Raw genomic sequence first — 121,896 nt, forward strand, 5'->3', positions numbered from 1 at the left:
CCTTCCACTCTCTCTAAAAATCAATGGAAAAAATATCCTTGGTGAGGATTAACAAAAAAAAGAATAAGTGTTATGGTATATGACTTATAACTTAATAAAGTTGTTTTCAGATGACCACGGCCTACAAGTCTCTGCTCAGGCCCCAGTTTCTCTCTCTGACCTTAACCTCAAATGTCTCTACCATCAGTCACTTCCCAAACCCCTTGGCTTTCTATCAGCTCCTAAAATACGGCTAGGGTTTTCTTACCTCCAGGCCTTTGTATATTCTCTACTCTCTGTCTTTTCAAGTCTCTTTACATGACCAATGACTTCTCATCCTTTAAAGTTTCAGCTCAAATGTCATCTCCACTGTAAGCCTTCCCTCTCTATCTAAAATAGGACAGCCGCTCCTATCATTCTCCCTTAGAATTTTGATTCCTTTGTAGCACATCCACATAGCTTTACGTGAATTGATCTGGGCTTTTTTATGTCAGGTCCACCAGACTGTAAGCTCCAACAAAAGTAGGAATGAATATGTATTATTATTTACCATTACAAATTCCCAATGTCTAACACTATCCCTAGCATTTAAATGCCTAATAAAATGGTAATTAGTATTTTTATTTCCCTAATGTGCCACTCCTGTATTGAGATGACTATGACTGCTGCCACCACAACCACCATCACCACCACTGCCACCCCACCACCACTCTTACCCCTTTCATATCCTTACTCATCTCTCCTGTCTCAACTAAAACAGTATCGTATTGATGAAGTCTTCCTTTCTTGAACCCACACAGTCTCTCCTCCATTTATTCACTTAGTCATCACTGGCTGCACCTCCACCATAAAAATGATCTTTTTGTATTATAAGTGGAGTATTTTTTTTGGTGGGGAGAGGACCTGCAGGAAGTTGGTTTTGTTTCACATTTCTATCTTACTACTACTTTGGGAAGCCTTAACCCGAAGAAAAATCTCTTCATTTCTATGTCCTAGTGTACTACTGGGCATGTAATATAATACTATCAGTTATGATAACTATAATGACTAACATTTATTGAGTGTTTAATATGTGCTTGACACCCTTAGTTCCATAGTGAGTGAGTGAATGAATAAATGGATAAATTTCTTGGTCACCAACCTCAAAGTGGTCAGAGTCTGACAGGGACAGAAGACAGGTATACAGGCTAATGCAGAATAAACACACCCCAAGGCCAAATCAGCTGCCTTATCCTGTCCCTCTATGCCTTCAAATGTTTGAGCATGCTTTTCTCTGAGTCCATAAATGTCAGGTTTCTTCAAACTCACTTAGAATACTTCCTTCGATTACTTACAATCCACTTCCTGCCCTTGGTGCCTGGAAACAATTTCTAGGATGTCACCACAAGCAGTATTAAGCTGCCACACCGTTTCCTGCTGTGTGTCTGCATTATCAGTTAAATTGCTTCATATTAACCACATTCCAGTCCACTGGGAACACTCAAACACCAACTAAGATTTAAACATAGCTGTCAAAGATACTAGTCACCACTGCTCCTTTTATCCTTTAAGTGTCTGCTCAGGTTTAAGGCTTAGGAGCTTTCCAGGGTACTACCTGCAAAACTGGTGACCTTTTCTTTCCTTTGTCAGGTAAATGTTTGGTGTGAGGCAAGACAATGTTTCTCTAAATAAAGTGAACATGAACTGAACACTCTTTAGAAAACATAAGGAACTGTGCCTAGACCAGGGCAAGTTGGCTTAAAAACTTATAAAACTCTTCCTCCTCAAGAGTTCAAGTAGCAAAGTGTTCTTTTAACTCTATGTACACTAAATTAGGATCTTAATTCAGGTCCTAACATATTTCTTAAATGCATTCCATAAACTCTTCCTAAACAATCTGTGTGTCAGGTACTGGATTTGACACAGGGAACTCAAAGACAAAAAAAGAGAGTCCCTACTCTCAAAAAGTTCATGTCAGGCTGAGTATGGAAGACAGACAAAGAACTGGAGTTAGTGCTATGACACAAGGGGCCACTGAAACAGATGAGGAGGAGGATGCACAGGTGAGGAGCCCCTGGCCTAGGCTGGGGAGGGGGATGCACAGGTGAGGAGCCCCTGGCCTAGGCTGGGGAGGAAGATGCACAGGTGAGGAGCCCCTGGCCTAGGCTGGGAAGGAGGATGCACAGATAAGGAGCCCCTGGCCCAGGCTGGGGAGGAGGATGCACAGGTGAGGAGCCCCTGGCCTAGGCTGGGGAGGGGGATGCACAGGTGAGGAGCCCCTGGCCTAGGCTGGGGAGGAGGATGCACAGGTGAGGAGCCCCTGGCCTAGGCTGGGGAGGAGGATGCACAGGTGAGGAGCCCCTGGTCTAGGCTGGGAAGGAGGATGCACAGATAAGGAGCCCCTGGCCCAGGCTGGGGAGGGGAATGCACAGGTGAGGAGCCCCTGGCCCAGGCTGGGGAGGAGGATGCACAGGTGAGGAGCCCCTGGTCTAGGCTGGGGAGGGGGATGCACAGGTGAGGAGCCCCTGGCCTAGGCTGGGGAGGAGGATGCACAGGTGAGGAGCCCCTGGCCCAGGCTGGGGAGGAGGATGCACAGGTGAGGAGCCCCTGGCCTAGGCTGGGGAGGGGGATGCACAGATCTGGGGCACCTGGCCTAGGCTGGGGAGGGGGATGCACAGGTGAGGAGCCCCTGGCCTAGGCTGGGGAGGAGGATGCACAGATAAGGGGCACCTGGCCTAGGCTGAGGTGGGGGGAGGGGGGCTGGCATCAGGGCAGGCTTCCAGGAGATGGTATCTGATCTTAGGCCTATAAACTCCCATTCTCTCACTTTAAAAATGTGGCTCATAGTACTTACATCATTGGACAGTTGTGAGGATTTGATGAAATGGTGTGACAGAGATTGTACTCAACCAGCCTTAGCTTGAAAGGAAAAGTCTGATCAGGCACCAAATCTCAATACCTATGCCTAGTAACTCAATTGATCATACAGCAGACACCAGCTTCACAATTACACAGGTTATTGTTTTTAATCATTTTTATTTTTTACTGAGACTGTTAAGTCCTGCCCTGCATGTTAACAGTCTAATTCAGGCGTCCTCAAACTGCGGCCCGCGGGCCACATGCGGCCCGCCGAGGACATTTATCCGGCCCATCGGGTGCCGCTGCCTGTCCTGCTTAGCAGCCGACTCGTCCCGGGCCCGCAGTGCGCATAGGAATTTTTAATAGTTTTTTTTTAAAACTATAGTCTGGCCCTCCAACGGTCTGAGGGACACTGAACTGGCCCCCTGTTTAAAAAGTTTGAGGACCCCTGGATTCCTTGATCATCAAAACTTTCTTCTCCATTATCTGAACAGTTCTCTGGCATTTCTGGTATAAAATATACTAGTTTTCTTGGTCTTTTGATAGAGAAAGTGTAAAAGAAAACTAACAATTACTGAACTTTTAATATGGGCCCTGCAGTCATGGTGATACTATAGTTACTGTTCATAATGACCCTACAACAATAGTTTTCCCCATTTTATCCTCAGGGTGAATAAGGAACTTCGTAGTTAGTAGACAAAAGAACTGGAATTTGAATCCAGATCCGATTCTACATATCAGCCTGACTGGGCCACAAAGCATCAAAGATAAGCAAGAGAAAACACAAACAGCCACAGTGCTCTCCTGCTTAAAGGGACCGCAGGGTACTCTCTGCCTCCTACTCACCCACCCCCAAGACTGTCCTACACAATGGAGCCTGCACACTTAGATTCTGAACCCCTTGAGCTCCGTGTCTTCTTTCCTATCAGGATGGAATGGTCAGCAGCAACCAAAGCTATGCCCTCCAACAAGTAGGGCTGCACCTAAGTAGAAGGTTTCCTGGCCACCTGCCCATCCCCATTCCTACCTGCAGGCAAAGTTGCACAGTCAACAGTCACCGTAAATCGTAAGTACTTTTCGTAATTTCTCTCTTCATATTCTCTTTCAGCCTCACCACAAGTAAAGTTAATATATTTCCCAAGCCCAAGTTTTTATCACAAAGCAGTCCAGTTTCAACATCAATTTACTGCATTAAGTTCTCTTGCCAAGTGCTCAGAGTGATGGGTTCCCAAAACACACTTGAGATATGTATTTGTTAACCTACAATGTTCACAAGCAAGACAGAGACCCGATGCCCAATCATCTGAACTCCTACTTGGGTTTTCTCTACCTGCCTCGTATCAGACCAGTTTCCGAACTTCTGTGTAACAGGAAGGGTAAGCATCCTAACGAGCACACTCTGCAACTCTAAGGTGCCTTTTGGAAAGTGTTTCTAAGTGCTATTGAAATCCAAGTTTAAAACTCCTCCTTGGAAGCAGGAGCTGAACGTGGAGTGCCTCTTTAATCCCAATACTTCAAGAACTGTGTCTTTTTACGTCCCAAGCCTCTTGAGCTCGTATGTGGGGCACACCTCTAAATTTTTTCCCTCATTTCCACAAAAATCAAGAACAGTGTTCTCATCCAACTCTTCCATTTTTGTGAACAGACTCTTCTAGCTCCATGTAGCAAAGGTCTCAGGGGACTACACGGCTGAACAAAAGTCACATTGCATGGACATCGACTGGACAGGGATGCAACTTTTGCATAATTATTAGATTTTGCCCCTAAAGCCCTTCCCCTTTCAAACTTCCCCTAGCGTAATTCTCAAAATGCTGAAATAAACACATTCCACAGGCTTTCTTGTAAGCAGGTTTCAAGTGTCCTGTGAAAGCTGTTCTAAGGAAAAGCCTATGCTGTCAACTTTGTTTTCAAGTGCCCTCCAACAAGTCTATTACTCAGAAAAAGTGAACATTTGTTAGTCATTAGAGATAAGGCATCTCGTGCTCTGGAGCTGAGGAAGGGAGAGGCCGAAAGAGGACCTGGCTTTGGAGGGAGATAGAGTCCAAAACAACACACCCAAACTGGCCTGTATAAAAGTCGTACTTTCCAAAGTCAACTTCTCGTCCAAACGGAGGGAAACAATGTTTCAATGGGTTCTGAAGTTAGACGCATCAACAACACTGCACCCGGGGAAAACTAACTCCAGGTGAATGAACGAGCCGAGGAATTTGCCAGATTGGATTACAGAGCCTGTCCAACAATTACCAGGTGCTCAGTTACAGCACAGAGCCATCTTCCTTCACAGCCTTTGGCCCGAGTGGTGTGGAGACTTGCATAGATAAGAGGGGAACCAGGAGGAGAGAGAAAAGGGCCTTCACCCCAGAGTATCCAGACCTTAGGTCCCTGAGGGGCCCCTCCCTCTGAGAACCTCACACGACTTTTGTGGCTCCCCACCGCCCTCCCCCCTCCCCCACCTCCCACCCCCGCAAGCCTTCGGCAGCCGGCTGCTACCTCTCTCTCAGGGGCGCCCCAAACACTCCCATTCGGGGAGTTGCTTCCGGACATTTCTCGCCCTCTCCCCCAACAGTTGTAAGACCATTTTCAGAGGCTCTCTGTGACCCCGGGGAGAAGGCCATCTGGTAATCTCAGCAGCTCCTGCCCTAAGAGTAGAGGACACCTGACCACTGGCGCCCTACCACCCCACGCGCACCCCACCCCCGCGCCTCCCTCAATCGCCATGGCAACCGTCCCCCTCCCCGCGTGACGCCGGCACGCGGGGCGTCCCTGGGGACCCGGCAACAAGTCCCCCGCGCGACCCACGGCCTTCATTCAGCCCTTGCCCGGCCTCGCCGCCCCGCGCCCGGCCCAGCCCCGCCCGGCCCGGCCCGGCCGCACTCACTTGATCCTGGAGCCCATGGTCCCCGGGCCTCCTCATGGGCCCGCGGGCCGCTCGGCGCTGCGCTGCCTGCCCGCCCGCCCGCGGCCGACCGGCCTCCCTCCGGCGCTCTCCCCGCCCCTTCCTCCCTTCCCTCAGGCAGGGCCCGCCCGCTCGAGGCTCGCTCCCTCGCCGCCGCGCCTCCCGGGGTTAATGTTCTAGCTCCAACCCGGCGAACGCCACGGTCCCCGGCGCGCGTGCCCGGCGCGCGCCGCCCCCGCCGCCCCTCACACCGCCGCCCGAAGGGGCTGCCGGGAAGTGAAGTCCGCTCCCAGGAGGTGGGGCCGCCTGAGGGGGGTGTGGAGACCGCACTTCCGCCCACTGACTTCCAGAGCTCTGTGTATGAGTCCTTCCTGGTACAGGCCCTTACGGAGCTCCAGCCCACTGATCCCCTATAGAAAACCCTACCTACCACCAGCCCCCTTGGGAGGACCTCCCCATCCCACAGAGACCCCAAGCTCCCCTGAAGAAACCTTCACCCATTCCTCTCTTACGGAGTTCTCCCACCAGCAGCTCTGGTATAGAGATAGCTGTCTCCCACTCAGGCCTCCATGAAAACACAAGTTTTCCCTTAGATAATCCCTTACCTTCCAATAAATTCCTTAAGGGAGCCCAGACTCTCTTCTCTATTACACCATCCACTTCCCTCCCCAACATGGTTCCTGAGGGTGGCCCCTTCCTCACCCCTTAGACCTTGAAGGAGACCTCACATACCCATAAGAGAGCCACCTGGGGGTTCATAGGACCTATTTAGTGGTTCTGCTCTGCCTTACCCTTGAAGGTTTTTGTCTCCCTTTATCAAACATTTGGGGGCTCCTATACAGAAAACACATGTTACCATAACAGTCCCTGGTAAAGATTAGCTCAATGCAAATGAAGGTATTTAAGAGTGAAGATCACCAACCTGCTACCTACTTCTGCTTCCCCTTGGGGCTCACTTTCATGAGCACCCCAATAGCATCTCCTCTAGGCCTGGAGGAATCACAAAGGAAGCAATAATGACAGCTACCATGAGCTACTATTCAATGAGTGGGTGACTCTGTGTTCTCCCTGAACCAGGCACATTTCCCCAACACGGTTTGCACCAATCCTCAAAATAATCTTGGGAGTTTAAACCCCATTTTACAAAGAGGAAACTGAGGCATTTGCTCATGGTTACATAACTAGCACAGGTTCAGAAGAGATTGGCATCCAGGCTGAATAAGTCCAAACACATGTGACATAACTATGCTTAGAATGATGACACCTTTGGCCATAAGTCAGAAGACACAGTATGTTCATAGTTTACTTTTGAAATCAGGCCTTTATTTCAACAATCTTTTGTTACGAAATGCCCTTTATTCCTTCTGCAATTTAGCTTTTATAAAGTCAGTGTCTCTCCCACCCTACAGTCACTACAGTAACTGGTCCTAGGCCCCAGCCAGGCAGGAAGCAAAGAAAGCAAAAACTCCTTCTTTTGGATTTACATTCTGGATAAAGATCATTTAATGGTAAGATATGTACACATATAATACCTTAATAAAAAAATTTTTAAAAAAAGATCCTTTCTCTCTGATGCCTATGCCCTGAGGTTGTTGATGGCAAAAAGGTGAACTTTTTTAAAATTAAAACACAAACATTGAAAATCTTCCAAACTGCCATTTTGAATTCAAAGTCTTTTGCACCCAGACACCAACACCGACTTATAAACACCCCCAGGAGCAAAGCTCTACCAGACTGGCAGGGCCTCTGTGGTGTTTATTTACCTTGTTTCCTATGAACCTTCTCCAAGGAACAGTTGTTATCAAGATCTTCCCTGGAATGAGCAGCCAGTTCAAAAGCTCTGAGCAGGAGTCTATAAATACAGTTACTTGGTGAAGAGTAAAGCTGGATGCTTTTCAAAGGAGGTTGTAGCCATCCTGGCCACAAAAATGTCTGAGTGCCTGCTTGAAGGTAGTGGTGTTGGTGTTGGTGGTGTTGGTGTTGGTGGTGGAGGTGGTGGTGATCGTGTGTGTGTGTGTGTGTGTGTGTGTGTGTGTGTGTGTGTGTAAGACTGGAGTGGAGGTGGGGGATTATGTATCTGTCCAGGTGGCCTCTGAGACTGCAGGGTGGTCTGGGGAGAGAGCATTGAACTGGAGTCTGGCTTCTGATGTTGTCTGCACCACTGACTAGCAGAGACATTTTAAGTACTAGGTATACTGGTTGCTAATGCGGATTTTGTAATCAAAGAAAACACGATAATTTCAAGAGAAACATCAAAAGTGCTTTATTCAAAGTAATGTCCATCTCTAGCTACACATTTCCCCCATCTTTCAGGTAATTTGTGGATATTGTCCCAATAGAACTTTTCTTATTTTGAGGCAAACCATTCAGAGCCCCAATTTTCCACTTCTTCCTACGTTTTGAAGTGCTGCTCAGAAAGTGCATGTGCCAGCGATCAGAACAAGTGGTAATCTGAAGGAGCAAGGTCTGGTGAATACAGCAGGTGGGTTAATACTTCCCAGGCAAGATCTTTTAATGTGTCTTTAACTGGTTTTGAAGTGTGTGATGGTGCGTCATCATGAAGCAAAATTACTTTGCCGTGTCTTCTGGCACATTATGGTCATTTCACGATCAAAGAGTGGTCCAAATTGATTATTTGTTGTTGGTAGCGATCAGTATTAACAGTTTCACCTATTTTTAGAAGCTAGTACACCACACCTTCCTGATCCCACCAAACGCAGAGCACTGTCTTCTTTCTGAAGCGATTTGGCCTTGCAGTTAATGTTGATGGTTGACCTGGATCAACCCATGATTTTGTGCATTTGGGATTCTCAAAATAAATCCACTTTTCATCGCCAGTCACAATTTGATGCAAAACAGACTTTCTTTGGTGCCGTTGAAGCAACATTTTACTGATGACTTTTCGGTTTTCCATTGTCTTTTGTTCAGTTGATGTGGCACCCATTTTCCTTCCTTTAAAATCTTTCCCATTGCTTGTACATGATCAGAAATTGTTTGCTGAGCAACGTTTCATCTTTCTGCAAGTTGTTTTTGCGTTTGACACGCATCTTCATCCAATAATGCTTGTAATTGTTGGTCTTCAAACTTTCTCGGTTGACCTGGACGTTCTTTGTCTTTCACATCAAAATCATCACTTTTAAAGCGTTTAAACCAGTGTTCACAAGTGTCTTGAGATGGAGCATGTTCACCATAAGCTTCCCAAAGTATTCAGCAGCACTTTTCTTCAAAATAAAGTAATGAATTAAAACTTCCCACAAATGCTCTTTTTTTGGCGTGAAATTTGACATTTTTAAGCATAAAAATATCTATGATGTTAAAACCTTCAAAAAAATTTGACATATGAAGTTTTGAAGCTTGTTGTCAATACAACAAAATAGCATACATATCAAATCGCATATATATCAACATATGTGTAACTCCATCTATTGAAAAAAATCCGCATTATTAACTGGTGCACCTAGTAAATAATTAGACAGTTGTCTGCTTCAGTTTCCTCCTTGATAAAATGGGTATAGAGGATGATGAGGAGCTCACATCATAAGAGAGAGTATAATGTAGGAGCTAAGAGTGCAGGCAGTGGAACCAGACTGCCCGGGCTCAAACCTGAGCCCTACCTCTTACTAAAATAAATGTGCCCTTGGGTAAGTTATTCACAACCTCTGTGGCTCTGTCTGTAAAATGGAAATTATGGTAATAGATCTATCTTGACATGAGAATGAAATGAGTTAATGACACTCATAAAGTACTTAAATAGTGGCTGGGAGCTAGTGAGCACTCAAAAATTGTCAGCAACTATTATACACAAGATACTTAGCAGTTTGGCTTTTATCATTAACTAGAGGCCCGATGCATGAGGTTCATGCAAGGGGCTCGGCGCTGGCAGCCCTGGCTGCCTCGGCCCTCGCAGCCCCAGCTTCATCCAGAAGGTCATCTGGGAAGGTCATTCAGCTGGTCATTCCGCTGTTCAGCCATCCAGTCTAATTAGCATATTACGCTTTTATTATTATAGATAGTAATAATCTTCATAATAAATAGTCCTATACTTGGATTCAGAGACCTGAGTTTTCACCCCAGAATGTAATTGTTTCCATTCTGAATCAGATAGAATTCAGTTCAATGTAAAGGACAGAAGACTGAAATAACAGTGACTGAAAAATTAGATGTTTATTTCTCTTTCACATAAGGTCTGGAGATGAACATTCCAAGGCTGGCATGACAATTCCATAATGCATACTCTCAGATATTAAGGCTTTGGAACAGAACAAGGCAGCTGATTTGGCCTTGTGGTTGCGTACATTGTGCATTAGCTTATGTACCTGTCTTCTATACCTGTCACACTGTGACCTCCTTGAGGCCGATGACCCAGAATTTTTTGTTATTATTCCCCTCTCCTCTAAATGCAGCTTCCACCTCCTGGTCCAGGATGGCTGCTTGAACTCTAGCTATCTAATTCACAGCCAAGAAGCCCACAAAAGGAAGGAGGTCATGCCCCACGCCGACCCTAATCTTTAAGGATACTTCCATTTACCTTCCATCGGCCAGAACATAGTTATACAATCACATCTCGCTAGAAAATATAGCCTTTATTTCAGATAATTATGTGCACAGTTCCAGGGGTGGTGAGTCTTTTCAGAGAATTAGGGAGTACAGATACTGCAAGACAGCTAGCAGTCACAGCCAAACCATCCTTGGCTATGTGACCTTGATCAAGACACTATATTTGGGCCTCCGTTATTCTATATCCAAAGTAAGAGAATCAGACCAGCTCTCTGTCCAAAGTCCTTTTCAGGTATAAAATGCTACAATTCAGTGCTTATTGTTTTATATTCCCACTAAACTTAGTTGAATCTGATGTTATTTAAATAAAAGGAGACCTCTCTGCCAAGTACATAGCATAACCAATAGTTGGAATTGAAACCTCCTGGAGATGAAATGGGCTTTAAGGAACTTGTCTTCTTGACTGTTGTCAAAATAGGCTAACTAAACAAATCTGGCAGATAAAAGGTCCAACAGCGTGCGTGGTACCACCTGCGCAGACACTTTGATGCTCCTCAGTTTCCAAGCTCGCCCTCACTCCCCTCTACCTGTTGGTTTTTTTCTGCTTAGGGGGCTGTGATTATTAAAAGGAGGACAGCACCCCCAAAGAGCTCTAATGCCCCACTAACGATACAGTGTAAAATGGCAGGACCAATTAGCCAGTGGTCCGTTGTTCCTATTACACTTAGTTGTGATTACATTCTTTTTTTTAAATTTAAGATATAATTTACATGCCATAAAATTTTAAAGTGTACATAGTCACAAAATTGTACAAACTATCACCACTATCTAATTCCAGAATACTTCATCATCCCCAAAAGAAACCCCACACCCATTAGCAGTCACTCGTCCTTTCTGCCCTCCCCTCAGCCCCTGGCAACCTGAATCAATTTTCTGTCTCTATGGATTTGCCTATTCGGGATATTTCATGCAAGTGGAGTCATATAATAGTGTGGCCTTTCTGTCTGGCTTCTTTTCCTTAGCATAATGTTTTAAAAGTTCGCCCATGTTGTACCACCTATCCAGACGTCATTCTTTTTTATTGCCTAATAATATTGTATTGTACAGATAGATCACATTTTGTTTATCCACATTTTGTTGTTAATGGCCATTTGGGTTGTTTCTACTTTTTGGCTATGAACAATTATGTGTAAGTTTTTGTGTGGACACATGTTTTTAATTCTCTTGGATGTTGCAGTTATATTCAGCAGAAAGAAGCCACAGCCTGCGAACAGGGGGGCTGCTAACCTAACACCAAAAGGAGTAGTTACATAAAGAAGTAACTTTGGGACATACAGAATCATACCAAGTTAAGTAGGTTTCTTTACTGAACCTCTCATGGACATTCATGCAGCAAGGTGCATTGTGGACCTCCTAAGAGGGGAATGCAGATATTACATACCAGAGGTTAAGAGAACAGATTCTGGAATCAGGCAGATCCAAGTTGCTAGTTGAGTGAACTTAGAGAAAGTTACTTAAATTGAGTTCCCTCATTTTTAATAAGGGGATGATAATACCCACCTCGTGAATGTGAAATGAAATAAAGAATGCTATATATGTGCTATTAAATAAATGGGAATGTTATTGTGCTAAATTGTCAGATTGATAAAGACAAAAACCACATCAGGTTTGTCCACACTTAGACCTCAACATCTAGACTAAAGACTGTCAGGCATACAGTGACCAATGACCAATAAATATTTATTGAATAAATATATAAATGACCTCAAATCCCTCGTTTTGGGGCACATATCCTAGGAAAAATAAGCCATAGAACAAGAATTGGGAAATGCTTTCTTTCTTAAGTTGGAACTTAGTACATTGAATTAGTATATTTCTTTACCTTCTGTTTTTTTATATTTTCTTTAATTTTGGTAAAATATAACAAAATTTATCACTTAACCATTTTTTAAAATTTTTTTAAAAAATATATTTTATTGATTTTTTACAGAGAGGAAGGGAGAGGGAGAGAGAGTCAGAAACATCGATGGGAAAGAAACATCAATCAGCTGCTTCCTGCACACCTCCTACTGGGGATGTGCCTGCAACCAAGGTACATGCCCTTGACCGGAATCTAACCTGGGACCTTGCAGTCTGCAGGCCGACACTCTATCCACTGAGCCAAACCAGTTAGGGCCACTTAACCATTTTTAAATTTACAATTCAGTGGCATTAAGCATATTCACACTGTTGTTTAAGTATCACCACCATCTCTACAGCTTTTTTTCAAAATCTTTCCAAAGTATAACTCTGTACTTAGTAAACAATAATGCCCCATTTTCTCCTCCCTCCTCCAGCTCCTGGCAACCATCATTTTACTTTCTATCTTCAGGAATTTGACTATTCCAGGAACCTCATATAAGTGGAATCATACAGTATTTGTCCTTTTGTGACTGGTTCATTTCACTTAGCATTGTGTCTCAAGGTTCGTTCATGTTGAAGCATGTGTCAGCATTTGCATCCTTTCCATTGTATGCATAGACCACATTTGTTAATCTATTCTTCTGTCTGTGGACACTTGGGTTGCTTCCACCTTTTGGTTATTGTTAATAATGCAGCTATGAACACGGATGTACAAATATCTCATATAGCCTATCTAATAAAAGAGTAATATGCAAATTAACCGTCACTCTGCTATACCCACAAGCCACACCCACAAGTCACGCCCACCTGCCAATCAGGAGCGAATATGCAAATAAACCCAACCAAGATGGCTACGGCCACAGAGAGCAGGAGGGAGGCTTGGGTTTCCCCGGCAATGGAGGAAGCCAAGCTTTCCGCCTGCCCTTGCCGGCCTAGGCCTCCACTCAAGGCTACAAAGTTTCAGTGATAGAAGATACATAAATCCAAACAGAAATGGTGGCAGCCACGGAGCTGGAAAGAGCAGGAGGCTAGGGTTGTCCCCAGTGATGGAGGAAGCCAAGCTTTCCGCACACCCTGGCCGGCCTAGGCCTCCGCTTAAGGCTACAAAGTTTTCAATTATAGAAGATACATAAATCCCCCAAAAAATGGCTGCTGCCATGGAGCAAGCAGAAGGCTTGGCTCCGCTCCAGGCTACAAAGTTTCAATTGTAGAAGATAAATTAGCCCCAGATCCCAGGGCCTCCGCTTGGGTCGCCAGGGGGCGTGGCCGGCCTGCAAACCACCACAGGCCCCTCGCCCAGGCCGCCCCACGCCCCAAGGGAACCCCCACCCTGATCCGGGACACCCTTCAGGGCAAACCAGCTGGCCCCCACCTGTGTACCAGGCCTCTATTCTATCTAATAAAAGAGTAATATGCAGATTGACCATCACTCCAACACACAAGATGGCTGCCCCCATGCAGTCAAAGACCCTGCCCCCATTTGGACACAAGATGGCCAGCACAAGATGGCCAGCAGGGGAGGGCAGTTGGGAGGGACCAGGCCTGCAAGGGAGGGCAGTTGGGGGAAACCAGACCTGCAGGGGAGGGCAGTTAGGGGTGACCTGGTCTGCAGGGGAGGGAAGTTAGGGGTGACCAGGCCTGCAGGGGAGGGTAGTTGAGGGGGACCCAGGCCTGCAGGGGAGAGCAGTTGGGGGGGACCAGGCCTGCAGGGGAGGGCAGTTAGGGGTGACCAGGCTTGTAGGGGAGGGCAGTTAGGGGCAAACAGGCTGACAGGGGAGCAGTTAGGCATCAATCAGGCTGTCAGGCAGAAGTGGTTAGGGGCAATCAGGAAGGCAGGCAGGAGAGCAGTTGGGAGCCAGCAGTCCTGGATTGTGAGAGTGATGTCCGACTGCCCGTTTAAGCCCAATCCCAGTGGGTGATTGGTGGGATCGGGCCTAAACGGGCAGTCGGACATCCCTCAAGGGGTCCCAGATTGGAGAGGGTGCAGGCTGGGCTGAGGGACACCCCTCCCCCCATGCACGAATTTCGTGCACTGGGCCTCTAGTACGTATATAAAAGGCTAAGCGACCTTTTGAACATCTGACCAGTAGCTATGATACACACTGACCACCAGGGGGCAGACGCTCAACGCACAAGCTGCCAAGCTGCAGTGACTTGGCAGTGGCGGTTCTCAGGTGACGCACCCTGGAACCAGAGAAGAGGGAGCCCGATTCCGGGGTGTATTACCTGAGTACCGCCCTCTCACAATCTGGGACCCCTCAGAGAGCCAGTTTTGGCCTGATCCCCACAGGCCAGGCTGAGGGACCCCACCTGCCAGAGGGACCCTGCTACTCCACAGACACCATTTGAGCCAGGGCACTGCCCCAGGTGTGGCCTGGGGAGGGACAGCGGGAGGTTGGCTCTGGGTGTAGCTGGCCTGTCTCACCCAGTCCCGCCCCACTGGTCATCTTCTAATTAATTTCTTTTCAATGTGCACAAATCCGTGCACCAGGGCACTAGTTATATCTATAAAATCTGAGGGTCTAGTGATAATAAATCTTTGATAAAAGAATAGTTTTCATAGGTACAATTGGTGACTCACATTATCTCCAGTCCTTACTACACCCCTGTAGATTTTATGCTACACATTTCAGAGAGGGAAGGAGACTTGCCCATGGTCACCCAGCCAGGGGTGGTAAGAGCTGAGAGTTGTGCTAAAGGGATGTCTGATTCCCAAGCTGACTGCTCTTTCAAAACAATTTCTACCAAGCTCCATTCTCTCTCTCTCTCTCTCTCTCTCTCTCTCTCTCTCTCTCTCTCTCTCTCTGTCAGCTTGGCTAAAAATATCCTGAATTGCATCCTCATTAGCTAATATGCATACATTATTTTTTGCTTTTTGAACATAATTGGCTCGTTCAAAGGAAATGCTTCTACCTACATGAAAGAGAAAGCTGAGCTGCCCCCTGAAAACTCATCTGAATTCAGAGAAGGCAGCTGCCTGTGGAAACCCCTCTGCTTCCGGGCTTGAGCTGGAGGGCAGCACAGTATAATGGAAAACAAACTCCCCTCATTCACACCCCCCCAGCACACTTGAGCTGGGTGACTTTGGCCAAGTCTCTGCCTGTTTCCCAAGAGTCCGTCTCCTTAGCTGTTCGGTTGAGCTCATAGAAGAGCTTACCTTACAGAGTTGCAGTGAAGATTAAATGAGATAACCATGAGGCCACTCAAAAGCTGGGAGCTACTATGACATAGGCCACTCATAGGGAATAAACCTCCAATGTCTGCAGGAGAGACACGATAGCCAAGTGGTTCAGTACACAGGGGCTGGAGCCAGGGGGATGATGGATCAAACCCCAGCATGTGCCATACTCTGCTTCTGTGATACAGCTTCTCTCTCCCCAAGCCTCAGTTTTCCTGTTGTCAGAAAGATATTATACATATAAAGAGCTCAATAATGAACGGTGGCTGCATTCACAGCAAGCCTCCCCAACCAGATCGTCTCCTAAGAGCAGTAGGAGTAATTGATTTCTGCTTCTAGGGCAACGCACGCACACGGACACCACAGAGTCTTCATCCTGGGCAGAGCGCGTGTGCCCCGGGCAGCTACAGCCAAACTGTCTGCCTCAACTTCTCCTGCTGGTAATGTGGCTGATGACAGCTTAATGGACTCTTTACCCTTGAATGCTAAGGGGAAAATAACTCATGGCATTACAACATATGAATGTAATGTGGGATGTGTTTTTTTTTTCTTGAGCAATGTAGAAAGAGAGCCAGAAACACATGTAAGACTTGAGGCTGCAACCTGAACCTCCCTCTTCCTGACCATGTCTGTATGGGGGACAGATTTAGTCATTGCAATTACTCAAATCATTCATGTTTGTAAAATATAGCCATATCCATGTGTGTGTGCGCGCGTGCGTGCGTGTGTGTGTGTGTGTGTGTGTGTGTGTGTTCCTGAATGATCTGAGGCTAACAAAAAAGAGTATGCAGTCAGTTTATGATGAGAGGACTGTGAATGCCCCTAAATTGCTGATTTTCCAGAGACAAGCCAGTTCCTCTTGGAATGGATTGGTGAATGAACACACGCACACACACACACACACACACACACACACATTCTTTGTTGTCATGAGGAAGCTGGTCAAAATCTCCCCGCACAGCTTTCAGAAGGCCACATCATCCTGATCAGACAGGCGGCAAATCCCCACTGTTGGAAGTTAAAACGTTCCTCAGCCTCACAGTCTGAGGGAGGAGGCAGTTACAGGTGCCCATTAGACTGACACTGCGTTGCAGGCAGGGATGAGGGCAATGAGACCTTTGTGGGTTAGTGGGGAGCCCATAAGCTTGAAGAGTCAGGTTGACCTGGGTTCGGTTCCGCCATCCTGACTGTGAGGAAGAGTCTTCCACATCTCGGATTCTCAGTTTCCCCAACTGTAAAGTGGGTTTCATAACACCCACCTGTCATGAGGACTAATGACAAAGCAGGTGAAGGCCAAGGAGGACATGAGGCACAGTGCAGGCTCAGGGTGATGCCGGGGACAAGGCGGCTCTGCTCTTCCGGGAGGACATCCAGGCCAGGCAGGAGGTGTGCAGGTCCCAGCTCTGGCGCGGCTCACGCAGCCTCCGCTCCAGCCGCCAGAGCCTCGGAAGGGAAGTGTGCGGAAGCGCACTCTCCATCTGGCTAATGCTCACTTGTGTTTCCTGCTGGAGAGCATCACTTTTTTCACCTCACCTGGTTTGTTTACCCAAACAAGCTGCTCATTAACAACACCAATTGCATTTTCTGCAATTCTGTTGACAGCACAAATGTCTGCAGTCGGCTTGGGAGTTTGGTGGGAACTGTCGCAGGATCCCACCCAGCCCAGCTTCTGAGGAAAGAAATCAAGGCCATGCTGTGGACTGGGGTGGGGCAGGGGCTGGCTGGGGTCTGCTGGCAAGTGCAGCCCAAGGTCCCCAGAACCGGAGTGGAGACAGGGCGCTGGGCCCTCCTGAGAGAGATGCAGCACCTTCCAGGAAACAAAGGCAGATGGAGGAGATTTTCAAGTAGAGGGGAGAGGGAGGAGTCAGACTTGAAAGAGTAGGTGAAACCCCGGATAGAGGTACAGATCTGGCTGGGAGACAGCCCGCCTCCAGAGAAAGACCCTGAGGGACTTCCCTTGTGGACCCCGCAAAGCCTACATTCAGCTGCCTTTGTTCCTCTGGCAACAAGAAGTAGATTAGAAAAATTCTTGGTTTGCCCCCAAAGGCTGAGCTTAGTTTGGTTTGTCAAAGCTCTGCTTTTTCATCTCTGCCGCTCAAGCAGGAGGACAAGACTTTACTGCGTGTGTTCATTCACTTTAAGTGATTGCCCTCAGAATGCTTTCTTTTCTTTTTCTTTTTTTTAAAAATATATTTTATTGATTTTTTTACAGAGAGGAAGGAAGAGGGATAGAGAGTTAGAAACATTGATGAGAGAGAAACATCAATCAGCTGCCTCCTGCACGCCCCCTACTGGGGATGTGCCCGCAACCAAGGTACATGCCCTTGACCGGAATCGAACCCGGGACCCTTGAGTCCGCAGGCTGACGCTCAATCCACTGAGCCAAACCGGCTTTGGCAGAATGCTTTCTTTTCTGTCCATTCCTCATTCAGTAAGTTTCAACTGAAGGCTTACCAATTACTGTGCAATCACTGCTGAGGAACCCGGAAGTGAAAAGAGACACAGCCTCGGCCCTCAAGGAGTTGGCAGTCCAGCGGAGCAGGTGATGTTAGATTATGTGACAAATAATTGCAAAGCATGTTAAGTTGGATAAGAGAGAAGTCCAGGATATTAAGGGGACTTGAACTCTGGCAGGGGCCATCAATGGCATCTCCCTAGATCAGTGGTCGGCAAACTGCGGCTCGCGAGCCACATGCGGCTCTTTGGCCCCTTGAGTGTGGCTCTTCCACAAAATACCACGGCCTGGGCGAGTCTATTTTGAAGAAGTGGCGTTAGAAGAAGTTTCAGTTTAAAAATTTTGGCTCTCAAAAGAAATTTCAATCGTTGTACTGTTGATATTTGGCTCTGTTGACTGAGTTTGCCGACCACTGCCCTAGATAGACAAGCCCATGGCTGCAGAGATATGGGAGGTCATTTTCCAAATGGGCATTTTCTTTGGAAGACCTAGTTTAGCCTCATTTTCAGCAGGCTACATTCCTGAGGCCTCTAAGTACAGAGATTCCAACTGGCTGGGGTAGATCCTGGGCTCAAGGTGGAGGCCAGCGTTCAAGGAAAAGAAGACTGCTAACTGCGAGAAGCAGGCATTGGCTGGAGTGCATCGTATAGGTGGGGAAACTGAGACCCAGAGGTAGGAAAAAAAAAAAAAGCAACAATAATAATCATCCTAGCTACTGTTTACCTAGCTGGAGGCGATGGTAGAGACAGTTTCAGAGCAAAGTCTCCTCCGATGGGAGGTAATCAACCACTAGCTAGAACAACCTAAATGAGCCTCGGCATTTTCAAAACAAGTAATGCAACATTTTCAGCCTTTTCATTTTTTAAAAAATATATTTTATTGATTTCAGAGAGGAAGGGAGAGGGAGAGAGAGATAGAAACATCAATGATGAGAAAGAATCATTGATCGGCTGCCTCTTGCACGCCCCCCACTGGGGATCAAGCCCGCAACCCAGGCATGTGCCCTTGGCCGGAATCGAACCTGGGACCTTTCAGTCCGCAGACTGATGCTCTATCCATTGAGCCAAACCAGCTACGGCATTTTTCAGCATTTTCAGAAAGCAATTTGGTGTATGTGTCAAAAGACTTGAAAAAGTTCATGCTCTTTGATATAGTCATTTCCCCTCTCAGAATCAGACAATAACAATCAACAATGTTGACAAAATAAATCATGAAAAGGGTCACCACAGCATTACTTACATAGCTCCACTTTTTTATTGAGCATCAGCTACATGCCAGTCAGTACACAGCACTATCCTGAGATAGATGAGACTTCAGGATACCCAGGGTCTTCCTCAGGCACCTTATATGGCAGAACAGAGGGAGCCTGGGAAATAAAAGGACCTGGACTTTTAATTTCTCTTCCTTATTTCCTTCCTTCCTTCTTTCCTTCCCTCCTGTCTTTTTTTTCCTTCCTCCTTCCCTCCCTCCCTTCCTCTCTTCCTCTCTTCCTCTCTTTCTCTCTTTCATTCACTTGCTTGTTTATTCAGCCTGCCCGGACTGCCTTCTGTGAACTGAACCCTCATTTCTAAAAATGGGGCCAGAACTCCCACCTTGAAGGTCAGCTACAAGGATGGGAAAAGTTCCCAACATTCACCAGCTTGTGAAAACAAGTGTATTTGGTACCCAAATCTTTCTTGATTCAAGAAGACCAGGCTCTCACAGTTCCAAGTAGTTCAGGATTCCAGAGGGGCCTCCACGTGTCCACGTCACAGAGCTGGACATCATCTGCTGACTTACCTGGAGAGACTAGGACCCAAAAGGCTTCACGCCCGCCCAGAGGGGCATTTCAGGCTGAACCACCACCTAGGGGCCAAGGAACTAGAAAGCTGGAAGCCCCCCCCCCCGCCTCACACCTCAGTGGAGCGAGGTGAGCTCTCTGTGTGTACTCAGTTGGTGACGTGGGTTCCCACGACAAGGCTGTTTGAGGCCTGAGTGTCACAGAATCCAGTGAGGCATTAGGCTCTTTGAATTTGAGAACATAGCGCTGCTCCCGGGGGGCGGGGGGCGCACACGATGGGATGAGTTTTATTAGTGCCTGTCCTTTCCTTCCTCGCAGTCTCACTCATTAGGTCCGACAACTTGATGTTAAATTCTCTGAGGGTCCCCAGCCTTATCCTGCAATGTAGCTCTTGCAGGGCCTCTACCACCCCGACTCTATCCGCTCTGGGTATGCCCAAACCTCTGTGGTGGCGGGGTTCTGTGTGTGTGTGGTGTAGCCTCCCTTTACCCCCAGATCCACCCTCCACTCTCTGCTCTGTGCCCCAGGAGGCTGGGCACTACAGACCGCATCTGCCAGGCTCCCTTACCGGCTGGCTTCCAGCGGGGTTCAGCCAGTGGAGAACACCTGAAGAATGGGGGGCAAGTGGGGAGAAGGATGGGGCATCACTCCCTGCCGAGCTGTTTTGGCAGAGCCTGCCTCTTCTCTCCATGGCCACAGCTCCTGTTGGTGGCGTGCCTACCAAATTTCAGTGACACGCCCCCCTCCTTGCCTCTTCCCACCAAGGACAGGCATGGCTCCCTGCCGTTGCTAACCCTGGGGTGCTTCACCATCCCTTAGCCCTGTCCACCTTGGAAAGAGTCCCTTCACTGAACTCTTTTTAAATATCCCCTTTTGGCCGAGCTGGTGTGGCTCAGTGGTTGAGCATAGACCTATGAACCAAGAGGTCACCGTTTGATTCCCGGTCAGGGCACATGCCCAGGTTGTGGGCTTGATCCCCAGTGTGGGGCATACAGGAGGCAGCCAATCAATGATTCTCTCTCATTGATGTTTCCATCTCTTTCTCCCTCTCTCTGAAATCAATAAAAAATATATTAAATAAATAAATAAATACCACCTTTTGAACCTGTCCTCTCTCTCCGTCCTAGACGCTCAGCTCTTTTGCCATCGGTGGACATAAGCAACCAGCGTGACCACCTCAAGCCCCATTCTCAGCCCAGACAAGCAGCCTTGTTACTCACAGAGATGAAGCGTGAGCTTTCAGATGCAGGTTAGAGATGAAGAAAGGCTGGAGATAAGCACTTGGAAAGACATCTGAGGATGCGCTCCTTTCAAAGCAAACAGCTTTGGAATCATGGCAAGTTTTGTTATGACTGGTGAAAGCAGGGATGGGTTACAGCTAACAGCATCTTTGCCTGGCTTCTCAGTCCTGCAGTTCCAACATAATACAGACGTTCTGGAATGACAGGGAGAAGGATTGCAGCTAAAATCCCGGATCTGATTGGGGGAGGAGAAACTGACAGGATGCGAGCATGTTGGAAAGACCCAAGTTAATAGTTTGACCTCTCTGAGCTTTTCACAGAGAAAAAGAAGCAAAGTTGAGATGTTTATTTTCAAAGCAAGCAACATATTTCTTATGTTCTTAGATGTCTTATGACAATGTCTCCACTAATGGCCCTATCATGTCTAATAACTTAGGAGATAAAATACGGCTCTTTGATCTGAGCTAGTCAAGAAGAGTGACAGCTGGCATTCCACACGAAAATATAGTGCCTTGTCTAATTGTGTTGACTTCTCATTATTGGAAAGTCTCACAACCAGTAGAGGATTTTTTTTTTTAATTTATCAAACTGTTAACCATTTCCTGGCTCCCACCCCCCACCCCACAGACCCACTTGAAACTGACAGCGATTTAAGAGTGGAGTCACAGTTGAGCATGACTCCACTCTGGGCTACAGCTTACAAAACTTTGCTGATCAAAGAGGAGATACACATAGGTCCTTCCATCCCCATGTGTATCTCCTCTTGCAATCTGGGGTGCTCATGCCCATTTGAACCTGAGCAGAGCATTCACCTGGGCTGAATCCTAATGGGATTTTTATCCACCCATCAGGGGTCACAGAGCACTTGTACAGAAGACTCACTTGTCTATAGAAGCTGAAAGGTAGAAATGCATCTGTTTCGGTCTCTACTGAGAGAACTATCTAGTGGGAGGGAAGGGCGATCTCCCTGGGTGATCTTGGGGACGTCACTTCCTCTTTCTGAGCCTCAGTTGCCCCAAATGCAAAAGTTTCCTCGTAGGGCAGTGGCTTGTAAACTTTAGATTACATCAGAATCACCTGGAGGTGTTTGTAAACCACAGGTTGCTGAGCCCCAGAGTTTCTGGGCCCGATAATTTGCATTTCTAACAAGTTCCCAGGGGATGCTGATGCTGATAGGGGGACCGCACCTTGAGAGCCACCTTCTGGCCTGCTGGGGCGGATTACGTGAGCTAAGGTGTGTGAACAGCCCAGTGCAGTGGCTATCTGGACTTTGCTTGGTAACTCTGTATACACCGCAGACCCACACAGCACTGTGCAAGCAACATGGGACCGGGCGAAGAGGAGGGAAGTCTTCCCAGAGGTCATTTGTCAGCAGAGACCAGAAGCAAGAAGTGGGCAGCAAAGCTCATTTGGGGGCATGCTGGCCCTCTCATCGGCTAGAAAGACCAGTTAGCATTTTCCTCTTGAGGAGATAGATGGCTTTCAAGCCTTTTACTGTGACCCACTGGAAGAAATTTATTTTACATCACAACCCTGAAAACACATGCACATGTGTTACAACAGAAACAGGAAACAGGACTTTTCTCCACTCTGTGAGGCACTGTAAGATTTTCCGTGTTAATGTGCCTTAGAGGTATTGATTGCACAGCTTATTGATATTAGCTTGAATAGATTCTGTACTAGGTTACACACAGGGTGCATTTAAGTCAGATTTAAAAGGCATTTAATCAGAATTGGATCTGGGAGAGAGAAGAGTCAGGGAAGTTTTCTAATAGCTAACCCTGTCAGGTGCTTCTGATGGGCCAGGCTCAGTAATAAAACTGAGCTAAGTTCCAGATAAACAGATTAAAACACACACACAATTCGTTCATATGTATGTGTGTGTGGCTCAATCCTCATATCAACTCTCTGAAGTAGATGACATTACCACCATCTTCAGCCCCCATTTTATTTTTTTAATATATTTTTATTGGTTTCAGAGAGGAAGGGAGAGGGAGAGAGAAAAACATCAATGATGAGAGAGAATCATTGATCAGTTGCCTCCTGCACACCCCCTACTGAGGATCGAGCCCACAACCCAGGCATGTGCCCTTGACTGGAATTGAACCTGGGACCCTTCAGTCCACAGGCTGACGCTCTATCCACTGAGCCAAACCAGTAGGGCATCAGCCCCCATTTTACAGATAAGGTTAAGTGAACTGCCAAAGGTCAGACAGTGGGTAGGTGACAGAGCTGGGACAGACTTAAGACCCAGAGCCCCAGGTTCTGTTTTCACAGCCACTCTGGCCCACGGTGTCTCTGTGCTAAGAGATGCAATCCACAGACTGGAAACCCCTCCCCGGACACCCTAGTCATGGTCCATCCATTGGGTCAACAAACATTTAAAGGGTTCCCAGGGCCATTCAGAGTCCTGCATGTTGCCACAGATTTAAATAAATTAATTTTTTTCTTTTTTCATGAGTCCCTACTAGGTGCCATGCTTTGTACCATGTACTGGAGTATATGCCGGGTAGTGAATTCACTTGCTCACACACTCCACTTGTAGTCACTGATACTTGCTCTTTGTCCAACCCTGTGCTGGAGCACCCACACCTGGGCCTGACACCCAAGGTCTGGGGAGTCCGGGAAGGATCCCTTGTTTTCGCATGCACCCACCGACCGATCCATCTGGATCCCTTCTTTGTCCTCAAGAAACAGAAGACCAGGACTTTCTTCTTGTTTCTCTCTCCCTGGAGGCTACACGTATAAAATGCCAGGCGAGCAGACTCTTTATGGTAGGCATTAATAAAGCCACATTTGCTGTGGCTGGTTTGGTGTAGCTGCTCCGCTGCATGCTGTGGGTGGCAAGAGCTGCCCGGGAACACTTGCTAAATGAATTTTGTGGCTCTGTGTTTGGCCCCGTTCTGCTAACTCCCTGCCTCTCTCAGGATGCTCTGCAATGGGCTTTGTTGCCAGGGAGTGGGCAATGGGCTTTGTTGCCAGGGAGCGGGTAGTCTGGCCTTTGGGGGAATCCCCTCTGCTAGTGACTAAGCCAGAGCTTAGCTTGATTCCTTTACATGACTCCCAAGGTGCACACTCACCAGCCCGAGTCTCTTCCTCGCTGGACAGATTTCCCGGACTTTGGCTGTGGTACCGGTAGATCAGGCTGAGTTGGTATTCTAAAGCTATGAAGTCAGTTCTCTGGGCTGTAGTCTTTTCCCCCAGCCCCCTTGAGCTCCTGCTTCTCTGTGTGCTGATCTGATTTAGAACGTTGGATTTCTTTCTGGTAATTCCTTTATGGATGGTAAAGACGTGGACTTTGAGTCAGACAGACCTGGGTTTGAATTCTAACACCACCAGCTACTGACTCTGTGACCTTGGCCGATGCCTTGATCATCCAAGCCTGGGTTTTCTCAGCAGGGTGAGAGAATGCATGTAAAGATCAGCAGAAATGAAGGAGACATGACAATGTCTATGTAATGTTGTATCCCGAATTTAATAGAGGGACAGAAGAAGGACATTAGAGGAAAAACTGACGAAATCTGAATAAAGTCTGTAGTTTAGTTAGTAGTGTCATACAAATATTAATCTCTTAGTTTTGACAAATGCCTTTGGGTTATATAAGATGTTAACATCAGGAGACAGCTGGGTAAAGGCAACACAGGAGCACTTTGTACTATCTTTGCAACTTTTCTGTAAATCTAAAATAATTCCCAAATAAAAAATTAAAAGGAAATGCATATAAAACTCTGAACGCATTATCTGGACCCCGTAAGTTCTTGAAAAACATTAATTATTATCATCATCATGATCATCTCATTTATTCCTCACATCAACTCTCTCAGGTGGGTATGATGATCAGCCTCACGGTGCAGATTTGGAAACAGACACCCAGAGAAATAAAATACTTTCCCAAGGTCACACAGCTAGGAAGTACCAGAGCCCATATTGAACCTAGCTCTAACATCCATGCTCTTTCCCCTACGCCTCCCCTCCCACAGTGCTCTTGTTACTATAATACATGATAAAGAATAAGGAGGAGGAGGGCAGAGGGGGTGTAAAACAAGCAAAGATTTCAGGCTGGAAAAACTTGGGTTCAAGAGCTGCCTCTGCTTCAGGCCCTGGGCAAGTTGTTTGACCTCTCTGAGCCTCAGATCCTTTATCATTGACATGGAGATGAATTCTTGGGTGTAACTGAGAAGGTAGTAAAGGGACTAAAACATAGGAGGAGATAAGTTAATTCTAGTTCTGCAGCCAGCTGGACCCGCTCTTTTGGGTAACTGCCTCCCTTGGGGAGCGCCCTCAGGGAAGCAGCAGGGGTTCTTACCTGGCTGGTAACTCTGACTCGGCTGCTTAATCACTGAGCAGCCTTGAACAAGGTGCTTCACATGGCTGAGCGTCAGGTTATTCAAGTATCAGCGGAAGATGAAAGTCCCTGCTTCCGTGGATTGTTGAGGAAATTAAAGGATCTATCAGAAAAACGCTTAGCACAAAGCCTGGCATGGGGGAAGTGCTCAGTGAATGGTAGATGCCATTCAACAAATACTTCTGACTCTCTCCCCTTCTAGTAGGGTTGCACCTCTTGGGTCCCTGGTGATTGGGTGGAGCCACAGGACTTGTTCTGGCCAAGAATTGTGAACAAAAAGGGACATTTGTCACTTCCAGGCCAGAACAGTTCATTAGCCCTGGGAGACCCTTCAAATCCCCTTTTCCCCTCGGACACATGATCATAAACAAGATGGTGGCTGCTGTCTCATCCGAGTCCCTTTGTGACCATATGAAGAGCATCCTGTGTTGATCCATGATGGACATGCCAGCTGAGTGAGAAATAAACATGTGTTGTGTGAAGCCACAGAAGTGGGTTGCTTATTATTGTAGCAAAACTGAGCTTATTGTGACCTGGATACCAGTTGCATTCAAAACTATTATGATTTTTATTTCCTACAATACTAAAAAGGAAGTAACAAAGTAACATGTTCATGGCAATTTACAAAGCATGTTTATCATCCCAACAAGCTGTGATATATCTCCATTTTACAGATGAGGACATGGAGGTCAAAGACACTTGTCCAAGGTCATGCAGCTGGGAAGTAACTGAATCTGGACTTGAATCTGACTTCAAATCTTCAAATCTGCCTATTTATAGTATGCTTCCCAGCCACAAGCTGTACCATTCAAGATAAATTTGGGTCGAAACTTGGATCTTTGAGAGGTTTCTGGGAGGTGGTGACAGGCTAAACTTTACTTTGTTCTCTTTCCATCTCTGCCTCTCACATCTTGCTTTGCTCTTTCATAATTTTAATATCTGAAACCTCACACCGACCATGTAAGTAATGTGAATGTTTTCAGAAAACATGTGCTGGGCATATGAGTTCGGCTTAAGCTCTAGGGCTTTGTAATACCCATATTTTCAACGAGACAGATACTTCTCTGCTCTGCAGCTCCATCGGATGTTGTGTCTTCATTGTGAGTTTATTTTCGGGTCTTACCCAAGCTTCAGCCTCTTACTCTTTCCATGGCCCCAAATAAGTTATTTACTCTGCAGTCTTCATCTATGAAGTGGGATCATGAACCCCACATTCCCTGTCTTTGCAAACTCTGTAGAGTACTCTATATGTGTTAGCGATTATTCAGCACTTATGTATTCAACAGCAAGCATTTATTGAGCACCTACTGCATACAGCACTGCAGGGGAGGGGACGTTGGTGACAAGAAATGAATGAGATTCTGTGTGTGCCCTCCAGGAGGCAGTATGTTGTCATGGTTAAGAGCACAGACTATGGAGTCATAGTCTGGGTCCCATTCCTTATTCTGACACTCATTTGTGCTCCGAGTCTTATTTCCTCAACTGCAAAATGGTGATGCTATTAATTATTTACCTCAAAGCACTGTCGTAAGGTTTAAATGAGGTGATGCCTCGAAAAGTGCAAGACCCAACCGGTGGGAAACATCGAACAGGGTCATTGTGCATAAGCAGTGTTTGGGGACACGGTAGGAGCCCTATAAATGTCTGTTAACAGAAAAAGTGAAGAACAGGGCATAGACACGAATGAATGTGAGCTTCCAGAAGGAATCGGCTAAACCGACCTCCACACGAGCTAAGAGGAGGCCCCGGGGCTTAGACCCAGGAAAGGCTCAGCAGCTTCAAGACCCTCCACGGTAGACGCGCCCCTAGGTTGGCAGGAGCCCTCAAAGCCAGCAGGACATTCCTGGTCCCACCATCGTGTACACAAAAACGTGCTTCTCACCAGCACTCCCCACTGGGGCGAACGAGTGTTAACACGCAGAGTGGGAAATGAGAAGTGAACATATGGAATGCCAATATAATGTAGAAACATGGGATTAAACAACTCAGTGGCACAGGAGCAGCCACCCTCCAGGTTCTTGCTCTCTCTGCTGGGGTTGGCTTTTACTACAGGTCCCGGTTCTAGAAAACACCATCCAGGGGTGAGGCCACATGTGAGTGACCTGGGCTTTGGGGTCAGGCAGACCCAGGTTTGAATCCTGGTGCTCCACTTCCCCTCCGTAAGATCTTGGCAAGACACAGCACCCCTCAGAGTTCCACCCCTTCTGTGTGCTACCACCACCTTTCTCACCAGGTTTGGTTGGGGTATGATTAGTGGCTGGCAATCATGGAGTGTACTTTATGTGCATTTCCTGTATCCACTCAGTACTGACAAGAACCCTAATGTGGGTTATTATTATCCCCATTGGACAGGTCAGAAAACTGAAATTCAAAGAGGTTACCTCACTCGCCCCTCGCAGGTGAGGGGCTGAGCTGGGACCTGCACCCAGGTCTGCCTGACATTAAAACCCGCCTTTCTCCGCTTCACCATTGGAAGACATTTGGCTCGAATTTCCTCCACTTCAAATATTTCTGAATCTGGGAAGACACAGGGGGAAGAAACCCAATTTTTAAAAACCAATTTAAATAATTAAATTTGGCAGCAAAAAGCTCAGTATCGGAAATACATTTCACCACCCCATCGCTGAATCTGTTTAATGTATTTTGAACCAGCTCAGCTCAGTTAGATAGGAAATGGAGCAGGAATTTAAAATTTAAAACTAAACTTGCAGCGAGGGGTCACATCTATAAGTTGTTCCGGGAAGCCTGCACTCAACCTCAGCTTCCCACAGGAGTCGTGGGGAGGTCACCTCAACCCCTGAACTCATCCAAGGCTCTTGAAAGGCAAGAACAGCAAGAGAGACAGACAGCACGAAGGCACGAAGGCACGAAGAAAGCTCCACGTCTCAAGCCATTTACTCCCATAACAAGCACGTTTCATCTTCAAAGCCCTTCACAAGCTATTATTAATCTTCACGACACCTAAGTGAGGTGGGTGTGTCGCATTACCAAGGCTTTATAGGCCAAGGTGGCCCAGGGGGAGGCCTTTGGACGGTGCATGACCCCAGGACATCAGCCTCAAGAAGGACCGTCAGGCCCACCCTGCCTCGGCCTGGCCGGGCACTCTCAGATTTCCCAATCCCAAGCCAGGCCCCCTCAAATAATCTTCAGAAAATATGCCCTGATGTGAGGGAAGGTGGGTAAGAGGAAGAGGCAGAAGAACTTGGGATGCATGCAGAATGTAAGCCCTGAAGTTATTGTCATTTAAGTAGGTTTCCTTTTTACTGGACTTGTACACGGATTATAAATTTTATTTAAATAACTATTAAAATAACTCGCATTTGTATATGTGTATTTAGCACCTCCAAAGCCCTTTGTCTGTAATATCTCAGGTGATCCTTACAACAGTCATTTTGTTCAATGCGTGTTTATTGAGCACCTACGTTGTGCCAGGCTCTGAGAGGCGTGGGGTTGAAGTAGTGAAGAAGGCAGATGAGAGCTGCACTCATGGAGCATGCAGTCTCGCGTGAGAAGCCCTATAAGGAAGGGTTACTATTATTCCCCTCCCCCACCTTATTTTAAGCAAATGGTGGAACTGAGGCTTAAGGCCACACAATGAATGAGTGGTGGAGGTTGAACTCATTCCCAGGTGTGGTTGATTGCGAAGCTTCTGTTTTAGCCAAGTACAAAGATGCGTATTGCAGCAATGTTTAAAATGACCAAGAATTGGAAGCAACCTGCATGTCCATTGCTAAGGAAATGGACAAATAAAATGTGGAAAACGCATGAGATGAAATGTTACTCCAGTCAAAGGGAATGACTTACATCTACTTTTAGATAATGTCAAAAGAAAAAAAAGTGAGAAGTAGAATTAGATGTATAACATGATATCACTTCCATAAAGTTTTAAAAGCACACTCAAAGCAATACTATATATTTACATATGTACACTAATAAAAGAGTAAGATGCAAATTGACATTATCTTCCTGACACCCACCAGCCAATCAGGAGTGAGTATGCAAATTAACCCAACAAAACTGGTAGGTTAATTTGCATACACAGGCAACGAGCATCTGGAGGTGGGGCAGCGTGGGAAGGCGGAAAGGCAGCTCCGGGCGAGAGCGAAGGCGGTGCTGGCAGCCAGGGGAAGGAAGACCCATTCTTGCACAAATCTTCGTGCATCAGGCCTCTAGTATGTGAATAAAGATATAGAAGATGGATTGAGAGGCCACACCTTAGATACTTAAGAGTGGATGCCTTGATGGTATGGGCAGGGTTATGTATTAAGGGTGGGGACCAAAAAAAGCGGGGGTGGGGGTCGTGCTACATGAAGACAGAAACTGAGGGACCTGGCTGATAGATTCGGTTCTTGTACAAGTCCTTTGAGGGTCCCTCAAAAACTAATACCACACATCATCTGCTCTTTTACAGGCTATATTCTCTCCCCTTAATCTGAGTGTCAAAATTGCCTGTCGAAAGTGAACCAGCCAAAAATCTAAATTAAAAACAGGAACAAAAAGAGCAAGATTTAAAAACCAACTTGAGAAGTGAACAGTGTCTGTTTGGGTGCAAATGGGTGCTGTCGAGCATGTGTGACAGCCGTCATGGAGCAGAGACCAGGAGCAGCTGAGCGGTGAGCCCTTCTGTGGCTGAGCCTGTCCTGTGGGCCAGGTCAGCCACGATGCCACAGAAGCCCTGGGGCACCCTGAAATTGGGGTTGGAGATTGTCCACAGAACCTTGCTTACCAGCTTCTCAAAGTCACACTTGCTGGCTTCCTTGTTGGTTTCCTGCCACGGCATGATCGATTCTTACAAATACATTTTCTAGAAGTTGAGTTGTGCCAGGCAAACCATGCCAAAGCATCCTCATTTCCATGTGTGGTCTGGGTGGATTGGGGGAGTCTGTAGGCAGAGTGATTCTGGGTTTCAGCAAGGCACTTGGAGGAGTATCTCACCCACCTGAATCTCCCTAAAACACAAATCTGCCCTGGCCCCTCCCCTGCAAAAACCTATTAGATAGATTGGGAACTTCTCAGCTGTGCATGTGAGGCCTTCAATGATCTAGTCTCTGCCAAACTTCCCAGCCTCCAATTCCTGTGCCCTCCTCCTCTGCCCGCAGTTCTAAGGTACAGCCCCCACTTTTGTTGCTTAAGATCTTGCATAGGCTGCCACTGCCAACCAGAATGCCCCTCCCTGCCTTATTCCCAGGGGTAATCTGCACTCAGCCTCAGACTCAGCTGAACTGTTACCTCCCCACAAAAGCTTCCCAGGCCTTTCTCCTTCTGCTCGATCTGATCAGGAATAATTGAAACAACAACTAAATCAATTACTTCGTGTAAAATGCTTAGGACAGTAAGCATGAGGGCTAGATGTGCCTCAAAATTCAGGACTTTTTCAGATTTTATAAAATACATAAAGTTCATGTACCGTATGTTATAAAAAAAAATTGGGCAGACCATGGAGCAGGTCCCCATAATAAAACTCATTAACATTTCTGCAGGGACCACGCGAATATTCACACGCTAACTGAAGGCTATAAATAGTTTCCTGTCAGGTTAGGTAGGGTTTTGCCACCAAACTTCCGAGAGAAAATGTTGGTTTTGTTTTTCAGGGCATGTAGGATTTTAGAACTGTGGACCTATATTATTGTTGTGATGTTATTATTATTTTGTTCCACCAACTAATAATAACAATCCTTACCACGAATGCAAGCACTTGCTATTCAGTAAGGATCACGCAAAGCAATTGACATAAATGACCCCATCTTTATGCCAGCATGAGGCACAAAGAAGTTCAGTAACTTGCCCAAGTAAGTGCCAGAGCTGGGACTTGAACTCACAGCTTTTCTGATGCCAAAGCCCACACTCTTGGCCACCACCTTACACGGCAGTTTTTGGCTGTACTTTACATCACACTGCTTACCTCCCTTGGCTGCAGTTCCTTCTTTATGAGTTGCTCTCTCCACCTTGGCTGTGAACTCCTCCACTGTGGGGCCTGGCGCGGCTCCATCTCTGCCCATGAATGAATGAATGAAATTCACACACAGAGGATGGTGAAGTGCTGGGAGCTTGAGGGGATTATCTTGGCTGGTTGTGTTCTATGTTAATGAGTGCACTGATGCCACCCATGTGTTCACGCACTAACAATGATTGCACACCTTTCTGCTCAGGGCCCTAGAGATGGGCAAAGAAATCAAGCCAAGTTCCCTGCCCTCAGGGGGTTCACAGCCTAGGGGGAGAGACGGGCTGCATCTCCATGCCATTCTAACGTGAGGTTAAGGCAAGAGAAATGTCCACACTGATTGGAAACTTGAAGGTGGAGAGCCCATCTTGCCTGGAATCATAGGGGGCCTGAAGGATATATCCATGAGCTATTTTTGTGTAACAAACCATCCCAAAACGTACTGGCTGGGAAATGAGGGGGACAGAACGTTCTAGGCAAATTATGCTCCCACCGGCAGAACACAAGAATCCCATTGCTTCATATCCTCACCAAGACTTGGTGTTGTCAGATTTTTAAATTTCAGCCATTCAGGTAGGTGTGGGGTGATGCCTCGCTGTGATCCTGACTCCACCCCCATGACTTCTAAAGACATTAAGTACCTTGTCATAAGTTGATTGGCCAGCTGGGTTTCTGCTTTTGTCAAGTGTTGGGTTAAAGCTTTGGCTGAGGCCAAAACTGGTTTGGCTCAGTGGATAGAGCGTCAGCCTGCGGACTGAAAGGTCCCAGGTTCGATTCCGGTCAAGGGCATGTAACTTGGTTGCGGGCACATCCCCAGTGGGAGGTGTGCAAGAGGCAACTGATTGATGTTTCTCTCTCATCGATGTTTCTGACTATCTATCCCTCTTCCTTCCTCTCTGTAAAAAATCAATAAAAATATATTTAAAAAAAATAAAAAAAATAAAGCTTTGGCTGAGTTTTCTATTGGATTGTATTTTTCATATTGATTTGTAGAGTTCTTTGTATATATACCGGATACCAGGCCTTTGTTAGATGAATGCATTGCAAACACACCCTCTTTGTGGCTTGCTTTTCACTCTCTTCATGACGTCTTTTGGTAAACAGAAGTTCTTCATTTTAGGGAAGTTCAATTTATCAATATTGGTCTTTATGGCTAACATTTTTGTGTCCTGTTTAAGAAACCATTACTTACCAGGGTCATGGAAATGATCTCCTTTGTTTTCTTCTAGAATCTTCAGTGGTTTATCATTCAGGTTTAGATCTGACTGAAAGCCACCTTCCTCTGAATTTTCAGACATCTCTGTGCCCAGCTCCCCTCTCTTTCCTCCCAGTATGCCCCATCACCTTCCCTCCTGACCCTGTCCTGACTGACGAGGGGGCCAGATTCAGCCTCCTCTCATGTTTGGCAAAGAAACTCCAGATTCAGGTTGGTGGGCCAAGTGGGGGTAGATTCTGGCTGGGCTGGCAATCATTACAGCTGCACCTGCTGCACCTGCAGCCCATTTCTGGCTAGGAACTCCTCAGTGGGGTGGGGGTGGGGGCCAAGGCTGTTATTCCTCAAAGAGACATTCCTTCCCTACTCCTAACTGGCTGATCTCAGGGTGCAATTGGGGCTCCTCCTAGGGTGTGCAGGGTGCTGGGTAAATAATTTGTGCAGAGTCTCTGTCTATATAAACAATTTGAGTTACTCAAAATCAGCAAGTCAGCACCATTCCAGTGGCCCAATCTCCCAAGATTCTGCAAAATTCTATTCTGGCCACCAGAATGGTGTCCTCACCAGACCGCTGGAACTGGGATCTGTCCGGCCCACAGAGGCACAGGTATGGAAGCTCTTCAGGCATCATTGGGTTAAAGGGAGAAATGGATTCTAGGGTCCACAAAGGTCCCAGCCTGAGCTCAGGGTACCCCACGCAGATGGTACAGGCAGCCTAGCTGATGCCGGCCACCAGAAGGAAGCTTGGAAAATTTCAAGGCACTCAAAGCATGAGGCTCTGCTGAGGACAGGTGTGGAGCAGGGTCTGGAGATGGTTCCAGGTGCGGTCACACCGGAGTGTGATTAGGGTGCCCTGGCCGCCTTTGCTGAGCAAACCTTCACAGTCCAGGGTCCTTCCCCCGCTCATCTGCCTCCGGGCTCTGTGTTGCTGAGAGTCCCATTGTCTAGTGAATCCTTGCTGTTCTGCTGGCTTTCTAGCTCATAAGAACTTACAGACTCATTTCCATTTCTCCTTTGGGTGAATGGAACATCCTCCCCTTTCATACCCTTCCCTCCCCTCCCCTCTCCTCTCTTCCTCTCTGGATCTTACTTTCTCTGCCTTCTCTTTGATTTCCCATCACTCTCCCTTTCTCCTCCCTTCTTTTCCTCCTCGTGTATCTCTCTTGCTTCTTTTCGCCTCCTCCCCTCACCCCACCAGATGCACGCACTCACACACACTTTGAGCCCTGCAGCCCTCGGCTCAACCCTTCTCTCGGGCAGGTGGGTGGCATACAGACCATATGTGGTGCCAGGAACAAGCAGGAGCCTGGTGGATGTGGCATGGCAGCCTGGTAAGCATTTGTTTTCACCTGGTCCTCATGCTGCTAACACATTGGAGCATCTCAGTGCTTTAACCCTCTTGCTGCCAGTTGCATTGTCTTGAAGGAAGAGAAAGAAGGGAAAAGAAAATGGGAGAGTCTTTGGGGCACCTTCGTTCATTTATCCATTCACTCAGCAACCATTGACAGACTCCTTACCTGCCCCCTGCAGGGCCTGGCTGGGCTCAGGGGAAGCAGAGGTGAGGCAGGCTCCGTCCAGCCCGAGAGGAGAGGCTCATAGTCTAACGAGGGAGACATACAGCAAAACAGTCCTAAGCAGCCTGATCCACACAGTGATGGAGGGGGAGGGGGCACCAGAGCTGCAAGGAGGGCGCCTGAGCCAGCGCGCAGGTGGCAAGGCTTGCTGAAGGGGGTCTTGCCAGAGCTGAGATGCGAGGGTCAACATGAAGGTCAAGTAGGTGCTAGCCTGGGAATGAAGGGGGTTAGAACATTCTAAGCAACAGAAACAGCAAATGGAAAGGCATAGAAGCTTAAAAGGACCTGGTATATCCAAGAAAATGTGTTCAGAATGGCTGTGTGTGTGTGTGTGTGTGTGTGTGTGTGTTTGGAGTGGGCTTGGAGAATATGATAGGAAATGAGGCTAGAAAGGTCAAGGCCAGGTCATACTCAGAGGACCTCGAATGCCAGGCTCAATAGTTGGGACCTTATGCTGAAGGCCATTACCTGAGAGTAGTGGTAGAGTCAGATTTGCATTTTGGAAAGATGCCCGTGACTTCAGGGTAGAAGAGAAATGGGAAGAGGAGAGCTGAGAGGTAGGGAAAGCAGAGGAGTCCCTGCCTCTCTCTGGTGCCTTTCTCTCCTTCAGTGGAGACCATGGGCCCCCCCACCATCAGCCTCTGCCTCCACCTTGGACCTGGTGTGCAGGGGCCCCCTCATTACTAGGGAGCTACATTCCCTTCTCCATGAAGGCTTTCAGGGCAGGCCAGGAGGGGCAACACCAGGCTGGGCTTTCCTGGCCCCAGCTACAGCCTCAGCTTGCTGGGCTCCTGACTAGGACGGGGTGACGGAGGAGCATAGCCTCACCCGTCAGGCAGGTGGGGCCCAGGAGCAGTCTGGCCATCACCCATCTGGTACCCATGTGTCAGGGGGAAGCTCTGAGGCCCCAGGTGCCCCCTAGGCTCAGCTTTTACCCACCATCTGCAGGCTGAGTCAGCTTGGTAGGAAAGCCTCAACATCTGGATTCAGACTGACAGAGGGACCTGGCCTCCAGTCCTGCACTGTCGTCACCTCTGGCTGTGTGTGCTGGAGCAAGCCACTGCACCTCTGAGCCACTTCCTTCACCTGTAAGAAGAGATTTTGCACCCATTATTGCACCCATTAAATAATAACTCCCTGGAGACTTAGGAGATTCACGTGTGATGACTTAAGCATTTTGCACAAAGTCAGACACTGGACACTAAATGAATGGGGTTGCGATTGCCATCCTAGTATCCTCTGATGGCCTGTTTGAGTCTTTACTAGTTGTGTGTCCTCGGACAAGCTACTCTCCGTGAGACTCAGTTTCCTCACCTGTAAAATGGGAATAATATCAATATGTATTGTAGGGGATTGTAAATTAATCCAGGTGAAGGGTTTACAACAATACCTGATATGTAATTTACACACAATAGTGTCTTCTTACTTGAGTTTCTCACCAGAACCTTATTTATTTTTTCTCTGATTCGAAGATTGCCACTGAAGCCAAAACCCTTTGAAAAGTGCCCAGAGACCCAGCCTAGGTCCAAGGAACCCCCGGCCTCCATATGATGCAAAAAAGTATTAGATGTGAAAATGTGCCTGCTGGGCTTAAGCTTAAGACATCGCATGGTCAAGACTATTTGGGGAGTGAGATGTGGGTTTTGTTCCGTGAATTGTTCAGCTGAGTTTCACACTGGGTGACAGCCATTAGTCACTTCTACGTTGGAGAAGGTCTTTCATTCATTCAGTCAACAAACTCTGATGCCTTCTCTGTGCCAGACGGGGATGCCGAGGAAGCAGGTTGAAAGTACTGCTTCTCATCAACAAGCAGGCATGTTACTGATTTTCCTAGGTGGATGATGTAAGCAAACTTCACTTCCCTGCAGGAAGAGCCAAGAGCAGAATTATTTCTCCTCTTCCAACAATTCCATATGATGCTTCCAGGTCTGGCAAAGGCATTCCCTCTGTTTAGAACCACCGAGTAGTAGCTTTCCAAGAAAATTCTAATGTAGCATTTTATTTCATCTGCAAACAACTCTGTGAGGAAGAGGTTACTACATACTAGTACTTCTACAGGAGAGGAAACTGAGACCCAGCGACCTCCCCTGTCACCAGCGGGAGAAGGGCAGTCAGGATTAGAACCCAGTTCTCCCCAACTTTGAAGTTCATGTTCAGTTCCCTGTCCCAAGTTGACCTTCAAGGACCCTTCCACTCCTTAATTACTGTGATTCTTTCTCTTTTGAGATTCTAGCCCAGGTGGAGGGAAATTTGTCTTACAGAAGGAAGATTCCACTCTCTCAATGGCCTTGATTCTGGACAGCTGGGGAGTCTCAAGAATGATCAGCATCAGTCTTCCCCCCTGCTCTTTATTTTTCCTCTTTTCCAAGGTAATGGATGTCTATTTTTAACAATTCAAATATTATTGGAATGTTTAAAAAGTGAAAGTCACAGGTATTGCCCTCCCCCCAAATAGCAGCTGTTAACAATATGGAATATAGTCTTCCAGTCTTTTCCCATGCAAATATTAATGAAACACACAAATACCATAATTGTTGGTGTTACAGAATTAGGCATACCATACTCCTTAAAAAATTTTAACACTATATTGAGGACATCTTTCATTGTCAGTTCATTTAACATGCCTCATTCTTCTTGATTAGTTGTTATACACTGAGTGTTTGTGTCCCTCCCAACATGTATATGTTGAAACCTAATCCCCATCATGAGGGTATTTGGAGATGAACCATTAGGAGGTGATTAGGTCATAAGGATGGAGCCTCCATGAATGAATTAGTGCCCTTGTAAGAGACTCCAGAGAGCTGCCTCACCCCTTCTCCATGTGAAGATACAGTGAGAAGATGGCCATTTGTGAGCCGGGAAGTGGGCCCTCACCAGATACCAAATCTGCCAGCACCTTAATCTGGGCTCCTCAGCCTCCAGAACTGTGAGGAATACATTTATATTGTTCCTAAGTCATCCAGACTGTGGTATTTTTGGTATAGCAGCCCAAGTGGACAAAGACATAGGTGCATGGGAATCCAAAGTTTGGATGTACCATAGCTTTCCCAGCCTCTGCCTTGTGGATGGATATTTGGGCTGCTGCCTCTTTTTGCTTACAAAAAACATTGCTTGCGCTTTGACCCTCCAGGCCCTGCGCTCCTCACTTGAAGTACTTAGTATAATCTCACCTGAGGAATTCTCCGAATGGCTGTTGGACATTTCTCTCCCACTCAGCTCTGAGGTTTTTAAGGGCACCAAAGGGATCATGTCATATGTTCATGAGACTATCTCGATGCTTAGCTCATAGTAGGACCTGACACATAGAAGGACCTCAGTATTATTTTGTAGGAGCAGCTAAAGAAACACGTTACTAAACAGATCCATGCATGCGTGTGTTGGCTTCTGCTGGGCATATTCCTAAAGAGAAACACTAGGTCCCAAGGCGTGCATTTGCAAAGCATGTTAACAGGCTGCAAGGCTGCCCTCTCAAAAAAGTGAACCAGTGTGAGGAAATGAGAGGATCGGTCTCCTCACACTGCAAGGAAGACACTTTGGGGGGACATGAGAGCACAGTCCTATTCCATTTAGTCCCATATAGGGTGCGGGGAACCCAGTGATGAATCTTCCCCATCTTCCCTTAAGGAGCTCTCACCTGCTACTGAGAGAAGAAAGGAACCGTGAACCAGCATGGTCCTAACCCCAGCATGTGCTCCAGGTCAGCTCCACCCTGCCTCCAGCCCCGTTGCCTCCCAGCTTGCTGGCAGCCAGCAGTTAAAGACACAGCCTTTGAAATCTCTGTCTGTCCTGCCAGCTTTGCTGTGGCTGCCCCATGCCCTCTCCTCAAGGGTAGAAGAGGAGCAACATCCAATCTTGCTTTAAAACAGGATTATGCCACAGCCACATGGGCCTGGGAGCTCAGGCAGCCAGCAGCAACGCAGCCCTGAGCCAGGAGTGAGGTGAGCAAGGAGACAGCCCACAGGACCTCCCTGCTCATGCCAAGGGATGGCTTGGCTAAGGGCTAGCTCTGTAGGGTTTCATATGTATGCATGGGTTGAGAATGCCAATGTCCTAGATGTATATGCACCTGGTGGCCTGCCCTGCAGTCACCCACCTCTAAGAGCACATGACATATTTGAGCTGAATCTTGAAAAACCAAGCACCCTGCTGCCATACCTGCAACCTTAAAGGAAGCAACGGGAAGGCCAAGAGCGTCAAGGGCTATGGCTTGGTTGGCGGCCAGGAAACAGATGAATTCCCCCCTCGTTTAGGCTGTATCCCTCTCAGGTAGTGCGTCACATTTTACCTTTCACCTGTTCATTCAACAATGAGATGAACACCTGCTATGTGCCAGGCACTGCTTAGGGCTCCAGTGGCAGCACTGTGAACAGGCCAGGTAAGGACTCTGCTCTCATGAACTTTATATTGTAGATGGAGGGAGCTCATGATAGGGGCATTAGCAAATCAATGAGCTAAGTAACTTCAGGTGGAAAGTGAACAGAATAAAACAGGCGTAATTCTAAAGAGAGAAGTGGGGAGTTCGTTTAGACTGGGTGGTCAGGGAAAGTCTCCCTGAGGAAGTAACATTTGAGCTGGGGCTGGAATGAGGAGAGGAAGCCAGCCCAAGAACGAAGGAAACCAAGTTCCAGGAGGAGGGCATGACAGGTGCAAAGGCCCTGAGGCCAAAACGGACTTGGTTTATCGATGCTCTGAAAGATGAACAGACCTGGAACATGGTGGGCCAGGGACAGATCAGGCAGGCCCTTGGCGTCTATGGGAAAAGGTTTGGATTTTAGTTTAAATACAGTGGGAAGTCATTTCCTACCTTGAATACAAATTATTGTTGAACAACCATTCATCCATTCACTCATTCATTCAATCAGTCCGTTGTCCAGTTAACTATTTTCTGCACACAAAATCAGAGCAGGGACTGAGGATATAGAAATCAACGACAGATGTTCCTCATCCTTGCAAAGCTCGTAAGCCTGGCGGGCAAAAACAGTGTGGACACAGAAAGTTGCCACCCAAAGGGACAAGCAGAGGGATGTTCGAAGTGCTGGGTACCCAGAGCAGGGAGCATTTGTTTCTTAAGCTGGAGTATTGGGAAGACCTCCAAGAACACATGACCTATTTGAGCTAAATCTTGAAATACCAAGCACCCTGCTCCACATCAAGGTGCTTAGTATGTATTTATGTAATGGAAGAAAGAAGGAATGGGGGAAAAGAAGGGAGAAGGATTGATGGGGACTTACCAAGTGCTGAAGAGAAAAAGAGCATTTGAAGCAGAAATTGAGAGAAAGGGCACTTGAAGCATTTGTGCAGTTTGGGACACAAAACCAAGTGGAGAAGGGGTAACTGAGCCTTGCTAGAAGTCATAGGAGATGTCCCAGAGGTAACCTGTGAGCAGAACACATCCCGCCTGCTGTTCTGGAATTCCTACTATGCATGCCACATAGTAGGAGCACAGTAAACGTTGATGGGTGTGGTGGTATTTAAGGCTAGTTGCTACGTATTTTGCTGTCTCTTCTTTTGAAGCTTGTGCTAGGATTGCATTTCTCTGCCATATGTAAAATTAGGTTTGATTATGTGACTTGTCTTGGCTAGAGAAATATAAGCAGAAGTGGCATGAGTCACCACTGAACAGAAGCTTTAGAGCTGGTGAGTGATCTGTAGTGTCCCTTTCCCCTGCCTCAGCAATCCTAGAAGCACAAGAAGGAGCTTCCCTCAGCTTGGGTCCCTGAGGAAGGACAATGTAAAGTAGAGGTCCCCAGCCAACCTGCAATGTGCTTACAGAGTGGGCCACCGAGAGTCCAGACTGGTTGCTCCCACAGCAGAACCTGCTCTATCCTGACTGATCGAATGAGTGAGTGAACTGAACTAAGGGAACATTTCTGAGTTAAAGCTGGGCAATGAGAGCCCCCTCAGAAGTGATGCATGTGGTGAAACTGTCAAGGAATGAATCATCCTGAAGCCAATTAAAAATATTTCTTAAAAAAGAATCTTTGGAACTCACTCTTAATTTAAGCCAGTCAAAGGGAACTGGAGTATCCCTCTAGCCAAGCTGGCCTCTCCCACAGGCCTTTGCGTCTCTTCTTTCCCAGGGGCAGCATTTGGAGCCCCCTATGATCATATCTGTAGCCTTTGTCCAGTCCATTGGGTTATTCGTTCATCCCACAACATTGCTTGTGACCTCGTCTGTGCTGGGCCTTGTGCTCAGGGCAGAGAGATGGAGATGGAGAGGGACAGGGATGGGGCGAGAGAGGGGGAGAAAGAGAGAGAAGAAGGAGAAGAAAAAGAAGAAGAAGAAGAAGAAGAAGAAGAAGGGGAGGAGGAGGAGGAGGAGGAGGAGGGGGAGGAAGAAGAAGAAGAAGAAGAAGAAGAAGAAGAAGAAGAAGAAGAAGAAGAAGAAGAAGAAGAAGAAAAAGAGAGAGAGAGAGAGAGAGAGAAGGATCCAGAGCTCACATATCTGGAGTCAAGTCCCAGTCCACCAGTTTTCAGCTGGATGACTTTGGCAGGTGATGTAATTTCTGTGAGCCTGAGTTTCTTTGTCTGTAAAATGGGACTGACAATTGTATACAACTGACAACGTTGTAAAGAGAAACAGTCCAAGGAAAGAACTTAGCAAGGTGCTTGGCACATGGGAAGGTTCAACAAGTGGTACATGTGATTATTATTAACACAGAGTGACATCATTGGGGACAAGAGTGATGTGTAATGTGTGTACAGCACTGGGAGGAGGGGAGAGAGGGAGGGAATGTTACTTTTCCCAGCTACATTGTAAACTCTTTGGACTCTTAGAGCCTATACCAGTATGCCTTGAATCTCCTCAAAGGCTCTCATCTCCTGTGTCCTGGGGGGTGGACTAGCCAGGTAGATGGAAGGTTTGCATCAAGGATGTCTCCCTGAACACAGGGTCTTGGGTCTGCGTCACTCAGGCTATAAACCCTGGAACCAGGGATGGGCAGCTTTGATGTGCAGCTACAAAGGTCCACCTGCCTCTGCCTGAGATGGCCAGGTCTGCACAGGTGACAACACCCCACCCGTTTCAGAGGATGTCTTAGTAAGGGTGTTGGAGATGCACAGTGTGCTCTGGAAAGTTCCAGCTGCTGCTTCTGGAATGAGTCTGGTTAATGTGGGCACAGAACAGAGGATGATTAGAGTAAATTTCTCTTTAGGCCCAAAGAGAAAGGAGCTAGCCTTGGCTGTATGCCTACTGTGTGCAGGGCACTGGCACGCCCAGAATCTCAAAAATCCTCTCAACACCCTTGTGAATCAGTCTTCTTTCTTTCTTTTTTTTTTTTTTTAAGAGAAAGTAAGATGTATGTTTTATTTATTTTAAAATATGTTTTTATTGTGTTTTATAGAGGGAAGAAGGAAGAGGGAGTGAGACACATCGATATGAGAAGGAAACATCATCAGCTGCCTCTTGCACATCCTCTACCAGGGATTGAGCCTGCAACCTGAGCATGTGCCCTGACCTGGAATTGAACCAGCAACCTTTTGGTGCATGACACTCAACCATCTGAGCCACACCGGCCAAGGCATGCGTCAGTCTTCTTGTCCCTGACTTACAGATGAGGCCTGGAGGCTCAGAAGGGGCTAGCCCGCCTTGGGCAAACTACGGCCCGCGGACCGGATTCGGCTGTTCTATCAGGTTCTCTTGCTCTCCCCTCCGCTCCTTTACTTTGAATTTATATTAGTTCACACAAACACTCCATCCATGCTTTTGTTCCGGCCCTCCGGTCCAGTTTAAGAACACATTGTGGCCCTCGAGTCAAAAAGTTTGCCCACCCCTGGTCCACTGTCACACAGCTCCCAGAAGAGGAGCCAGAGAAGAAGCAAGGTCCACCTGGCCCCCAAACCCAATGACTTTTATTTCTATGAACTTACGGGAAGCATGTTTTGATGGCCTCCTAGGGGATCTCTTCTGCCAGGCTAAGCCCTGTTCACACTCTCTTTCAGAGGATAAATCTGATGATGTCACCCTCCGATCCTTACTCCCAATCTGCTTGAAATCTTGCCAAGGCCTCCCTTGGCCTGCAGATCAAAGCTTTCTTAGGATGGAGGCTCCCTACACCCTTCACTGATGGCCCCACCCTCCCCCAGCCTCTCAGCCTCCATCAGGCACCTGGTCCTGATGGATTCACCGTTTTCCAGTAATACCTCCAGGCCTTTGCTCACGTTGTTTCCCCTCTGCCTGCAGGACTTCCCTCCACCTAAATCTCTGCATGGGAACCTCTTACTTTTTGCCTTTCCTTTGGCCTCACCTTGCCTGGGAAGCCACCCTTGGGGCTCCCACAAGAACCACCTCTATCACACAGCCCTCTCATGCTCTCTGTCATTGGCTATTTAGGGCCTTTCTCCTCCACTGGACCATAAAGCCCTTGAAGGTCAAGGTGCTTATCTGCCTCAAACTTCTAGTTCAGGAGCTCACGGATATCCTAAGCAGATATTAACCTCTGCAGATATTATGGTTCTCAATGGGGGAGGTTTGAGGGCTATGGGGAGGGCACAATCTTCCAGTCAGCGTGGTACCTACCATTCACTAAGGCCCTGCCATGACTTGGGTCATAGCCAAGCACTTTACTCTCTCATGACTCCATATACTTTGTGAGGAAAGTTCTTTTTTTCAATACAAATTTTAACGCCGAGAAAACTGAGTCCTGGAGAGCTGAAGAATCTTGCCCAAGGCCTCTCCAGCTGCCAAGTGGCAAATCCAGGATTGTTAACTGAATCTGAATGTATCCTTTTTATGTACTATTCAATCTATCTAAATTTACTGAGGGCCTACTCTGTGCCAGGTGGTGTTTTAGGCACTGGAGGTATAGCCAGGAACACCAGATGAGGGTGTGTGTGTGTGTGTGTGTGTGTGTGTGTGTGTGTGTGTGGAGAGCGTGAGTATGCATGAGTGTGAGAGTGACTATAAATGTGTGAGTGTGTAGGAGTGTGTGCGTGTGCATGTGTAGTGGAGGGTGCAGGTAGTGAGCTGTGAGCTCTAAGCTGGGTAGGATGGGAAAGACTCCCCAGAAGTGATGCTCAAGCTGAGACCTGTATTAGCTCAACATTAGGGGGTGGGTGAGTCTCTGGGATGGGGAGCAGGAGGCAGGGGTCTCCTCGTGGAGGGCTTTTCCAAGAAGTCACCTTCATGACTTCTTAATGACTTAGCAATCCAGTGCCCTTCGGGGCAGGGAAGAGGATTTCGGGGGATTCAATACCACAGGATTTCCTGCACCCACAACCCTGCCGAGTGTTCCTCTGTTAGAAAACCAGAGAAGTTGGACCCAAAGGCTGGGAGGGAGGCAGCCCCAGCTCTCAGACAGCTCCACAGTGAAGTGAGGCCTCTGCTGGGTCCTGGACCTTGGGGGCTGACCTGCTGTGTGGGCCTGGGCAAGTCACTTTACCTCTGAGCCCAAGGTTGTTCTGTGTGAAATAGAAACAAATCCCCATGCAGGTGCCTAAGAAATGCTTGCCTCTTTATTTCCTCCTGGAGAAAGGAGCTTGTGTGGCCCAAGAGGGCCAGCTCAGAATGGAATAAAGCGTTTATTAAACAGGCTCTGGTTCTTTGCGACTCCCATCAGGCGGTAGAGGTGGAGAAGCTGCCCTGGGGTCTTTCCAGGGTGAAAGGGGTCCTTCATAAGGATGGGCTCCCCACTGGCCTCCTGGGGACCCTCTCCGCCAGCCTCTGGAGTGCTCTCCCTCTGCCCAGTGGTCAAGCAGGCCCCAGCCTTCTGTTTTTCCCCACGTTTCACTCTGCCTCTGCACCAGGGAGAGCTTGCCAAGCAGGAACTGCCATTTCTGGCTGTGTGTTCCTGGACAAGTCTCTTTCCCTGTCTGAGAATAGCGGTTAAGCGCATAGGTTCAAGTTACTTCTTGGCTGTGAGGCCTGGGATGAGGCTCTCTGATGCTCTGTTTCCTCATGTGGAAAATGGGGGAATAATTACCCCTGTGATTGTTGCCAAGGACCAAATAGATGATAAATGGAATGCAGTCAGCAGGGTGCCTGGTACACGGTGAACCCTCAGTGAACATTATGTAGCATGTCTTTGACTTTTAGGATAGGAAGAGCTTTTATTAGAAGTAGGGGAATTGTCAGTTTTGGGGTTTTTTATTGTGGTAAAATATGTGTAACATAAAATTTACCTTTTTAACCATTTTTAAGTGTACAATTCAGTGGCGTTAAGTACACTCTCGTTGCTGTGCAAACATCACCCCCCTCCCTCACCACTTCTTCATCTTCTCAGACTGAAACTCTAATCGTTAAACAATAACTCCCCATTCTCCCTCCTCGCAGCCCCTGGCAACCACCATTCTCTTTTCTGTCTCTAGGAACTTTCCCATTCCAGGAACTTCATATAAGTGGAATCATATAGTATTTGTCCTTTTGTAACTGGCTTAATTCACTTAGCATCATGCCCTCAAGGTTCATCCGCGTTGTAACATATGTCAGAATTTTTTTTCTTTTTCAGGCTGAATAATATTCCGCTCTATGTATCTACCACATTTTGTTTATCTACTCACCCATCAATGGACACTTGGGTTGTTTCTACATTTTGGCTATTGCAAATAATGCTGCTATGAGCATGGATGTACAGACATCTGTTTGGGTCTCTGCCTTTGATTCTTTTAAAGATATATATGTGTTCATTGGCTTGAGAGAGAGAGAAAGGGAGAGGGAGAGAGAGAGAGAAACATCGATGTAAAAGAAAAACATTGATTGGTTGCCTCCCACACAGACCTGGACCAGAAATTGAACCCACAACATGGGCATGGGCCCTGACTGGGATCCAGTGACCGTTCAGTGCATGGGAAGATTCTCCACCAACTGAGCCACATCAGCCAGGACGCTGCTTTCAATTCTTTTGGCTACATACCTAAGAGTGAAATTGCTGGACCATATGGCAAGTCTATGTTTAATTTCTATATAGAGTGTTTTAAGGCCTTCATTTCCTCAGCTTAAACAGGAACACCAGGGCCAGATACGGGCTCCTTCTCCACTCCTCCTCCCTTGCCCAGAACAGGGTTGATACAGACTCTGCTCACCAGGCTTTGGTGCCCAGTCCAAGGCTCCTCTGGGCTACACTGACCTCTACTGAGGTGGGGGTAGTTGCTGTTTTCCTGGCCCTCCACTCCACATGGCATGGAGCCATCCCTTGTGGGGTAAGTCCCTCCTCTGGCTCCCAGTCCCAAGAAGAATTTAGGGACCACCTCCTGTTTCATGAAGCTCCCTAGCTGAAGCGGAACCACTGCTGCTTGGAGCACCACCATCTGGGAGGGCTACCTTTTCCTGCTGCCAGCCCAGGGGACCCCCGCCTAGGGCATCCTTGTCTTCCCAACCCCACTGGCCCCCCAGAGTCTGCACCCAAGCAGGTTAGTGTCCTGGTTACAAGCATTGGCTTTGGAATCAGACAGATCTTAAGACCTGGCTCAGGCAGCTGCTGGCTGTGTGACTTTGAGAAAGCCACTTCTTCCCTCCGAGACTCAGTTTTCTCATCTATAAAAGGGGATAGTAATGGACTCTGTTAACAGGGAAATTGAGCTAATGCATGACCATCCCTGAGCCTTCTGCCTGGCACAGAGCAAGTGGTCAGTCAACAGAGCTGTGATGGCCTGGTCAGCATGAGACTGAGGGAGCTTTGAGACAGAGGGGAGCTGGGACAGTGAGGTGCTTTCTGAGCAGAATCCTCAGGGTCCCAGCTGAGGACCCTTGGGAGGAGATTCCAGGCTGGCCAAGCCAAACCCCTCTCTTCCCCACGAGTCTAGCTCCATTTAAATTCCTTTTCCTTATTATGAGTCGAAGGTGGGGATAGAAGCCCATGTTTATGGAATATCATTGGTAGCCCTTATTGTATTGCAAGGAAAAAGTGTCAGTTTTTACCATTAATTTATCTTTCTCTAACTGAATAGGAGAACTTTTATGAGGAAATTGGTCCTGTTTTCTGCCACTAACATTTACTAAAAGGGCATGTACAGGAGACAGCAATATGGAGATTGGTTTCCTATCTTCCTTTAAACCCCTGCATCTGAACAGGGCTTCAGTGTCCACACAGTTCCGTCACGTTGTGTGTTGGTCACCTTGACCCACTTTACCGATGGCAAAACTGAGGCTCTGAGAAGTGAAATGGGTGCCATCATGAACTGAAGATGGAAAGGGCTCTTTCTGTTTGAGGCAATCCCCACTAAGCACATGCTGTGTGCCAGGCATTGAGCTAGGCACAGGACCTGGGGGATGGTGATGATGCGGTGCGAACCTCTTCCTCCCTCTGTCCTTGGCCTGGGCGTGGACAAGTTTCCCAAGCGTCAGGGACTTGGCTCTAAATCCAATGACAAGTGTCCTTATGTAGACAGAAGAGGAGAACACACACAGGAGGAGGAGGCCATGGGAAGATGGAAGCAGAGATGGAAATTAGGCAGCCACAAACCCAGGAATGCCTGGAGCCAGCTGAAGCCAGAAGAGGCAAGGAAGAATTCTCCCCTATGGCCTTCAGAGGGAACCTGGCCCTGCCGACACGTTGACTTCAGACTTCTAGCCTCCAGAATGTGAGAGAATACATTTCTGTTGCTTTAAGCCACCCAGTGCGTGTTGACTTGTTACGGCAGCTCTAAGAAACTCGTGTATTGGGGGGGACCAAAGCCCTTAGCTCTGCCTGCTCTTCATCATAAGCCTCCTTGCCTCCAAGCCCACTCACTGCCATCCCCCTGCTACACTGTGACTGCCAGAGAGATGTTACTAAGATACACCACAGTGTTGCATTTCTGTTTGAAGCCTATCCACCACAACTTTCTGTTCCAAGTGACAAAAAATGCAACCTATACCAGCTTATGTGAAAAGGAATTTATTGGCTCATGAAACCAAAAAGGCCAGGGGCTAGGGCTAGCTTTACCTCCGCTGGATTTGAGGCTCAAACGATGTCACTGGAACTCCTTTTGTTCTGTCATGCTGCCTTCTGCTCTGTTGGCTTTGGTTTCAAGCTCTGCAGAGCAGTGAGATGGTGACAGCAGCCCTGGCCCCTATATCCTGTCAGCTTAGACACCAGCAGAAAGGTTCAAAGACTTCTTCCAGGTCCTCAAGCCAAAGCCCTGGATTGGCTCCCATCAGGCCTGATTACCCATTTCTCAACCAATCATTATGGTCACAGGAATGGAATGTGCTGATTGGCTTAGGTCTAGGTCACATGCTCCTTCCCCTGGAGTCATGGTGGAGTTGTAGCTACCACGTGGACTGAGAGGGAAGAAGGGGGAAAAAGAGGGAAGACACAATCTCAAAAGAAAAGTCCCACCTCAATTATGGCAAATGCATGATGAGCAGCCCCCGCCCCCCGCCAAAATGATCAGGAAGTGTTCACATAGATGCTCTTTAATGGTTCCTACCAAGAAGCATCAAGATCTGAGTCCCTGGTCTCCAGCCTCACCTTAATCCCACTTTGCTTGACATCCCTACATATGTCCTGCCATTTCTTGCCCACATGCTTTTATTTACATGGTTCCCTTTACCCAGAATATCTTCCCCTTTCCCCCTACCTGCATCTGACTAATCCCCACTATTCCTCCAGACTGCTCACCTGGAGGCTCTGTCTCCCGTTTGGATGGACTCCCAAAGCATCCTCAAGTGCATGTATAATGGCCTTTACCCCTTTGGACTGAACTTGACTGCTAATACGTCTGTTTCCTCTGTTGATCTCTGCACTCCACAAGGGCAGGGATTCATTTTATTTTTATTTAACAAACACATAAAGCCATTTCCAAGGGCCAACCACCACTCTAAGCTCTTTACAAATATTAACTCATTTAATCCCCATAATAAATACATGAATAGTAGGTTCTATTAACTCTACTTTAAAGATAGGGAAATTGAGATAGGTTATATCTGGTTTACCTCTGCATTTCTCAGGCCCAGTCTAGGGCTAGGTACATGGTAGGTACTCAAAAACACAGGGTGGGGCAAACACAGTTATGAGTACATGAAACACAAACGTTATTCTTGCATTATTATTCATCAATTATTGTATTATTTTCCATACGAACAGCTGTAAACCTACTTTTGCCTCACTCTGTCTATCTTTCAGGTTGTCTCTCTTGATTGTCCAATCTTACCCAGATGGCTGCTTCCTCAGATTTTCCACTTTCCCAAAGTGGCCACACTCTGGATCTTCCCAGCCTGGAAAGGGGGTTTTGTTGGGCAGCCTCAGCCAGCAGCCAGGCTGTCATCTCTTTGGCTCTATCTGGTGTCCAGGCCATCAACCCAAGGGCTGCTGTGGCGCAGGGAAGGAACTCCAATCTGGACCCTTTAGTCCCATGAAACCCCTATGATTAGAGGATGAGCCCAAAAGACCCCCAGGTGGCCCTCTACCCTCTTCCCCACCCCGCAGTACCCTCCCTCTCTCCGTATTCCCAGAGCCCAGTCCAGGGGTCCCACTCTGATAGTCACTTACCTGGACAGACTCCCGAGGACCACTCTGTGGCTCAGAATTTGAATGCGCATGTCTTGTCTTCCCAGGAGAGACTATTTCATTAAGACCAACAGGCTTCCACTTCTTCAGACCCACCTGGTTCTGTCTCTTTGGTCCCCTCCTCCATTGCCCGGTTCAAGTCGCCTATCCTCACAGCTCTTTACTCTGTCCATTCTGTCTGACTGTCCACCCCTGGCCTTGCTCTCCAGCTCTATCCCCTTGTCTCTCACCTTGGTCTCGTTCTGTCTGCCTGTCTCTCTTTCTCTTTGTCTCATTCTGTTGGACTCCTTTCCTATGTCCCTTGGCGTGTGTCTGGCAGTCTGTGTCCTCTGGGTATCTGTCTATCTGTTTCTCTCCAGGCCTCTCTCTCTCCCCCATCTTTGGTTACTTATGATATCCGGAAATGGGCCTAGGACAGCCGTGGGCAAACTACAGCCCGCGGGCCTGATCCAGCCCGTTCGGCTGTTCTATCCGGCCCGCAGAGTCGAAAGAGCGGAGGGTTCTCTTGCTCTCCCCTCCGCTCCTTTACTTTGAATTTGTATTAGTTCACACAAACACTCCATCCATGCTTTTGTTCCGGCCTTCCGGTCCAGTTTAAGAACCCATTGTGGCCCTCGAGTCTAAAAGTTTGCCCACCCCTGGCCTCGGACCTCTCCCTTTCCCATGAGAGTGAAAGAACCCCTCTGTAGCAGCCTCAGAACCCATACCCAAGACTCTCTCCCATTCTAAGAGCTTCCTCTCTGCTCTCCTTCCTCCTCAGGGTCCCTCCGCCCAGCCCAGGGGACAGGAACCCTCAGGGCCACATGGGCAGTGTGGCTGTCTGCACCCTGAGGACCCGGGCCACGATGGCGTCCCTTAATGAGCACGCCTTCAGTGACACATTCATTATTCCTGTTCCGTCTCTTCGAGTCAAAACTGATTAGTTACACTTACCGCCGCAAAGATGTAATGATTTTATTGTTTATCTTCAATTTATTTTGATTAACATCTCCGTTCTTTTCATTGCAAATGCAATTAGGTGCAATCTAACAGCGACTACTTTAATTTTGTTGAAATTAAGATGAATAAGTGACGGTTTATGGTGCTTTGTTTAACAAATAAATCATAGTTAAGAGGAGTGTTTTAGTAATAAATGAAAAAAGACAGCTTAATTAAAATGCATAGAGCCAGCCTCTTGATGTACGTCCAAAATCCAAATCGGAATTCCAAAAATCAGAGGGACCTGAGGGTTAGGGAGACCCTTGCTGCCATTTCACCGTGGTGATCAGAACATGACAGACAGGATGGTTTCGTTTTGAGGCTGCTATGCAGAGAAGGGCAAGAAGCACATTATGACCCTCGTGAGATGGTCACCCCTTGTCAGCAAATGCCGCTGGGAACCCAGGTAGAAAGCAGATTTGGGAGGACACAGGAAGAGTGTCCCCCCAGGGGGGACCAGCTGGCAAGCCCACACCCTGAATTCTCCCTGGGAACCCATTGAGGACAGGGGACAGGTTCCCCACCCCCAGTGATTGCCCTGGGAGGTGGGGAGCCCCATAACAAGCCTGGCACCTCAGGGCAAGCCCCTCATTGAGATCTCCTCCCCACTGGGCTGAGAGGGACTTCCCATCTCTTGATTTGGAAACAAAGTGCAAAAAGTCAGCCCTGGAAAGTTTCCCGTGTGAAGTTTAAAAGCGCCTGTGCTGAAGAGGCCGGCTTTGAAGCAGGCGCTGGGGCCCCTGGCAGGCTCCTGCGAGTCAGAGGGCGGGCCTCGCCTCAGATCCGCCAGCCAGCCAGCCAGCCGCTGCAGAGCTGGGAAATGGGAATCGGTTTTTTAAGCTGAAAAATTACTCGTGGAGCTCACTCCTTTGCCACCGCTCTTCCTTTGTTCTAGGTCATCTCCTTCCTCTGCCTTCTCCTCCTCTTTTGCTTCCTTCTTTTAGTGAAGAGGAGCAGGCAGGCCTGGGTTCAATTCTAGGTGAAGGCTTTTACTAGCTGTGTGATCTCAGGCCAGTGATTTAACCTCTCTGGACTCCAGCGCTTATTCAACAAAGGGAGGACGGGGTGCCCACAAGGCAGGGATGCTGTGAAGGTTGGCCAAGATCCCTGCACAGAAGTGCCCAGAACCTGCCTGGCTGAAGGAGGAGCTCAATAATCATTAGCTCTCGTCCTCTCAACAGACCCTCTTGTCTCCTCCTGTTTGTATTGCAACTAACTAGATCTTCACAGGCAAGTCTCTTCATCCTTTCCTTGGACTCACTGTAACTCCTACTATCCTTTAACTTTCTGCATTTAAACGTCACTTTTCTTTTTCAACCTCTCAACACATGTTATCAAGTGCCCACCTTGTGTCAGGTGCTGTACTACACCCCGAAGACTGACTCAGGTGAGCAAACCCAGGATAGGCCTGCCCTCAAAGAGCTTCCAGTTCTATGCCCCACGTCCCCATGGTACTGTGTCATCACGGTTCTGTGTGTTCAGAAGTGTCTTCCCCATAAAACCAGTGATTTGCAAAGGCAGGGGCAATGCCAGCACAGAGTCTGGCACACAGCTGACCCAATGGCTACTTACTGCTCAATCGAACAACAGATGCCAGCTGAGGACATCCCTGTGGGCTGCCTGTAAGGGCATAGAGAGAACTGAGCCCGTTGCGTGCCGTCAGGAAGGCCACACTCAGGTGGGGCGAAGTTGCTAAATAGGCAATGCCACTGTGGGGTGAACAGTGTTGGGTCAGAGCAGAAGAGGGGACAAGAGATGACAACTCCCAAGAAGGACAGAAGGCAAAGGATATGAATGGGAACTGAATGTGGCTTCTTCCCTCCAGTTCAGAAATGGTGAAAGCAGTACTCATGTGGTTCCCACGTGCTGAGGCTATGGCTCCGCCCCCCCCCATGCCTGGCTCCTCCCACCTCTCAGCCTCATTCCCCTCCTTCCTTCTGCTCAGCTATACTGGCACATGCTCCTCACTCTGCCAGGAACACTCTCCCATTAGCAGCCTCTTCCCAATTCCTGCCAACTGCAACCCTGACCCCACACCTGACTCTAGGTCTCACCTTGAGAAAGCCCTCCCTGAGCCCCAGTCCAGGTCAGTTTTTCTGGGTATTTGGTCTCACTGCACTCTCTACGCAATGGTACTTGTACAACGGTCATGTAACAGTTGTGGAATAGCTGTTCACAGTCTGTCTCCCCAGCTAGACTGCAGATTGCTTGAAGGCACAGACCACACCTGCCTTGTGAATTGCTGTATCGTCAGAGCCCAGCAAAAAGCGTGGACAACAGGCCTGGCCAGTGGGGCTCCGTTGGTTGGAGCATCATCCTATGCACCAAGGGATCGAGGGCCTGATTCCCCGTCAGGACACATACCCAGGTTTCAGGTTCGATCCCTGGTCAGGACACATGTAGAAGGCAACGGGTTATGTTTCTCTGGAGCATCCATGTCCCTCTCTCTCTCTCTAGATCAATTTTAAAAAAACTACATGTCCTCAGGTGAGGATTGAAAAGCATGGACAACAAATGCATACGTACTTGTGGAGTAAAATCTGGACAGAATGAATAACCGCCTAGGAACGGGCTCTTCATCCGTGTCATGGTTGAACTGAACCACAATCTGTAAAGGAAGGTGGTTACTCTTCTCATTTTGCAAATGAGGAAACGGAAGCTTTGAGCTGTACCACTTGCCCAGGGCAAGCAATGGTCTTGAACCCACATCTGTCTGATTCTGAAGCCACACTGCACCCAGGAAGCATCTTTGAAGCTTTTAAGCCAATCACGGTGTGCGTGTGCGTGTGTGTATGTGTGTATAAGCCCAGAAGACTAGGCTTTCTCCTGCTTGTGTCTAAGGACAGGAGAGAGCAATGGCCCCTCTGACTGCTGTCCGTGAGGGAAGAAACAGCAGGTGACAGGGCCTGAGATGTCAGATCCAGGCCAGGGATCTGCCCTGGGGAAGGGGTGGGCGTCACCACAGATGTTTTTCAGGAGAAACTCTAGGAACCCCAGAAGAAACTGCCCTTGACCTTTCTTGCTGACCTGGCCTTTTGGCACTGGTCCTGGCCCTGGAGGCTGGTGACAGTGGTTTTAGCCCTGGTAGCAAAGCAGCTGCCACACGACTGCTGCATTGGAGTGAGCATGGCCACCAAGAGGGGGAACCTGAGTCATTTCCGCACCTCCGGCCCCCCTCCTCCCAGTACCCCTCCCAACCCCACTACCTGGAACCAGCAATTGACTATTTTTAGAGATAAGGGAGGGAGGGACTCGTCAGAGGTCTCAGGGCAGAGAAATGGCTTAAGTTGGATTCTGGGGCTGCTGTTGCAAAGGACGGAGAGAGGAAGAGACAGCAGGGACTCCTGAGAAAGGGGTGGAGAGTACAGGGAGGTAGAAAGAAAGAAGAGAGAAAGGGAGAACATGGTGAGAGCGACGAGGGGTAAGAGTGGGCGCCACGGATCCAAAGAGAGAAAAGAGGCACAGTGAGCAAAGGAGCGGTGGACACAGGGGGAGACGGAGAGAGAAGATGAGAGAGAGGAGGAAGGGAGGGAGGAGGAGGAGGAAGAGGAGGAGGAGGAGGGGGGAGAGAGAGGGAGAGGGAGAGAAAGAGAGAGAGGCGCTACAGAGACCGGGAGATGGAGAGTGACAGAGGGAGGCAGGCAGAGACGGACAGACCACAGACCGAGGGCCAGAGTAGTGACAGCGACAGAGGGGCGGGCGGTGGGGGAAGCGCGTGGAGCGGGCGCGGGACGGCGGCGGGCGGGGGAGGCCGAGGGATGCGGCCGCCTCCTCCGGGCGCCGCGCCGCCCCCGCCCCGGCCACACGCGCCCGCAGCCTAATGACCGCAGCCCAGCCTGCGACGCGCGGCCCGCGCGGACCCGGGGCGGCCGTCAGCTGGCAGCGCGGGACCAGCCCGGGAGCGGGAGCGCCGCAGCGAGGGCGGCAGCCCCCCGGCCCGGCGGCCCTGATTGATTTGCCAGCCCAGGCGACCAAACAGCCCCTCTGATCCGCACGCCCCGTCTTTGCTTCCGGGCGCGGGGCCTCTCTCCCGGCGCCTTGCCCGGCTCCCGGCCGGCTTAGTAGGCTGGAGCGCCCCGCCGGCTCGAGGAGGGAGCCCCCCGCCCCCCGGCCCGGGACCCGGCGACCCTACCCGGCTCCCCACATCGCACACCTCCTCCGGCTCGGCCGGACCTGCCCTCAGGCCCTGGGGCTGCCCACGGCCCCGTCGCCCCCTCTGGGCACCGTGCCAACCCCCCCAGCCCTCACCCTGCCGCTCCCCCCGAGCCCGGCACCCCCGCCCCCCGCCCCCCGGCCCTGGCCCGGGGCCGCCCGCAGAGCCGGCCACACCCGCTTCGGAGGACGCGGAAAGGTAAGGAGGTCTCGCTCGGAGGGGCCAGGGGTCTGAGCGGGGGGGCGCGCCCAGGGGCAGGGGGCACCCTGGGACCCAGACCTGGGACTGCGGCTCCCACCGGGCCGGGAGGGCTCTGACGAGTTACAATCCTACAGGGAGGACCTGGTGGGAACTGGGTGAGGCAGCCACGGTCCTGTCCCGGCACTACAGGGGATTTCGCGCTCAGGCACAGAGATCGCAGTCCGTCCCGTTCCTCCTCTAAGGAATCCTCCTCTCTGCCTCTGAGGCTCTAAGGATGTATGGGACCGTTTGCCTGTGTCTCCTTGAGGAATCACTTCTTCACCGCCCTCTCTCAGCCGGGAGTCTTCTTCCTTTCCCCAATTAAGCATATTCCTCCCCGCCCCAGTTGAGAAGGATTTTCTTCCTCTTTCTCACTCCCCAATTTAGCAAATTCTCCCTCCTTACAATTTACAGCCATCTTCTTTCTGGCTTTCCCTCTCTGTCACCCCTTTACTACACTTAATTCTGAGCGTGTATGCAATCTGAGTTTTCAACGATGGGGGTGTGCTTTTCTGGTGCAGGGGCCAGTCATGGGGGTTCTTCACAGAAAGCAGGGTACCGGCCATTCACGTCCGCCTCCAGGCAAAGGGCAGCTGCCCAGGTGGACGGGGCATTTGTTCCCAGGGGCAAGGAGGGAAGACTTTACCCCGAAACAAAGAATTGAGGCCAACCTAGACTGGCCAGCCTCTTCAGAGGCCGGAGAATCCCAGTTCCAGGGCCTCCCTCCCCCACCCCTTTAACTTTAAAATAGTTTAATGAACACAGAGAGAGAAATCATTTTTTTTTTCCCTGCGTGGTGAGCAGTCTACAAAGAGAAAGGGGAAAGGAGGGAGAGAGCTTTAACTCTGATCCCCGCAATTAGTTCCCTGGGATTGGGAAGGAGAGGGGGGGTGCAACCCGGCAGCCTCAGTTCTTCAGATACAAAAGCATTTAGATCGCTTTAGACCGGTTAATCCTGAGTCTGGCTCGGGTCTCTTTTGTTTCCCAACTCCATTGTGGGTTTTGTGCAGTTTCTCTCTGTTCGCGTGATTGACTAGCCAATGGATGGTAATTATCCAAATGTCCCCTCTGTCCTTTGACTGACTTCTCCGTATTATGGGCAACTGTCATGCTTTCTGTCATTCCATATCATATTACACGTATTATCATATGAAGTCTCCCTCCCCCAATATAAAGGAGGGTGCCTCAGCCCAGATGCTGCTGTATTTAGAAGGAAGGGCCCCCGAGAAATTTGTCCTGGGCACAGGTTCGGAATACAGAGCAGGGGACTCCCGAAATGGGAGGTTCTGCAGGTAATTTGTTTTTGCTGACTCGGGGAGGTCTCTGGGGTTGGGGTTAAAAAGATTGTCTTGGGGGCTTGGAGCAGGCTTGCCAGCTGGTATTATTCCTCTGGCCAGACCTTGGAGCAGTCTGGACAGATCTGGCATACCTTATGGAGAAACTTAGAGCCAGCCTTTTGACCCCAAAATATCAGAAAAGTCTGCAGGACCGGGTCCTTTTGGGGGTACTGGAGCTTAGTGGCACGTGCTCAGGACACCAGCCACGAGGTCTCAAAATACACCTCACTACCTGTGGCCTTTCACAGGACAAGTCCTTTGGACTCTTGTCCCTGTTTGCTGCCACGCAGACTGGGGACAGAGGAAGTAGCTGTGTCTATTTCAAACCCCCACTAGCTGATGCTGAAGCTCTGAGAATGCACAAGCTTTTCCAATGCTTTTGCACAGATAAACTTAGTACCCCTTGGTGCAATTGTGCGTGCCATCACTTAAGAGGGAGGCAGGATTTATAACAAGGAGGCTTTGCAGACAGAGACTCTGGGGTCCTCTGAATCTGTGGGCAGGACTAGCCTTTCTTCTGCTAAAATGGGAAAAAAGTGTTTTATTATTGCAATGAATATGAAGTACCGACCAGATGTACAGCCTCGCAGTTAATTACCTTGTTCTTCATCAAATATATGAGCAATAAATTCTCCAGGAAGGGAGTGTGTGTGTGTGTGTGTGTGTGTGTGTGTGTGTGTGTGTGTGTAGATAGATGGACAGATAGATGAATACAGGGGACAGAAAAATTCACACTCTTTTCAAGATCACAGAAAAAGACTATTTTATAGGAAGCTTGATAGACTGCTTCAAGATGCTTTTAATTTTTTCATGATCAAATATACATGATCAAGCTGTGCAAGTTAGGGTGTGAGGTGCACTGACAGTCAATGGCTATTGATCAGGCGGTTAAGTATTCTGCTGTTTTATAAATATAGATAGATCCCAGGTGATTTAAAGAATTGGATAGTTAAGAAACTGGCATTCTACATTTCTTTGGAGAAGGGGAAATGTCTGGTCAATTACAAAATACCCAAACCATTGTTTATTCCCCCACCCCACCCCACCCTCCAAGAATCTTGGAAAATGTGAACTTCATTTGTGGGGGTTTTCAAGAATAGAGTAAAAATACGCCAAATATTTTGTTTGAGGTCTGCCAGAAACAGTTAATTTACGTGTGCTATTCACAGGCTGGGAGTTTGCTACTCTCTGTTTCTCTGTCTCTGTCTCTCTCACACACACACTGAAAACCATAATTTTAACCCAGACTATGGTGCTGCTGAAGAGCCAGAGAGGGTGTCATTTCTGGGAGTGGGGTCTAAGGTCCTTAAAACCCTTCTGGTTAGAAAGAGGGTGAACTAGCCACATGGCCTTTCCCAATTAACTAATTTCTCACTAATCTAAAGATCTATTTAGAAAGGTGTGGAGAGGCTGGGGGATAGAGATTTAAAGATAACCTCTAATTGGTGTGGAGAAATTCACTTGACACCTACAAAACCTCTCTATTTCTCAGTCATTCTTCCCCCACCCCTATCTCTCTTCTCCTACATTCTTCCTTGTCTCTTTCTCTCATTTTTTTTTTCTTCTAGAAATTTAAAGTGGACTTTGAAAGGAAAAAAGCAATGAGAAACAGTTGGGAAGGGGGAGGAGAGAAAGCGAACTTTTAATTTTTTTTATTGTGTTGCATGGCAATCTCATTTGTAATCACCTAATTAGCTATTCTTTAGAAAGATCCTGTTCAGGAAAATCAGCCTTCATCCAGATAGGAGAAATGCAAGCACACAGACAATTTATAGTTATGTTTTTGTTTCACATCTCAAAAAGACAGAAAGTGTAGATTTTATATTTTTTAATCTGAAAAAAAGTCTTTCTAAGAGTCCTTCAGTGGAGGAGGTCAGGCATTCCCATTGATAAGTTCCCCCTGGAAATGAAACTGAAATTGGCATCCCTCAAAAAAAGTTGATCCACAAGGTAGGAATGGATGAATCAGACCTGATTGGATGGACATGCCCTTTCACCTCATTGTCTCTGACCTATCACTTAATTAATCTCTCCCAGATGCAGAGCTGTTGACAATGGCAAAGATAAGCAGTATTCTGAACAAAGCAGGAAGCTTATTAAAGAACAAGACACAGTGAGGTTTGAGGCTCTTAAAAATGTATAAATCACCAGCATGTAGATGGAGTTTGTTATAACACAACTGGATCTCAGAGATGGTTCCATCTTTGCTAGAAACTTTGCCTTTCTTTAACCATTAATTTCTATCTACGTTCATTTTCTGCCTCTCCCCACCCTGTCTCTGATTTCCTTCCTTCTGCCACTCCCTCTCTCTGGATTCAGACTATCCTGAAAATTGTCCTCTGCTTCCCAGACTTGTCTTTAGTTCTTCAGATCATTTTTATAGCGTTCGGACTATCAAGGTGGTCAGCTTCGAAGGCTTAGGGTGACAAAATATTGACTGCATTTACTAGTACCTTATGAAGGAGGACATTTGTGCTGGAGGCACCTTGGTGACATACAGGGAATAGTTCATTAATTAAAAGACCTGCTAATTGCTGCTTGAATTACTGTACAGAGAGAATGAAATGACTTTGTAAAAGATGACAATTGGAGGAATAAATGGTTGGGTTTTTTTTTCTTAAAACATTTTTATGAACAGGTCCTAGAAAATGTGTTGCTTTTACTCATGCCTCTATCGTCAACTATTCAATTGAGCTTCAATTAATGATAATATATGGTCTGGGATCCTTAGCTGGGCTGACTGATGGAAGAGCTTTGTTGAATTTGGTGCAGGTGGCACTGTTTAATAAGCACAGGAAAGAGTGAATAATGTAGTGCTTGCAAAGAGAAGTAAATGCAAAATAGATCGCTCTAATTATGGCAGCCCCCAGAAATAGAGATACAAGCTGAAATGGCCAACTGGCTGGGAAAATCCAAATAGAGCTGATTGTCCCCTGCCTTTTTTACTTTCAAGCACTGACACCATAGCTTAAAAGTAAATTTGGATGAGCTCATCTGACTCGACACAAGCTCAAATTCCAAACGTGGGTCTGGTGACCTATCAATGTTTGCCTTAACTGTCTAGAATCCTTTACCAGATAGTACAATTCAGCTCTAAAATGAGGCTATCTGAATATTTCTTCCTGCAAGAGATCATACGAGCTCATTACCACTGGTCTCTGCTTTATCGCAAAGTGTCAGGAGATTTTGTTTTTGTTTTGTTTGAATTTCTTTATGCCCGAGAAAATGAGTCTATAGAAAATCAAAGTGTGAAGATTTAAGCAAACAGAATTTCCCATATACCTGCAAGGGCCCATAATGATTTTCATTCATGCAAAGATAATTGATGGGACATTAGTTGTTTTAATTAATGGAAGAATAAAATGGGGGAGGGGCCAGGGACTGGGCTTCAGCTGAAGCATATGTGGGAAATGACTGTTCCTCATCGAAAGAGACAATGCCGCCTTCCCCAATAGCAGTGGAGATTTGCTAATCGCGCCAGTGGAAAGTTGGGCTGGAAACCTCCTGCTGGAAACGAGGGGTAAGAGAGGGTGGCCACTCATATTCCCTCCCCTGCAATCTCACTATTCCCCTCGCACACGTACCTGTCCTACATTACCTCACAGGGGAGGAACCTTCTTACTTCCAAGGAAGGTGCAATTTGTGCTAGGAACCTAGTATCTTTTGTGATCGTAAAATAGTGCCAGCGGCTGGGAAGCCCCAAATCGACCTTCTTTAGCCCACATTAAGGAAAGGTTGGGGCTAAATACGTGTGAGCTTCCCGAACAGGGCTGAGAGATGAAATGGATGTGCTAGGTATAGGGTGCTCTTACAGCAATGTCTCCAGTGAGTGGAGCCTCTGTCCTCTGACTGGGAACCCAGGGAGGAGGCAAGCCCAGCGTCTTTAGCCAAAAACCCTTCTTTTTGTTCTGTGAAAATGTTTACCAAACCCACGTCCAGTCTAGCCAGCGCTGGCTGGGCACTCATGTCAATTAGTGTATGTAAAGCTCATAAAAAGTTTATGAGAAACCTTTGCTTAGAAATAGAGAGTTTCGGGGTGCCCTGCTGTCAGAGAGGGATGGCAGAGATGCCTCTGAACCAGGAACTGTGGTAGGATATGTTTCCAGTCTCCAGTGCATGGAGATACAAGAATTGTCAACTCCACCACAGTTCAGCTGCTTCCTCCCCATCCCCACTTTTTTCATATAATATATTCCTGGTTCTCCCTTCAGTAAAATGTGGTTCTCTATGTGAGAAAATGTTTTGCTATTATTTGTGCTTCAACCTAAAAGACAAGCAGATTAGCAAAATGGCTCTTGTAGGACTGGGTAGTTTCTGGGTTAGATTAAAAAGAAATTACCCTTAAGGAATGGCTGTAGTTATACCAGCTGGAAAAAAAATTGACATATTTTTGCAATATTTACTTTTTTTTGGCTTCCAGGGCACTGTATATCTTTGCATGGAAATTAGTAGGTGGGGAGATGCAATTAGCTATTGTGTATTTTGTCACAATTCTTCTTTAAGAATAATCTGATCTGACAGATTTATATTGTTGACAATGTGATTTAAGCAAGACCCAGATACAAACTTTCCCCACCCTAATCAATAATGGTAAATCCTTTTGCTGAGGTGAACAATCTCTGACCTGGAATTCATATTTCTTTTACCAATTCCCTGTAATAAAATTGAACATTTTGTCACCACTTTGAGAAACACTGCCAAACACCTTAAAACACATGTCACACGCCAGCAGCCCCTCATTTCCCTCCTCCGGGAGTTTCTACATCTGGAATCATAATCACAGATAAAAACCTTGACAAAATTGCATCTGAGCACATTCCTCTCCGCAGCCCTTACTTTCTCATAACATTTAATACAATATTAATACCTGCTACCGAAAGGCAGGGGGGCGGGAATGGGCTGCCAACCTCCACATTTCCCGATGCATCATGTTCAAACCTGAAATTCACACTTCGTGTTTCATTTTAAGTTCAGCGCATTTAACAGGGCCCTAGAGAGAGGGCCCTGGTTAGTTCCCCAACCTGCTCAACTGACGCCCAGGGAGGCAGTTTCAGAATTGTTCAGATCGCTCCAGGGAGAAGAGGAGGAGGCATTGGGCTCCTCTCTGCCTGAGAGGGGCCAAGCCCCTGACGCATGGAATATGGTATTCTCTTTGGAAACAACTAAGGCCCCACTGTCCTTAGTGGTGACCAGCAGATTGACCAAGGCAGTGAGCTGATTTCATAAAGAGATAGCCATGCCCGAGCTGATTTGCTGCTGACTAACAGTCTCTCACGTCAATATAAAACACCCCTCCCTTTGCTGAACAAAACCTATAGGTCTGAGGGGGGGGGTCCTTGTTGACCATATAGGGCTTTTTGTGCCGCCCCTGTGACTCAACTTCACCTCATCTTTTCTTGGAGTACATTCCTGCACAGTGGCAAGGAATCACCACTCCTCTGCCATATAAACAAGAGACAGAGGTTAGAGAGAAACGAAAGGTGCAGGGAGGGTACCCCACTGGAGGGGGGTCTTGGGGGCACGTGTGATACCCTATCTGAAAGTGGACTTCCAGATGTGGGTGGCTTTGTTCAGTCCCTGCCATTCTCTAACTAGAATTAGAATCAAAACAGACCATAGCAATGCCAGGCAGTCCAAGCGCCAATGGCTCCTCCCTTTTAAAAATTTAACCGGTCCAGGTAACCAGCACCTCTAGTAGCAGCCTCCCTGTGGAGGGGCGCGCGCGCGCGCGCGCGCGCGCGCGCACACACACACACACACACACACACACACACACACACACTTCCCTAAGCAAGCCCCACTTCATGAGCAAGGAGTATAATTTGCTGAATGGTGCAACCTGGAGGGAGGACAGGAGGCATTACACTCAGAGAACTGAGGCAGGCAACTAGCCTGTGACTGCAGCCAACAGCTTAAAGAACAGTCCCTTCTGCTTTAAGGCAGAGAAGAGACATTGTTTTTGCCTCTTTCTTCTTTGCAGTTCATATCCAAGAGGCTTCCCCGACCCCAACCCCCAGCACCATCCTCAGAGTTTCAGGTCATCTAGTGGCAGTGCCCAAAGGCAAGCAGGTCTGGGCCCAGGAGGGCGGCTCTCCCTGTGCGGAATCCTTCCCTGGTGGCTCCCAAATCTGGCGGTTTTTCTGCCTGCCTTTCCCTCTGGGGAGACTCCGGAGAGGCTGAAAAAAATCTGGGCGCCCGCTCGCTCGCTTGTCAAGAAGCAAACTGTCTTCACATTCTCCAAGAGCAACATCCCTGCCTAGGAAGAGGAAAGAAGAGGCAAAATAAATAAAACCAGTTAATGTTGTAGTTAACTTGCAAATCAAGTAAATCTGTTGGTGCCGTATTTGAGAAATAAACCATCAGAGCGTCACAGCAAACACACACTTCTGAACGTCTTCATTTTGATTTAATGGTATATCAGCGTCAACTATCGCTTCCTCTGCTGGTACACACGGCCTGATGCCGCGGGAGGAGGATGCCCATGTTTATCACCGAGTGAGATGACTAATTACACCTTGTCAATCACCGGCTATGAAGACATAAAACCAGCGCGCACAATGAAGTAGTTGCCTGCAGCGTCAATTAGTTGGCGATTCGGAGGTTATTGCGTGGCCCTGCTTTGGCCGCCTCTAATAACGGGACAGAGCTCCCGGAACAGCGCGCTGATCAATCACCCTCCAGCCGCGGCCCCGGCTCCCGCCCCCGCCTCCCCCTCCCAGCTTGGCCTCACTTTCTCTGGGCAGCACGTGCTTCCTCCCTCAGCGGCCCCGGCTCGGTGGCGCCGGCAGCCCCGGGAAGTTGGTGCACGGCAGCCCCGCAGCCGGCAGCCGGGAGCCCCGCAGCCTTCGGGGAGCGCCGGGACTGGTGGCCCCTTTGTTGGAAGAGGCGTGGAGGGAGCGCTTTTGTTCTGAGTTAGTCACGGTGGCCGGCTGGAGGCTGCTACCTCATTATGCGCCGGGTCTGCTCGTCTGCGAGGAAGCAGATGGTGGGGAGGTAGGCAGCGGCGAGAGTAGCCAGACCTGAATTCTGTTCACCTGTCACCTCCCACAAAAGGCAGGTTCGAGCGACTTAGGGATTCTTTTCCCCACGTCTGGGGGAGGAGCGTCGAGGGGCGGCTGCTTCCGGCACCTCGCAAGGATCCGTTTACCTGCTGGTGCCTGCTCCCCCCACCGCTGCCTTCCCGACGGCTGCGGCTCCTCGCACCGTGTAAATGTCACTCACGTGTCAGGACGTGTGCTTACAGCCTGTTCCTCTCCTTGTTTAGTCTCCGCGGACAGGGTTTGGTGATTGTGCCACGTACCCCCGCTGCTGGGGGCGATTAGCCAAGTTACCGGCCTCTGAACCCTGGACCGGGCACTCAGATCCCGCCCCGCGGCGGGAGATGCGTTCGACCCTCTCGCCGACCAGAGCGCGTCCCAGCCTGGCACCCAGAGATGAACGGGCGCATGCACCGGGTGGGAACCGTGACTGCCAGGGAATCTGCAATCGGTCAGCGCTGGGTGTGGGCTGCTGGTCAGAGAGGCGGCGACAAAATCCTGTACTTACACGTCCGTCAGGGGTGGAGGGGTGGGGTGCGGGGGGGGGCAGGGAGTGAAGAGCCGCAGTGTGTGTTTCCAGGTTTCTTGGGCAGTCCTCGGCAAGTTATCGAGTCCCCCACCTCCTCCCCCCTCCGCCCCCCACATACACACCCCAGCTCCTGAGGCAGCCCCTTGAGTTCTCGGAAAACATATTGCATCCATCCAGCTAGGTCTCACCAAGGACAAACGCTCCAGCGTTGTTACAATTTTTTCTACCCCTTGGGCGACCTCCAGATGAACCCTGGTGACTCCCACGTTAGATGTTCATTCCCAACTTTCTTTGAAAGAAAGTGCCCCAGATGCCTCAGTAAAGCATGCCTGTGTAGGAGTCCGCGTGCCCAGGTGCAGGCCGTGTGCAGGAGTCAAAGTACAAGACTGTGTGAACACACACGCACACATGCTGTTTTGGGGTTTAGGGTCCTGCCCTCACATTGGGGCATCTGTACTTGTAACTTCAAGAGTTTTTGCAAACATGCAAAACATGGCCTCCTAGTAAGTGCACACGGGCATTTAGGTACAATCACCTGAGCATGCAATTGTACTGTAACGTGCAATTGTACTATGACCATTGTACAGATGCCTGTCTCTGCTTGGCAGTGGACACTTACACTTGGTGTGCACATGTAGACCCTAGCTTCACCTTCCTGCTGGCCTTGTTTTTGCCAATGAAGATGAACATGTAAATGTGCACACGTGAACATGAGTTCATGTGCTTAGGCTTTTACAAGCACACATCTACTTAAGTCTAAAAGTTATGTATGAAATGTGGAAAGTATAATTTTGTGCTGCCTCAACTTTGTGCCCTTATGTAAGATAAACTGCATGGGTCCCCACTAGCCCCTTTCCTCCTCCTGGCAAGCAGGTCACTTCAGACTGACCCACCTCCAAAGCAGACCCAGGAGATGGGACTCTGAAATTGACTCGTTCATTCGGTTTTTCTCTACACTTTCTACTTTCTAAATCCAACTTCACCACACACCTGGGTATGGCTCTTGAGTCCCCAAGGGATTCTATGTTGAGCCTGAAGTCTGGGGGCTGCTGAGGGGGATTACCCTTACCCGGAAGGACAGGTTGTTGGTCTTTGAAGAAGTGGTGCAGCCAAGCAGTTGGATGGGCGCAGGTTAACAGCTGAGTCTATGGCATGATGCACCCAGTAGCTAGAGAATGGGTCTGTGGTCTTTACGAACCTCAGAGTGGGAAAGTTTTTAATAGGAGATGGAGAGGGGAAAGGGGGGACAATGAAAGAACTTGCTTAGTGCCTGCTATGTTCCAGGCATTTTCCATCCATGATCTCTTTTGTTCATCACACCCATGTGAAGGGATGTCTCCCATGGGAAAGATCAGACCAGCTAAGGGAAGTTAAGTCATTTGTGTAAGGTTAAGTGTGTGCATAAATTGCAGAACTTGGATTCAAACCCATGCCTTTCTTAGTTCCTAAAGTCTGGGGGGAGAGAGTGGGAAGAGCGAAAGGAAATCGGCCCTAGTTCACTAGGAGTGAGGATATGCGGGTTGGCCCTCCTCCCCGGGGAGTCGCAGCTCCCGAGGTCTCTCGCCTCTCTGTTGTGCTGGGTCCTCAGGAGGCCTGCGCAGCCTCCGGCAGTCGCCGAGGCGCGGAGGCTGGCCCGAAGGCCGAACTGGGCGGGAAGCAGCCCAAGGCCCTGGGAGCTCTACCCCAGGCCTGCCTTCCCAGCCCGCTCCAGCCGGTGCCCCAGGCGGCGGCTCCGCTCAGAGGGAAGACTGGAGTGAGACCTCTTCAAGCATCCTCTAGATGTGCCTTCTCAGGATAGAGACGGCAGGGAGAGGGGGTTTAATTTTCCTTCCCAAAGAAATCACAGGAAACTGTTCGTAGCTTAAAAACTCCAACAACCCCCCCACTCCCCGCTCTACCTCCTCCCTCCTTCCCACTCCTCCCCTCCAGCCTCGCCCACCAGCTCCCACCATCTCGTGGCTGTTTTCCTCCTGCTGCTTCTCCCCTCCCTCTCGGGTCTCCCGCCTTCCCGGAGCACGCGCTGCCAAAGCCCGGGGTGCGGGGCGGCCAATGGCGCGGCGGCAGGACGTGATGTCAGGCGCGGCTGTAGAAAAGGCGCGGACGCTTGGCTGGCGCGGACTGCAGAGCCGGGGTTGGGCTCGGCGCGCTCTTGGAGAGCTTTGCTCGCGGCTGGGCCTGTGGCCGGCGACTCCTCCTCCCACTCTGCTCCTCCTCCTTTTTCTCCTCCTTCTCTACCTCCTCCTCCCCCCCTCTCCTTCTCCTCCACCTCCTCCTCCTCCTCTTCCTCCTCCTCTTCAATTCTCCGGGTAGCTCGGCTCGGCTCGCTGGCTTCGGAGAAACCCCTACTTTAGTCGCCCACCCAGCGTCTAAGCGGGTCGCCTTGGGCTGGGGACGCACCCCAGGGAGTGGAGAGGTCCTGGCAGCTGGGTCGCCGCGGGCACCTAGCTGCTCCCGGTGAGCCCCGACCGCAGCCGTCGCCGCCTCGGGCAGACTTTGCGCTCCTGCTTTGCGCCGGGGGCGCCGAAGCCTGGTCGGCAATGCCCGCGGCGTGAAAGCGCCCGCGGCGGGCGCCGACCTCTGCCCCGTCTCCCTCCTCCTTCCCCTCAGCCCCTTGCCCTTGTGACCCCGGCTTTGGCGCCGCCGCCCAGGCGCCCCGCGATGTAGCTGCCCCTGCACCTCGGCGGGAGGCGTCCTGGCCCTCGGGCTCCCGGCCTGGGGGCGCAGCCGAGCTCGGGCGGGGCCGGGGCCGCGGTGGCGATGCACCGGGCCCGTTAGCGCCGGGAGCGCCGGGCAGCTGAGGCGGGGGGCAAGCCCTCCCGCGGAGGAGCCGCGCCCCCGGCCCCGCCGGTCCCGCCGCGATGCTGTTCCACAGTTTGTCGGGCCCCGAGGTGCACGGGGTCATCGACGAGATGGACCGCAGGGCCAAGAGCGAGGCTCCCGCCATCAGCTCCGCCATCGACCGCGGCGACACGGAGACGGTAGGCGCACGGCTGCGGATCGGGCCGAAAGCTGGGACGGGGCCTTGTGAGTCTGCGCCTCTGCTCCCCTAAGTTTGGGGGCACTTTGGGGAGCTTCCTTCGTGCCGCACGGGACTGGGCGCTGGGGATCCGCGGACAGGATACAAGGCCTGTAGCTCCCCGCTCGGGGGAAACCAGGCTGCTGGGGAGGAGAGGGGAAAAGGTTGAGGCCGAAATTTTAGACCCAGGGGGTGGAAGAGAGCGGTTCTCCCGAAGTATGAGCGAAGTCCTACCCGCGGCCCGAGATGGCTCTCTTCTCACTTGGCGGGGCCCTCTGGTCACCAGCCCCGAGCTCTCCTCCACCACTTGGCCCTGGCTGCTGGCGCCACCGAGAAGGGCGAAGCAACCGGGAACGCTGGGGCTCCAGCCGGCTTGGGCCGATCCCGCTTCTTGGCAATCCGGCTTCCTCCCGAGCGCGATTTCAGGGAGTGAAGTCTTCTGGGCCACCGCTTTCTGTTGATCTTGACCTGGGCTTTCTGATCCATTGGACTTGGCCAGGCCAGGGCTCCTAGTTCAGGCTCCCAGGCCTGGCTCTGCAGAAGCTGAGTCCATTCGGATCTCCACACCTGGCTATGCCAGCCCAGCCCCAAATAGTCAGTTCCTCGCCTCAGTCCTCCCTGGGGGTCAGATGAGCAGACATTGCCCAAGTCGGGCCCTGACCTTTAGAGGCAGAGGAGGTGGGAACACAGGAAGTTTCTCTGCACAGAAAGCAAGAGCAGCAGTGCCAGTGCCTCTGTCTTCCCAGCGAGCTCTTCTTCTCCGGGTTAAACCATCTCAGCCTGTCAGTTTGGTTAGCCGACAATTTGGATTGGGCCTGTCCTGCACTCAGAGACTTGGAGGGTGCTTCTGCACCCCCCGCACCCCTCATCTCTCAGGATCCTGGGACTTGTGACCTGCCCTAACCTAAACCTTTGGCTTAAGGATCCAGAGATCACTGGGGCTGGCTGCCAGGAACGCTCTGTGTCTCTGGAGAGGAGTCTGTGTGTAGGGTGACTTTTAATGGTCATCTTACCCCTTTCCCTGGGGGCCCAGCCAAGTGGCTTCTGTAAGAAACAGTTTTGGAGGGAGCTTTTGGAGTGCTTGACTGGGATAGCCACCACTGCCTCAGCCCCCAAACATAGCCCGAGACTTTCTGGGAAAAGGGCGGAAGGTACAGAAAAGGGGTAAAGTGGGGGAGATCTATCCAGGCCACAACCAGGCCTGTGTAGGCGGACTTGGGTTCTGAACCTTCTTGATATGGGCATTTGGGGATGGAGGAAGCACACTGCACACCCTTGGCATTTTTCTTGGAGTTTAGGGTTAGCCGGTTACGGTGGGAACTTTGGGTGCTGGTTTCCCCTCGGAGGCAGCGGCTGCTGGGTCACAGGCTGACGCGGGCGCTGCGGTCTCCCACCTCCCTCCCTCTGCAGACCATGCCGTCCATCAGCAGTGACCGAGCTGCGCTGTGTGCCGGCTGTGGGGGCAAGATCTCCGACCGCTACTACCTGCTGGCGGTGGACAAACAGTGGCACATGCGCTGCCTCAAGTGCTGTGAGTGCAAGCTCAACCTGGAGTCAGAGCTCACCTGTTTCAGCAAGGATGGAAGCATCTACTGCAAGGAAGACTACTACAGGTAGCCCCCCACCTCGGGACCCACTGCCCTCAGAATTCCCCATCTCAGATGAAATCTGGTCTCTTTTCCCTCCTGTCCCAAGGGAGGGTTCTCTTCTCCAAGCCAGCACGCAGAATTGGGTGACAACCTTTATACACAGTAATTTGGGGGACACTCCTGGAAATGTCTGTGAAGTGTAGGGATCCAGAGAAAAGCAGAAGCTGTTCTCTTCTGAGTTTAGAGACCATAATTAAGCTTGGGTTCGGGGGTTCTTGCACCCCTCTGCCTTTGAAGTTTCTTGGGTCAACCAGAGGGAACAGAAACTAGCACCCCCCCCCCATCCCAACCCAGGTGGCCTGGGCTGGCATGGAACAAAGTTGGGGAGAGAGCTGGGGGATTGGATGGGAGCATTTCCGGATCTTTCTGGGAGATGGGAGTCCAGGATTAAAGAACCAAAATCATCACTAACAGGTACCAGGTTTCTTGTTTTTCCTCTCTGGGTTTAGCGTTAGAGTCCGTTTATATATTCCTCTCCTCTTTCTCTCCTTGTCTCTGCGTTTTTTACAAATTACAAAGGTCTGTAGGGCTCCCAGGCGCTGGTGTGGAGGGCAGGGTTAGAGTTGGAGGAAGGGTAAGTGGGGAATTTCTCCCCCGACTCCCAAGCAAGGGCTTTGGTAGGGCTTGCTCGGCCTCTGGGTTAAGTAGAAGCCTTTGTAGGCTTGAAAGTGATTAAGGGGCACTGTGTTACAGGGTCGCATCAGACGTAGGCCAAAATTTATTCCCTCTTCCCTCATCCTCCAAGTTAAGACCCAGACTGCCCATCTTGAGGAGGGGATTTTCCCCATTGGCAGCAGCGGCACCTGGAGGAGGAATATGGGGGTACCCAACTGTGTGTCCTCACAGTCCCTCCCCTGATGGTCCCTACAGGCGGTTCTCCGTGCAGCGCTGCGCCCGCTGCCACCTGGGCATCTCGGCCTCGGAGATGGTGATGCGGGCTCGGGACTTGGTTTATCACCTCAACTGCTTCACGTGCACCACGTGTAACAAGATGCTGACCACGGGCGACCACTTCGGCATGAAGGACAGCCTGGTCTACTGCCGCTTGCACTTCGAGGCGCTGCTGCAGGGCGAGTACCCCGCGCACTTCAACCACGCTGACGTGGCGGCTGCGGCAGCTGCGGCCGCTGCGGCCAAGAGCGCGGGGCTGGGTGCAGCCGGGGCCAACCCACTGGGTCTTCCCTACTACAACGGCGTGGGCACCGTGCAGAAGGGGCGGCCGAGAAAGCGCAAGAGCCCAGGCCCCGGGGCGGATCTGGCGGCCTACAACGCCGGTGAGTGCAAGGCGCACGGAGCGTGCGTCCCCGTCCGGTTGGGGTAAAGTGCGTGGCGTCCATCGCTCCCCTCCGCCCGAATGAATCTCGGTGTGCTGTATACACGAACATATACAGCACTCGGGGCACGCTGCCCCTTAACTTCCCAGGCCATAGCACCCTACGATCTGGCTGGCGGGATCTTAGCCTCGTATGCCCCTGGCTGGAGCAGGACCAGAGAGTGCTTTAGTGTCTTGCTGTCCCTGGTGCAGAAATTTTTTAGAGGCGACTTTTTTGTTTGGGCCTTACCCTCACCCTGCTGGGCAGAAAGTAAGTACAATGATAGAGAAAGCATGGTGGAGCCCACGCCAAACGGGCTCTGGGTTTGCGCGGCTGAGGGCGGGAGCTGGGGCTTTGAATGAAGCAGGCAGCGCAGCCAGGGACCCAAGAGCAAAGACTGGCAGTGGTCTGGGGAGCAGAGATCCGATTGCCCTGCAGCCTGTCCTGTAAAATGTCCTGAGGGCGGCGGGCCCGGGAAACTGGGCCCCGGAGCCCTTTGAGCCAGGGCGGGTCATTGTACTGCTCTGAGCCTTCTGCTCAGCCAGGTCTCGGTTTTCCCTGGTCTCCTTCCTCTGAGCTCCGGGCGCCAGCGGGGCGCTGGGTTAAGAGCCTGGACCCTCAGAAGCCGGCGCCTGGGGAGGAGACCCGAGTAGGCCTGGCTGTGCTTCGGGGTAGGGTGAGGGCTTGTTTCGCATTTCCGGCGTCTTTGAACCCCGTGCCCTGAAGGAGAGGCTCAGCCCCCTCCCGCACCCTTCCCGGGTCAGGACAGCCGCGGAGGTTCTGGGGCCCAGCAAATGGAACCGCCAACATCTGCCCGAAGTCTTCACGGGCCGGGGAAGGTTTATGACTCCCCGGGCTTCCGAACTAGATAAGAGTTTACTTGCAATTATTTTCTTTCTTTCGTTTGCGACAGAATCGGATTCGGAGATTTTGTTTTCCTCCTCCTTTTCCCCTTAGTCTATTGCACCAGTGGAAACAAAACAAAGCAAAACAAGCCGAGGACCCAGCACAGAGGGCCGTGGTGGGGAAGGAGCCAGGGTTATTTCGAGCTTTAAACCTCTTGAGCTGGCTGGGGAGGAAAATAAGGGGCGGGTGGGGTTCCCCTGTTCGCTCCAACGAAATTGGTTGTTGGAAGATCCTGGGGCGTGTGCGTCTCGGTGCCGAGCTGGAGGAAAGTGCAGCCCCTAGCCTGGTAGATGGCGAAGTGGCCACAGGAGGCCCGCCGCTGGGATTATAGATTTGTTGAAGGCCCTAACCAGAAATCCTGCTCTCCAAAACTTCCATCCCTCATCTCCAACCACCCTGAAAATAGATTAAACCGAGTCCGGATCAGGTCCCCCAAACAAAGCCGCGCCTATTTAGCAAGCGAGGTCGGCCTCTGCAGACGCCGGGCCACAGGGCGCTCGGAGGGTAGGGAGAGGGATTGCGTTTTCCTCTGTACGCAGGTTCATACGGACTTTGGATTTGAAAGGTAGAAGTTCAGAGATTTTTTTGTGTGTGCTTTTTGCTGTTCAGCCACCTTCCCTGGTGAGGCCGCCACAGCGAGTAGGAGAGAGGTGGCTGGAGACTGAGTTTTAGGAGAGCTGGCACTTCTACAAGACATTCCCCACTCCTGCCATTTCTTTTTCTCCTTGGCTCCTCTCTTTTTCCTTCAGTCTCTCTCTCTCTCTCTCTCTCTCTCTCTCTCTCTCTCTCTCTCTCTCTCTCTCTCTCTCTCTCTCTCTCAGCGTGTGTCTCCCCGTTCCTCTGTTTCCCTCTCCGCTCTCCCCATATGCACGTCTCTGGCCTGGCTTGACCGGGGCTTCCTGTACTGGCGCGCGCGCGGGCGCATCTCCAGTGGCCGTGTGGCTCGCTAATTCGGGGCTCCCGGGACCAGGTTGGGAAAGAGGGCGCCTCCAGGGCCGCACCGCCCTGCCAGGCCTGGCCAGGTTTGGCTGTTGTCTGCCTCCCTCCCTTCTGGGCACAGGCAGCAGGCAAATGGCAGTAGTGGGGGAGGTGGAGCGCTGGGAAAGGGGCACAGTGGAGGTGCAACTGCGGGCGGTGTGTGCGGGGCAAGTGTCGGTGTCTGAGTGTTTCTGACCGTGAGGAAGTGAGCTTGTTTGTGCGAGTGTCCGGCACCCAGCCACACCGCCCCCCTGCAAAGCCCGCGGCTCTGGGGGGACCGTGAGGCAGGGGGAGCCGCAGCACCGTGTTCCAGCGCGGTGAGCTGCGGCAGAGTGGGAGGGGGCGCCGTCGGTGCGCGGGTCCCACCGCCGAGGGAAGGGTGGCTGCACCCGCGGGGCCGCAGGTCGGAAAGTCCTTCCGGGGCGGTGGCCACGGCGGCCCTCCTCGGGCTGTCCCTCCGGTCCGAGAGCGCAGCCCGGGTCCCGGAGGTAGAACTGAAACCTCCCCCAACCGCGAGCGGGGCTGCGAGCGGGCGGGTGAAGCGGGCAAGGTGGCCGCAGCCGGCGAGGGGCCCGGGCCGCGCACTTGGCGCCGGGCTCGGAGCTCCACGGGTCCCGCGTGGACCTGCCGGACGCCGGGCCTCCCCCAGCCGGGCTGTGTGTGTGTGTGTGTGTGTGTGAGTGTGTGTGTGTGTGTGTGCGCGCGCGCGCGCGCCTGGCGGCGTAATTACTGATTTGATTCCAATCCATTATTTAGACAATTGAACCTACAATCTCGTCTTTAGTAAAATGAGGCGAAGTCAGATTTGATTACAGGTTCAGTCCCAGCGACAAGAGCTCGAAACCCGATGGGTTAATAACAGATCACGAGTAAATTATTCATGATTTTACGAGCTCTTTAGCTCCATTGAATCGGCCTAATTGAGAGGAAAAAAAAAATAAAAAAGAAGAGAGAAAGCCAGGTCCTCCCCTTCCCGCGGCCCCTTGCTCCTCCCCATCCGATCCTGGGGAATCTGGACTTGCCCCGGGCACTGGGGGCGGGAGTGAGGGGGTCTGGGGCACCCGCCAAATCTGGGCTTAGCTGCCACTTCCCCCGCGGCCTTGTTTCCCCAGCACAGACCTGCGCCCCAGCTGCTGGCCGGCCTCGGCCTCCCCACCTCGGCGGCTCCCTTTCCCCCTTCCCTCCTTTTCCCTTTTCGCACTCCCAGCCAGTAACAGCTTCAGAACAGGCCTCCCTGGTCTCCTTGATCCCGGGATTCAGTTCAGTCGCCCGGACCCTCCACCACGCATTCACCGCCCCCCCCCCCCCGCCCCCATTTCTGGGCCTCACTGTCCCCTCAGGCTCTCTCTGTGTCTCTCCTAATTTCCTCCCGTCTTTGTAGCTGTTCTCCACATCTCCACTGCTTTCCTTTCCTCTTTCTTTCCTGGCTCTGTCCATCTTTCCCTTCCCACCCCTCTCCTTTCTCTCTCTTCATTCTCTCAGTCTTTCTACCCCTATCTCTCTCTCTCTCCTTTCTCTGCCCTTTCTCCCTTCCCACCCCCCCCCCACACACACACACCCTGATGTAGGCCACTCTCGGGCCACATCCCTTGGGTGCATGGGGCGCCAGGGTCCCCACGGAACTCATTAACAGCAGCAAGGCCCAGGCAGGAGCTGGGCGGAGGGATAGGCCCAGAGATCCCTTGTGGGAAGGCCTGCCCTACCCCCCACCCCCAGGAGCTGGGGACTGGGGGCAAGAAGAGGGTTTCTGGCCCCCAAGAGGGAGCAAGGCAGTTGCCATGGATCCCGTTTGGAGTCGTTTTCTGATCCCCTTTAAACCCTTGGACTCATGTTCTTCACTCTGGGCACTGTTAGTGGGAGTACAGTCCGGATGGGATGGGGGATTTGGGTGCCTGGGTGCCTGTGGGAAGGGACCCCTAAGGTTAGGAACAAGACCTGAATTTTGCAAATTCTCTCTGCAAGAGGCTACTCTCACTTGGGCAGAGGGAGGCGTCGTCTCCAGGAGAGCCCCAGTACTTCTGAGGTAGTGTCGTCAGATACAATGCAAGGACGCCCGGTTAAATTTGAATTTGGAGTAAACAACAAATAAATTTTTAGTCTAAGTGTATCCCATTTAATATTTGAATTTTAAGTAAACAACAAATACTTTTTTAATGTAAGTGTATGTCATGTAGTATTTGGATTTTTAATATAGATATGTGCCATGCAATATTAGAGACATACTAAAAAATTGTTCATTGTTTATCTGAAATTCACATTTAACTGGGCACAATGTTGGTTAAATCTGGTAGCTCTATTGTGGGCATGTGATGGGGCACAAGATATATTCCCAGTTGTCCACTTTCAGGGGACTGAATTAATCTATGAAGCTCCCCCAAAGTAAGACCTTACGTGTGTAATAACTCCGGATGTGATGAGGGGATCTTGGAGAGGATCCTGCATGTCTCAATCAGCCACCAGGTTGCCAAGCAACTTCCTGAGGCTTGAGGTCCCCCCCCCCCCCCCCCCCGTCCCTTACCCCCAGTGCCTTCCAGGCATTGGGAGCCAGGCCCCAGCTGGGCCCCTTCTGGATGGGGAAACCCCCAAAGAGTCACGCTTCATCTTTGCCTGCCTTTGTGCTGTAGTGGAAAGAAAAGGCAAGGATTACAGTGGTGAATCTGGGCTCAGCCGTGACCAGTGGTACACACGGTGTCATTTCCCTTAGCATTAGTTTTCTCATCTGTAAAATGGGGTTAATAGCAATAGCCACCCATTGAGCAGTAGTGAAGGTCTATGATGTTTATAAAGCCAATGGCATACCCTAGGTGTCGAGTACATGTTAATTTCTTCCTCCAACTTCCTTCCTTTTCCAGTTAGAACTCTGCCACTCCTTGAGATTTCCATAGATCACTTACCTTCCCTGCCTCATTTACCCCACTTGTAAAACTGGCAACAAATGCCTCACGGGGCAATGGTGAGGATTAAACTATAAAATACAGTATCTGACCTCCAGCCCAGTGCCCGCAGCCCAGGAGTCCGCACAGTACTTTTGATAAGGGCCAAATGAAAGCAGGTGGAGAGATGTCAGTTAGCAACTTCCAGGTACCTGCCCCAGACACACTGTTGGGGGAGACCGGAGATAATCCCTCCTTAGGAAGTGCAGAGGGAACAAGAAGACCCTGGGCTCCGGAGTCCCTTTGATGCTGGGTCTTCATCAAGTGACTTTTCCTTCTGAACCTCAGTTTTAATGTCAGTGAAAAAGGCGAAAATACTGCCTGGCTCATAGGGTTTTGAGGATTCAATGAAAATGTGCCTATGAAGCCCTTTAGCACATCCTCGGGAGTTCTGGAGTTGAATACGTCACCAACGGGTTATAATAGTAATTGTTATTATTCATATTATTATTATTATTATTACTGCTGTAACATAGTGGCTCCAAATGGGGTTTGGATTCTCCTAGAGCTGGTTTTGAATCAGCATTTCCTAGCTGAGTGACCGTGGCAGGTCACTCTCCCCGGCCTCAAGTTCCCCCATAAATCTATGAAATGGGGATAAGATCCCTCTCTCAGTGTGGTCCCCAGGCTGGAAACATTTGGTGTCGGGTGGGGCGGGTGTGGGCTAGGCAGCGCGTGGGAGCAGCGAGTCCGGAGGCTCACCTGCCGCCTCTGCGTGCCCTCCTTAGCGCTAAGCTGCAACGAGAACGACGCCGAGCACCTGGACCGGGACCAGCCCTACCCAAGCAGCCAGAAGACAAAGCGCATGCGCACCTCCTTCAAGCACCACCAGCTTCGGACCATGAAGTCTTACTTTGCCATTAACCACAACCCCGACGCCAAGGACTTGAAGCAGCTCGCCCAAAAGACTGGCCTCACCAAGCGGGTCCTCCAGGTCAGCTGGGGACTGGGGTGGGGGTGGGGGTGGGGGCGTCTGCCGCTGCCAAGACCTGGGGCAGAACCACACAGCGGGCTATGGGCCTTGGGAGAACCTTCTCCCTAAGTCTGCCTTTCCGTTTTGTTCACCTTCCTCCGTTCTCTTCCTCCATCTCTTCAGTCTGTCTCTATTCGTATTTCAATCTTTTTTTTTTTTTCTAACTTTACATCTTCTCTCTCCTTCAATGTTTGTCTCTCAATTTTTTTCTGGGTTTGTGTGTGTGTGTGTATCCCTCGGTCCTCTTTGTCTCCACACTCAGTCTCTTTTCTTTCTTGTAAACAATTCATATTTGCTATTTATTACTCAAGTGACACTCATATATGTTTATATTGTAGAGGGTTCAAACATTTTAGATAAATCCAGAGCTCCCCCCCATCCCAGGAGGCCCATCCAAGGCAGCTACTATTAGCCGTTAATTCCTTCTGCTTCTTGCTCCTCTCTTGCTCTCTCTAGTTTCTCTCTTTCAGTGTCTCTCTAGATTTTTCTTCTGTCCCTTTGTTGTTTCTAAGACTCTCCCAGAAGCAAGGCTTGGTGAGGAAGGTGGATGTGGGCAGATGCCCTGGGCAGGCCAGGGGGCTTCTCCTGGGTCTGCCCACGGGGAGCTGGAGGAAGTCCAGGGTCACCTCTGAAATTCCGCGGAATGGGACTTGCCTACAAGGGTGCTTTCTTTTTTCTTTTCTCTTCTTTTCTTTTCTTTTCTTTTCTTTTCTTTTCTCTTCTCTTCTCTTCTCTTCTCTTCTCTTCTCTTCTTTTCAGTTCTTTTCTTTTTTATTGAATTTATTGGGGTGATATTGGCTAATAAAATTATATAGGTTTCAGGTGTATAATTCTATAATATGAGGGTGCTTTCTTGATAGAGAGGATCCAGAGAAGTCACCAGATTTTCAAAGGGTCTGTCTGTCCATCATCCCAAAGATGCTAAAAACTCCAGTTTGGAAGTTCCAGGCTCCTGTGTGACTCAGAGTGGTGACACCACTTCTTACCCTTCAGCTCCTCCTTTTACTTACTGGGCAAGTCACTGAATTCCCCTGAGCCTCAGTTTCCTCCTATGTGAAACCGACACAAAAAATGATCCCCACGGCCGGCTGATTGGAAGAGCTATTGAGATGATGTCTACCACAGGGGCTGACCCTTAACTGCCCGGGGGATAGTGGCTAAGAAGAACATTAACTGGATTAATCAACTCACTCATATTAACAGTATGAAGGATTGTTCTGGTCACTGGACTTCAATGTCCCCACTCACACAATAAGGTGGGAGCATATCCGCCTTTATAGCAAGTCTAACCGATGTATTCCTCAGAATGTGTGGTTGTAAAGAGAGCAGTGCACATTTTGGGGTATGAAAATTGATAGATGAAGTGATCCTGTCTCGCATGGTGGAATGCGGGGCGGGGGGGAGGAGCGGTGCAGTGCGGTGCTGGGATTAGGGTCCAGGCCAATCTGATCAGTCCTCTAGCCCCAGGTCGTCAGGGATTGAGGGGTGAGGCAGGGGGAGGCGACACCGAGGGAAAGGGTGATGGCGATGGACAAGGAGGGCTGCGCAGCCACCCTAAGTTTTCATTCGAATTTGTCAGGAGGGAAAAGGGGAAAATAAAGCCTTTTGGGGGTGATGGCAGCAGTTTGGGGATGAGACTGTGTCGTGGGTGAGGATCTGCAGTTCTCGGGGCGAGCCGGGAGTCTGGGGCAGCTTTGTCTCTGCGGCTCGGTGACGTAGGGAGGGAGGTGACGGCTGGCCAATGGGGTGCTGATGCGCCTCTCTGGGCCCGCCTGCTGCCACCCCCACCCCTGCGCTTCCCTGGCATGCCTTGCCCTTTCCGATTGGGTCCGTTTTGCCTGAGGGTCTCTCTGGCCAGGGCTTAAGACAGGCATGATGTTGCTGCACCAGTCGGAGACCTGGACCCCTCCCTCTGTTTCCCTTGGGCTTGACCTTCTTGGGGTTAGATCAAGGGACCTTCCTCGGCGCCTCTTCCCATTTCTCAGCCTGGACAAATTTGGACTGAGGGCTGGAAGCCTCTGCCTTTTCTCTGGTTAGTAGGATACTTTGTTCCTCCCCCTATTTAGGTGGCTGTTTTGTGAGTCAACCCCTGGGAGCAGGCTGGGGAAGGAGCAGGGACTTGGAATCAGGCAGAGCTGGGTTCAGAAATACCTGGTTTGGCTCTGCTCCTCCACTCACTGGCTGTGTGTCTTGGACAAATCAGTTACCCTCTCTGAGCCGTAGCTTTCTCATCTGTAAAGTGGCACCCTTACAGCACATGCCTCTGTTACCCGGATTACATGAAACAGAGTCAGTGCCCATAGCTGAGTCTGAGTCTGGAACCAGCAGGAACCAGTCTCTGCTGGCCTCGGTGAGGCAGGAGGCTTGGCTATGTGGTTTAGGAGCAAATTGGATTTTCAGCATAGTTATCTCTCATTCTTTCATCTGACCGAATGTCTCTTAGCACCAGGCCCTGGGGATACAGAGGCGAATGAACCACAGTCTTGCTCCTGAAGAAAATCACCCATGAGGTGTAGAGACAGACCCATAGTCAGTTTATCCAAATGTGATTAGTTGTGGGGGTTGTCCTGTGGGAGACCAGGGGAGGGACCCCCTATCCTATGTGAGAGGAATGGTTCGCCTGAGGGACCTGGGTGAATGCTTGCCCTAACCCCTCCTCTCCTCAAATCCTGAGCCCGGGCCCCCCTCACATCTGTGTGCCACCTCTACCATGGGGACTCAGAACTAGTTGAGGGAAAAAAACGCTAATAGTTATTGTGTGTCTACTAATCAATACATGTTTATGTGCTCTATTGTGTGTCAGGAACGTTGAAAGGCCTGTGAAATACACTTGCCTATTGAATCCTTACTGTCAGGATTATGATCCCTCCTCCCCCACTGTTCAGATGAGAACATTGAGGCCCAAATGATTTCCACTTGCCCCAAATCCTCTAACAGCACAACTGTTCATGATTATGCAATTGTTTGCAAAGCATTATCTTTCCAGCCACGCATCTATCTTTCCTTAATGTTTTCCTGCCCATTTTATAGATGAGAAGCTTAAGACCTAGCGAGAAGAAGTGAGGTTGCAGGAGCCAGGTATTGGCAGGGTGGAACTCTCTCCCAGGGGGCCTGACTGCTGATGAGCCAGCTAGTGGAGATGGGATGAGAACAGATTTGGGTGAGGCAGCTGGTGGTGTGGCTTTGGTTCAGATCCTTTCTGACTTACCAGCAGTATTATTTGGGTGTTTGAACTTCTCCTCCCTGAGCCTTATCTGTGACATGGAGGTGGTAATAGTTGGAACCTGAGGACTGAGGCAGTGAGTGGGAAGGCTCCAGCATGGAGCCTGCTGGTATAAAGTAGATGCCTGTGAAATGGTTCCTCATCACTTGACTACACCAGCTGGATGGTACTAGGTCTTGGGTGCCCCCTGCAGGTGGTGGTCCACCTCAACCCTTCAGAGAGTGCCTGGCAGGGACAGGTTGAGGTCGAAGCTGTGTTCCCAAAGGTGGGCAGTGTGAGTGTGTGTGTGTGTGTGTGTGTGTGTGTCCAGCCTATTATTGCATCTGTAATGCATAAGCATCACCAACATGCTAGTCCTGGGATGCACTATCTCTGCAGAAATTTGGAGTCGGTTGATGTGAGGTCTAGACTCAGCTCTCCATTTACTCTCTGAGTGATTCTGAGCAAGTGACTCAACCTCTCTGGCCTCAGAGGCCTCAGCTATAAAATGGAGTAATAATAGTACTTCAATAGGTGGTTACAAGGAGTAAATGAGATAAAGTGTGATTTATAGGATATATGTTAGGGACTCTGCACGTAATTTCATATACATTGGCATATCAGGTTTCAGTCTACCAACCTCTTTTGCGTACATTAAAAAAAAATTTATCTTCATTTTGCAGATGAGGAAATGAAGTTCAGAGAGGCTGGGCCCCTGGCCCAGAGTCTCACAGCTAGTAAGTGATGAAGCCAGGGTCTGACTCCATAGCTCTTTCCACTGTAGCACAGTGCAAGGATTGTGATCCCTGCACCTGGATCTAGCAGCAGAATGCAGCACGCTAGATGAGGGAGACAGAAGGAGGGGGTTGGAGACACCACGTCTTGGTAAGAAAGCAGGAATCCTGTGCATAAAAAGGAAGCCATAAGTGCATAAAAAGTGCTCAAGTTTGTGATCTTTAGCAGCATGACAACAACAATGCTGACTTTCCATCAATGGGCAAGGTGATTGGGAGACAGAATGGCCCCTCGGACAGAGGTCTATTAAGAAATTAAGCTTTGCAAATGCTTGAAGACCATTCCTCAGCGCATTGATACCTCTCTGAGGGAGGGCCACATAGGCTGAAGGTTAAGATGCCCTGAGCTTGGGAAGGGGATGGTGAGCTGATTGATTTGGATGGGTGAAGGTCTCCTTAGGTGTTCCTGGTGTGCCTTTGAAAGAAAATACATTTTCACCACAACCGTTTAAAAACATCCTTGGGATGAGGAGTTAGTCATCATTAATCTGTGTGAGAACTCGAGGTGAGAACGCTAGCTTTCCTCTGTTCACTTGCTTATTCAACAAATACACTGGCCTTCTGCCATGTTCTGGGTAGGCGGGAGGCACCAGGAGTCAGCGGTGACCCAGAGAGTGAGCACACACTGCAGAGGGCAGACAGAGGTGCAACAAGGTATAGAAATCATTAAAATGGCGCCAAGATTAATCTCTATATTTTTCTCTACATGTGGTATATCTAGTAATAAAAATATTTTTAAATGATTTTGGGGACCAAATAAGTTTGGAAAATACTAAAGGTTAACTGTGTCTCTGTGTTGGAGATCAGAGCACATTAGCATTAATACAGGCACTGAGAAATCTTGGAGAGATTCAACTTGGTCTATCTAACATTTTCCAAATTTATGTGGCCACAGAACCCTTGTTTAACTCTTGACTGAAATGAAATAGAAGAAGTTCTTGGAAGGAAAAACACAGGGCTACAATGAGAGCGTATAATGCAGGGAACTGACTTGGTAAAGGAAGTAGTCTGGAATGGCCTCCCTGAGGAGGTGAGGTTTAAACTAGGGCCAGTCCGTTCATTTCTTTGGCCTCAGCTTCCCCACCTGTAAAATGAGGAGCGGGAGCGTTGTTTTGTCTGTCTTTTGCTCAGGGCTGTGGGGAGAGTCCAGTCTAGTCACAGATGGTTGAACAAGCTGGATGGAGTTTCATAGGTAACTTGGCTTGAAACTCTCATTTTAGAGGAGAGGAAAACAGCTCAGGGAGGTAGAGTGACTCATCCAAGACCCCACAGCAAAGAAGTTGTAGTCCTGGCTGGAACCAAGGGCTCATGATATCCAGCCTACTGCTTACTATTTTTCTTTAAAGCCTTTTAAAAATTTTATAAAATAATAGAACCACCATATGGATAGATTAGAAAAATAGGAAAAAATTACCCACATAAGAGCATGGAAAATCAGCAATCAGGTGTGCAGTTTAGAGGGTAAGTAGTGGCTAAGGGCATGAGCCCAGCCTGCCCACATTCACATCTCAGCTCCACCGCTCTGGTTGGGCTCTGCCTCAGTTTCCTTATCTGACAATAATATTAGTGCCTACTTTAAAAGGCATTATTATTATGAGTTAATATGTGCAAAATGCTTAGAACTTTGCTTAGACAATGCCTGACACTTAGTAAATGACTAATATTCATCATTATTATTTTTGTTATGAAGTTTCAATACATAATTTTTTAATTCTTTTTTTCTCACATAACATTTGTCATAAGACATTTCCTCTTCGACTGGGTGGAGTGGCTGTGCCATGACTTCCACTTGCCCCATCTGGTGGGACACTTGGGATGCAGCCATTAGTTTGATGCTATTAAAAAAATGCCACAGTGGCCATCTTTGGGTGTGAAGCTTTTACCTTTTTCCTGGTTTAATCAGAGACCCAGGAGGGAATTCTTGGGGCAAAGTAGGCTTCTTACTGGCCCTCCTGTCTCACTGAGGAAAGAATCCTGGGGAAAGAAATTTGTGAGGCAAACAGCCTGCAGGGACAGTTGGTGCCTGAGGAGGGGCACAGAGCAGTGTGGGCTGCCTCATCCACTCAGGACTTACAGGGGGTGCCCTGTGCACCAGGCTAGGCATTCCCCACAAATGAAGAGAGGGGACTGTTGGTTTCAGGAAATAGGTGGTAGAGCAGATCCTCTCCTTCCTTGCTGCAGCTACCCTGGAATCCCAGCCCGTTAGAACCCAAGGGCCCGTAGCAATCATGTGGTGGTCTAACCCTCTTGTTGTACAGGTGGGGAAACTGAGGTGGGCCAAAGGTAAGGGACTCACCCAAGGTCACTTGGCTGGCCAGTAGTAGAACCAGAACTAGAAGCTACATCCAGCTCTCTTTCCACTGCACCACAGTTGCTTCATTCATTCATTCATTCGCTTGCTAACTCACTCAGGAAGAGGTGGTAAGGAAAGGATGGATTCTTTATGGCAGAGAGTTCTGGATTCCTGGATTCCAATCTCAGGTTGGCCTCTGTGTGACCTTGGGCAAGTGACTTCACCTCTCTGAGCCTCACTGGCTTTAAATCTATAAACTGGAGAATAATGATAGTAGTGTTCCCTACCTGGCTTATCATGGAGATCACCTGTGACTGTGCATGTTAGATGGAGGCGTGATGCCTGGCACATAGTAAGAGGTCCATAAATGTTGTGTTGTTATTACTATTAACCAATCACATTACTGATTCTTAAGCTTTGCCAGTCCCTGTGCCATGACGTGAAGATGACTCAGACATGGTCCCTGTCCCAACAGTCACCCAGGAGGGGACTTTTTGAAATATTTGGGAAAGAATTCTGGTGAAGCTCCGCTTAAGGTGAAAAGCAAACCCAACACAGTCCCCACAGCAGCTCCCTTTCAGCTGGGTTGTTGGTTATCACCCAGTGGATTCCCAGTGCCTCAGATCCAGTACGGCTGGCCGAGAAGGCACTGTGGAAGCTGGTGTCATTGTTTACAACCGTGGTTAGAGGCAACTGCAGAGAAACAGCAAACAGCCCACAGCTAAACAACCAGTTCCAGCCCTTCCCGAGGGCTTGGAGCCCTGGACCCCTGAGCCACTTGCCACCCCCAGGGCTCCTTGTTCGGCTGCTGCTTGGACAGACAGACCCACAGGCCAGGACAGTGGCAAAAGTTGGCACCAAGACTCCAGCCTTCCTCATCTGCCTGCCACAAGACTGGGGAAGTCACCTCCTCTCTCTGAGGGCCTCTGGGGCTTTCTCCGTCAGCCATTCCCCAGACCAGCCAGAAGCGGAGTCTCACCCTGCAGATTTCTGGAGGCCGGGCAGGGAAGGACCTCCCCGCCTCTAGGAGAGCATGTGGAGGTGTTTTAGAAGCACTGGACTTATGTGCAAGCCTCCAAGAGGCGATGGGCTTGTTCTGGGCGAAAGGCCAGGGAAAATGTGCTTTCTTCCTGGGAAGACCCGGTGTGCTGGGGAGAGAGCTTTGTTTCCTGACTTCACAGGGCCCGTGTCTCCCTCCTTACTCCAGGATTCTGGCGGCTGTGTTTTTAATTGAGCCCAAATTGTATTAGGCCACCAAAAAGGCGGGTGTGAAGCCACAGGCTCCTGTAGCTGGGGTGGTCCCCAGGGGAGGGTGGGGCCAGGCGTCAGCCCTTCCCACCCATCTGAGACACTGGGAAGACAGGCAGATGCAGGCACATCTGGAAATTCGCAACTGGACACCCGAGAATCTACAGAATCCTCCAAGGCCCTGTGTTTTATGGGGAGGCTTCTGGCGGGTGATTTCCTCACGCAAAGGGAAGTGAGGGGGCCCTGCCTTTTGGGCTTCTTTCCTTGGAGACACAGCCCCCCAGGCCTATCCCCACCCCCACAATGGCCTAGATTTCCTAGGCCTTTGAGGAGCCCTGGTTACAGCCAGATCTCTGTGCAGTTAGACTGGTGGGCATATTTGGGGTGAGCGGGGCGGGCTGTGTAGATGAGTTTCTTTGCTGGTCTTAATGACTGTGTACAGGCTCCTGTACAAAGGTATGTGTGTGGATGGGGGCATGTGTCTACAACTCAGGAAAAAGTGAAAGTAAATCCGTATTCTGTCCCTTTCGTTATTTTCATACCAAGCTCGGTTCCAACTGTGTAACCCACCCCACCTCCCTCATGAATGGGCCTGGGATGAGGCAGGTTGGGAATGGGAATCTACGGGTCACAGCCTCCCTAGCCTTGCTCTACTCTCAGCAGCTGTTCCCCTCTGCCCACCCTGCCCTGAGACCTGAAACCCAGGCTCCAGGGAATCGGTGGCCTCTCCAGCCAGTGGTGGTGGGGAGTAGATTAGTGTCCTTTTCTTCCTCTTAGTAATTCTTTGTTGATTGGTTCCTGTGTTCTTTACACCATTCTCGTATTTCCCAGACTTAGTGATCCTGAAACATGTTAAAAATTGTGCCAACAAGAACTCGTGAGATCTGTTGTATGCTTAAAGGTGACTGCTGAAAAATAAAAAAAAACCACAAACAAATCTCTCAACCATTGTGAGAAACCATCAAGATTTGATTTGAACGAATCTTCCAGAACAGCACTGTCTAAAAGAAATGCATGACCACTTAATTAAAATTTTTTAATTTTACATTTAAAAATTTCTAGTAGCCACATTAAAAAAACTGGTAAAATTAACTTTAAGAATATATTTTGTTGAGCCCAGCGGATCCAAAATATTATCATTTCAACGTGTAACCAGTATAAAAATTATCATTGAGATGTTTTACTTTTTTCACATTAAATCTTTAACAGTTCGTATATTTTCACCTACAGACTAGCCACATTTGGGCTAGTCTGATGTCCCATGCTCAATAGCCCTCTGTGGCAAGTGGCTACCATATTGGAGAGAGTGTCTCAGCTCTGGAACCTCCTCACAGAAAGGAAACCCCAGTAACAGCCAATGAGAGAAAAGGACATTTTTTATTTCATGAAGAACAGAATATTACCAGCCCAACTTTGTGTTCTCCCCTCCAAAAATACACCGATTAGTAATTAGGGTCTCTGTGTTAGGCAGTCCGGGGAAGGCTCTGCTCTTCTCTCCTGCCTGGCCGCCTTCCCCTAACCAGCCCTTCCCTCTCCCCCCACACAGGTCTGGTTTCAGAACGCCAGGGCCAAGTTCAGGCGCAACCTCCTACGGCAGGAAAACACGGGCGTGGACAAGTCCACCGAGGCGGCGCTGCAGACCGGGACGCCGTCGGGGCCAGCCTCGGAGCTCTCCAACGCCTCGCTCAGCCCCTCCAGCACGCCCACCACCCTCACAGACTTGACGAGCCCCACCCTGCCAACTGTGACGTCTGTCTTAACTTCTGTGCCTGGCAACCTGGAGGGCCACGAGCCTCGCAGCCCCTCACAAACGACTCTTACCAACCTTTTCTAATGACTCGCGCCCCATCCCCCCCGCCCCCCGACCTCGGCCCCACAATTTCTTTAAAAAAGAAATTATCTTTAGTTGAATTCCAAGTGTATTTTAAAATAGAGGCTTCGAGCAACTAACTAACCACATTTTAGGATCTCGCCCGGAAACAGAGGAAGACAATAATTGCGCGTCCGGCTAACGCAGCGGTGTGGACTGAGGAATTACTTGGAAGATCTATCTGCAACACAACATTTGTGTCATTGTACAGTTTTGTGGACTGAGCGAGGAAGAACAACAAATAATTTAAGTTGGCTAGAGCTTCTGTATTTTCAAAGACTGCCACGTGCCTTAGGAATACTGTTTTATCTCCATACTTCGGACGACTTGTTCATTTTTTCTCTCCCTCTTTTTCTCTCTGTATATTTATGACCAGAGCAAAAATGTAAAAAAAAAAAAAAAAAAAAAAAAAAAGTTTGTTACTTTGAATAGTCCTAAAAAGAAAAAAGGAAAAAAAAAAAAAAAAAAAGGAAAAATCAAACTCCCTCCAAACGGTCGCTTTGTTGTTTTAGAATTTTAAGGTGGAAGTCTGTTCGAATATCAGAATTTGTAAAATCTAACCAGTAATAAAACCACTTATTGAAACTAGTTGGTGCCGCTGCTATTTAGTTGGGTGTGAAATTCACAGGACTTAAGAGTCTTATTGAGCCCTGGCCGGTTTGGCTCAGTGGATAGAGTGTCAGCCTGCGGACTGAAGGGTCCCGGGTTCGATTCCAGTCAAGGGCACGTGCCCAGGTTGTGGGCTAGATCCCCAGTAGGAGGCATGCCGGAGGCAGCCAATTAATGATTTGCTCTCATCCTTGACATTTCTCTCTCTCCCTCTCTGAAAGCAATAAAATATATTTTTTAAAAAAAAGTCTTATTGAAGCCTAGAGATAAATTCCAGCTCCTCCCTATTTATAATACTTTATAGATATTCATTTGTAATATTCATGGGGCTGTTGAGACCCAGAGATGAAGTGGGTACAGTCCCTGCCCTCAAGGACTTTAGAGTGGAGGCAGAGGCAGACACGAGATCATCTTAACACAGCGTGATATGGGCTAAGTGAAGGGTATGTAAACAAAAATTCCTCCCTCCCTCCCTCCCTCCCTTCCTTCCTCCCCTTAATATTAAATAAACACCCTCTACTGGTTACTTGCCCTATGGAGGTCAGAGGTTATCACGCCTGCCTTTTCTGCTCTTCTCTGGGCTGGTGACAGGCAATGAGGGAGGCTTTTCCCTCCGAGGAGTGAACACTGTCACCACAGGGCAGCTTAAACCCAGTTTTACTTTTTTTTTGAAAAAAAAACAACACATTTTTATTGATTTCAGAGAGGAAGGGAGAGGGAAAGAGAGAAACATCAATGATGAGAGAGAATCTTTGATTGGCTGCCCTCCCACCCACCCCCTCGTGCTCCTCTTTGCGATTGATCCTGCAACCTGGGCATGTGTCCTGACTGGGAATTGAACCCTGACCTCCTGGTTCATAGTTCAGTGCTCAACCACTGAGCCACACTGGCTGGACAAACCCAGATTTCTTAATGATCGACAGAACATTTAAAAATCTCTCAGGAGGGCAAAAGCAAATGTATTTGGTTCCTTTACTCACCTTTCAGTCAAACTCAGAAACCCAGAGGAAATACATATCCCGAGAGAAGGGAGTGTAGAGGCAGGCAGAATGAGGTTGTAGTCTCTACTGTTGAGCAGTATGAGTTGCGGAGAGTCATTTCACCACTCTGGGCCTCAGTTTCCCCAGCTGGCAGATGAAGATAATGACCCTTGCCTGAGTGGTAGTGAGGGCAAAGTAAGGTGATGAAGGCCCAGCAGGAAATCTGGCATATCTTAGGGGCTCAGTGTATTCTATTGAATGATGGGTGATGTGATAAATGTGGAGGCGGAGAGCAGGAATGTGTGTATCCAGGTCCTGCCTATCACTGCTGAACACATCAAGCAGGTGTGGTGCCCATCCACTGAGCATTTTTTTGTTAATTTTCACCCAAGGATATTTTTTCCATTGATTTTTCAAAAGAGTGGAAGAGAGAGAGAGAGAGAGAGAGAGAGAGAGAGAGAAGAGGGATACATGGATTGGTCACCTTCTGGCATGCACCTGGACTAGGGCCGGGAATGGAACCTGCAACCCAGGTAGGGGCCCTTGACTAGAAATCGAACCAATGACACTTCAGGGTGCAGGCCAATGCTCTACCACTGAGCAACACTGGCCAGGGCTACTGGGCATCTTCTATCCCTCATTTCGCACCTGAGGCCTGCTGCAGAGTACTCTGTTACAGCTTCATTGAATGCTAGCAAAATGTCCCCCGGGGGCCCAACAACGTGAAAATCCAGAGGGAACATCACAGCTGCCGTGAGAAAACAGGCCAGGAGGTTTGGCAGGGGAGAAACCCAGCCCAGGACGGGATCTCTTTCCTTCCTTGGTCTGCCGTTGTGGTTGGGACAGGGTGGAGGAGGGAGGAGGAGAGGAATGGACTGAGTGCTTGAAGCCTGGACTGACTCACTTTCTAAAATGTTACACACACACACACACACACACACACACACACACACAATGCTATTGTTGTTATTGCTATTTAATACCTGGCAAGTAGTAGGAATTCCATAAACCTGTTTGTAAACTTTGATATTGATGTATAATGTGCATAAAGGGCACATATCTGAAATGAACAGCTTGAATAAAGTTTTCCAAATGAACACACCCATGTGACCCCCCACCCAAACCAAGATGTAAGACATTACAGCACCCACAGGGCTCCCTTGGGCCCCGTCCCACAGAATTCCTCCCAAGTACCCAATCTAACTTGTAGCACCGTGGGTGATTTAACCTGGTTTTGATCAATACATTTTTTTTCTGAATAAATTCAGAATTGTCCCAGATTATACAACTCGGCCTGGGGTCAGGCAGGATTTGAATCAAGACTTTTTGCCTCCAGACTCCAACCTCAAGCAGAAACATACATAGTCACACAGCTAAGCATGGGGTTAAGAGCCTCAACTTTTCCACCTGTCAAATAGGGTAATAGAATCTGTACCTCACTGATGACCACGTGAGAGAATGTGAGCAGAGGGGCCTGCAGGTACACCACAACTGCAGGTACTCCCAGGGACCCATTTATGAGCCCACAGACACGCACACACACGTACACCGGGAGGCATTCATGGATGATGGGGAGACCCCCAGCCTGAGGTGCTCACACCCAGACAGCCCCACACAAAGACACACACAAATGCTCGCAGACAGACATAAACAGGCCCAGATGCTCACAAATATATCCAGACAGACACCCAGACCACCCCACCCAGGGAGACCTGCATAGAAACCCAGACGTGCACACATGCAAACATTTGCAGGCACCCAGACGCCCCCGCATAGCCTGGCTGTGCCCCCTGCTCAGGCCCGGACAGAGCCGGGTCCGATCCCTATCTCCTCTGTCAGCACTGCCACCCAGACGGAGCAAGCCCTGGAAGGATGCCCGGGGGTCTCCCGCCGCCCACACAGGAGCCAGTTCAGAAGCAGGGCTTGCTGCTGGGCCAGGGATGGGGGTACTGTGGAGGAGGCATTGCCCTCTGCAGAGCCAGAGACTGAGAGACACACACACAGGGAGAAGCTCAGAAAGTGGCCGCGACAGGGAGGTAGGGAGAGAGGCAGGCAGATTGTGGCAAAGTCTTGGAGACAGAAAAAGAGTGGGAGACAGACATAAAGGGGCCATGACAAAGCTACACACAGAGGCAGAGACACAGAGGGCAGAGAGAGACAGGAGACAGAGACAGAGACAAGAACAGCGACAGAGTAGTGAAGAGGCAGAGACAGGGCTAGGGACCAAGATTAAGAGATGGTGTCAAAGACACAGGGGGAGAGATGATGAGACAGAGAGAGAGGCAGATTGACATTAAGAAGAGAAGACCCAGAGGTAAAGGGACACCCTGAGACAGACTCAGGGCTGAGAGAGACCAAGACAGAGAGACGGGATGGTCACTTTGAGGCTGTAAAGAGAGTCTCTCAGAGGGAGAAGGTGAAACCAAATGACAGACAGAAATAAGAGCCCCAGACTGAGGAAGAGACGGGCAAAGGAAGGCAGGCGCTAGGTGGGGAAAGGGCGGAGGCTGCCAGCGCTCTGTCCCTTGGCGATGGGAGTGAGGGAGAAGGTGCCACCTGTGACTCCCCACCTCCCTGCACACTGGCTGCAGAGGGGACCGGGGGCCATCTCTGAGACCCACACCCAGGTTTCGCCTTAGGCAGTCTGCAGGAACTGGGGTCTTGAATGTGACTTTCCCGTGTCCTGTCCACCCAACCAAGTCTCCTTTTCCCCAGATCTGGGGCAGACGGAAGAGACCTTCCTCAGCCTTCTCTGAATTTTGACAAGGCGCTTAGCCACTCCTAACCTCAGTCTCCGAATCTGTAAAGTGGGGCCAATGGGATCTACCTTGCAGGGGCATTGCTAGGATTCCCTGAGAGAATATGTACCTGCTACATTTGGGGTTTGACTAAATACGAGGGGCGGGGGCATGGAGATGTGAGGAATTGTCTCAAGAAGTGGGGAGTCTCCAAGGAGATGATAATTGCGGTTGGATCTAGAATGAACCAAAGGTGACTGGGTAGAGAAGCAGCAGGGCGAGCATTCGGGCAGAGGACACGTCCAGGGCACAGGCAGGGTACAGAGCGTGTTCGGGAGAGAAGAGCAGTTTAACAGCTGGGGTTGCCTCTGGACAGGTGGGTGAGGCTCAGCTTACAAACAGCTTGAAAACTGCAACTTGGTCCTGGGGGCTTTGGGGAGCTGCCACTGACCCCCTGTTCTTTCCCGGCTGCAGACCACTCTCTACTCAGGTTGGAGTCCCACGTGGCAGAACCAGCTTCCTGGAGAGGAAGTGTTTGCCTCTGTGGCCTGTGTGTCCTGCTGGAGTGCACACCTCCAGGCTTCCTCTGCCAGCTGAGACCCCACAGAGAGTCACCCTGGACCCTCTGGTCCAGGGGTCCTCAAATTACGGCCCGCGGGCCACATGCAGCCCGCCGAGGACATTTATCCGGCCCGCCGGGTGCCGCTGCCTGTCCTGCTTAGCAGCCGACTCGTCCCAGGCCCGCAGTGCGCATAGGAATTTGTTCATAGTGTTTTTTTTTAAACTATAGTCCGGCCCTCCAACCGTCTGAGGGACAGTGAACTGGCCCCCTGTTTAAAAAGTTTGAGGACCCCTGTTCTGACCCCTGGAGACACTAGGACTGCCAGCAGGCCCTTCGGACCTTCCTTACCACCTTTCCCTCTCTGTCCCCCCCTCTCTCACTGGGGCCTGGGGCCTGCAGATGATTTGGCCAACAACCCCTCCCTTTGGCTCCCGGGCTCTCTGGGAGACAGATGTGTCACCAGCCAGCCACTGTCCAGCAGGAGCGAAGCCTGGGGCTAGGGGAGGGAGAGTCTGGCTCTGCATGTGGTAAAAGCCCTACGCACTTGCAAGGCCTTTACAGTCATGATCTCATTGCATCCTCCCCACAGCTCTATGGAGCATGGTTTGCCATTCCATTTCACAGAGAAGGAAGCCAAGGAGAAGTCATCTGCCCAGGATCACAAAGCTTGGAGGTTACGGCAATAGTTTCATTTGCAATTCAATTCAATTCAATTCAATTCAATTCAATTCAGCTACCATGTTTCAGTCCCTCCACTGGCTCAGGGCACCTAGGCAATTCAGGCCCATCCTGGGGTCTTACAGGAACAAACCAGGCATGAGTGCAGCTGGGCCTGGGGGTTCAAGAGGCTGGGGGAGCCCAGAAGAGGCTAGTAACAAGAGATGATGTTTGGGGGCACATGTTGAGTTGGAAGATCAGGGAACTGACCTAGAAGTGTTTGAGGCTGCAGGGGTTAAGGGAGAGCGCTGAAGCAGGTGCTCAGGCGGTGGTATTTTTCCACCAGCGGGCAGCACCCACGTGGGCAGCAGAGAATCGCTGCCGAATCTCTGGAGCTGGACGCAGCCTCAGAGAGCCCCTAGCCAGAGCTGTGCTTCAGAACCACTCCAGCAGCTTTTCCAAAATACTCTGACTGGCTCCCCCACCACTCTGCGGGGAGGAGCCCACGCTGGTGTGTCTTACAAAAAGCTTTTTGTTATGAAGCATTTCAAACATACACAAAGTAAACAGAAATGTGTAATGAACCTCCAAGTACTCATTGGCCGGCTCCCACAGTTATCAGTATTCACTCATTCCAATAACATCTATACCTCCACCCACTCCCAATCGGACGGTGAGGCTTACCCATGCATTTTCATTAGGGATGAGCAGTGTAAGCTCAGAGAGGGGAAGGGACTTACCTCAGGGTACCCAGTCAGGAAGCAGCAGAGCTGGGGCCACCTGCTAAAGGACACTTACTGAGTGCCAGGTCCTGTGCCAGTTACCAGTGAATAAGATGGCCCCTGCCCTCATGGACTCAGAATCTAGTGGGGATACAACTATCAAACAGCCTCAAAAGTAACAACTTAAGATGTCTGTGATGAGGCATAAATGGGGCCATGAGAGTGTATACACAGGCAAGGGCAATGACGGCTTCCTGGAGAAAGGCTTTACTGAGAGATCAGATAAGTGAGTGGGAATTAACTCAGCAAGTAGAAGGGGAGGGGGGAGGCATGACAGCATGTGCAAAGGCCCTGAGGCCCAGCAAGTCCGAGGCACAGAAAGATGACCAGTGTGGCTGGAGCTCTCAGAGCAAGAACCAGGGTGGTTGGAGGAGGGCCTAGAGACATGGCCAGGGGCTTTCCAGGCAGCAAGCCTGGGTCTTCATTCTAAGAGCACTGGGAAGCTAGGCATGAGGAGTGAGGACAGGAGGGGACAGAGTGGATGTGAGGGGGCCCTTGAGGTCAGCCAGATGATGGGACATCTGATTGGATGGAGACAGATGAGATGGACTGGCCATCTATATATATATAAAAGCCTAAGTGACTATTACAACCAGTTGCTATGATGCGCACTGACCACCAGGGGGCAGACGCTCAATGCAGGAGCTGCCTGCTGGTGGTCAGTGCACTCTCATAGCCAACCTCCCGTGGCCGGACAACCTCCCCTGGCCGGCCCCGATCGGCCCTGATCGGGACTGGGCGAGACAGCCCCAGTGGGCCCCAATGGCCTGCCAAGCTGAGGGACCCCATCCGTGCACGAATTCGTGCACTGGGCCTGTAGTGTAGGGAAGGAGAGCAGAGAAGGGCTAGAGCCACAGCTGAATGGGTGGCAGAGCCCTTCCCTGCCTTGGGGAAAAGGTCATCAGGAAGAGGATGGAGGAAGATAATCAGGGATTTGGGGTTTGGACTTGCTGAGTTGCGTGTGTGTTTTTGTTGTTATTTTTAAAAATCTTCACCCAAGGATATGTTTATTGATTTCAGAGACAGAGGAAGGGAGAGGGAGGGAGGGAGGGGGGAGAGAGAAAGAGAGAGAGAGATGGGAGAAACATTGACCGGTTGCCTCCCATATGTGCCTGACCAGGGATAGAACCTGAAACCTTTTTGGTGAACAGAACAACACTCCAACCAAGAGCCAGGTGAGCGGGGCCTGTTGAGTTTTTGATGCCTTTAAGACATGAAAGTTCTGCCCTAGCTGGTTTGGCTCAGGGGATAGAGTGTCAACCTGCGGACTGAAGGGTCTTAGGTTTGATTCCAGTCAGGGGCACATGCCCAGGTTGTGGACTTGATCCCTAGTAGGGGGCATGCAGGAGGCAGTCAATCAATGATTCTCTCATCATTGATGTTTCTATCTCTCTCTCCTTTCTCCCTTCCTCTCTAAAATCAATAAAGATAATTTTTTTTTTTTAAAGACATGAAAGTTCTGGCCCATCCTCCTAGCAGGGGGCTCCGGGACACATGAGAAGGACCTGGAACATTTACCCATTGCTTCTCCCCTTTGAGCTCCCCAGCTCTCCTGGGCGAGTTGGTCCTTAAGCTGGTATCTGACTCACAAGCTGGTCCCTGCCCACCTCTGTGGTGCAGGACCTGGGACCCACCCATCTCTGGGCTTAAAGCCAGCCAGGTGCACCAAACTCATCAATGCCTTACACGCTGGGTGGGCCTCTGCCTGGAGTCCTACCCCTCCTCTTCCCTTCAAAAACTCTTGCTCAATTGCCCCTCCTCTCCGGAGCCTTCCCTGCTTAGCCTTCTCCCTGCCTGACCCTGCTGTAACTTCTGCCCTTGTCAGCATACAGGACTACGGACTCCCCCCCTCACCTCCACCCACAACAGGGCCACCGGTGTTGGCCTGTTCCTACCTGGGTCAGTGTGGCCAGCACCGTGTGGGGCACAGGGTGTCTAGTAACACCTCTTTAGTAAGCGAGCAAATTGCTGATGAATCTGTAGGTGCACGTTTTGGGACTATTTTACTCCTTTCCCTGCTACTTTAAACTCCACGACTCAGTGTCTGGCTTCATCTTTTTATAATACCCAGCACAGTGCCTGGCAGCGAGTGAACCTTAACAACAATGTCCTCAATCCTGGAGAGAATAGGTGGGCATTCACCGTGGTTGAGGGTCTCTAGTCCTTAGAGCTCTGGCCCTAGACCCTGTCCTGCCACTTACTGCTGCAGGGATCCTGGGCAAATTACTTAACTTCTCTGAGCTTCCAGCATTTTAAATCTGCAACCCTGGGGAATGGTAGCAGCCACCTCGCAGCGTCCTGTGAACACAGAGCTGTAACTCCTGCAGCGGTGAGCGGAGAACCTGGCGCCCAGGAGTGCTCCTCTCCTGGGAGCTGGTGCGATTTATTCAAGACAGTTTCTGACCCAGACACCTTTATGAGTCTTTGCTCCAGAAGAGGCGAGGGCGGGGCGGGGGGGGGGGGGGGCTCCAGTGTGGGATGGCCTCAGAGGAGCCTGGGGTGGGGGTGGCCTTCGGGCGGTTCCGGCCAGAGGGGGTGGCTGCGGGCCTGGAGCTGTCAGAGGAGGTCCCTGGGGACTGGGGAGGGGGCGGAAACCGGAGCCGGAGCCGAGGTGGGATCCGGCGGGGTGAGGAGCCCAGACATCCTGTGGGGGCGCCCTGCCGGACCTAGCGAAGCTCTCCCGGGGAGCCGGCTGGGGCCGCGGGGACTGGAGGGTGTGGGGCGACGGAGCCCCCGCAGGGGCCGAGCGGAGCGCGCCCCCTGGCGGTGCACCTCGGCACTGCCAGGACTTCGCTGCCCTCCCTCCTCACCCATCTGAAGTCTGCTTTGATGAAATTCCGCGAGGGCCCTCAGAGTGGAGGTCTATTCGGGGCTCTGGACGTTTTTCAAGCTTCAACATGGGAGTAATAATTCCCAGTTCCTAATGTGTGCCAGGTACTGCGTTAGGCTGAGTTGAGTGGCTGTGACAGCACGGAAACACGCAACATAGGGATTGGCACACAGTAGGTGCCCCCAAATGCCTCCTTTCCTTCAGGCTCATTCCTCCGGGCCACTGGGCAGGGCTCCTGAGGGCTCAAGCCTGAGGGGCTCCCTGGGTATGGGAAGGGATGAGTGGGTGCAGGTCCAGGCACCCATCCTGGGCTCCCCAGGGGCTCACTCTGCCCTCCAATGGCCTCCACGAGAATTGGAGCCTGTCTGTGTGGTGTGTGATGGGGGTGAGAGGCTGTGGGTGTGCATTGAGGAGTGGTGGGTGTAGGTCAGGGAGTGTGTTCTGGTCTTCGTGTATCTGCGTGTGCAGTCATGTTGGTGTGGGTGTTATGTGGGGCGCCTATATGTATTTGTTGAGGTGTGTGTGTGTGTGTGTGTGTGTGAGATCAGGTGTGTGTGTCTGTGTTCAGGGGTGTGTGTACGTCTGTGTGTTCACACAGGCTGAGTGTTCAGGTGTGCACAGGTGTTCAAGGTGGTGTCTGCTTGTGTGCTGCAGGTTGGGGTGTGTGTTAGGGACAAAGAGGGGATAAAAAACCAGCTAACAGAGGGGAGGCCAGCCCCCGTCCCGTCTCCCTCAGGGACTGTATCCCCCTCAGCACCACTGTTTTTCTTTCCTCTAATCCCCCCACCCGAAGCTGAGTCCCGCTCTCTGTACCTCGTCTTGGAGATGAGGAAACCAGGCGTAGAGCCAGGAGGGACTGGCCCCAGGAAACTTGGCCAGAAAGCCGCGGAGCCAGGGTACTGGCCGGACTCCCGACTCCAGCCTGGATTCTTTCCTCTCCCAGGAGGGCAGTGTGCACCCTGGGGCCAGGGTGGGGATGGGTTTCTGGGCCGGGCTGCGTGGGGAGCAGGGCACAAAGGCCCAGTGTCTGCCCCTCCCGGCCCTGCCCTGCTCCCGGAGCCAGGTGGGTGTCCAGCGCCAGGCTGGGCAAGGGCTGCCTGTGGTATCTGCTCACCTGAGGGCCCGGCCCAGTGCTGGACTCACCTGCCCCCCACCCCACGGCTGACGCTCCTTGGGTGTGACGAGGAAACAAAGCTTTGCCCACACTTGGGGCTCCTGGCGCCAGCTCTCAGCTGGCACCCACCCAGGCCCAAAGCGCTCCAGCTTGCCCTGCTCTGAGAAGGGATTGATGGGTAATTAAGATCGTGAGATATCAACACAACATATTAATAAAATCATAAGAACGGCTACTGTCGGCTGAGGCCTGACTGTGCGCCATCGCTAAGCTCTTTGTACCGGTTCTGGGGAGGCAGCAATGCCAGGTGGTTAGGACCTTATGCTCCGGTGCCAGCCTGGTGCCAGCATTATTTCCCAGCTGTGTGACTGTGGCGAGTTGCTTAGAATCTCTCTGCCTCAATTTCTCCAGCTGTAAAATGCATGGATATGAGTTAATATGTAAAAGTCACTAAAAACCCTGACTGACATGCAGTAAGTATGCTGCAAGGATTAACTCCTGTCAGCATGATCTTGGCTCCTCATGGAGACCTATTAGGTGGGTATTGTGAGTCCAGCTCTACAGGTGAAGAAACTGAGGTTGAGCCATTAGCCACCGGTCACAACACAGGGGTGTCCGGGTCGGGTCCTGAGACCAGGCCTGACGCCAAAGCCTGTGCCCGAGGCTGCATTCCCCCACTGGCATTGCCAGGATAGTTTGCCGCTGATAGGGTTAACCCTCTTATGGTCGGGAAAGTGCTTCCACATGATTGACTTGTTTGACTCCCATCAGAGCCTTAAGATGGGTATTATTATTATTATTATTATTATTGATTTGAGAGAGAGAGAGAGAAATCCACCTGAGAGAGAGAGAGAGAGAGAGATCCATGTGAGAGAGAAACATCGATTGGTGCTTCCCAAATGTGCCACCACCGGGGATTGGACCCGCCACCTTTCGGTGTACGGGACCACTCTACAACCAACTGAGCCACACCAGCCAGGGCAAGATGGGTATTTAATATTAGCATCTCCCTTGATATATGGAGGCCCAGAGAGAGACAGTGCCTTGCCCAAGGTTACACAGCAAGGGAGTGGCAGAGCCAGCGTTTGGTTCCAGGTCTTCCCACTATTAAACGGCATCATTTTCTGTAATTATGGTCTTGGGGTGTATTTGCTGTGCATCAGGCACCTGCCTCCCTCCAGGCACAGATGGGTATGAGGTGGGGGTGGGGGTAAGATTTGTGCTCAGTCGTCTTATTTCATCCTTCCAGCAGCTCTGTGCAGGTCTGCCTTCACTCTTCTTCACTTTTAGAAGCAAGAGAGGAGGCTTCCCATTTAGATGAAAGTTACCCCTCATTTCCTACTAGCATAGGCCCACTTTCCTGGTTCCCATCCCGACATCCCCATCCCGACCCTCATCCTCTCCCTCCTCTTCCAGAGCAGGGCCAGGCATGCAGCAAGCACTCAGTGGACTGGTGCTGATGGATGCCCGGATGGCCCCTCCTGGACCCTAGGCGGGGCAGGGATGGGGCCTGAGCTGGTTCCCCTGGAGGCCCCGGCTGGTGCTAGGGCCCGCAGGGGAGAGGTTAGGAACAAGCATTCATTAAATGCCTCCAGCACACTGGGCTCACGTGCAGGGTGGCCTGGATTTGGGGATGGAGCTCTGGGTGGCCCCCTGAGAGCTGGTCTTCCCAACACATGGGACCCCCAGAATTCCATCCGAGCCCTGGGGAGCTGTCAGAACGAAGCCTCTCTGGGGTGAGCCAGTGTCTGGGGCCTGAGGCTCCAGCAGGCCAGGAAACGCCTGCTGGTGCATTTGTTTTTCCATCAACAACAGGCTTACGTAAACTCCTCGCCCGCTCCGGCTCCAAGGCCCCCAGCGCCCATGAGGCAGCCTTATCTGATGGGGGCTCTGCCAGAGCCAGGGTTCCCTGCGTGCCCCGGCACAGGCCTTGCAAAGAGGGGCCTGGTGGTGGGTGGGGGGCGGCGCTTGACACCCCAGGCTCCTGTCCTCTCCTCAGTCCCAGGGCAGGAAAGTGTAGGGTTCCTTTCCCCCAAAATACCCAGGGGGAGCTGGTCTCTGTCCGTGTCCCCCCTTCTGCATCCCAGACTCCCAGTTCCCTGTCCTGCGTCCTGCAGAGGCCTTTACCTGCACCCCACGGAGGGAGGGAAGCCGCCTGTGGTGAGATGCTGGGGTGGTCGCCTGGCTCCTAACCCCAGCTTTGTGCTGGTCCAGTGCCGCTCAGAGTACAGCGTGCTTGGGAGGAAAGCGTGGCCACCAGCCTCACCTCCAGAGGTTCTGACTGAATAGGGCTGGGGCACCTCCCAGGAATCAGCAATTTTAAAAAACCCACACAACTTTTTATTTGGAAGAAAATTTAAAAAGACAGAAAGTTGCAATGATACAGTGAACTCCCATATACTCCTCCTAGATTCACCAGTTGTTAAACTTTTGCAATTTTTGCTTTCTCTCTCCACACACACACACACACACACACACACACACACACACACATCTTTGACATGGGCAGTATTATTATGCCCATTCCACAGACGAGGAAACTAGGATTAGATGGCTGAAATAACTTGTCCAAGAAAGTGGTGGAGCTGAAAACTTCTACTTTTTAAATGACATTTTGGGGGTTAATATATTTGGAGTTTGGGGAATGATTAACACTTGCACATGAATTACTAGGTGTCCCAGTTAATAATGTGGATTTTGTAATAAAAGAAAACACGATAATTTCAAGACAAACATCAAAAGTGCTTTATTCAAAGTAATATCCATCGCTAGCTACACATTTCCCCCATCTTTCAGGTAATTTGTGGATACCGTCCCAATAGAACTTTTCTTGTTGTGAGGCAAACCATTCAGAGACCAAATTTTCTACTTTGTCATACGTTTTGAAGTGCTGCTCAGAAAGTGCGTGTGCCATCGATCGGAACAAGTGGTCATCTGAAGGAGCAAGGTTTGGTGAATACGGCAGGTGGGTTAATACTTCCCAGGCAAGATCTTTTAATGTGTCTTTAACTGGTTTTGAAGTGTGTGATGGTGCGTCATCATGAAGCAAAATTACTTTGCCGTGTCTTCTGGCATATTCTGTTTGTTTCATGATCAAAGAGTGTTTCAAATTGATTATTTGTTGTCAGTAGTGATCAGTATTAATGGTTTCACCTGGTTTTAGAAGCTCATAATACACCACACCTTTCTGATCCCACCAAACGCAGAGCATTGTCCTCTTTCTGAAGCAATTTGGCTTTGCAGTCGATGTTGATGGTTGACCTGGATCAACCCATGATTTTGTGCATTTGGGATTCTCAAAATAAATCCACTTTTCATTGCCAGTCACAATTTGATGCAAAAAAGACTTTCTTTCGTGCCGTTGAAGCAACATTTTACTGATGACTTTTTGGTTTTCCATTTGTCTTTCGTTCAGTTGATGTGGCACCCATTTTCCTTCCTTTAAAATCTTTCCCATTGCTTGTAAACGATTGGAAATTGTTTGCTGAGCAACGTTTAATCTTTCTGCAAGTTGTTTTTGAGTTTGATATGCATCTTCATTCAATAATGCTTGTAATTGTTGGTCTTCAAACTTTTTTGGTTGACCTGGGCGTTCTTTGTCTTTCAATTCGAAATCATCACTTTTAAACCAGCGTTCACAAGTATCTTGAGATGGAGCATGTTCATCATAAGCTTCCCAAAGTATACGATAACTTTCAGCAGCACTTTTCTTCAAAATAAAGTAATGAATTAAAACTTCCCGCAAATGCTCTTTTTGGCACGAAATTTGACATTTTTAAGCATAAAAATATCTATGATGTTAACACCTTCAGCAAATTTAACTTATGAAGTTTTGAAGCTTGCTGTCAATGCAACAAAATAGCATACATATCAAATTGCATATATATCAACATATGTGTAACTCCAGCTATTGAAAAAAATCTGCATTATTAACTAGTATACCTAGTATATTGTAACTAGAGGCCCGGTGCATGAAATTGGTGCATGGGTAGGGTCCCTAGACCTGGCTGGCGATCAGGGCCGATTGGGGCCTTCCGGCTGCTGGCTGGGGCCTTCCTTCGTTCCACGCTGCCCCCTGGTGGTCAGTGCACATCATAGTGAGCGATTGAACTCCCGGTCTCCCAGTTGAACTCCTGAGGGGACACTTTGCATATTAGCCTTTTATATATATAGACTAGAGACCCGGTACACGAAATTCATGCACGACGCGGGGGTTGTCCCTCAGCCCAGCCTGCACCCTCTCCAATCTGGGACCCCTTGAGGTATGTCCAACTGCCTGTTTAGGCCCAATCCCACCGGGATCTCGCCTGCCTGCCTGCCTGATTGCTCCTAACTGCTTTTGCCTGCCAGCCTGATCACCCCCTAACCACTCTCCTGCCAGCCTGATCAATGCCTAACTGCTCCCCTGCCAGCCTGATTGCCCCTAACTGCCCTTCCCTGATGGCTCGGTCGCCCCTAACTGTCCTCCCCTGCAGGCCTGGTCCCCCCCAACTGCCCTCCCCTGCAGGCCTGGTCCCCCCCAACTGCCCTCCCTTGCAAGCCTGGTCCTGCCCAACTGCCCTCCCCTGCAGACCTGCCCCCCCCTAACTGCCCTCCCCTGCAGGCCTGGTCCCCCCCAACTGCCCTCCCCTGCTGGCCCAGTCACCCCTAACTGCCCTCCTGCTGTCCTGGTCACCCCCAACTGCCCTCCCCTACAGGCCTGGTTGCCCCCAACTGCCCTCCCCTACAGGCCTGGTCACCCCCAACTGCCCTCCCCTACAGGCCTGGTCGCCCCCAACTGCCCTCCCCTGCAGTCCTGGTCACCCCTAACTGTCCTCCCCTGCAGGTCTGGTCCCCCCAACTGCCCTCCCCTGCAGGCCTGGCTACCCCCAACTGTCCTCCCCTGCTGGCCTGGTTCCCCCCCAACTTCCCTCCCTTGCAGGCCTGGTCCCTCCCAACTGCCCTCTCCTGCTGGCCTAATCGCCCACAACTGCCCTCCCCTGCAGGCCCTCTTGTGGTGGCCATCTTGTGTCCACATGGGGGCAGCCGTCTTTGACCACATGGGGGCAGCCATCTTGTGTGTTGGAGTGACAGTCAATTTGCATATTACCTTTTTATTAGATAGGATTCCTTACTTAAAGGCAGGTCTCTGTTGCTTGTCTCTTGTATATCTTTGCAGAGAAATTCTATGCCTATGAAAACATGTCACAAAATATTTTTTACACAAATGGGATTGCATTGTCCACGCTGTTCTGCACTTTGCTACCCCCACTCACCCCTTAACTATGTATGACAGAAATTTTCCCACATTGCATTATAAAACTGCTTTATTCTTATAAAACAGTGAATGGCATTCCCTGATGTATTTCACTAATCCTCTGCTGACAGGAAATTAGGCTATTTCCAATTTATTATTATTATAAGCAGAACTGCAATAAATAGCTGCATCCGTACATTAATTTGCACACATGCGAGTATGTTTGTATGGTAAATTCCTAGAATGGGATTGCTGGGTTAAAGGGTATGTAAATTTTTAATTTACTTAGATATTGCCAAATTGCTCTTTAGGGAGGTTGTACCAATTTGCCCTCCCACTTGCAATGAATAGGAGTGCTTGTTTCCCACACCCTTGCCAACACAGCATGTTATCAAACTTTTTGATCTTTGTCAATCTGTTAGATATAAAATGATATCTCGTAGCTGTAATTTCATTTCTCCTGCTACAAGGGAGGTTGACCGTGTTTTCATATGACTAAGAATCATTTACATTTCCTTTCCTGGGAACTGTTTGTTTATATCCTTTGCCTGTCTTTAATTAGGTTGGTTTTTTTTTTTCTTTCTGATAGTAGGAGCTCTTAAAATAGCAAGGATATCAGCCCTTTGTCAATAACATATGATATGTTTATAATACATGTGTCTTTTGACTTCGTTTATAGTACTTTTCATGAATAATTAAAAATAATTTTATGTGGCCAAATTTGTCAATCTTTTAATTTATGGACTCACTAAAACGTTTTTATATTTTAAAAGGCCTTCCTTACTCTAAGAATGCTTTTAAAATTACTCTCATGTTTTATTTATTCTAGAATTTACTTTGGTGTAAGGTGTGAGGTAGGGGTTCGGCTGTTTCTTTGGATGGCTATTGAGTTATTCCAACACTATTTACTGACGAATCCATCTTTTTGCTATTGATTAGCGATGCCACTTTTGTCATGTACTAAATTCCTACAGGTATTTAGTAATTGCATTAGTTCTCTAGGTTGCAGCTGGGGATGGGCACATAGGGATGAAGGGAGAGAAGTGGTTGAGGTTGGGGGCAGGAAGAGCTGGAATTTCTTTAAAATCCTTTGCACTTGTCAACTCCTAACGGTGACCATGTACTTCTTTGTTTGTTTTTTAGCTTATATACCCACTTCTAAAAATTTTTTTGAATGTGGCATAACATACAGACAGTAAAGTGTGTATATAGGTGTATGGTTTGGTCATTTTTAAAAAACTGTGTATGTATACCCATGTAACCACACCCAGATCAACATGTAGACATTTCCCAGGAAGTTCCATGTTGCCCCTTCCCAGTCTCTATCTGCCCCCATAGGTAACCATTATCCTGTCTTCTACTGTCTTGAATAGTTTTGCCTGTTCTTGAACTTCTGGCATAATACATTAAGTACTCCTTTGTGTCTGGTCTCCTTGGCTCAACACAATAAAGGTGAGATAATAAAAATGTCATTCATGTGGTTGCGCACACCAGTGGTTCATTTCTTTCTTATTGCTGTGCAGTACCCCATTGTAGAAACACACCATGACTCCCTTATCCAGTCTCCTGCCGATGGCATTTGGATTGTTCCCAGTTTGGGGCCATTATGAGCAAGGCTGCTGTGAACAAGTGTGTCAGTCCTTTTGGTGGCCACATGCACTTGTGTCTTGAGTAAACACCCAAGAGTGAAATTGCTAGATCATAGGGTAGGTGTATATTTAGCAAAGCAAATACTACTTTTGTTATCAAAGAAATTTGAAAAAATGAATAGTGCTTTGTTATCACTTTAAAAGGAGTATGTAGAGAGTGTTGTATGGGAGGTGAAGCCAGAGCTCTCTAGGACCCCACATCCACCTTTCAGGGTGTGTGGCTTGGTTTCCAGAGGGGAAGGTTAAGCTCAGGCTGGGGGTGGAACAGGGAGGGTATTAGTGGTACCTGGTCCCACTCAGTCCGCCTTCCAGGGACCAGGTCTGCCAAGATGCTGTCTCCAATGGGCTTTCTGTAAAGAGGCTGATTTGGGTCTCACTCTTCCCATCTGTGCAATGGGCTGGGGAATGGTGGACTCAGCGGCTTCTGAGGCTTTGGGATCTTTGTGCATCTGCCTGGCAGCCTCTTCTTTTAGCTCCTTTCCTCGGACCCTCTCACATCCCCAAGGCTGCTGTCTGTGGCAATGCTGACTCTGGTAGGTTTTAAGGGGTGGGGAAGGTCCCTGAACCCTAAAGTTTCTGCCAAGGTGAACCCTGCGATAGAGGCCCAGAAGCCTCCTCTCATCCCCAGCCTGGCCCCAGCTGTGCCTCATGCTCCCTGTGAACAGGAAAGGGGCAGGGAGGAGGGGTGAGGTGCACCAGCCTCAGCTGTTTCCATGAAGTCCGAGCAGCTGCTGCTTAGATTTTGGGGAGTTGTTCTCCTAGGGAAATGCCGGGCAGTCAGATCACCTCTAGAAGAGCTCAGGACTTGCCCCTGTACCTGGAAGCTAAGCAGAAGCACCTACCAGCCTAATCAAATACTCCTCGGTCTGGTGGAAATACGTAGCAGTGTATTTAACTGACTCAGCAGTGTGGTGGTACTGCTCACAGGCCAGCTGAAGATGCCCGCTCAACCCCCAGTAACACTTACCAGTCCACAGGCATTGTCACTTATTTGGGGGTGGGGGTGGGGGCCTAAACTAAAGACCTCAGAACAGCTCCAGGTTCCCATCCTGGCCCTGCCCCTTCCTGAGCTACAGGTCCTCTGGGGGGATATTCACTCCCTTTTGGTTTGTTGGGAGAATTAACTGAGATCAGGTCTACAAAGTGCTTCTTTGAGTGCCTGACGCACAGTGGGCCATCAGCAATATTTACTGCGGGCCTATACGGCAATTCTCACAGCCCTGGCGGCCGGCGGGATACAGTGGAGCGGGGTGGGGTGGGTATAAGTCCCAGGAGGTGGGGCTTTGGCCAAGGATGGCTTCTTGAACAAAACACACTGAGCATTAGCCACAGCTTGAAACATTACGTGACCTTTCGGAGTCCTTTCTGAGTGTACTTTCTGGCTCTCCTTTGACAGTGTTTAGGAAGCCCTGACTCACACCCAGATCCTTCTCTTCCTTTAACAACCACACTCACTGTCCAGTTCATCTGCTAGATGTTGAACTCACGCCCTGAGTAAACGGCCAATTAGACTGTATTAGAAGTTGCAGCGATACTACTATTAACATCAGTTCAACTGATAACTATTGTATGTCTGCCCATTTGCCTGTTTCCACATCATAAGGATGTAGCTGCATGAATTGTTTGGAAGGTATATTTAGGATGATGTCTTAGTCCATTCAGGCTGCTATAATAAAATTAGTTAATAAACAACAAAAAGTTATTTCTCACAGAGGCTGGAAGTTCAAGATTGAGGTGCTGGCAGCAGATCCAGTGTCTAGTAAGGGCCCTAGGTCTGATTCATAGATGACTGTCTTGAGGGTGTGTCCTCATATGGCAGAAGGGATGAGGGAGCTCTCTGGGGTCTCCTTTATAAGGGCACTAATCCAATTCATGAGGGCTCCACCTCATGACCTAATCACCTCCCAAAGGCCCCACCTCTGAGCACTATCACACTAGGCTTCAACATGTGAACTTTGGGGAGACACGTTCAGTCTACAGCACTTGATGTCCACCACATTACTTGGAATAGTTCAAGGTGTGGGGGGACGTGGGCAGGGTCTGAGAGCTTTGGTGCCCTCCAAAGCGTCTCAAATCAATGGTTAGTGACAGGCCACTTGCTGAATGGGAGGCCATGTGTATGTGTATAAAAATGGCACAGAGGAAACAAATTTTAGATGTGAGCTCCAAGTCAACAGTCGCTAGGGCAGTCACTGAGTGCGGCTATTAATTTGGGATCACGCTGCTTGAACATTGGCAACTCTGAGTAGCTCCAGGATGAAATGAGGCAGAAATTGATTTTATTTTACTGTGGTAATTGTCTCCCTCGTTATGCAAGAGAAGCCAGTTAGTAATATTAGAAGAACCAGCATCAATTAAACACTTTCTCTGTGCTAGGCACTTTTATGCATTTTATCTCCCTAACTCCTGGAAATAACCCCAAATATGGGTGTGATTATTAGTTCAGAGAGAATAAGACTAACTCAGCTAGTAAGTGGCACATCCAGGATTTAAACCCCAGTTCACCTCTCAGACAGCAAAGTCCACGCTCTAAACACCTAGCCTACACTTTGCCCTGCCTTGGGGCCCTGGAATTCACCAAGTCCAAAGCTCCCCATTCTTCTGGCTGGAACCAGAATGTGAGGAAATGGAAGCTGCTGGATGCAAGATCAACAAAGAAAATCCACAGTTAATTCATAAAATCAATGCAATCTCAATTAAAATTCCAATAGAATTTCTCATTAAACTTGTTCATCTGATTCTAAAATTCACACAGAGAGGTGAAAGTGTCAGGATAGCTAAGACAATTCTGAAATATACTGAGGAAGGAGTCTTACTCTAACAAATATCCTGATTTATTATAAAGCTTTGATAATGAATACATCCTGGTTATTAACACAGGGATGGACAAATAAATCAATGGAACAGAAAAAAGTACCCAGAAGTAGACTCAAGTTAGATAGGATCTTGGTGTATGATCAAAAGACATTACAAATCTGAGAAAGAATAGACTATTCAGAATTGCAGTTTGGAGAAGCTTTATGTATGAAGAACATAAAATTAGACCTATCTCACACCAACACAAAAATAAACTTGAGATGAATTAATGACTTAATTGTGAAAAACAATCTTATCTTAAAAGTTTGTTGAAGAAAAGTGGGAGAATTTCTTTATGGCTCGGGACAGAGAAGGAGTTCTTAAGCAAGTTACAAAGCTAAAGAAAAATGTTAAGGTTAAGCTCAACCAAATTAAATACTTTAGTGCAATAAAAAGCATTTGCAAAGTTAAAATGTGAGCAAGAGTCAATGGGAAGACATTTTCAGAATTCATAACAGACACATATAAAGAACTCCCATAAATCAATGAGAAAAAGACAAACAATCCAATGGAAAAATAAGGAGAAGATATGAAGAATTCACAAAAAAGGAAATAGGAATGGTGAATAAGTATAAAAAAAGATGCTGCCTGGCCAGTGTTGCTCAGTGGTTGGGCGTTGACCTATGAACCAGGAGGTCACAGTTCAATTCCCTGTCAGGGCACTTGCCCAGGTTGGGAGCTCAATCCCCAGTGTGGGGCGTGAAGGAGGCAGCCAATCAATGATTCTCTCTCATCATTGAAGTTTCTATCTCTCTCTCTTCCTTCCTCTCTGATATCAATAAAAATATATTTTAAAAAAGAAAAGATGCTTAGCCATACCACATATCAAAGAAATGCAAATTAAACATTTCACACCCATCTGATTGGCAAAAGTTAGAAGATTTGACACTATTAATGTTGGCAAGGACATTGGAAAATGTGAGCTCTCAGATACTGTAATTTGGCAATATCTACAAAAGTTGGAAATATGCACAGCAAGTGACCAGTAGTTCTGTTCCTAAGAATGGACCCTAAAGAAATCCATGCACAGTAGTCAAGGAAACATCATGGATGTTAAACTTGGAAATCACTTACATATCTATCAGTAGAGTAATTAAATAAATCAATATTATACCTATTTGTATAGTAGTATAACATCCTGCAAACTAAATGGCCTTGAGTTACACATATCCACATTGGGTAAATATAAAAAAGTATAATTTTGATGTTAAGTGTTATAGGTTGAATTGTGTCCCCTCAAAAGATATGTTGCACTCCTAATCCCTGGTACCTATGAAAGTGGCTTAATTTGGCAATAAGGTCTTTGTAGATGTAATCAGGTTAAGGTGAAGTCATTAGGATGGGCCCTAATTCGATATGACTGGTGTCCTTGTAAGAAGAGAGAAATTGGACACAGACACACACACAGAGGAGAACACAATGTGAAGACTGAGGCACAGAGGGAACATGCCACAGGGTGACAAAAGCAGACAGTGGAGCCCTAACCGGTTTGGCTCAGTGGATAGAACATCGGCCTGCGGACTGAAGGGTCCCAGGTTCGATTCCTGTCAAGGGCATGTACCTACCTTGGTTACGGGCACATACCCAGTAGGGAGTGTGCAGGAGGCAGCTGATTGATGTTTCTAATTCTCTATCCGTCTCCCTTCCTCTCTGTAAAAAAAAATCAATCAAATATATATATATTTTTAAAAAAGCAGACAGTGGAATGATGCAACTGCAAGCCAAGGATTGACAGCCACCACTTGTGGACCCCAACAAGGACGATTTGTTTGCTATGAACCCTGAGAAGGAACTTATCTGTTGAGATGAATGCCCCATGGTCAACCGAGGGCCCGAATTTTATGAGTAATGGAAGTCTAGTGGCCGTTTGCTGGCAGGGGCTCTTCGTGCACTCTGTGTACCAGGAAGACCCGCACGTTGAACTCTGTGCCTCCCCAGCTATGCCCTGCTTGTTTACGCTGCCTGAGTCAACCACTGCAGGGAAGCCCTGATTTCATCTTTCAACCAATGGACTGAGACCTGCCCCGTCCAATCAGACTACACAAATTGTATCCTCATTTGCATCTATATTAACCATCACAGCTGCACAATGTGGACTAATCAGAACAGTACAATGTATAAACCTCATTTACATAAAATTTGGAACTTGCTCTTTAAAAGGCAGCCTCCCTTTTGTCTCAGTGGAGCACAATTTAGGTTGCTACCTGAATCTGTGTCCCCTGAGCGGCAGCTCCTTTTGCTCAAATAAATGCCTATGTTATCCTTTGTTATAGTCTAAATATAATATTAGTTTACACACTGGATGTCAGAAGAGGCCAGAAGGAATTCTACCCAGAATCTCAGAGGGAGAATGGCCCTACCAACACCTTGAGATCAGACTTCTAGCCTCCAAAATGGTGAGAGAATAAATTCTAGTTGTTTTGAGCCACTTAGTTGGTGGCAAGCCTCTGAAACTAATATATAAAGTAGGTTGAAAATGATAAGTATAATATGACACCGTTTATGCAACATTTTAAAACACACTCAACAGTATTGTGTATTGCTTATGAATTTTAAAACTGGACCAGGAGAATACATACCAAATTCCTGATGGTAGCTGCTTCTGTGTAAGGAAGGGACATGGAACTGGCAGTGGTATAAAAAGGACTTCAGTTTTAAAATCTTCACATCTGTTTCTTTTATTAAAAATGTCTAAAGCAAAAATGACAAATGGTCTACATTTGTCAACTCGGGGTGGTAGGGATATGTGGGTATTTGTGCTGTTTTAGCCTCTGGGTTCTCTGTGGTTATTGAATGTGTATCTGTGACCACATATAAGTATCTGTGTACATATGTACATTTCAAATCTTGCTTAATGGGTGTGTGTTTCCCATGCTCCTCCTTGCTCTGGCCACCTTGCCAACATCTTCTGCTGTACAAACTCTCATGGTGCCCCCTGGCATGCTGGGAGCAGCCTTGTTGGGCCTATACCCGGTGGCCTTGGGGGACAAGTACAGCTTGATGGAATATCAGAGACCTGCATTCTTTCTGCCTCTCCCCTAGGGTAGCTCTTGCATTTTCTGGGTAACAAACACCTCCAGCGTGAGAGGCCATGGGGGTGTGGGGCTCATCTCGACCTGGCAGAGGCGGGGGCAGGGACTGTCTTCCACAGGCTCAGTCCACTTTGAATGATTTGATTCCTAGAAGCCAGGGCCACAGATGGCAGAAGTAAATGTCTTCCCAAGAAAGCAGCATGACCCAGGGCCGGGCAGGGGTAAAGCTTGGGCTGGGCAGGGTCTGTCCCCACGGCTCACTGTCTCCTTTGAGACCATGGGCAAGAGGCTCCCATCTCTAAGCCATCCACCAAGTGAGGGGCATGAATGAGAGCAGGTTGACCAATGGCACACGGCGCCACATCACACTCCTGTGTCCAGGCAAGACATCACTAATCAATCAACACGTTTTCTGTCTGAGTCCCATAGAGCCTCAAATTCCTTGTGAAGCAGACCTCAGGGACCAGTCAGCCCTCGCTACATGGAGGAGGAAACCAACCCGGATGTGGATGAGCCCTCAAGGTCTTTCTGACTAGAATGTTCTGGAATCCCAACCCCTGGATGGCAGTAAAACATCCTGGAAACTTGCTGTTACCTCATCTGGAAAATGGGGAGAAGATGCCTCTGAGGTCTGCTATTAGACTAGTGCAGTAGGAGGCGGGAAATGCGCTCGCAGTGCACAATACTGAGCATATGGGGAGGACGTTTGTGCCCCAGAAAGTGCAGAAGAGGTTGGCACAGTCACTGGTGGTGGTGGGGGAGGGGACTGGATTCCAAGTCCACCCTTGGTGTCTTCTCCCTCCTTCTCCCCAGGCTGGGAGGGGCAGCCAAGATGCCCTGGGCTCCCAAGCACACTGTACAGGACACATTCATCTCATGCTCACCCAAACTCTGCAAAGTTAAAGGTAGTGATGATGATGATACTGATGATAGCAAACAGATATAGCTCCATGTATCACGTGTCCTTATTTTTAAGCGTGAATTCATTTCACCCTCCCAACTACCCATCAGACAGGTACTGCTATCTCCATTTTCTAGGTGAGAAAAACTAGAGCACAGGGGTGTAAGTCGCTTGCCCAAGCTCAGACAGCTGTGGAGAGTTTGGACTTAGGTTGTCCCCAGTGTCAGTCCTTCCTGCCCTTCATAAGGTGGCTGCCCTTTAACAGGTGAGGAGACTGAGCCTGGCAGAGGACAAGTGCCCAAGTTGTCCAGGCCTCCGAGTAAGCAGAGGTGTTTTTCACCCCGCTGCCTAGCTTTCCCTCGCTCCATCCCAATTTCCCCGGGAGAGGCATGCTCTGAGGAAAAATAGCAGAGTGTAGGGGCACCATGTTGGGGTTTGTTTGAGCCCACGGGCATCCCATACAGAACCCAAGCCCATCCCATACAGAACCCAAGCCCACTGTCCCCTGGGAAGGGATGAAGCCGACACCTGGAAGGGTGGAGGTCTCTGGTGGGCCCATTGAGCGGCCTCTTCAGGGCTGAGCAGGGGGCAAGTCTTGAGACTGCCAATGTGGCTGGGCCCCTCCATAGGGTGTAGGGCTCTGCAGGGCTCACCACCTTCTGCCCTCTTGGGCCAGAAGGGCAGATGAAGTGGGGCCATTTCTGGGCTGTGTCCTGATTGTTTATATACAAGCCTCCTCCTCGGAGCCCAGATCCATGGCTCCTCCCACAGGGTTATTTAGACCTGTTTCTATGTGGAGCAGACGTCCCCATGGAGTCCACACTGGTGAGACTGGGACTGGCTTCTGAGCACAGTTATTAGAGGAAACTTTAGGAGGTTGGCCAGGCTGGCACTGAGCCCATGTCAGAAACATGTGCATGCAGGCACGTACACACACACACACACACACACACACACACACACACACAGCTCTGACTCACACTCTCATGCCAACACGGACAGTCACTCTCCATCACCACACACTCTCCTCCTCCCCCACACACTCATTCTCACGTCCACACTCGCACACTCCGTCTCTGGCTCACGCTCTACACACCCACCCACCAGGGACCGTGGGGGTGGGAAGATCCTGGCTCAGGGGACACTCGTGCCTGGTTTCCAGCCCCAGGACGTCTCACTGTGTAACCTTGAACAAGGCACTTCTTCTCTCCCAGCCTTTCTCTCCTCATCTGTAACATGGGCATAATAATTCAGTAGAATCCTCTCAGCTAAGCCATTTGGTCCAAGTAGCTGATCAGGTAACCAAAGGTTTGGCTAAGAAAGGCAACCATTTAAAAAGAATTCATAGCCCTAGCCTGTTTGGCTCGGGGGATGGAGCATCAGCCTGGGGACTGAAGGGTCCCAGGTTCAATTCCAGTCAAGGGCACATGCCTTGGTTGCAGGCTTCACCCTCGGCCCTGGCCAGGGGCTCATGCAGGAGGCAACCAACCATGTCTTTCTCATGTCAATGTTCCTCTCTCTGTCTCTCCCACTCCTTTCTACACTCTCTAAAAGAAAGAGCCAATGGAAAAATATCCTCTGGTGAGGATTAACAACAACAACTAAACAAACAAACAAACAAATAAATAAATAAATAAAATGCACAGAAAATTTGGATTAAAAAAAAAAAAAGGATTCATACATACCTTAGACATTTTGTTCTAATGTAAAACAGTCGGTGTGGGCCAAAGCTGCTGCTTCGAGTTCCTGTGCTCTGGCTGGAATTCAGCTTTGTTTTGCTGGCACCAAAGAACATTGCTAAAGATTTCCAGTTCTGTTTTTTCTTTTTAAATGGAATGCAAGGACACTTGTGAAGCCATTTGAACTTGGAATTCTACGTTGTTATTATCCCCTCCCACCCCGGATCTCTCCCAAAACCAAATCAACAGATTTATTTTTAGCAATTCGTTTTTATTGCATATTTCCAAAGCATTAGACTGAGTTTTTCTCAAAGCATTACTTTCTTTTTTTTTTTTTGGAGTCAGATTTTATTATTTTTGTCTTATTTAGCTAAATTCTATAATTACAACAATAAATACATACAAGTTGGCCAAACCTTTTTGGGAACAAACTCTCCTGATGCTGGTAGCTCACAGCTCAGCCAGTGGGAGCAGAGCTTGGGCAAGGTGGAGAATGTTTGAGAAGCTTGCACCATCAGCATTGGTGGCCAGCATCTGAACATTTTTATCAGGGACTGGAGGGCAGCCATTAGTCCAGTACATCGGCTAAATGCAGGTCAGCAAAGATAACTTCTCCCGGACTCAGGTCACAAGGCTATTGGGGGATCAGAAACAATTTAGGCCTCTGTCCCAGCACAAGGGGACCCTCAGTGAACCATAGCTCTGGCGGCTGCCCTGCACCCCCGGCCCCTTGCACATCCCGTCATAGCACTTGTGAGGGTCAGTGACGGACTCCCTGCCCTTTGGGGGCTTCTTGAAGGAAGGGGCTCCCTCTTCTCAGTCTCCTCAGAGCCCAAGGCCAGAGTTTGATGGGGTTTCTGGCTCCAGAGCCTGTGTCTTTACAACAGAACCATATGCTGCACAGACAGGTGCTGGCAGTGTCACTGCCCAGGGCCAGGCATCCTTCTGAAAGCCAGGAAAGGACTCTGCCTTTAACAACCCATTTCCAGGTCCCTGTGAGTGCCCCAGGGAGGGTCCTGCAGCCCAGGCTGGACCCAGGCAGCTGCAGGGAGAGCTGACTCCTGTCCAGAGCTATGCTCCTCACCCTGAATGGAGCAAGGGAGGGAGGCAGGTGGGCCACGGTGTCCCTGGGGCTCCCACTGGGGGATCCTGTACAGATGTCTAGTGGGAGGACACAGTTTGGGGCAGAGACTCCCATTATATTCAGCAGCTCCAGCCTCCAGGGTGCCGATACTGTTGGTGTCAGCCCATGTTGGGTGGTACACGGATGGAAGGGGCAGGAAAAAGGTGGGGAGAGCTTTCACTCACTAGAGAGGCCACAACCACAAAATGAAAATTCCATGATTCCAACCCCTGGGAAGGATGACTAGTTTAGTAGTTTCACAAACAACTAGACTCTAATTTCTGGTTTGAGCTTAGCTGCTGCATAATAACAACAGTAGCTATTCTTCTTCAGGAATTTCTGGCACCAAAACCCTTTCCCACCCTAGTTTTCGTTGATCATGAGGCAGGTATTACCGTCTCATCTTGCAGGAAACCCAGATGACTTGGTCAATGTTCCAGGGATAAAAAAATCACACCTGACAACATCTCGTTAGTCTAAGTGTAGAGAAGCTATCAAACTCAGTTTTCACTTGAAAGCTCAAATTTTATCATTGGCAACCAACAGCAATAGTTTTCCTTGAAGTGACAAGCTCACTCCTTTCATTTCTGAAGAAATTTCTGCTAAATACCTCAAGTTTGATTAACCAAAATTTACCCACGACTTGAAAGAACTTCCAAGTAGAAATGGTATTCTATGAAAAAGTGGGTAGTTGAGCTGGCAACTCAAACAACCATTGCTATCTTGTCCAATGATTGTCCACGAGACAACCATTATATTGAAATGTGCACCTAAAGGGCTTTCTGTGCACTTTCCATTTTCCTCACACAGCGTATTAAAAAGGTGTATGCTCCCAGGTTGAGACTTAATTATCTTTGTCATTTTCACTGATTTGTCAGGGGAATTTTAAGAAACTGCAGTGTGTGGTTGGGGAAGAACACAATGATTCCTGGTACCGTTGGGTGGCATTGCCTTCATTCATTCAAACCACATCAGTGCCAATGTCAAACCATAAAAAGAAAAAAGCAGATACCTTTTAGGTAATACTATAAGAAATATTTGACTTGCAAAGCCTCTAAAAGAGTCTTGGGAATGTCTGGGGTCTGCAAATCACATGTTGAAATTGCTGATTCTATTTAGTGAGGTGCTATAATGACTTCACTGTGATCATACATGTAAATGTCTGGTGCAGGACTGAACATGATCAACCTCAGATATTTCCTTTTCTTTTTCAGTTATGCTCCCAATGACCCCTTCCTTAAGAAGGTTAACAACCCCTTCATTTATTCCATTAGAGAGAGACACCAGGACCAGTCCTCCCCTTCATCCGCTCTCCCACATTTGGGAGACCAGGGAGACCTAGGGAGACCTCTATAGCTCTATGGCTCTTTGACCCACAGATGAAACAGAGAATTCATTGTTCACATAGTGAACCACAGTTTTAAGCTGGTCAATGTCTGAGTCCTGATATGACTCTGAAAGATGCTTTGACAAATATTTTATCAGCCTTAATATTATAATATATTCTTTAATCTTTTCCCAATTCTGTCCTTTTATCACCATGACCAACCACATCTAAAAAGTCAGGAGGAGAGATTTCTATTGCTATCTTGTCCAAGGGTATTGGCTAGGCTATGCCTTCAATAAATTAAAAGTAAAATAACTAACATAATATGTTTTAAATATCTTAAAAGTAAGCACTTTTAAAGATTCCAAAGATTATCTAAACTTTACATACCAATGAGGCTGGTTTCTATCAGAAGGATGCCAATGACAGCGATATTCTAAAGATTCTAAAGCCATTAGCATGAGTGATAGAAAGAACAAAGGAACCACAGGGAATCCATCATGTAAATTCCTGGCCATTCAGAGCTTTTGTAAACATTAGGAAAGTGCTTCTTGTCTGAATTCATTTCCAATTCTGCTTTCTTGTTAAATCTCATTATTACTAATATTCTCAACTCCCTCTCTCCCTTTCTTCTTTCCTCCTTCCTTTCCTCCTTCCCTCCCTCTCTCCCTTCTATGTTTCCTTCCTTCCTTCTCTTTTGCAGACATCACTGAGAAAGCTGGATGGGATCCTAGCCCTGCACATATTATTATGAATCAGATTGCTTTTCCAACATCCAAGACAACCAGTCTCAACAAGAGTAAAGACATTTTTCTGAAAGTTAAAGGACAAAATAATTATTTAAGCATCTTGGGCCATCGAGAGAGCAAGCTCGCTGGGTACTTTAGGTATCATATCAGTGAGGTAGCAGAGCCAGGTGTGAAAGTGGAATTGTCAGACAGTGGGAAGAGTGGCCCAGAAAAGGTGGAGTAAGGTTTGAAAGACACTCTTGGCTGAATTTTATGAATTGCTAGAGGTTGTCCTCTGAATTTGGCCTCTAATCATGCCATGCTGGTACCATACTTTCCTTTTGCTTCTCCAGGGACAAGCTGGACTTTCCGGCCAGGGTTTCTGCCATGGCTGGTCAGCAAGTCACTGTGCAAGGCATTCATTCAATAACTATTTCCTATTTCAGGCTCTGTGTTGGATGCTGGGGTTATGGACATTGCTCTGTGTTTGCCCTTGACAAGCTCTTGATCTGATAGAAGAGTCAGAACATTAATTGTAAGTCATTATGACAAAGTTTATGACCCAGGGATGTCCAAGAGACTGTGAGCCCAAGATCAGCTACCTGCATGTTCTACAGGGGAAGTGAATAGGGTTTTGAAGGATGAGTAGGAGTTTGTCAGGCAAAGAAAGGCAAATCACATGCAAAATCTTCTAGGCAAAATCACATGCAACAGCATGTAGAGTTTTGAAAGAACATAGTTTACACAGGGAGAATGAGAAATTAGAGGACCATTGGTTAATGGGAAGGGATGAGGATGATCATGGAAAGGTATAGAAAGAAACCATGTGGTGAAAAACCTTGAATGTCACTGTAAGAAGTTTGATAGGGAGAAGTCAGCTAGATAGTATGGGTCATACTCAAGCCTGAATTTGCTGAACACGTAAGGCACAATCTTCAAAGAGTGGGAAGTTCCCAGCTCTTACCAGAGGCATCTTATCTGCTTCCTACTGGAATAGAAACCAATTCCAGGATGTTGGAAGCCCCAGAACAGCTGGATTGGGTAGGCACTGGTATTCCTGGCTGTAAAAGCCAGGGATGAGAAAACAAGAATTCAGTTCATTTCCAAGCCATCCAAAGCAATGCTGGTCATCTAACAAATGTTTGTCCAGCTCCTCCTGGATGCAAGACAGACGGTCAGTGTGTTCAAGATCAAATCCCCACATCTGAGACCTGGGTTCTAGTCCCAGCTCTGCCATTAATTTCCTTCATGCATTTGGGGTCAACTGCTTTTCCTTCCTGGGCCAAAGTTTCCCCAATGTAAAAGTGAGCTTTGGAAATGTTGACTATGACTTTCTGTCCTTATGTTCTGTGACTCTGACTTGCTCTCTGATCTTGGGCAAGACCTTTCCCCTCTCTAGACCTCGTTTTCCTCATCTGTAAAATGGGAGGAAGGGCTAGATTTAGCTCAAGATCCATGGAGCCTGTGGGATGGACACCCAAGGCTCCCCCCCGCCCCCCGCCCGACACACACACACAAGTCAGGGTCCCAGGCCATCCCTCCAGCACACTTTGGCTTCCTCTACATTTCTCATCAAGATGCAACATACTTTAAATAGCATCTGCATGACTGGCTGGTTTTTTTCTTCCCGGAGAAGCTCTCTACAAAGTGTGCCAAGTGGCAGCTGTCAGGGCCGAGGTGGCATTTCCCTCAGTGATGCTGACAGCAGCTGTCCTGGCGCAGGCTGAATGGAATGGAAATGACATCATGTTTATTCAGGAAAGACGTTCCCAGACCCAGATCAGTGTCAGCAAGATGCTGGGATGCTCAAGGAGGAAAACACGCTCGAGACCAGGCACTGGATCGCCTCTCCTGGAACACACACTGCACCACACAGCACACGTCTCCCTCCCCTCCTCCGTACACACACGCACAGCACATACTACACCCCGTAACCCCACACAAACAGATATCCACATATACCACACCCTTCACATACACACAAACACATACCAACACATGCCACGTATTACGCATGCTCCCCCCAAAACATGTCACATAAACACATATCAACACATGCCACAATGACAGCACACACACATGCACCACACGCATACACACACGCACACATCCTGCTCGGTCCTGGAGCCTTTCTGGGAGAAGCTACTGCCTGACTGTGTGACCTTAAGCAGGTAACTCAACCTCTCTGAGCTTTAGTTCCTTCATCTGTAAAGGGTGGGCAATGATTTTGTCTCACTGGGTCATTGTGAGGACAAGTAAGCCATCTGGTAAATGTAGTTCCTAATAACCATCACCATTAGGATCTACTTTAAATCCTTAAATGTACAAAGGCATTACCATGCAGTAGACTGTCATTTACTTAATGTAAATTGTACGACATTAAATTACCTTATTATACAAAACCACTTTATTCAATGTGAAGTCATTGCTATTTAGAACCTGTAGATGTGGTGCCCACCAGTCATCCCTAGTGGAATCCAGGCATTCCACACTTCCAGTTTGAGATGGGCCCCTGGGCTCATGCCTTCGCCTGCTGTCTCCCATCCCAACACATCACCAAAATAAAAGGAGTTAAACAAGGAATGCATCCACTATAGCAAATGTGGGAGGTGGGGGGAGTTTCACCATCTTTCTCCTGAAACGAGAGATTTCAGCAAATGTGTGAAAGGTAGACAACAGATGGGAGTGGGCTGATGGTGGAATGGGCCCTGCCTAGAACACACTCCGAGGGGGTCATAGCTTCAGTGGCAGGCAGGACAGGAGAGGGGACTGAAGGCAGCGTGTTACCTACCGGTCTGAACCTGGGACCACAGCTGTTTGTGTCTCCAGCCGTGTCCCTTACCTGTGTAAAAGCAGGCTGCAGCATGTACGCCAGGCCCCAAAGGCCTTTCTCTAAAGAGAACGAGCAAGTTGCCTGGGGAAGTTAAGGCTTCTGGGAAGCATTTTGGTGACTTAGAGTCTGCTTGTTCAGACATGTGGGGGAGGGGGTCTTCTGTACAGCTGGCTCTTGCCACACTTGTCTTAGGTCAAAGCCCAACAGTCTCTCTCTCTCTCTCTCTCTCTCTCTCTCTCTCTCTCTCTCTCTCACACACACACACACACACACACACATACACACACACACACACACACACACACACACACACACCTGCACACCTCAAAGGCCACACGGACAAAATCTTCAGTGGGTGACAGGACTAGTAGAAAAAAGTCCTTCTTTCAAAACAGCAGAGGAAACACACAGCTACCCAGTCCTTTTATAAATATGAACAGACACCCAAGGAGCAGCAGGCATCTGAAGAACCAGCATCAAAAAAGAGAAAAAATCGCCCTAGCCGGTTTGGCTCAGTGGATAAAGTGTCGACCTGTGGGTTGAAGGGTCCCAGGTTTGATTCCGGTCAAGGGCACATGCCTGGGTTTGTGGGCTCGATCCCCAGTGTGGGGCATGCAGAAGGCCAATCAATGATTCTCTCTCATCATTGATGTTTCTATCTCTCTCTCCCTCTCCCTTCCTCTCTGAAATCAATAAAAATATGTAAAAAAAAAATCAAGGTAAACAGAAAAATTGACCTGGGAGGAAACAGAACTAATTCTGAGAGCAGCACTTTTAAAAAAATCCCCTAATTAATATACTCAAGGTTGAAAATATGGTAGCCAGCAAACCAGGACAGGTTGTCATGTAAAAATATACAATCAGAAAAGAAGAAAAAAAAACTCTGAAGGATTAAAATCAAGATTATAAAAAACAATTTCCCAAAGAGCCTGGAACAGAAATCTGAAAATATCTTCCAGAATATGGAGCAAAAAATCCGTTAGAAAACATATAAGTGTAAAAAAAGATGAGTTCTATACAGACCATCTTGATCCCTAGAAAGAATGAACAGAAACTGAAGAGGTGGAAACAGCCAGAGACAGCAGCAGAGAATTTCCCAGACGTGAAGGACGGTTCAGGTACCCAGCACCTTGATGGGAACACACCTGCGCCCAGGCACAGCTTTATAAGATGTCAGGGTAAAGAAGAAATCCTAAAAACATTCAGAGAGAAAAATCTGTCCACCTGCCGAAGGATGGAAGCAAACTAGCCATCCCATCAGCAACACAGGGTTCTAAGAGACAAAGGGGAGAGACTCTTAACATCCTCGAGGAAAATGACGTTCACCTTAGATCTATACCCATCCTTATTTTCAGTCACATGTGGGGTGGGTACCAAAGACCCCAGTTCACCCCTATTTTCAGGGGTGCCACAATTCATACAATGTACTTTCCATGCACCCCTTTTTAGGAGGTTGTAAGACGATTCATTCTAGCAAGGGTGAGGAAATAAACCCAGAGAGAGGAAGACATGGAACTCTAAGGGCCAGTGGGTCTAACTCAGCCGTGGGCAAACTACAGCCCGCGGGCCGGATCCGGCTGTTCTATCCGGTTCTCTTGCTCTCCCCTCTGCTCCTTTACTTTGAATTTATATTAGTTCACACAAACACTCCATCCATGCTTTTGTTCCGGCCCTCCGGTCCAGTTTAAGAACCCATTGTGGCCCTCGAGTCAAAAAGTTTGCCCACCCCTGGCCCAAGACAGCAAGATGACACTGCATGTGCAGGCGTAGAAGGGAGGTGGAGAATAAATGGGGCAGAGAGGGAAGTTGCTGAGGAAATGGAGCTGGATAGACTATGGAGTAATAGAACATTTGTACAACATTGAAGATATAATAAAGTGTAAGAAAGGCAATTAGGAACACCAGGAAAAGTAAAAATTTGTAAGCAAGTCATAGTCCAAATACAAAGCAAACTGAAGTGTGGCTCTGTTTTGGGTGTTTGATGGACCATGAAGATGGTAAGCCACGAAATAGAACGAAAAGCAAATTAGCTGGCGATATGGAGAGACCCACCAGAGAGTTAGGAAGGCGAACTGTGTTTTTAAAAGTTGCTTTCCCCAGGTGGGATGGGATGGCGGGTGTGCGGTGGGAAAGGCCGGAAGCCTTGCTATTTGTCACAACTTCTTCTGTACCAATTGATTTGTTACTATGTGCATGTACTGCCGTGATTCAAAGGGGATTGTTTAACAGAAAAGAAGAAAGATTCCAGGTACTCTAAAAGTAGCAACTCAACTGGGTATCACGACGCCCTGTCTGCCATCTGGCTGCCATTTAAGCAGTTTCCCCTTCTGTCGAAACCCCAGCGTTGCTTCCTGCCAGCTCTTGGATTGGGACATGTCCCTTCTCTCAGCCTCAGTCTCAGCCCCTGTGAAAAGGGCACAAGATGCTTACCTGGCCAGGTTGTCGTGGGGACTACATGATGACGCCTGAACATCCCACCCAGGGCATTCCTTCTTCCCTCCCTGCCTCCCCGCCTCCCTCCATCCATCCTAGGGGGCTGCTTGGAACCTGAGGTATAAGACTGGCTTTAAAAATTCAATAGAAAAAAAAGGCCTCGGTCCCCAAGAAGCATCCTTTGCAGCACAGTGGTGAAGGGCTGCTTTCCTCTGCGCTGCTCCTGCCTCCAAGGAATGTTCCGACCCAGCTGGCGCGCACGCGCAGGTGTGTGTGTGTGTGTGTGTGTGTGTGTGTGTGTGTGTGTGTGTAGGTCCCTATTTCATACTTGGGAAGGGGGTGTCAGCTGGAAGCTGCAAAGTTCTCGCTGCAAACGGAGGACAAGGGGGTGACTGCTTAATGACTAGATGTTAAATGTTCCAAACAATTTATACATTTAGAATCCTAAGTTTTCAAAACTCAGCCCGCCACGCCGTTCCGCAGATCTTGTTTATAACACATTCGTCTAAAATTATCTCAGTGCATCCCGCACCTCCTATAGCACAGATGCTCCGGAACCTGCAGCTCCGCTTTGATCCAGATACTCATGCCCGAGCTATTTGTGTTCGCAGTAAATGAAACATGAAGCCGAGGAACCGTGGCGCTGGCGACTTTTATAAATATATGCCTAATCTTCGCAGCGGACACGGGGGGTCGAGTTTTATTTACGTGTGATTTTGCCTCCTGGTGCCTCCAGGGGCTTGTTTTCCCAGGTGCCATGGGGCCTGCTGCCTGTGCAAGCAGGAAGAGCCAGGACCGAGCCCGTTTCATTCCTCACGACCGTCCTGTCCTTGTTCTGGGAGGCAGCTTGGAGCAGGGCCACGATCGGTCGTGGGCTTTGGACTCGGCCACTACTTGGGGCAATTCTTCCTCCGCCCGAGCTTTACCTGCCTCACCTGTGAAATGGGGGTAATATCAGTTCAGATCTCACAAGGTCATTGTGAAGATTATATGAATTGCTCAATAAATGTGGGTTCATTATTTCAAGGGGTATTTACTGAGCAGTAGCCCACGGGTTCTTAAGCTCAGCTGTACATTAGGATCATGTGGGGAGCTTTCAACCATCCAGTCGTGCAGGCCTCATCCCAAGGCAAGTACTTCAGAATCTCTGGGGCAATGGGATCCAGGCATCAGTATGTTAAAAATAAATTCCCCAGGTGATTCCAATGTTTGAGAGCCAGTGACCCAGATCAGTGCTTCCCAGATTTCCATACACGTTCTCTGGGATTTGTTAACATACAGAATAGGGTAGAGCAGGCCGGGGTGGGGCAGTGTTGTTAAGAGCTGCACTTCAGGAAATGACCGGGAGATGCCACTGTGGCTGGTCCACAAACCACACTTTGAATAGCCAGGTTCTAGGCACTATATCAGGTCCTGTGGGTACCAAGTTAGGTCGGGCAGAGGTAGAGTGGCCTACATTGATTTTGTAGGGAGTACAGACAATGAGACAGGTGATGACACTGATGACTGCTATGACTATGGGAGTGCATTGGGACCAGGCTTCGGCAATGGGGGTGGGAGGGAATCAGGAATGACTTTCTGGAGCAAGCTAAGCATTAGCCAGCATAAAGAGGAGGGATGCTGGGAGATTGATGCAGGCGGATGGAACACATGTGCAAAGGCCCCGAGGCGAGAGAGGAGCAAGGATGACTAAAGTTTCCCTGGGTAGCCCACCACTGCCACGCTCGATGCCACGCTTCCCTGGCTCTCCCCTGAAGTGGCCAGATCTCTCTGTTCTCAAGCAACCAAAGGGTTGATATCCTGACTTCCGGGCGACCTTTGAGACCCTCGCTCCAGGGCCAACGCTGCTGACTGTCAGGGACACACAGCCCAATTGTTAAATATTTGGACTCTCACACCTGGCAAGTTACTAGCAAGTAACAGAAGATACCTCTGGGAGACTCAAGTGAGGGCGAGTTGGAGGACCCTGAACACAAGAGTTGGGGGCGGACAGACCAGCGCCTGCAGCCTGCAGCAGCCAGCCCAGCCAATGCGCCTCGTCTCATGCCCCACTTCTCTCTGTGCTTCCAGTTCCCTCCCCTCCATCTCTGATACACGTGGCCTTCTCTTCTCCTGGGTCCACGTGGCAGGGCATGGCCAACAGGCCTCTGAAGCTCCCATGCCCTAAGGCTCTGCCACCCAAAGAACCTGATCTCTTACTTTAGGTCCAAGGCCAGAGTTCCAGGATTGAATTAGGAGTGGGAGATTAAGGAGAAGTGTCCAGAAAGAGGACAAGAGTTCGAGAAATGGGAAGAGGCTGGACAGCCAAATAGTAAGTGTCTGCTACACTGAACTAAGGGATGAATAGACTTTATAAATAGGCATGGGGAGCCATGGAGGGTGTTGGAGGCATAGCGTGGTCAGAGTTGGGAAAACCGATCCTAGTACGAGGAAGGAAGGCCGAGGCAGGGAGACCCATGGAGGCTACCGCAGATGTCCAGGGGAGGAGTGAGGAAGACCTGCATTAAGGGAAACAAAGCCGGCAGAAAGGGGAAGGACAGAAGAAAACAATGGGGAGTGAGTGACAGGAAGGAGGCAGGGTGAATCCCAGTGTGGTCTTGTTGGCTGGGAGCCCATTCATGATTTGGGAGTCATTACACAGAGGGCGAGGGGAATGAGCCCTGGAGAAGGCCCACATTCTACAGTTGGAGTCCACCTGAATCCCTCCCTGGGGTGGCTGAAGCGCGGAGGGGGCCTGAGATGAATTCTCATGACAAGGAGAAAGCACTTGGTCCGATTTTGTTAATCTGGCAAAGGGAACCTGGGCCTGATGTCTTCACAGCGACCTTGGCCAAGAGGCTCAAGGAATTTCTCAGAGGCTGGGCTGTCTTCCATATCAAGGTGGGCAAACTGCACCTGTCTTGAACAAATAGTTTTGTTGGAACACAAGCTGGCTCATTCATGTACGGATTGTTTTGCCCGTTCAGCCTAACGTATTTGCTATCTGGCTCTCTCCAGAGAAGGTTCCGTATCAGTTGACCTAGCGCGCTCTCATCACCAGAGTCACCAGCCCCAGAGACCAAGGCCTGCAAGTCTCTTCTTCCACCAAGTGGGACTTGGACGGGCTCCGAGATGGTCATTTGCTCTGCAGCAGGAGAACCAATATCGTTGGGGCGCGTGTGAGTGCGAGTCACTGGGGGCTATGTGAGAGTGGACAGCATGTGTTTGTGTGTTTGGGCCCATGTATGTGAGAGTGTGTGTTGGCGTGGCAAAGGGGTGTGCATATGTGTGATAGAGCATGTGTGTGTCGATGAGAGGGCAAGCGTCTGTGCACACACATGTGCGCAGCGCCCCTCCCCCATCTTCTTTTATTACTTCCTCCCTGGGTTTGATGTTGTGGGTGAATAAAATTTAAAGAGCTCTAAATTTTTTAAAAAGAGCCCTAAAGGGAGTGAAGCTTTCTGTGTGTGAGTCATTACCAGGAACACCTGTGAACTGTTGATTTTAATTGGGCCACAGCTGTCAGGTTGCAGGGGGGCGGGGGCTCAGCCCCTCGGCTTGTCTGTCCCCAGCCCCCACCTCCTGTTGAATTCTCGGGTAGGCAGCAGGGACAGGAGGGCAGAATGGCCCCCTCACCCCAGTCAGGCACAGGCCCCGGGTGCACCCAGGGGCCAGGGGAAGGGGCTCCATGCCTTTGGGAGAAGAGCCGGGCCTGGGTCTAGTCTCAGGCTGTGGCTTCACGCCTCATTGCAGGCGTCTGGGCTCCCATCCATCTGCCTCTGATTTCCCTGTGCCAGGAATCACCCCCTGAGACCTGGGCACTCCCACCCCTTCACGAGGGTGTAGTGAGCACACATAACACACACACACCCACACCCAGAAACACACTTTAGAAATAACAACAGCAAGTGTTGATAGAACACTTACCATGTGCCAGGCACTCTTCTAAAGTCTCTTAATGCACCATCTCATCAAATCCTTGCAACAACCTGTGAGGTGGGTACCAAAGACCCCAGTGCACCATAGTAATAGGCACAGAGGGGTGAAGTGACTTGTCCAAGGTCACACAGTGAGTTATGCGCAGTCACCGGTGCACTGACCTGGACACACACCCAGATGTGCACATGCCTGTTC

General features: G+C 49.3%; 2 protein-coding genes across 6 annotated transcripts in view; one reads left to right on the forward strand and one right to left on the reverse strand.

Moving 5' to 3' along the window:
• DENND1A (DENN domain containing 1A) overlaps nucleotides 1-5,808 on the reverse strand; it is a 479,039-nt gene extending 473,231 nt beyond the window's left edge. For both annotated transcript variants that reach the window (XM_080668038.1, XM_080668037.1), the window contains exon 1: nucleotides 5,696-5,808. In XM_080668038.1, the coding sequence (XP_080524164.1) occupies nucleotides 5,696-5,712 (17 nt within the window). In that variant the 5' untranslated portion in view covers nucleotides 5,713-5,808. The remainder of the gene's footprint in view (nucleotides 1-5,695) is intronic.
• Nucleotides 5,809-52,950: 47,142 nt separating this feature from the next.
• Nucleotides 52,951-112,563, forward strand: LHX2 (LIM homeobox 2). 4 transcript variants are annotated; one of them, XM_080667909.1, is made up of 5 exons: nucleotides 52,951-53,594; nucleotides 66,966-67,168; nucleotides 68,075-68,478; nucleotides 74,063-74,268; nucleotides 83,391-84,299. In XM_080667909.1, exons 2-5 carry the CDS (start codon nucleotides 66,969-66,971, stop codon nucleotides 83,676-83,678), a joined length of 1,098 nt encoding a protein of 365 aa, XP_080524035.1. In that variant the 5' UTR covers nucleotides 52,951-53,594; nucleotides 66,966-66,968; the 3' UTR covers nucleotides 83,679-84,299. The 4 variants fall into 4 exon arrangements, with proteins under 4 accessions (XP_080524035.1, XP_080524037.1, XP_080524034.1 ...); XM_080667911.1 differs by lacking the exons at nucleotides 52,951-53,594; nucleotides 83,391-84,299 and adding exons at nucleotides 64,858-65,517; nucleotides 112,493-112,563; XM_080667908.1 differs by lacking the exon at nucleotides 52,951-53,594 and adding an exon at nucleotides 64,858-65,517.
• The last annotated feature ends 9,333 nt before the right edge of the window (nucleotides 112,564-121,896 follow it).

Source organism: Plecotus auritus, assembly GCF_963455305.1.
Source record: "Plecotus auritus genome assembly, chromosome: 5".
Classification (NCBI taxonomy): Eukaryota; Metazoa; Chordata; class Mammalia; order Chiroptera; family Vespertilionidae; genus Plecotus; species Plecotus auritus.

Excerpts from the sequence above, each read along its gene's own strand:
- LHX2 (XM_080667908.1), top strand. The coding sequence starts at position 65,398 with ATGCTGTTCCACAGTTTGTCGGGCCCCGAGGTGCACGGGGTCATCGAC. Across the intron at positions 65,518-66,965 it reads ACCGCGGCGACACGGAGACG|ACCATGCCGTCCATCAGCAG; the intron begins GTAGGCGCACGG and ends CTCCCTCTGCAG. Across the intron at positions 68,479-74,062 it reads TCTGGCGGCCTACAACGCCG|CGCTAAGCTGCAACGAGAAC; the intron begins GTGAGTGCAAGG and ends TGCCCTCCTTAG.